Source organism: Chiloscyllium punctatum, chromosome 8 (genome assembly GCF_047496795.1).
Source record: "Chiloscyllium punctatum isolate Juve2018m chromosome 8, sChiPun1.3, whole genome shotgun sequence".
In the NCBI taxonomy this organism is placed as follows: domain Eukaryota; kingdom Metazoa; phylum Chordata; class Chondrichthyes; order Orectolobiformes; family Hemiscylliidae; genus Chiloscyllium; species Chiloscyllium punctatum.
The window spans coordinates 108,212,447-108,356,625 of NC_092746.1; the positions used below are offsets into that span (position 1 = coordinate 108,212,447).

Here is a 144,179-nt window from a genome sequence, read left to right on the forward strand (position 1 = left end):
TTGCTTCTTATAAAAGACCAGAACCAAAGTTGTGTTCTTCATCTGTGAAGATTCCCTGGTATAGGTTCGTCTAGGAGAAAGTGAGGACTGCAGATGCTGGAGATCAGAGTTGAAGATGTGTTGCTGGAAAAGCGCAGCAGGTCAGGCAGCATCCAAGGAGCAGGAGAATCGACGTTTCGGGCATGAGCCCTTCTTCAGGAATAAGAGCTGAAGAAGGGCTCATGCCGGAAACGTCGATTCTCCTGCTCCTTGGATGCTGCCTGACCTGCTGCGCTTTTCCAGCAACACATTTATAGGTTAGTCTAGTCAAGATCTTGGCAAAACCTAAGGGGTGGAGTGAAGGCATGAGAGAAGAGACAGAAAAGATTCATGAGAATGGTTCGAGATATGAGGAACTCCAGGTATGAAGACAGGTTGGCAAAGTTAGGACTGTTTTCCTGAAAGAAAGAAGACTGAGAGGAAATTTAATTAAAGTAGTCAAAACAATGAGGGCACTGGGCAGAGATGATCCGGGAAAGCATTCCTATTTGTGAAAGCATTAAAAGTGAAAGAACGTGGATTTCAATTAGTTCAGAGAAGAAACACAAATGCAGAAAGTGGTTTGGATCTGGAATGCACTGCTTGAGAGACTGGTGGCAGGAGGTTCAGCTGAGGCTTTCAAACGACAGTTACCTGAAAAGAAAGAATGTGCAGCGTTATTGGAGAAGGCAAAGAAATGGCCCTATTTGAATTACAGATATGATAGGTGGATCACTTCCTGCACTATGGTTATGTTTTATTCAAAATAACACTTAACCTTATGAATAACAGGTGTTGTAGTATTCATGAGGGTGAAGCAGAGTTCATGTCAGTGTTACCAACTGTCCTTTATTTTAAAACGACTATTCTTTATTTTGATTATTTGTCCCTTGATCCTTAAGTGATCCCTTAAAATTGGGAACATTTTATGATGTGAGGAAAAATTCCATGTTATTAAGTTACTTCTGAGAAAAGAATGTCATCTCAGATAAAGAATAAACAAAATGTGTTGAATAAAAACAGAAATTACTGGCACACTCAACAGGTCCTGCAGCATCTGTGGAGAGAAATCAGAGTTAGCTCTGCTGCCTCACTGCGCCAGAGACCCGGGTTCAATTCCCGCCTCAGGCAATTGTCTGTGTGGAGTTTGCACATTCTCCCGTGTCTGCGTGGGTTTCCTCCGGGTGTTCCGGTTTCCTCCCACAGTCCAAAAATGTGCAGGTTCGGTGAATTGGCCATGCTAAATTGCCCATAGTGTTCGGTGAAGGGGTAAATGTAGGGGAATGGGTCTGGGCGGCTTGCTCTTTGGAGAGTCGGTGTGCACTGTTTCCACACTGTACGTAATCTAATCTAATCTAATCTTAATGTTTCGTGTCCAGTGATCCTTCTTAAGAACAAAATTTGTTCTTGCCTGAGATCACATATATTTTTAATAATTTCATATAAATACATGTAAATCAACGATGTTTGATTTTTTCAAAAAGATGTTACGAGAAAATTTAATCAGACAATAAAATTTCTCCGGGGTTCAGGAATGAAGTAGGATGGTAACTAGTGGGATATGTAAAATTAAATGAGAACATAGCGACTGAAAAAAACGCAACTACAAATAGAAATTAGAACATTGTTTTCATGTAATTCAGTAGAATATCAATTTGGTATCTGTAGTGATTGTAGCGAGCCAGGTGGACTTAATAGAATATGAATTTCCTGGTTGAAGCTGTTCATCTTATCTAATCAGGGAGCCCTGGCTAACAGATAAAAACATGAGTGTCAAAGGTTCTGTTCATTCTGAGAGCTGGCTCTGAGGGAGCTGGATCAGTGTTAAGGACTCTCCACGTTTAAATAAAGGGTGACTTGGTGATGGGATACTGGGCTCTGGGGAGTTATCTCACTGGCAATAAAAGTATGCTCCTGAAGAAATTTGCTTGCAAGTCATTTTTGAGTTGGGATAATTTCTGGCATCATGCCATTTTTGCAAGGTTTGTAGCTTGGGTTGAGGTTTAGGGTGTAGGTTTGCTCGCTGAGCTGTAGTGTTTGTTAACTGGCTAGGTAACATCATCAGTGGCGACCTCCAAGTGAAGCGAAGCTGTTGTCTCCTGCTTTCTATTTATATCTTTCTCCTGGATGGGGTTCCTGGGGTTTGTGGTGATGTCATTTCCTGTTCGTTTTGATAGATGGCATCTTGATCTATGTGTTTATTTATGGCTTTGTGGTTGGAGTGGCACAAACACTATGTAAGACAAACAGGAAGAAAGTTAGCCACTAGGATACACGAACACCAGCTAGCCACAAAAAGACAACCCTCTCTCCCTCGTAGCCCTACACACGGATGAAAAAAACCCACCATTTCGACTGGGACAACACATCTATCCCGGGACAGGCTAAGCAAAGACATGCCAGAGAATTCCTAGAGGCCTGGCACTCCAACCACATTCCTGATTTTCCCCACAGCCTTGAAATAAACACATCAAATTTACTGTTTCCTTCGGGGAAAGTAAGATGTCACAAACAGGCTTGGGATTGGACCACTGAAGTATGTGTGAGTGATAAATCACAGATCCAACTCTCCCTCGTTCCTAACTCGCCCTGGTTACTGGACGCAACACGTGTAGAAAGCGAGATGGCTGAGGGATCGAGAAAAGGGCGGAGTTCCGGATCACGTGACGCTCCCCAGCTCCCGACGTGTGAAGGCGTGGGCGTGGGAAAGAAGGTTCCGGTGAGGGGCGGGGAAGATAAAAGGGGCGGGGAGCCAGGGCAAGGGGCGGGGCGTACAAGGAAAGGGGTTGTGCCGGCGTCATAGCGTTGGGCATGGTTAAGGGCGGGTCTAGGGAGGAAGGAGGCAGGGCAAGGGAGGAAGGAGGCAGGGCAAGGGCGGGTCGAGGGTGGAAGGAGCGGGAGCTAGAGCGGAAAGCGGGGTTTGCGCTGTAAGAGGCGTGGCTAACAATGGAGACCAGGTCTCGAGCCGAGGTTGACAACGTAGTGGGCGCGCCTAAGGCGCCGGGGGGCGGGACTAATGGTGCAGTCGGTCAGACTTGGGTGTTGGGGGCGGGGTATCCAGCTGCTCCTGCCCCCTCACCTCCGAGCTCATACCTCGCTTGTCTTCCTTTTCCCGGAATGATCCTGTTGTGAGAATCTTGCGTGGGCTGTAAAGTTCCATCGGTCAGTTTTAACATTAATACGAAGCGAAGGTGGAACGATGGAGACAGGCGTCCAGGGTTCCGTCAGACAAGTTCGGCTGTAGTTCAAGAGCACCCAGGACTCCGTTTCGGCCCCATTTATCTATTTGGAGAGAAACTTTCAATCTTCTCACTCTCCGGTTTCAGAAAAAAATATTATATATTATATAGCCGGTGTGAAGAGTGCGGGCTGGTGGATCGGGCCGAGGAAGGTTTGTCGGGGTTAGCATTGGTGCTCATCTGTTTCCCACCAGCCCCAGGCTGAGGTGACGGTTGGGAGGCGCGTGAATTGACCATGGGCTCGAGGCGGCGGCGCGGGGCGCTCGCGCTTTTGCTGGTGGCGTTGCTGGCGCTGAGTCCCCAGGTGCACGGGGAGAAGAACCCGGAACTGTATTGCGGAGGTGAGTGAGTGAGGGGACTGAACATGGCGTTGCACTGTCATTTATTGCACCAACTTGCGTGTGTCATCGAGAGCGCTGCCAAAAACTAGTTCAAAAATCTGCGGAAGGGGCAGGCTGACCTCCAGAGAAAGTTTACTTAGAAATACGGAAGGTAAGTTTTCCGCGGTCCCACCAAGCACGCACACTTCACCAACGCGCAGGTCGTTTGAAAAGAAGATGAAGCTTGCATGCAGTCTGTAGCTGGCATTGATGTCGTTATTGATACGCTGGAAATCTGAAATAAAAACAATTCCAGTCTTTGTTATATTAACTTTCGTACAACATCATATTTTGACGTGGTATAACATCCCTACGTGCTTAAATGAAACACATTGTGATATTGAGCTGCGGGAGGAGATACAAAAGCTAACTACTATCTGCCAGTTAGCTCAATTGATTAAACGCATGGTTGTAAGGTGGGGTGACGCTAACAGCTCGAGTTTAGTTCCCATATTAACTGAGATTACATTAGGGAGCTAGGTTGGAAGCTCAGAGTTAGAACGAACAGAGTTGTTGTCTCTGGTTTGTTACCCGTGCCACGTGATAGAGAGTCGAGGAATAGGGAGAGAGAAGAGTTAAATGCGTGGCTACAGGGATGGTGCAGGAGGGAGGGATTTCGGTACTTGGATAACTGGGGTTCTTTCTGGGGAAGGTGGGACCTCTATAAACAGGATGGTCTGCACCTGAACCTGAGGGGCACCAGTATCTTTGGGGGGAGGTTTGCTAGTGCTCTTGGGGGGGGTTTAAACTAACTCTGCAGGTGCATGGGAACACAGACTGTAGCTTTAGGGTGCAGGACCTGGAGTGTAGGGAGGTTAGGAATATGGCATCAATCTTAAAGGAGGGTGCCTGTAAACAGAAGAGTGGCTTGAAGTGTGTGTACTTTAATGCCAGAAGTATACGAAATAAGGTAGGTGAACTCGCAGCGTGGGTTGGTACCTGGGACTTCGATGTTGTGGCTATTACGGAGACATGGCTAGATCAGGGACAGGATTGGCTGTTGCAGGTTCCAGGGTTTAAATGTTTTAGTAGGGTCAGAGGTGGGGGTAAAAGAGGGGGGGGGTGTGGCTTTGCTTGTCAAAGATAGTGTTACAGCGGTGGAAAGGAAGATGGACGAAGATTTGCCATCTGAGGTAGTTTGGGTTGAGGTTAGGAATAGAAGAGGTGAGGTCACCCTGTTAGGAGTCTTTTACAGGCCTCCTAATAGTCCTAGAATCGTTGAAGAAAGGATTGCGAAGATGATTCAGGAGAAGAGTGACAGTAATAGGGTGATTGTTATGGGAGACTTTAACTTTCCTGATATTGATTGGGAAAGCTATAGCTCAAGTTCGTTAGATGGGTCAGTGTTTGTGCAATGTGTGCAGGAGAGTTTCCTGACACAATATGTAGATAAGCCAACAAGAGGTGAGGCCATACTGGATTTGGTTCTGGGTAACGAACCAGGCCAGGTATTAGAACTAGAGGTAGGTGAGCACTTTGGGGACAGTGACCACAATTCGGTGATTTTTACTCTAGTGATGGAGAGGGATAAGTGTGTACTACAGGGCAAGAGTTATAGCTGGGGGCAGGGAAATTATGATGCATTGAGGCATGACTTAGGATGTGTGGATTGGAAAAGCAGATTCCAAGGCAAGAGCGTAATTGATATGTGGAACTTGTTCAAGGAGCAACTATTGAGTGTCCTTGATAAGTATGTACCTATCAGGCAGGGAGGAAAGGGTCGTGTGAGGGAGCCGTGGTTTAATAAGGAGTTGGAATCCCTGGTTAAATGGAAGAGGGCGGCCTTTGTAAAGATGAGGCGTGAAGGTTCAATAGGGGCAATTGAGAGTTATAAGGTAGCCCGGAAGGACCTGAAGAGAGAGCTAAGAGCAGCAAGGAGGGGACATGAAAGGTCCTTAGTTGGTAGGATTAGGGAAAACCCTAAGGCTTTCTATAGGTATGTTAGGAATAAAAGAATGACTAGGGAAGGAATAGGTCCAATCAAGGATAGTAATGGGAAGTTGCGTGTGGAGGCTGAAGAGATTGGGGAGGCGCTGAATGAATACTTTTCGTCAGTATTCACTCAGGAACAGGACATTGTTGTCGATATGAATACTGAGGCACGAATAAGTAGAATGGATGGCTTTGAGATATGTAGAGAAGAGGTGTTGGAAATTCTGGCAAGGGTGAAAATAGATAAGTCCCCTGGGCCTGATGGCATTTATCCTAGGATTCTCTGGGAAGCAAGGGAGGAGATTGCAGAGCCATTGGCCTTGATTTTTGTGTCCTCTTTGTCGACAGGAGTAGTGCCAGAGGACTGGAGGCTAGCAAACGTGGTTCCCTTGTTCAAGAAGGGGAGTAGGGATAATCCTAGTAACTATAGGCCAGTGAGTCTCACTTCTGTTGTGGGCAAAGTCTTAGAGAGAATTGTAAGGGATAGGATTTATGCACATCTGGATAAGAATGATGTGATCAAGGATAGTCAGCATGGTTTTGTGAAGGGCAGGTCGTGCCTCACAAACCTTATTGAATTCTTTGAGAAGGTGACTAAGGAGGTAGATGAGGGGAAAGCGGTAGATGTGGTATATATGGATTTTAGTAAGGCGTTTGATAAGGTCCCCCATGGTAGGCTACTGCAGAAAATACAGAGATATGGCATTGAGGGTGAGTTGGAGGTTTGGATTAGGAATTGGCTGGCTGGAAGAAGACAGAGGGTAGTAGTTGATGGCAAAGGTTCATCTTGGAGTGCCGTCACTAGCGGTGTTCCGCAAGGATCTGTTTTGGGACCATTGCTGTTTGTCATTTTTATAAATGACCTGGAGGAAGGGTTAGAAGGTTGGGTGAGCAAGTTTGCGGATGATACGAAAGTCGGAGGAGTTGTAGACAGTGAGGAAGGATATGGCAGGTTACAGCGGGATATAGAGAAGCTGCAGAGCTGGGCAGAAAGGTGGCAAATGGAGTTCAATGTAGCTAAGTGTGAAGTGATTCACTTTGGTAAGAGTAATAAAAAGATGGATTACTGGGCTAATGGTAGACTACTTGGTAGTGTGGAAGAGCAGAGGGATCTTGGTGTCCATGTACACAGATCTCTGAAAGTTGCCACCCAGGTAAATAGTGCAGTGAAGAAGGCATATGGCGTACTGGCTTTTATTGGTAGAGGAATTGAGTTCCGGAGTCCTGAGGTTATGCTGCAGTTGTATAAGACTCTGGTGCGGCCGCATCTGGAATATTGTGTGCAGTTTTGGTCGCCATACTATAGGAAGGATGTGGAGGCACTGGAACGGGTGCAGAGGAAGTTTACCAGGATGTTGCCTGGTATGGTAGGAAGATCCTATGAGGAAAGGCTGAGGCACTTGGGGTTGTTTTCATTGGAGTAAAGAAGGTTTAGGGGTGATTTGATAGAGGTGTACAAGATGATTAGGGGGTTAGATCGGGTTGACAGTGAGAACCTTTTTCCACGTATGGAGTCAGCTATTACAAGGGGGCATAGCTTTAAATTAAGGGGGGGTAGATATAGGACTGATGTTAGGGGTAGGTTCTTCACTCAGCGAGTCGTAAGTTCATGGAATGCCCTGCCAGTAGCAGTAGTGGACTCTCCCTCTTTATGGGTATTTAAGCGGGCATTGGATAGGTATATGGAGGATAGTGGGTTAGTGTAGGTTAGGTGGGCTTTGATCGGCGCAACATCGAGGGCTGAAGGGCCTGTACTGCGCTGTATTCTTCTATGTTCTATGAAAGTCCTGCCTTCTCAACCATGTCGATAATTTGAGGCATGATTACTCTCGGGTTAAAAACTCACCCAGATCTTCTCTGTATAATGAGCAATCAGTATTATGGTTCTCTGGGACTATGGTGATTTTAGCTTTATTTTCCCTTTACTATGTGTGTTAGAAAGTCAGGCAGTATTTGTAGAAAAAAATGTTCCAGATCAGTAAAATTTCTTGGTGTTATTTATTGCTGTATACAGAAAGATACAGTGAAAAGTGTTTTGATGCCCCAATCTGGTGCCATTTTGAGTTACAAAAAGAATAAAACAAAGTTACATAAATAGAGTTCATCGTCTGTGGTTGTCAAACACAGTTCCAGAGCTTCTGCAATGTGTCCTGGGCCTCAAGGAGTCTCCACACTTCAGGCCAAATGCAGCCAGGAGTTCATGCTCTGAGCTCTGTTTCTGCCACAGTGCCCCACTGCTGCCAAGCATTCCCATCCCAGGCACTCCTCTGCTGGGGGTGACGACCTGTTGAGTCCATGCTTCAGGCCTATGAGTCCTTGCACCAGGCACTGCCGCCACCGCAGTCAACAACCCGCTGAATACTGCTCCAGCTTCTCCACAACATCAGAAGATGAAGAAAAGAAAAAGTTGAGAAAAGAGTGAAAGAGAAGTGTGCATAAAAATTGATCTGAAATATTAAATTTGTTTATTTTCAGAGTGACCTGCTGATCTGTCCATAGATGTCAGGGCACATGATTAAAACTTCAATAAAAGTCTTAGCATAGGGAAGCTAGACTTGGCACCTCCCAAGAGTGGAGCAAATCAAGTTTGAGATGTGCAAGTGGCTAGAATTAAAGGAGATGCTTGTCAAGCTGAAGGATATTACAAATAGACATAGCTTTATACAACATGGAAACAGAACCTTCAATCCAACTTGTCCATGCCAATCAGATATCCTAAAGTAATCTTCCATTTGCCAGCATCTGGCTCATATCCCTCTAAACTCTTTTTATTCATGCACCCATCCAGATGCCTTTTAAATATTGTAATTGCAGTCACCTCCACCACTTCCTTTGGCAGCTTGTTGCATGCAAGCACCACCTCTCTATGAAAACATTGCCTCTCAGACCCCTTTTAAATCTTTCCCTCTCACCTTAAACCTATGCCCTCCAGTTTTAGACTCCCCTACCCTTGGAAAAAGACCTTGACTATTCACCCTAAACATGCCCCTCATGATTTTATAAACATCTATGAGGTCAACCCTCAGCCTCCAACAGCTGAGGGAAAATAACCCTAGCCTATTCAGCCTCTCCCTATAGCTCAAATGCTCCAGTCCTGGCAAGATCCTTGTAAATCTGTTCTGCATGCTTTGAAGTTTAACAGCATCTTTCCTACAGCAGGGAGACCAGAACTGAACACAGTATTCCAAAAATGACATAACCAGCATCCTGTACAGCCACAGCATGACATCTCAACTCCTATAGACTGAAGTGGGTACTGCAGTTGCTGGAGATTAGAGTCGAGATTAGAGTGGTACTGGAAAAGCACAGCAGGTCAGGCTGTATCCGAGGAACAGGAAAATCAACATTTCAGCCAAAAGCCTTCATCAGGAATGAGGCTGGGTACCTCGGGGGTGGGGGGGGGGATAATTGGGAGGAGGATGGGGCTGGGGAGAAGATAGCTGAGAGTGCAAAAGGTGGATGGAGGTGGGGGTAAAGGTGATCGGCAGGAGCAGATAGGTGGGAAGAAAGATTGACAGATGGGAGAGGTCATGAGGACAATGCTGAGCTGCAAGGTTGAAACGGGTAAAGTGGGGGGGAGGTGAAATGAAACTCGTGAAGTCCACATTGATGCCCTGGAGTTGAAGGGTCCCAACGTGGAAGATGAGGCATTCTTCCTCCAGGCATCAGGTGGTGAGGGAGTGGCGATGGAGGAGGCCCAGGACCTGTATGTTCTTGACAATGGGAGGGGGAGTTGAAATGTTAGGCCACGGGGCGGTGGGGTTGATTGGTGCCAGTGTCCTGGAGATGTTCTCTGAAACGCTCTGTGAGAAGGAGTCCCGTTTCCCAACTTCTGTACTCAATGCTTTGACAAATGAAGGCAAATGTGCCACGCACCTTCTTGACCACCCTGTCTACCGACGACTCCGATTTGAAGGAACTTCCCCCAAATGCATGTAAATCCTGTCCCTCAGAAACCCCTCCAACAGCTTACCCACCATTGACAACAGGCCCACCAATCTTTAGTTTGTGTGGTTTGGGCTGACTTGGAAATAAAGATGAGGATTTAAATTGATTGGTTAGATTTGGAGCCAGTATGCATTGGGATGAGTGAATGGCACTTGGAGCAGATACAGGCAACAAAGTTTTAATAGAATCTAATGCACACCAATATCCCACAAACAATAATCTGATATTCTAAGTATTAGTTTCAGAAAAATTAATTACCAGGATGTCCAGCAATATCTACCCTGTCTGTCTTCAAAATAATGTCATGGGATATTTAATGTACACCTGAGAAAGCTTTCTGGCCTTGGATTAATATATCATCCAAAAACAATGCTACCTCTCGCCAAGGATTGCAATGTTGTCATTGTCAGTCTCGATTTTATGTTAAAGTCTCTGGAGTGGAACTTGAAGTCATAATCTTTTTAGCAGCTTAACTGAGATGGCTCACAATTGTGGAATGGCTGCCACTTGATGTTGGTTTTAATCAAATGGACTTTATTCACATAAATTGATATGAAGTTAAATGAACAGAAGTTGCTAGGCATCATTGTGAACAATGTACCCTGTGCTTGGGCAGAAGAACCCTCTGCCTGTAGTGAATGAAAATTAATAACTTTATTCAACTTAATCAACAAATGTAATTATTAATTTTGTGGATTGGGAGGACAAAGTTGGGAAGAAAATAGGTCATAATTATTGCCCATTTTTAAATGTGATTTTTAACATTAACTCCACTTAATAATTGAAGCAGAACCTCAAATGTTACAATCAGCATGAATTTGATATTATTATTGATATTGAGGCGATGAGGTTTCGTCTCTCTCTCTCTCTCTCACTCACGTGCATGCTTGCACTCTTTCGCACTCTCTCGCTTTGCCTGTTTTCTCTCTCTGTCTCTGCGTGTGCGTGCATCTCTCTCTCTCTCTCTGCCTGCCCCTTTTTTCTCTCTCTGTACCTGCCCCCCTCACTCTCTTTGTTTGTGCCTGCCTCTTCTCTGCTGCAATGCCACCACTCTGTCTACTTGTACTTGGTGTCACCCATTCTCTCTCTGTCTCTCTGCCCCTGCCTGCCCCCCGTCTCTCTGTGCCTCCTCTCTCTCATACTGGTACACTGAAAATGAGCTGTGAAGTTCGACTGATTTCTGATACCTCCTATCTAATAAGAATAACGTGTTGCAAATCATGAGCAGTTTGTTATCAAATTTTGGGTGAAGCACAGTTGCCCATCATGTGACACTTACGTAAAAGTGTTCTTGAGCTCCATCTTTTATTCTATGCCATTTTATTTTCTTCCTTCCTGTTTGAGTTACTTTCATGTCCTCCTTCTCTCCAGCATGAAATAAAACTGAGAAGGAGAGACATTGTACAGTTGGATTCTTTTGTGTGTAATGATGTACTTGAAGCACAAAAATATTTGCATATTTATTAAAATTGTTGCTATCATGTCCATTCAAACTATGAAAAGTTAGGTGTACAGCATGTGATATGATTATAATTGTCATAAACATTAACTTGAGCAAATTTGGCATTTTGATCACATTTTGACTACAAATAACTCCTCATTGTGCCTTCCACACTTAGTTAATTTGGAACAGTCATGATATGGCATGTTTTGTCTGGGAACAATTAGGTGCTGATTATCTAGTTTTACAGCATCAAAAGAAGCAACAGGCCTATGCCATTCGTTCTATTCTGAGAGTCTCCTTCAACAGCAATTCATCTCACTATCACCATATTCTTTTCCATTCTCCTTTGTGTTCTTGACCTAGTTTCTGCATCTGTGCTGTTCATCTCAACCAGTCAATGAAAGTGAGTTCACATTCTCACCACTGCACTCCTGGGGAAAGGGATGTCTCCTGAATCCCTTCCTTTAGTTTTTTTTGGTTGTCTTATATTTGTAAGGGGAAACATCCTATCTTCTGTGTCTGATCTAACAAACATCCTTTAATAATTTTGAAGACCGTTACCTGGTCATCCTCAATCTTTTTCTGTTTGAGAGAAAGAGTCTGGTTTGTTCCTTTACTCAAACATTTTTAGCTTTCAACTAAAATGTGTACAAGGATTTGTATAAAATTGATCAATTGAAAATAGCATTAGATCTTAGAACATAGAACATAGAACAATACAGCGCAGTACAGGCCCTTCGGCCCTCGATGTTGCGCCGATCAAAGCCCACCTAACCTACACTAACCCACTATCCTCCATATACCTATCCAATGCCCGCTTAAATACCCATAAAGAGGGAGAGTCCACTACTGCTACTGGCAGGGCATTCCATGATCTTACGACTCGCTGAGTGAAGAACCTACCCCTAACATCAGTCCTATATCTACCCCCCCTTAATTTAAAGCTATGCCCCCTTGTAATAGCTGACTCCATACGCGGAAAAAGGTTCTCACTGTCAACCCTATCTAACCCCCTAATCATCTTGTACACCTCTATCAAATCACCCCTAAACCTTCTTTTCTCCAAAGAAAACAACCCCAAGTGCCTCAGCCTTTCCTCATAGGATCTTCCTACCATACCAGGCAACATCCTGGTAAACTTCCTCTGCACCCGTTCCAGTGCCTCCACATCCTTCCTATAGTATGGCGACCAAAACTGCACACAATATTCCAGAAGCGGCCGCACCAGAGTCTTATACAACTGCAGCATGACCTCAGGACTCCGGAACTCAATTCCTCTACCAATAAAAGCCAGTACGCCATATGCCTTCTTCACTGCACTATTTACCTGGGTGGCAACTTTCAGAGATCTGTGTACATGGACACCAAGATCCCTCTGCTCTTCCACACTACCAAGTAGTCTACCATTAGCCCAGTAATCCATCTTTTTATTACTCTTACCAAAGTGAATCACTTCACACTTAGCTACATTGAACTCCATTTGCCACCTTTCTGCCCAGCTCTGCAGCTTCTCTATATCCCGCTGTAACCTGCCATATCCTTCCTCACTGTCTACAACTCCTCCGACTTTCGTATCATCCGCAAACTTGCTCACCCAACCTTCTAACCCTTCCTCCAGGTCATTTATAAAAATGACAAACAGCAATGGTCCCAAAACAGATCCTTGCGGAACACCACTAGTGACGGCACTCCAAGATGAATCTTTGCCATCAACTACTACCCTCTGTCTTCTTCCAGAGAGCCAATTCCTAATCCAAACCTCCAACTCACCCTCAATGCCATATCTCTGTATTTTCTGCAGTAGCCTACCATGGGGGACCTTATCAAACGCCTTACTAAAATCCATATATACTACATCTACCGCTTTCCCCTCATCTACCTCCTTCGTCACCTTCTCAAAGAATTCAATAAGGTTTGTGAGGCACGACCTGCCCTTCACAAAACCATGCTGACTATCTTTGATCACATCATTCTTATCCAGATGTGCATAAATCCTATCCCTTATAATTCTCTCTAAGACTTTGCCCACAACAGAAGTGAGACTCACTGGCCTATAGTTACTAGGATTATCCCTACTCCCCTTCTTGAACAAGGGAACCACGTTTGCTAGCCTCCAGTCCTCTGGCACTACTCCTGTAGACAAAGAGGACACAAAAATCAAGGCCAATGGCTCTGCAATCTCCTCCCTTGCTTCCCAGAGAATCCTAGGATAAATGCAATCAGGCCCAGGGGACTTATCTATTTTCACCCTTGCCAGAATTTCCAACACCTCTTCTCTACATATCTCAAAGCCATCCATTCTACTTATTCGTGCCTCAGTATTCATATCGACAACAATGTCCTGTTCCTGAGTGAATACTGACGAAAAGTATTCATTCAGCGCCTCCCCAATCTCTTCAGCCTCCACACGCAACTTCCCATTACTATCCTTGATTGGACCTATTCCTTCCCTAGTCATTCTTTTATTCCTAACATACCTATAGAAAGCCTTAGGGTTTTCCCTAATCCTACCAACTAAGGACCTTTCATGTCCCCTCCTTGCTGCTCTTAGCTCTCTCTTCAGGTCCTTCCGGGCTACCTTATAACTCTCAATCGCCCCTATTGAACCTTCACGCCTCATCTTTACAAAGGCCGCCCTCTTCCATTTAACAAGGGATTCCAACTCCTTATTAAACCACGGCTCCTTCACACGACCCTTTCCTCCCTGCCTGATAGGTACGTACTTATCAAGGACACTCAATAGTTGCTCCTTGAACAAGTTCCACATATCAATTACGCTCTTGCCTTGGAATCTGCTTTTCCAATCCACACATCCTAAGTCATGCCTCAACGCATCATAATTTCCCTGCCCCCAGCTATAACTCTTGCCCTGTAGTACACACTTATCCCTCCCCATCACGAGACTAAAAATCACCGAATTGTGGTCACTGTCCCCAAAGTGCTCACCTACCTCTAGTTCTAATACCTGGCCTGGTTCGTTACCCAGAACCAAATCCAGTATGGCCTCACCTCTAGTTGGCTTATCTACATATTGTGTCAGGAAACTCTCCTGCACACATTGCACAAACACTGACCCATCTAACGAACTTGAGCTATAGCTTTCCCAATCAATATCAGGAAAGTTAAAGTCTCCCATAACAATCACCCTATTACTGTCACTCTTCTCCTGAATCATCTTCGCAATCCTTTCTTCAACGATTCTAGGACTATTAGGAGGCCTGTAAAAGACTCCTAACAGGGTGACCTCACCTCTCCTATTCCTAACCTCAACCCAAACTACCTCAGATGGCAAATCTTCATCCATCTTCCTTTCCACCGCTGTAATACTATCTTTGACAAGCAAAGCCACACCCCCCCCTCTTTTACCCCCACCTCTGACCCTACTAAAACATTTAAACCCTGGAACCTGCAACAGCCAATCCTGTCCCTGATCTAGCCATGTCTCCGTAATAGCCACAACATCGAAGTCCCAGGTACCAACCCACGCTGCGAGTTCACCTACCTTATTTCGTATACTTCTGGCATTAAAGTATACACACTTCAAGCCACTCTTCTGTTTACAGGCACGATCCTTTAAGATTGATACCATATTCCTACCCTCCCTACACTCCAGGTCCTGCACCCTAAAGTTACAGTCTGGGTTCCCATGCCCCTGCAGAGTTAGTTTAAACCCCCCCCAAGAGCACTAGCAAACCTCCCCCCAAGGATACTGGTGCCCCTCAGGTTCAGGTGCAGACCATCCTGTCTATAGAGGTCCCACCTTCCCCAGAAAGAACCCCAGTTATCCAAATACCGAAATCCCTCCCTCCTGCACCATCCCTGTAGCCACGTATTTAACTCTTCTCTCTCCCTATTCCTCGACTCTCTATCACGTGGCACGGGTAACAAACCAGAGACAACAACTCTGTTCGTTCTAACTCTGAGCTTCCAACCTCGCTCCCTAAAAGCCTGTCTAACATCCTCAGCTCTCCTACCTATGTCATTGGTGCCAATATGGACCACGACTTCAGGCTGCTCCCCCTCCCCCTTAAGGACCCGGAAAACACGATCAGAGACATCACGTACCCTTGCACCTGGGAGGCAACATACCAAACGTGAGTCTCTCTCGTTCCCACAAAACCGCCTATCTGTGCCCCGAACTATCGAGTCCCCAATTATTATTGCTCTGCTCTTCTCCACCCTTCCCTTCTGAGTAGCGGGGACAGGCTCCGTGCCAGAGGCCTGAGCCCCGTTACTTACCCCTGGTAAGTCGTCCCCCCCACAAGTATCCAAAACGGTATACTTGTTCTTGAGGGGAACGACCACAGGGGGTCCCTGCACTGGCTGCTTCCTCCCAGTCCCCCTCACTGTCACCCATCTATCTGCCATCTTTGGAGTTACTACTTCCCTATAGCTCCGATCTATGACCCCCTCTGCCTCCCGAATGATCCGAAGTTCATCCAACTCCAGCTCCAGTTCCCTAACACGGTCTTGGAGGAGCTGGAGATGGGTGCACTTCCTGCAAGTGTAATCAGCAGGGATGTCCATGGCATCCCTCACCTCATACATGTTGCAGGAGGAACATTGCACTGCCTTCACTGCCATCCCTCTAAAGCTAACCTTTATTTAAAAAAAAACTGGGTCTAAAGAATACAACAAGCAAAATTCGGCACTTACCTCCTTACCACAACGGATCTTATTATTAGGTTAGAGGAGGAGGTCCATTCCTCTTGTCTGAAATTGCAGAAAATACTTTTCAAGTTTCTCATACCTCAACTGAAATGGAATCAGTTTCTTCCTGATGTTTACATATAAATGTTTTGTGTGATGTCATTAGCAACCAGCAACAGTAACACTGATTCTCTGGTACAGGATGTATGAACCAATGGCTCTGGAGGGGAATGTAGTCTCTGCTCAGTGTACAGAGTTCACACTAGGGGGTAGGATGAAGATTATTCTTTCAGCCTTTTGGGTGCTGAAGTGAAGGATGATATACCTTTATATAGAACTGAATATCTGACGATGTAGGACGTGGTTTGTGTACTGGGCAGCTGGATCACATTTGATCACATTTACTAATGGTGAAAATGGTACTCATCTACACTATAATGCCAAAATCAATAGTTATCTTAATCTATTAAGAATGTTTTCTGTGTGTGCACTTTTTTCGATGTTTTCAACTTTAATTCCCATGTTTATATTCATAATGGAATCTTTCTATGTAAACTTGGGATTTTCTCTGATGCAATTGCAATGCAACAGGCTTGCATTTCTGTTATAAATATGGGTATAATAAGCTGTACTACAAATAAGAAAATAATTCAGTCCACATTTTGAAGTCACATTGTCTTCATGCATTTATCTAATTATTGAAAAGCACAGTTGTTTTGACTTGCACTTGCAATAATGTGGAATATCAAGTACTATCTTGTAAAGATCTTCACTGTGTGCGTGCTTAATGACAGAACTTGCCTCCTATTATTCTTTTATCATATATTTGCTGACTTTTTTCAACCCTAAATTCCTATGATCTTATTTACCGCAATGATGGTTTAAATTGTTGTGTGTGGAGCTGAGCCTTGCTCCCTCTCCACCTCAATAAATTGCTCATTAAAGAACTATTGTTCCTATATTGGTTTTGTGAGAAAGCTATCAAGTAGCCTTACTCTCCTCTCTTCCAATTTCACTTTGTATTTTCTTTGCAGGTAGATATTCAATTCCCCTTCCGACTCCTGTGACTGGTCTGAATCTGCTGGTAGTACTTTCTAGATCGTAACTCAATGTATGAAAATATTATTTTCATCGCCTCTCCTTCAGTTTTTTTTTGTCAATTATCATCAATCTGTGTTCTCTGATAATTTATCCATCTGTTGGTAGAAACTTTGTTTTTCTTCTTTTGATGATTTCTGGCAAGAATTACATCTGCTATTTGTTTAAAACAGGAAAATTGTTCTTCCTTAACAGAGGTCAGAGTTTGTGTCAGAAAGTGAGACACATTTGTATTTATGCACAACTTTGTGAGTTTTTAGATTAGAATTTATAGCAACTAAAATGTTCATCAGAGTGCCATTGAGAGATCTTGGACCTGTGAGCAAGGCAAGCATTTGTGTATTTATGTAGCTCTTAGAAACCGATTGAGACTTAAATGTTGAAGGGTGTGTGACATTTAGGATGGGCAGGAAGCAAAGTGGTGATAGTTCTTTATTTTCCAAATGCCAACAATGTACAAATGTTTGGATGGGGACCACAAATAATAAAGACAAAGGACTTTAGAAGCAAGGATTCAATGACTGTTGGAAACAAGGCTAATTTTTAAAAATATAATTTGCATATGGGATGTGGACATCACTGGATAATATTTGTTTCCCATTCCTATTTAGACTTGAGAAGGTGGTGTTGAGCTGCTGCCTTGAAATGCTGCAGTCATTTGGTGTATGTACACCATGCTGTTAGAGAACAGGTTCTGGAATTTTGACTCCGAAATACTGAAACAACAAATATTTGTAATATCAGAGTAGTTAATAGCTTGGATGGGAACTTGTAGGTGGTCGTGTTCCCACATATCTGCTGCCCTTGTCCTTCCAGTTGGTAGTGGTCATGAGTTTGGGAGGTGCTGTCTAAAGATCCTTGGTGAATTCCTTCAGTGTATCTTGTAGATAGCAGCAGTGTGCACTACCGAGCATTGGTGGTGGAAGGAATGACTAACAGCACATCCTCAGACAATTGAGTGGGCTGCTTTGTTTTGACAATGTCAGGTTTTCTGAGTTTTGTTTGAATTGCTCTCATTCAGGCAAGTGGGTAGAATTCTATTGCACTCCTGACTTATGCTTTGTAGATGGTGGACAGACGTTTTCAGATTTGTTACTTGTTGCAGGATTCTTAGCCTGTGGCCTGCAGTCATACCTTATAGTATTAACGTGGCTAGTCCAATCCAGTTTATGGTCAATGATGAAAACCAGGATCTTGATAGTGAGAGATTCAAAAATAGTAATACTTTTGAATGTCAAGAAGCAATGGTTGGCTTCTCTGTCATTGGAGGTGGTATTTTCCTGTCATTTGTATCACAAATGTTACTCTTCACTAGTCAGCCCAAGCCTAGATATTGTTCAAGTCCTGCTGCATTTGGATACACTGTTTCAGTCTATGGGGAATTGCAAATTGTGTAGCCATCAGCAGCTATCCACAACTTGATCTTATGATGGAGGGAAGGTCATTGGTGAAGAAGCTGAAAATTGTTTGATCAAGGACTCTACCCTGAGGAACCTCTGCCGAGATATCCTCGTGCTGATATGACTGATTTCCAGCAGCCACAACTATCTTCCTTTGTGCCACGTATATGTCTAGCCACTGACTCTAGTTTTGCTGGAGTTCCTTGATGCCACACTTGGTTCAATGCAGTCTTGCTTTTAAGAGAAGGTAGTCTCCCTTCACCTCATGAGTTTCTCATATTTGTTGACGTTTGTGCCAGCTGTCATGAGGTTAGGAGCGGAGTGGCCCTGGTGGAACCCAAACTGAGTGTCAGTGAGCAAATTATTGCTAAGTAGATGTTTGATGGCATTGTTAATGATGTTTTTCAACACTTTCCTCATGATCAAGACTAGATCAATGGGGCTGTAATTGGCTGGATTGCTTTTTGTGTACAGGATATACCTGAGCAATTATCCTCACTGGGAGAAAGTGAGCACTGGAGATTAGTGGACATGCAAGCCCTGGGCCGCCTCCACTGTCAAACCCTTACCACCCAATGCCTGGAGGAAGAACACCTCATCTCCTGCCTTGGGATTCTCCAACCACATGGGATCAATGTGGATTTCACCAGTTCTTCTCACCCCACCTTATCCCAGATTCAACCTTCTAACTTGGCACCTCTTGACCTGTCCTAGATGTCCATTTTCCTTCTCACCCATCTGCTCCACCCTCCAGTCTGACCAATCACCTTCACCCCTACTTCATCTACCTATTGCATTCTCATATACCTTCCTGCCCCCCCACCCCAGCCCCTCCCATTTATCTCTCAGCCCTCTTGAGCCACCCCCTCATTCCTGATGAAAAGCTTACGCTTGAAACGTTGATTCTCTTGCTTCTCAGATGCTGCCTGACCGGCTGTGCTTTTCCAGCATCCCACTCTTCGACTCTAATTATCCACACTATCAGGTAGATACCATTGTTGTCGCTGTGCTGGAACATCTTGGCAAATTCTGGAGCGCATGCCTTCAGTACTATTGCCAGAATGTTGTCAGGGCCCATAATTGCACAAAGGTGTATGGCAGGTTAAAAGATTGGACAGTACATTGAAAAAAGCGAAGAACAACTAAGATTAATGAGCAAAAAATTAATGTATGAGCCCTAATGAGAAATATAAAAAGGGCTATTAATGAGCTAATCAAGTGAGTATTGGTCCTATTGAAGTAGATCTGGAGAATTTAGTGAAAATAAGGAGATAGCGGATAAACAGGCATTTTGCATTTGTTTTCTTGAAGAGGATACAAGTAACATCCTGGAAATGGAAGGGAAGGAGGAACTAAGGAAAACCACAATTACCATAAAACTGGTACTGATAAAATTATTAAAGCTTTGGGGTGATAGGTCCCTGGATTCTTATGAATTTCATCAGAGACTCTCGAAAATCTAGTCGCTAGTGGGATGTTAGAAGTATTGGTTTTAGTTTCCCAAAGCTATATTTGGAGAAGGCCGCATTAGATTAGAAAATATTACTCCTTTGTTCAGAAAGCAGTAGACTGAAAACTAGAAACTATAGTCTGGTTAACTTCACATCTATCATCAGGAAGATATTGGAAGCTGTGCTTAAAGACATTCTAGCAGGGCATTTTGAGAAACTCAGAGTAATCTGGCAGAGTTAACATAATTTTATCAAGAGAAATCCAATTCTTGTTTTGTTAAACATTATTTGTGTCTAAAATATTGGAATTCTTTGAAGAAGTAACATGTAATGTTCATAAAGGGAAACCAGTGGATATACTGTATTTAAATTTCTGGACAGCATTTGATGAATTACCATATTAAAGTAAAAGTTCATGGTATGGAGGTAGCATATTTACATGGATAGAGGGTACGTGAACTATGGAAATGTAGAAAACATAAATGGGTAGGATGTAATGAATGGTGTGCCACTGGGATCAATGCTGGGGTCTCAACTTGTGACAGTTTTAGATAAATGAATGAACTCTAGGTATGATGATAAATTTCTTGATGGCTCGGGATAGAAAACTTGTGTGGAAAACATTAAAAAAGGCTACAAAGTGTTTCATACAGGTTATATGAGTAGGCAAAGATCTGGCTAATGGAGTATAATGTGGGAAAATGATATAATTCAGTTTGGCACGAAGAAAATTGAAGTGAAAAATCATCTAATTGTCTCACTGTGCACCACTGACAACTAGAAAATCTAAATTGTAATTCCTAACAGCTGTCACCAGATAGTGAAGCAGACAATGACTTTACAGCAAGTTGATATCTATTTTGGAGCAAGTTGAATTTATAAAGCAGAGGGTAGAAGATGACATTTCTTGGACCTTTGGGATAAATGAGTTGAATCATATATACTTTATGAACAGTCAGTTTGTGTAAGCATGCTAATTATTGGTGCTGTGAGACACCAATGAGGCAACAGACAGATAATGTTTTTGTCTTGAATTGATTTCCATTTTAAAAGAAGTAAATTGAATTTAGCAAGCAGGCAAGCCTTTTAGAGATAAATTGATAAGTGGAAGAAAAGGAACTGGGTGAGTGTGGAGACCTCTGACCTCTTGCCACATGGAAGAAAAAGCCAGAACAAGAGAGGGAAGCAAAGACACTCAGAGAAGCAGAAAGGATAAACAGCCATATGAAGGCAAGAAATGCACAAAAGTGTAGAATCATAGAATCCCTACAGTGTGGAAGCAAGCCATTCGGCCCATCAAATCTGCATCAACCCTCTGATGACCCATCCCTTTACCCTATCTCTGTAACCCTGCATTTTCAATGGCTAATCCCCGAGCCTGCACACTCCAAGACACTACAGGGAAAGCTCTAGCATGGGCAATCCACTAACCTGCACATCTTTGGACTGTGGGAAGAAACTGGAGCAGCCGGACGAAATCCACGCAGACACAGAGAGAATGTGCAAACTCCACACAGACAGTTGCTTGAGGGTGGAGTTGAACCTGGGTCCTTGGCACTATGAGGCAGTAGTGCTAACCACCGAGCCAGTGTACTGCAGTTTATATGCTGTGAATTACTTTGTGCAGTGCCACAGAAATCCATTTATTATAAATATGGAGGTGTTGTCTCTGACGTCTTTAAGAGATTCTGGAATGTGTTTTTGGATTTGAGGCTGCACACACATGTTGTTTTCACCCAACACTAGACAGAACATTACAAATTTACCATTACTGCTTTTAAGTGGTTCAAGGCTCCTGCTCGGAGATTTGGCTCAACGACCTACTCTTGTGCAGGTAACTGAATCATCAAAACTTAGTGTGCAGAAGGAGGCCATTTGGCCCATTGTAATTGTGCTGGCACTTTGAAAGACCAAATTGATGTTTTCAAGGTTTGATGAAGATTTGATAGAATAGATTGAGAAAAGTCCAAATCAAAGATCTTTCTCTGCAATCTGGAATGCACTGCCTGACAGTGCTGTGAAGCTGTTTTCTCAAAGAGTTGTGCTATGATCGAAAAGATGGTCACAGCTGGATATGAATGTTTAGTGGTGCCAGTGACTCTTGGCTTTTGCCTAAGCTGCAAAACGCCTCTCAACTGTGCAAGAAAGGCCATCATTATCAGCATGAGTTACAATTGAAATGAGAACAAATTCTTCCAACCTCTATTCTTCACCGAACCACACCCTCGTATATTTTCTGTACAATGTTTCACCTAACTGGATCAGTTTCAATTCAGAATTTCGTGTTTCTGATCTGGGAGGTTTAAAAATCCAGTGAAGTGCCATAACTGGAAATAGAGCCCATCAGAAAGGAATTCATTCATTTTGTACCTAAGGAGGTAAAAATAAAATATTTGAAAGCTGCTTCATCAAAATCACATTTCATCAAATTTTTCAAGTATTAGAAATGATTCTGTGAAAAACATTGTATGGTATTCATATGAACTATTTGTTTATTCTTTATATGACTTAGAGTTAATGTTTATGATTTGCAGATGGCCTCTTTCTCATGGCCTGTTTTTGCCTCCATATTTATGAGTCCATCATGTCATTCCCATAATCATTCATTAACTGAACTTTGCTCCTGATCTGTTGTTTTAAGCTTCCTTTACTTTTCATTTTCACTTTAACTTCAGCATCCAAGGGCATTCGATTTGGATTGTTGACTTTTTCTCTTCAAAGGAATATAGCTAGTTTGTACTAGAATTATCTTTTCCCTGAAAATCTTTCATTACCCTGTCACTGCTTTACCCTGCAATCATCTTTGTCAAGTGACCTGTGATTGATCCTCCTTAGCTCTTCTACTTTTGAGCATTTTATCATTTAGATATTTTTCAGTTTTTCATAATCACTTGAACTCAGAATATGTTGTGATCACTGTTGGATAGATGACCTCCATCAGTGACACACCTCACTACCATACTTATTTTCTGTAGATTAGATCTAACACTGCTTCCTTCCTTGTGGGACTGATTTCTTTTCCCATGCATTTATCAGAAATTTTTGCATAAGTCTACTCTTAGCACTATTTTCTGCGACAGTAATCATTTTTCAGTGCTCAGTTGCCATTTTGAGTAATCCTGAAATTGCTACCTTTTTGGAGGCTTTCTTTTAAGCTCCTGAAAGTGCCTAAAAAGACCTAATAGATTTTCTACCAAAACCATTGTTTTAGGGTTTGGCCTTTGTATTAAATTCCAGGGTAAGAAAATTCCTGTTGGAGACTAACGTTATTGGAAAGAAGGGACAATGACTAATTTAGAATTTAAGCTCTCAAAATTTGTTGGCCAACAAAGATTAACATTAAACAGTCAAATAGCTGAGGCATGGCATAATAGACAAGGTCAACAGGTCAATTAGATCCTGGCACTTCTGAGGATTTCTCTTGGTTCCTTTTAACCCAGTTTTTTGCCTCTCTATGTCCTTCAAGATTTTAGCTTAATCAAGTTAACTCCATAAATACAAATGATTTTGCAGCTTTTAAGACTTGAATTCCATATTCCCAGTACACCTTAAATGCTAAAACTGCAAATGGTAGAAATGTTTATTGTTCCACTTTTTTTTTCTTGTTGAAATATTGTAGCTTGTCCCTTAGTATGAATGAGTGGCACCTTTTTTTTCTCAGAACAGAAGCTAAAATTGAAATAGGCTTTCTGCATTAAGATTCTGAAGGAAGATGTTTACTTCTGTTGTGAATGGCTGATTTGAGAATAGAAGTATGTGTCGCTTAGTTCAGCTATTCAGTATCAGTTTTACAAGCACAAAGATAATCAAATTCAGTGTGTTCCACTTGTCCTTGTGTCAAACATAGATTAATCTAATTGTATTCAACTTTAGCAAATTATCAAAGCAGAGAAAGGGATGTGGTGGAAATTTTAATGGGCTAGTAATCTAGAAGCTCATGCTCTCAGGGCATGGGTTCAAGTCCCACCACAGTTGTTAGTGAAATTAAATATAAATTAATTAGAAAAATCTGGAAGTGAAAGTTAATCACAGCAAGGGTGTCATGAAATAGTCATTTGTTCACCCAAAGAAACCTCATCTGGTTCACTAGCATCCTTTTAGGGAAGCAAATCTACATTTCTTACCTAGTCTGGCCTAAATACGACAATGATGTGGTTTTTCTTCCCAACTACCCTCTGAAATGCTCCATGCCACTCTATTAAAGGTCAGTTAGAGATGATGCTGACTTTGCCAGTGATACTGAAATCCCTGGGAGAAAACAAAATCAGACACTTAGCAAACATATTTTAATAAATCTGTGCTCTAGTTTGCGCTAACTGTTGTTCATGCATTACCCCTGTACTGACCACCCTATGTTGATGTGTTCCTCATGCAGTGATGCCTAGATTTTAAAATTCACTTCCTTGCTTGTACATCCCTCCTTCGCTTCTTTCCTTGGCCCTCTTTAACCCTGTATCCTCATCCAACCCTACAATGCTCCTGAGATCTCTGAATCCTTGATATTAATGTTACCTTCGGCTGCCTAAGCTCTGGAATTCCTTCACTATTTCTTAACATGTGCCATCTCCTTTTAACATTTTTTTTAAAGCCTACTTCTAATTGATCTAATTTCTTCTTCCCATTTGATGCCAAATTTTTATTTGACAACCTCTTGTGAAACACTTTGGGACACTTAGCTACTTTGAAGAAGCTATATAAATGTTTTTCTGTTGGAAGTGAAAAAAAATCTGAATTTTGTGTAGAATTGTAATGTTGGAAGTTAAACCTTTCTTTGAAGTTTTTTAAGGAGAGATTCACATGATAATTTTATAAATCAGTAATCTATTTGTCCCTGCTGATGCTGTGGCGGCAGTGGGTCAAATTCAATCACAGCAGTTTGTGAAATTTAAATTTGAACTGAAATAAAAATTTTGGAATTAAAGGCTCGATAAGGGTGACTTTATGACATTGGGTACTTGTGATATAGGAAAGATCTGTCAGTGGAAAAAGGCATTCATTAGTTGAATTTGGATTGGACTGATCTTTGGAGGCAATTGTCAGAATGTGGAAGTCTGAACCCATGGTCAAACCTATTTTTTTTTTAAATTTGAAGTTAGTGAATTCATCGTGTTTCCTTTGCATTTTCTGTTTTAGTTTCAGTTATGCAACCTCTCCAACTCTTTCACTTGATATCTCTTTCTTTTGCCTTTTCTTTTTCTACAATTTGGATATTGTTTCAATGTCTGCTTTAACTCAATGTTTTAATATTTCTTTTTCTATTAGCAAATTGGAGATACTTTAGTGGACTAACTCATCATTATGCTGAAAATGTGTTGCTGGAAAAGCACAGCAGGTCAGGCAGCATCCAAGGAACAGGAGAATCGACGTTTCGGGCATAAGCCCTTCTTCAGGAATGAGGAAAGTGTGTCCATCAGGCTAAGATAAAAGGTAGGGAGGAGGGACTTGGGGGAGGGGCGTTGGAAATGCGATAGGTGGAAGGAGGTCAAGGTGAGGGTGATAGGCCGGAGTGGGGTAGGGGTGGAGAGGTCAGGAAGAAGATTGCAGGTTAGGAAGGCGGTGCTGAGTTCGAGGGATTTGACTGAAACAAGTGGGGGGAGGGGAAATGAGGAAACTGGAGAAATCGGAGTTCATCCCTTGTGGTTGGAGGGTTCCTAGGCGGAAGATGAGGCACTCTTCCTCCAACTGTCGTATTGCTATGGTCTGGCAATGGAGGAGTCCAAGGACCTGCATGTCCTTGGTGGAGAGGTAGGGGGTGTTGAAGTGTTGAGCCACGGGGTGGTTGGGTTGGTTGGTCCGGGTGTCCCAGAGGTGTTCTCTGAAATGTTCTGCAAGTAGGCGGCCTGTCTCCCCAATATAGAGGAGGCCACATTGGGTGCAGTGGATGCAAATAGATGATGTGTGTGGAGGTGCAGTTGAATTTGTGGCGGATATGGAAGTATCCCTTGGGGCCTTGGAGGGAAGTAAGGGGGAGGTGTGGGCGCAAGTTTTGCAATTCTTGCGGTTGCAGGGGAAGGTGTCGGGAGTGGAGGTTGGGTTGGTGGGGGGTGTGGACCTGACGAGGGAGTCACGGAGGGAGTGGTCTTTTCGGAATGCTGATGGGGGAGGGGAGGGAAAGATATCCCTGGTGGTGGGGTCAGTTTGGAGGTGGTGGAAATGACGGCGGATGATCCACTGTACATGGAGGTTGGTGGGGTGGTCGGTGAGGACCAGTGGGGTTCTGTCCTGGTGGCGGTTGGAGGGGCGGGGCTCAAGGGCGGAGGAGCGGGAAGTGGAAGAGATGCGGTGGAGGGCATCGTCGACCACGTCTGGGGGGAAATTGCGGTCTTTGAAGAAGGAGGCCATCTGGGTTGTACGGTTTTGGAACTGGTCCTCCTGGGAGCAGATGCGGCGGAGACAAAGGAATTGGGAATATCGGATGGCGTTTTTACAGGGGGCAGGGTGGGAGGAGGTGTAGTCTAGGTAGCTGTGGGAGTCGGTCGGTTTATAGTAAAACTCATCATTATATATAGAGACAAAATCTTACATCTATATAATGCAATTAATAATCTCAAAATTAGTCCAAGCACTTTACACTTAATTTGGTCCATTTGTGTGATTGTGACATAAATAATATGGTTCAAATTGCACCACATAAAACAAAATGATGACAGATTTGTCTGTGACATAGTCAAGTGAGGAATAACTATCAACCAAGACACCAGGGAAAGTATCCTGTAAATATTTGGAATAGTGCCATTGGAATCATGCTAATGCCCAATGGAGTGGGAAGGGAGCATCTCGTTTTAGTGTCTCATCTGAGAGATTTTCATTACTCTGGAACCACAACCCTCTGACTTTGCAAGAGTTAGTGCTAAGCAATCTATTGAATACTTCCATGATCGCCTTAAACGGAACTGTTTATCTTATTGCCTCTGGCCTAATATTCCAATGAAGGGCTTATGGCCAAAACGTCATCTGACCCGCTCCTCAGATACTGCCTGATCTGTTGTGCTTTTCCAACAGTATACTTTTCGACTTCGATCTGATGCTGACTCACCTGCTGTGTATGCCTCATGCTTCATTTTTCTTTCCAGTTTAAAATCTAGTCTCTATTCCATATTATAAATATGGCATGTAGTTGAGTAGTCAGATAAGATAATCTCCAGTATTGGAAGAAAATTTGGGGTACAGGTCGTTCTCTTAAAATGTCGTAGTTATGTTTCAGTGAACGCTGGCTTACTCAAAATAATGGGACCTAGGGAAAAAGTGCGGTTCAGGCAGACCAGCAAATATCACTCATGATTGCTCAAAAGTATAGCACAGCCTGAATGAAGGTATAAATCATATTTATCAATGAAACAAAAATAAATTTAACACAGTACATTTCAAAAATATTGTTAATGCAGCGAACAGAGGGTCGCCATGATGCGTAGTAGACTCCCTCATTCCTGTTAAGTGAGCTATATAACATATTCTTTCCTTATGCTCAAAATGCTTTATAATATCTAGCTTCTCCTCCAGTGTTATAGCCTTTCTTATGCATTCACCACCCGTAATTTTAACACCAGGATGCTTGTTGCTGACATTCTTGTCACTATGCCCTCCATTCTTTTCAAAAAAGCGGATAATCTAGGAGTAGTGTAGCTTTCACAGGATGCAGCTCAATGTATCTCTCTCAGAAAGCTGCTCTTTGTACAGTACCCCTCTCAGAAAGCTGCTCTGTCAGCAGCTGACCTTGGCATATGCGCAGAATGGAAGACAGGTGCTGCCATCAGCACATGCGCAGACGACAGAGACTTCGCCACGACATTGACACTTGTGCAGAAGGAAGCGCATGAAACAATCATCTCTGGAATTACGCTATTGTGAACAGAGCTAAGTGCTTTTGAAAATACTGTGCCCTAATACCTCAGTGATGTTAGAAGTAAATTGTGCTGTCGTAATGCACGTTAATTGAGAACTGCCTGTACTTGGGGAGAAAATTATACAACATGCAAAGATTGAATTCAGAGTGTGAAAAAATGAGGGCGTAATATAAAATTAAAGCCTTAAAAATTACTTGTTCTATAAAATTGCATAATATACAAGAACAGTTTTTACCCCAAGACATTTTATAGGAGTGTCAGCAAGCAAATAAAAGGAGCTGTTGGGATAGGCATTCAAAAACTTAGTTAAAAGCTAGAGTGTCATAAGGGAGGCATAGAGAGTCTGGGACCTTGGCAAATGAATGCAAGCTTGCAATTGATGGAGCAATTGAAATTATGGCTACACAACATGCCAGAACTGGAGGAGTGCAGAAATTGTGAAGTATTGCAGGATAAATGGTGGTTAGAGGTGTTACAGAGCAAGGCCATTGTAGACTGGCCAATATACAATTAGAATAGCCAAGTCTAAAGAGAATAATTTCATGGACAGGATTCCATCAGATGACAAGCAAGGCTAAAAGCAGAGATCGACATGGTGTTACAAATGGGAAAACAGGTGGTCTTTGAATGGAGAGGATTTTGGTTTAGAAGTTCAGCTCAAGGTTAAAAGGACATCAGGGTTAGTTTTATCCTTTGGGTGAGTGTTAGCATTAATGTTGACTGAGCAGACTGTAAAGTGGGTGCCAAAGGCAGTGACTGTAGTCTTCACAATACTTATTTGAAAGTGTTTTCTGCTCTGAGGATGACTTGCAGAATATCAAATCGGTGTAGGGTTCCAACGAAATAATGGTCGTGATATATGACATGGTATTTTATTAGCTTTTAAACAAAATAATCACCCTTAAACTTCTTTCTTTATCTTCAGCTGAAATATAGCAAATATGGCTGATTGTTAGTTTAGTATAATTATTCTCCAGTTTTTCTAATTATTATTTTGGTCATTATTATAAAATATATATTTGTTTACTTTGACATTGCACATACAAAACATATGCACATTGAAAATTGAGGAAAGGAAAAGCCTTTCAGTTGGTATTGATAAAATGCATGGCTGAATGGCACACCACATGGTGTATTTAGCCCTTGAGCTATCTGATTTAACTGACTTTGTTACCAGATGGTGCGAGGAGGCTTCCTGTGATAAGTCATGAACACAGAATCTCTATTCATTTTGTGCCTTTAACTTTTAATTTTCATTTCTTCATCTATACAATTTACTTTTAAAATCTATTTACCAACTGACAAAGTTTAAATGCAGAACTGTTTTGGCCGTCTGTTTTAGCCGCTAGTACTTCTCTATATTAATCAACAATGCAGTCTCATCTGATAACAATTGGTTTTACTCTTGTAACAATCAGCAATTTGCTAAAAGTGCTTGTTAAATAAGCAGTATACATCAAGTTGGAAATTAAATCAAGAATTTAGCTATTGAGGAATCGTGTATACGATATACATTATATTGCTAGACATATTTCTTTCAGGTGCATTTCTCTAAATTTTGCACAGCTACTTCGGAAGACTCGGAGCAACTGCAGATTGTTGTAAAATAAATGTACCAAATATTGGTCCAGACAGGATTTGGATTTCTTTTTTTAACTTCCTCCATTCTGTTGTTTGTTATTCTGAACTGCATGTTTAAACAGTGCAACTCAAGGACATTTTATTGATTGTCATTCCTTGGTTAACTTGCCAGGAATCTGTTTGAAAAAGGAGCCTGTACTTAGTCAATGTTTTAGTTGTTTCCTGTCCAATTTCTTTTTTTGTTGTAGATGTTTTTAAATGAGGTTGCACTTAGATCAGCCATGATCTTATTGTACAGTGAATCAGCTTTGAGGGGCTAAATGGTCAATCCTGCTTCTGGGTTCTCTCCTATCTGCACAGATTTCTCTGAAATCCTGCCTTGTTTTGGAGAGCAGCAAAGTGGTGCAGTTTTGTTTTGCTTTTGCATGAATTGTGGTTACGCTGGGGAAAGATTTCATCCCAACTTATTTTTTCTTCAAATGTTTAATTTTCCTCTTTTCAATATTCCTATATCCCAGTGTGCTTTCAGGTCTGAATAACTAAAAATGTGCATCATTTTCCTCCACTGCTTTTTTGATGCACCTGGTTCTTCAATATTCATAATATTAATTCTAATAAAAAATTAAGACCCATTTTTAAACAAGTGAGAAAGGAAAGAGACACTGTTTCTGTCTTATTTGCTTGTTCCATATTTGGTCCTAAATGTTGCAAAAAAAAGCCTGAACAAAGCTGACGTACTGCTTTGATTGCCTTTCTCCCAATGGATGTGCAAGGGATATCGTCCACAAAACTTGAGTCTATCTCCCTCTTCAGGCCACTGGTGCAGCATATGTGCATCAGCCACGTATGTGGATATATATTTGAAAGTGAGTTTAGTGAGCTGATACAGACATGGGTCGAATGACCTCTTTCTGTACTGTAAAATTTCATGATTCTGTAAACGAATCATGTCTTGATCAGCCAAATACTCCAACTCTAGTACACTATATCAACATAACATTATTAGTAAGTCAACAAGCACAGACCAGATGTGTACCTCCCAAAGTACATCAGGGCTAGTTTGAAACCTAATTGAGGTCATGTAATTAAACTCTCACGTTGCATGCACAAAATGTTCTAAGATTGTAAGTTTATGTCTCATTTAGTTTTGTTCTTCATATCAGAAAAGTGTTTTGTGATGCACAAATTGATTTATATAAAGGTTGGAACTTGATACAGGAAGAATTATTGAACTAATGTATCTGAAATATAAAGTATAGCAAGTTGAAATTGTAGCTATTAGAAGTGGACAACAATATAGGGAGCCATGATTAAAATTATACTTCTGGATGTACAAATCAGGAGCAGGATCGACCATTTGACCATTCACTGTACAATAAGATCATGGTTGATTTAAGTGCAACCTCCAGTCCACATTTCCACCTACGTCAATAACCTTTTAATCCCTTGGTTGATGAAGGATTTATCTGTCTCAAACTTGAAAATATTAGAGTTCACGAGAATGATCTTCAGATTGGAGAGATTGGAATTTAGAAGAATGAGAAGTGATCTCATTGAGTTGTAAAGATTTCCATAGATGTTGACAGAGTAAAGCTGAGAAGTTGATTCATCTCATGGAAATGACTAGGCCCAGACTCAGAATAAAGGAGTGCCACTTTAAGACCGGGATGATGAAAATCTTTTTCTGAGGAGTGAGTGTCAGGCAGCTGTGGGGGCAGAGCTTGTGCATGATTAAAACTGAGATCAACTTGTAATTTCTTGAGCCATAGGGGAATCAAGGTTATCAGGGAAGGGCAAGAAAATGGATGTGAAGAATATCTGATCAACTGTGATCCCATTGAATGGTGGAGCAGGTTCAATTGGCTGAATGGCTGCTTCTGTTCCTATTTCTTATGGTCTTATAAACTTTGCTTTGACCAGCTTTTTCAGGAAGAGAGTTCTAAAGATATATAACCCTCCGAGAGAAAATATTTTGTTCAATCTGTTTTCAAATCAGTGACCTCTGATTTTTAAAGTCATTAAGTTCTAGATTCTCCTTGAAGAGGAAACATCTTTCTCACATCTACTCTGCCAAGACCTCTCAGGATTTTTCATGTTTCAATCAAGTTGCCCCTTTGGGCGGCACGGTGGCACAGTGGTTAGCACTGCTGCCTCACAGCGCCAGAGACCCGGATTCAATTCCCGCCTCAGGCGACTGACTGTGTGGAGTTTGCACGTTCTCCCCGTGTCTGCGTGGGTTTCCTCCGGGTTCTCCGGTTTCCTCCCACAGTTCAAAGATGTGCAGGTCAGGTGAATTGGCCATGCTAAATTGCCCGTAGTGTTAGGTAAGTGGTAGATGTAGGGGTATGGGTGGGTTGCGCTTCGGCGGGGCGGTGTGGACTTGTTGGGCCGAAGGGCCTGTTTCCACACTGTATGTAATCTAATCTAATCTACTGTCCTAAACTCAGCAAGTACAAGCCTCCCCTATCTCATCTTTCCTTTTCAATCAACCTGTCTATTCCAGATATTAGTTGAGTAAATCTTCTCTAAACTGCCTTCAATCCATTAAATCCTTCCTTAAATAAGGTGTCCATTACTGTCTCCAGTATTCGAGATCTGGTTTCTTCAGTACCCTGTATAACTGAAGCATAAGTTCATACTTAGTTTTCATTTCCACTTGAGGAATGATAAAATTCTATGAACTTTCCTAATTAGTTGTTGCATCTGCATCCTTTCTAAAGCTTCCACATCCTTCCTATAATGAGGTGACCAAAACTGAACACAATATTCCAAGAGTGGTTGAACTCGGGCTTTATAGAGCTGCAGCATAAACATGTAAGGAGATCTCAGCTATGTGTAAGAATAATAGGGTGGTTATGGGAGGGGATTTTAACTTTCCAAACATTGCCTGGGAATGCCATAATGTTAAGGGTTTGGATGGAGAGAAATTTGTTAAGTATGTACAAGAAACTTTTCTGATTCAGTATGTGGATGTAACTACTAGAAAAGGTGCAAAACTTGACCTACTCTTGGGAAATAAGGCAGGGCAGTGACTGAGGTGTCAGTGGGGGGGTAGCACTTTGGGGCCAGCAACCACAATTCTAAAAGATTTAAAATAGTGACGGAAAAGGATAGACCAGATCTCAAGGTTGAAGTTCTAAATTGGAGAAAGCCCAATTTTGACGGTATTAGGTAAGAACTTTCGAAAGCTGATTGGGGGCAGATGTTCGCAGGTAAAGGGACAACTGGAAAATGGGAAGCCTTCAGAAATGAGATAACGAGAATCCAGAGAAAGTGTATTCCTGTCAGGGTGAAAGAGAAGGCTGGTAACTATAGGGATGCTGGATGACTAAAGAAATTGAGGGTTTGGTTAAGAAAAAGAAGGAAACCCATATCAGGTACAGACAAGATAGATCCAGTGAATCCTTAGACAAGTAGTAAGGAAGTAGGAGTATACTTAAGAGGGAAATCAGGAGGTCAAAAAGGGGACATGAGATAGCTTTGACAAATAGAATTAAGGTGGATCCAAAGAGTTTTTACAAATACATTAAGGACAAAAGGGTAACTAGGGAGAGAATAGGGCCCCTCAAAGATCAGCAAGGCGGCCTTTGTGTGGAGCCATAGAAAATGGGGGAGATACTAAATGAGTATTTTGCATCAATATTTACTGTGGAAAAGGATTTGGAAGGTATTGAATGTAGGGAAATAGATGGTGACAGGACCTGATCAGGTGTACCCTAGAACTCTGTGGGAAGTAAGAGAAGTGATTGCTGGGCCTCTTGCTGATATATTTGTATCATCAATAGTCACAGGTGAGGTGCCAGAAAACTGGAGATTGGCTAACGTGGTGCCACTGTTTAAGAAGGGTGTTAAGGACAAGCCAGGTAATTTTAGACCAGTAAACCTGACGTCGATGGTGGGCAAGTTATTGGAGGGAATCCTGAGGGACAGGACTTGCATGTATTTGGAAAGGCAAGGACTGATTAGGGACAGTCAACGTGGCTTTGTGCGTGGGAAATCATGTCTCACAATCTTGATTGAGTTTTTTGAAGAAGTAACAAAAAGGGTTGGTGAGGGCAGAGCGGTAGATGTGATCTATACGAACTTCAATAAAACGTTCATCAAGATTCCCCATGGGAGACTGATTAGCAAGGTTAGATCACACGGGAGAACTAGCCATTTGGATACAGAACTGGCTCAAAGGTAGAAGACAAAGGGTGGTGGTGGAGGGTTGTTTTTCAGACTGGAGGCCTGTGACCAGTGGAGTGCCAAAAGGATCAGTGTTGGGTCCTCTACTTTTTGTCATTTATATAAATGATTAGGATGCGAGCATAAGAGGTGTAGGTAGTACCTTTGCAGATGACACCAAAATTGGAGGTGTAGTGGACAGTGAAGAAAGTTACCTCCGATTACAACAGGACCTTGACCAGATGGGCCAATGGGCTGAGACATAATTCCGATAAATGTGAGGTGCTGCATTTTGGGAAAGCAAATCTTAGCAGGACTTGTACACTTAATGGTAAGGTCCTAGGGAGTGTTGCTGAACAAAGAGATCTTGGAGTGCAGGTTCATAGCTCCTTGAAAGTGGAGTTGCAGGTAGATAGGATAGTGGAGAAGGTGTTTGGTATGCTTTCCTTTATTGGTCAGAGTATGGAGTACAGGAGTTGGGAGGTCATGTTGCAGCTGTACAGGACATTGGTTAGGCCACTGTTGGAATATTGCATGCAGTTCTGATCTCCTTCCTATCGGAAAGATGTTGTGAAACATGAAAGGGTTCAGAAAAGATTTACAAGGATGTTGCCAGGGTTTGAGGATTTGAGCTATAGGGATAGGCTGAACAGGTTGGGGCTGTTTTCCCTGAAGTGTTGAAGGCTGAGGGGTGACCTTATAGAGGTTTACAAAATTGAGGGGCTTGGATAGGATAAATAGACAAAGTCTTTTCCCTGGGCTGGGGAGTCCAGAACTAGAGTGTATGGGTTTAGGGTGAGAGTGGAAAGATATGAAAGAGACCTAAGGGGCAACTTTTTTCACACAGAGGGGGTACGTGTATGGTATGAACTGCCAGAGGAAGTGGTGGCGGCTGGTACAATTGCAACATTTAAAAGGCACTTGGATGGGTATATGAATAGGAAGGGTTTGGAGGGATATGGGCCGGGTGCTGGCAGGTGGGACTAGATTGTGTTGGGATATCTGGTCGGCGTGGACAGGTTGAACCGAATGGCCTGTTTCCATGCTGTACATCTCTATGATTCTGTGACTGTAACCTCTCGGTTCTTAAACTCAGTCCTGTTAATGAAAGCCAATATATGCCTTCTTAACAACCTTATCTACTTGGGAGGGAGTTTTGGGCGTGGACCCCAAGATCCCTCTGTTCCTTCACACTGCCAAGAATCCTGCTTTTAACCCTGTATTTCTGCATTCAAGTTCTACCTTCCAAAATGAATCATTTCACACTTTTTTCTAGGTTGAACTCCATCTGCCACTTCTCAGTCCAGCTCTGTGTCCTGTCATTGTCCCGTTACAACCTACAACAACCCTCCACACTATCCACCACTCCACCAACCTTCATGTCATCAGCAAACTTACTAACCCACCCTTCTACTTCACATCCAAGTTATTTATCAAAATCACAAAGAGCAGAGGTCCCAGAACAGATCCCATGTGAAACACTACTGGTCATCAAGCTCCAGGTTGAATACTTTCCATCTACTACCACCCTCTATCTTCTAGAGGGGCCCGCCATATTTCCCTGTATCCCACATCTCCTTACTTTTTGAAAATGCCTACTGTGGGGAACCTTATCAAACACCTTGCTAAAATCTATATGGACCACATCCATTGTTCTATCTTCATCAATGTGTTTTGTCACATTGTCAAAGAATTCAGTAAGGCTTGTGAGGCATGACCTGCCCCTCATAAATCCATGCTGACTATCTCTGATCAAGCTATGGTTTTCCAAATATTCATAAATCCTGTCTCTCAGAATCCTGTCTAATAATTTGTCCACTACTGATATAAGACTGACTGGTCTGTAATTCCCAGGGTTGTACCTGTTCCCTTCCTTGAACAAGGGAATAACATTTGCCACTCCAATCATCAGGTACTACTTCAGTGGACAGTGAGGGTGCGAAGATCTTTGCCAAAGGTGCAGCAATCTCTTCCCTCAATTCCCATTGTCACATTGCGTATATCCTGTCTGGCATGGGAGCCTTTTCGGCACATTCTCCTTATTAACATCAACCTGTTCGAGCGTATCAGCCTGTTTCACACTGTCCTCAGAAACGACAAGGTCTGATTCACTAGTGAATACTGAGGTGAAGCATTCATTAAGGACCTCCCTTACCACCTCCGACTCCAGGCACAAGTTCCCTCTATAATCCCTGCTCGACCCTACCCCCACTTTGACCATCCTCTTGTTCCTCGCATCTCATCCTTGCCTCAGTGGGACAAACCTATCCAGCACTATCAGTGAATGCTACCTAAACAACCTCCACACTTCTGTTGTGCATTTCCCTGAGGATATCTGTTTGCAATTTAAGCTCCACAGTTCCTGCCAAATAGCATTGTAATTCCCCCTCCCCCAATTATATACTTTTCCCTACCATCTGCTCCTATCCCCCTCCATAAGTATAGTAAAGGTCAGGTAGTTGTGATCACTATCATTGAAATGTTGTCCCACCAAGAAATCTGACACCTGACCTGTTTCATTACCAAGCGCCCAATCCAATATGGCCTCCCCTCTAGTCAGTGTATATACGTATTGAGTCAGGAATCCTTTCTGGACACATCTGATAAAATATGCTCCATCCAAACTATTTGCATTAAGTAGGTTCCAATCAATATTGGGGAAGTTGAAGTCACCCATGACATCAACCCTATTACTTCGACACCTTTCTCAAATCTGCCACCCAGTCTGCTTCTCCATGTCTCTATTGCTATTGGATCTATAGAAAACTCCCAATAAAGTGACTGCTCCTTTCCTGTTTCTGATTTACATCCATAGTCTCTCAGTCGACAAACCCTCCTTCACGACCTCCCTTTCTGCAGCTGTTATGGTATCCCTGATAGCAATGCGACTCCCCCACCTCTTTTACCCCCCTCCCTATTCCTTTTGAAACCTTCAACCCCGGAACATCCAACAACCAGTCCCACCCCTCTGATATCCAAGTCTCCATAATGGCCACAACATTGTAGCTCCAAATACTGATCCGTGCTCTCAGTTCACCACCCTCATTCCTGAGACTTCTTGCATTAAAATAGACACACTTGACCCATCACACTGACTGCAGCCTTGCCCTATAAACTGTCTATCCTTACTCACAGACTCTCTGCATGCTGTATCTGCCAGTTCACCAGCTTCCCCATCGTCTGATCTGTAGCTCCGGTTCTAGTTCCCCTGCCAAATTAGTTTAAACTACGTCCGCAATCTCTCTCCATAAAACCATGTGACACAGGAGCAGAATTAGGCCATTTGCTCATCAAGTCTGCTCCACCATTTGATTGTGGATGATCTGTTTCTCAGTCCTATTTTCCTGTCTTGTCCCCGTAATCCTTGATCCCCTTACCAATCAAGAACTAACCTTACTCTGTCTTAAATGCTGTCAAGGACTTGGCCTCCACAGCTTTCTGCGGCAATGAGTTCCACAAGTTCACCACCCTCTAGCTGAAGAAATCCCTCCTTTCTTCAGTTCTAAAAGGTCAGTCCTTCACTCAGATGCTCTGCCCTTGGGTCCTGGTCTCTCCTACTAATGAAAATGTCTTTTCCACATCCACTCTATCCAGTCCCTTGGTGCTTCAGACTTCCAAAGCCTTTCCCCATTTAGAAAATAGACTATGCCTTTATTCTTCCTACCAAAGTGTATAACCTTACACTTTTCCATGTTGTATTCTATCTGGCAATGCTCCAAGCCTGTCAAAGTTCTTCTGCACCCTCCTTGTTTCTTCAACACTACTGGTCCCTCTGTGTATCTTGTGCCATTAGCAGACTTAGCAACAATGCCCTCAATTCCTTCATTTAAATCATTAACATATAATGTGGTCCCAGCATGGACCCCTGCAGAACTCCACTAACTACCAGTTGCCATCCTGAAAAAGACCCCTTTATTCCTACTCCTGCCTTCTCCCAGGCAGCCAATTCTATGTCAGTATCTCGCCCACAGTGTTAGGGATAGCTACTTTATTTTATGTTATATGAATTGTTTATTGTCACATATATCTGGAAAGAAACAGCAAACATTTTGCATTGCCATAATCTGATGCCATCTTGATTTACAAAAGAATAAACAAAATTACACAGAGTTTATGTTCCTGTGCAGCATCTTGTCAAAGGCCTTCCTGAAATCCAAAGCGATTACTACTGGCTCCCCTTTGTCTGACTTGCTCATTACCCCCTCAGAGAATTCTGACAGATCCCTTGGTGGTGCTGTGCTGACTCAACCCTACTTTACTATGCACTTCATAATCTCATCCTTAATAATGGAGTCTAAAATCTTACCCATCACTGATGCCTAAAGTTTTCTATCTTCTACCTCCCTCCTTGACTGCAGTGATTGTAAGGACATTGGTGGTGATCTTTCAGCAGTTTCCTTAGCTATCTCCTTCAAATCTCCAAGTGCAGTGCATCCAGTCCAGGTGATTCATCCACCTTCAAGCCTTTCAATTTCCCCAACTCCTCCTTTGAACTGGCCTCTACTCTTTTAAAGTTCTGATATATTATAAGTTCCTCCACCACTAAGGCTTCCGTCTTTTCGATTTAAAAAGAAATCTCCTACAGTCGTAGAGCACGGAAACAGACCTTTGGTCCAATTAGTCCATGCTGAACACTATCCCAAACTAAATTAGTCCCACCTGTCTGCTCCTGGCCCATATCCCTCCAAATCTTTCCTATTCATGGACTTATTTAAGCGTTTTTTAAAGTTATAATTGTGCCTGCATCCACCACTTCTTCAAGAAATTCATTCTGCATGTGGACCACCCTTGGCGTAAATGATTTGCCCCTCATGTCCTTTTTTTTTCAAATCTGTCTCCTCTCACCTTAAAAATATTAACCCCTCATCTTAAAATCTCCTATCCTAGGGAAAAGATACCTAATATCAACCCTATTTATACCCCTCATGATGTTATTAGCCTCTATAACTCTTTTAATATTACTAGTAGCTTACTCTCATAATTCAGCTTCTCTCAATGCTTTTTCAATTATCCTGTGCTAGTCTTGTCTTCCCAATAATCTTCACCACATTGTGTGCTTTTCTTTTGCTGCCCCTGACTGCTCTAGTCAACCATCCCTCCTCCTCCTCTTCGTTTCACTCTTCTTCCTTCGGATGACATTTTGCTGTGCATCCTAAATTATCCCAGAAACTCTTGCCATTGCTGTTCCACCTTTTTCCTGCTAATCTCTTTTTTTTTTCAATCAACTCTGGCCAGCTCCTCCTTCATGCCTTTGTAGTTACATTTATTTAATTGTAATGCCATTACATTTGATTCCAGTTTCTCCCTCTCAAACTGCAGGGTGAATTCTATCATGTTATGGTCACTGCCCCCTCGGTGTTTCTTCACCTTAAGCTGGATTAGTGGTGCTGGAAGAGCACAGCAGTTCAGGCAGCATCCAACAAGCAGCGAAATCGACGTTTCGGGCAAAAGCCCTTCATCAGGAATAAAGGCAGTGAGCCTGAAACATGGAGAGATAAGCTCGAGGAGGGCGGGGGTGGGGAGAGAGTAGCATCTGCGAATCCTCTTGCAAGGATGCCTGCCTTGAAGAAGTTTTCCTCCTCTCTCTACAACTCTATGCTACTCTCTCCCCACCCCCGCCCTCCTCTAGCTTATCTCTCCATGCTTCAGGCTCACTGCCTTTATTCCTGATGAAGGGCTTTTGCCCGAAACGTCGATTTCGCTGCTCGTTGGATGCTGCCTGAACTGCTGTGCTCTTCCAGCACCACTAATCCAGTATTTGGTTTTCAGCATCTGCAGTCATTGTTTTTACCTTGTCTTCACCTTAAGCTCCCTAGTCAAGGTTAGTTCAGATTAGTTTTTCAATTCTTTCTGCCAAAATGAGCAATTTCACATTTTCCCACGTTATCCTCCATTGGCCACATCTTTGCCACTTGCTTAAGCTATCTGTATCTTATTGTAATCTCATTGTTCCCTCTTTTCAAATTAATTTCCTATCTCTGTATCTGCTATTTATCAATAGAATTCACATTGTATCCTGTCAAGAAACCATACAGGAATAAGTAACATATTTCTGTCCTTTTGAAGCTCTCTGTGGCAGACCAGAGGCCAGACAACATATGATTTGATAAATTGAATAAAATTAGATAACAATTCATTATTGCAATATGAATAACTTGCTTAAATATATGTAAATAATACAGATTTTTTAGTCCTTCAGGAAATTTTACAGCATGGAATTTTAATTGCACTGGTAATTTTAATTTTAATAATCAACGTTTTTGTTTATTTTGGAGCCACAATACAGGTCTCAGGAAAGAAATCCAAGATTTGGCCTTGTATTCCCATAGCTTTATCCACTTCATGATGGTTGCACAAGATAGTAGGTCAAAGCTTCACAAAAATCACTGAAACAAATTTAAATTGGTTTCCCTTGAGCCTTGTGACATTCTGCAATCTCTTATAAAGCCACAAACTGCCTTACACATTCCTCTGGAGGGTATAATCCAGCCATTTTTCTTTTCATTAACCTGTCTGCCTCCAAGTCGTTTGTCTTGTACGTGCTATGAAGACCCAAAGAATTGCTTACATTAACAACAGTCTCTCTTGGTTTTATAGAAATGTATTTCTATATCTCTGCCTTTTCAAAAACAACTATTTTTAGACTTTTTCTGCCCATATTAAGGTTTCTGTATTCTATAATGTGACATACTAAGAAAAGTTAGCAAAGGAAGATATTAGAAGAAGATGAACATGCCAAAATTCAAAGAAAATAAACATTTTATTAACTTTTTTTCCCCATTTTCAATCTTAGTGATATTTTGGCTATTTCATTCCTGGCTTCTTATACTTGGAAATTGGAGCAATTTGTGAATGGTCTTTGACTAAATAGCAACTTCTAATTCATTCAAAAACTGACAACACAACGAAGATGGTTTGTGTGACCAGATCAATGTGAAACAAAAAGTCACCACAACTAAAGGACAAACAAAAAGGATCAATAAACCTATTTATTTGGTTAGAATAACCAAATATCATTTGTGGAGCGAAATTATACTGTTTTGCAGTCGATCAGCATCCATTGCCTGATAGCCTTTGCATCCATTTTTCAATGACTGTTAACTTTTAATAGTCACACATCATAAAGATGCGTTTCCAGTTGAATTCATCACGCAACAATTTCGTAAAACATTTGTCACTCCATGATGTGCTGCATGACTATAAGATGATCAATTTGATTTCTAGAAATATTAAGGTAAAAAACACACAACACCAGGTTATAGTCCAACAGGTTTAAGTGGCAGTACTAGCTTTCGGAGCGCCACTCATCAGGTGGTTGTGGAGTACACAAATGTAAGACCGGAATTTATAGCAAAGGTTTACAGTGTGATGTAACTGAAATTATACATTGAAAAATACCTTGATTGTTTGTTGAGTCTCTCATCTGTTAGAATGACCATGATCGTTTCACTTCTTTCATATGTAAATCACGAAACTTTTTTTAAAAGTTACATTCTCAGGTTAACTGTAACAATTGGTGTCAGTCAGGTAATGTTGAAGGTGTTAGCCCGCGTGTTCCCTGTCTGTGCCATAATGTTTAGACTGATTCTAATCTAAAATGTGAGATAACAGAGTCTTACATGGATTCATGCAGTTTTCGAGCAAAGTACAATGTAAAGGTGCAAGTACAAATTCACCCCACAAACGTGTATGTGTGCATGTGGGTTTGTGTGTGTGTCTGTCTGGGGTGGGGGTTTGTGAGTGTGAGAGTGTGCATATGTGTGTGAGTGTAAAGTGTCTAAGTCTGTGAGAGGATGCGTGTGTGTGTGTTGTGTATAACCTGATGTGTGATTTTTAACTTTGTACACCCCAGTCCAACACTGGCATCTTCAAATCATAGAAATATTAAATTAACGCCTGTGGGATTAATGGGGTAGTGGTACAATGTGGATGATTGTGAATTGGCTGTGAGTAGTGGTGAATGGTTGATTTTTTTTCGAACTGGATGAAATAATGTGGCCATAAGACAGAAAAGCAGAAGTAGACCATTCAGCCCATTGGTTTGGATGGAGATGAGGACTAGTTGGGGAAATAAATCACTCATGGGAGTCGTCTATATGCCCCAGACAGTAATCACATGTGGGGCAAAGTATTGAATAAGGAATATTGGGTAGTTGTGATAAAGTGACAACAAGAATTATGGGTGATTTTAAGCTACACTTAAGTGGAAAAATCACATTGGCCAAAGTAGCCTCAGTGAGTTCATACAATACTTTGTGATTGTTTCTTACAGCAGCACATTCTGGAAACAATCAGCAAACAGGCTATTCAAGGATTGGTATTATGTAACATAACCGAATCCATGACCTCAGAGTAAGGGCACCATCAGTGAAAGATCATAATATAATCGGAGTTTGCACTCATTTGAAAGGAAGGAGGGTAGTATTTAGGACTTAGCAAGGGTAACATATGCAAAGACTAGTATTTTGGATACACACAAAGATAGCAATGTGGGCGTGAGAGGTGAGTTTAGCTGAAGTGACCTGGGTTTATTAGGCGAGGAGACAGATCAATTGAGAAACAGCGGCAAATATTGAAAGGGATAAATTTCTATTATGTCGAAAAATTCCAAGGGAAGAACCCATTATTTATGGTTAACTGAAGAGCATGAGGGAAAAAGCATACTTAAGGTGAGTGAGTGGTCAGAATATAAGGAAAAGTAGACAATGTCTAAAAGCTTAATCAGGATGAATGTGTTAGCACAGAAGTGGAAGCCAGCTAGAAATGTAAAAATGGATAGCGAGAATTTCTATAGGTATTTTAAAAAGGAAAAGAGTACATGAAATGAATGGTCCTCCATAGACAGAGAGAGAGAGAGGATGGTGAGTTATTACTTGGTAATAAGGGAATGACGGATGAAATGAACAAATGTTTTGCTTCTCTCTCCTCTGTCGAAGATACAAAAAGCATTGAAAGATGTGCAAGCTTTGGAAAGGGTTTAGAAGAGATTAACTAGCATGTTGCCTGGTATGGAGGGAAGATCTTCCGAGGAAAGGCTGAGGGACTTGAAGCTGTTTTCGTTTGAGAGAAGGAGGTTGGGAAGTGACTTAATTGAGACATATAAGATAATCAGAGGGTTAGATAGATTGGACAGTGAGAGGTGTTTTTCCTCGGATGGTGTAGAAATAGGAGCAGAAGTAGACCATTTGGTCCTTTTTTTTGAGCCTGCATTGACATTCATTATGAGCACAGTTGATCATTCAACTTAATTCTTTGTTCCTGCTTTTTCACCCCATACCCTTTGATCCCTTTAACCCAAAGAACTATATTTAACTCCTTGAAATCATTCAATGTTTTGGCCTCCACTATTTTCTGTGGCAGCAAAATCCACAGGCTTACCACATTCTGTGTGAAGAAATTGTTTCTCATCTCCGTCCCAAATGGCCTACATTGTATTCTTAGAATGTATCCCCTGTTTCTGGGCTCCCTGGTAATGGGGATTATACTTCCTGCATTTATCCTGCCTAGTTCAGTTGGAATTTTATTGGTTTCTATGAGAGCCCTTTTTTTTTGCAAACTTCAGTGAATAGAGTCCTAACTGATCCAGTCTTTCTTCTTAGGTCAATTCTGCTTTTCCAGGAATCAACCTGGAAAGTCTTTCCTCTGACAAGGATACCAAAACGGTACACACTGCTCCACGTGTGGTCTCACCAAAGCTCTGTACAATTATAGCAAGACACACCTGTTCCTTTACGCTAATTTTCTTGTTATATAAGTTAAAATAGCATTTGCTGTCTTCACTGTCTGCTGCATTGGTGTACTTTCCTTGTGGTGTGCAAGGAAAACATGTTTCCTTTCTCCTGCTCCGCCACCCCCCCCCCCACCCTTTCCCAGTCTATTGGTATTCAAATAATAATCTGTTGTCCTGATTATACTGCCAAAATTAATAACCTCTCCTTTATCCACATTCTACTTTGTCGTGCATTTGCACACTCAACTTATCCAAATCTTACACTGATCTCTGCATTCTCCTCAAAGCACACCCTCCCATCCAGTTTTGTCATCTGCAGTATGGAGGTATGACATTTAGTTCCCTCATCTGAATCAATACAAAATATTGTGAATAGCTGCGGTCCAAGCTGGGCTCTACAGTACCCTACGTGTTGATGGCCGCTGCTCAAAAAAAATCCATTTGTTCCTCCGCTGTTTCCTATCTGCCAACCAGTTCTCTATCCAATAGAATAGAATAGCAATTTATTGTCACTTGACCTTTTATCAAAAGCTTTCTGAACATCCAAGTAAACTATATCCACTGGCTTCCCTTGAAAACTCTACGAGTTACTTCCTCAGAAAATGCTCAATAGATTTGTCAAGCACAAGTTTCCTGTGATTCTTGAGTCCAATCCTGTCACTGTTTTCCAAGTGTTATGCTATTAATTTTTTTTTACAATGGGCTTTAGCATTTTTCACAATGCCAGTGTCAGGCTAAGTAGTCTATAATGTTATTTCTCAACCTCCTTTTTCAAATAATAGGGTTACATTAGCAATCCTTTAATCCATTGGAACTGCTTCAAAGTTCTTGGAATTTTGAAAGATGACCACCATCCACTTTTTCTTGGGCCACTTCTTTATGTCCCCTGGAATGTAGATTATCAAGTCATGGAGATTTGTTGGCCTTTAATCCCATCAATATCCCCAACACAATTTCCCTACAAACATTGATTTCCTTCAGTACAATAAGCAGAAAATGAGTACTGTGTAAACTGATGGATCTGAGGGATGACAAGTGTCTGGGTCCTGATAAACTTCATCCTCAGGTGTTAAAAAAGGACATGGTTTATCAATGTGTAGATGCTTTGGTATTTAATTTTCTAAACTTCCACGGATTCAGGAAAGGTTCAATCAAACTAGAAGATGAAGAACACTAGAACATGACCCCTCAATTCAACGATGGAGGGAAGGAGAAAACAGAAAATTATGGCTGGTAGACAGAAAAGAGATTGTGTGTAAGTGTAGTTCTTTGTGTGATAGGCAGGATCTGACAAGTGGAGTCCTGCAGGGGCCTGTGCTGGAGCCTCACCTTGTACAATTTGCAAGAATGATTGAGAGGAGACAAGTGAAGACATGGTAGCTAAATGTTCTAGTCTCCCTAATCAAGGGTAACGTCATTCCACATTTGTCTGCTTAGCCTTGTGAGAATTCTTTACATTTGAATCAGACCTCTCATTCTTTTCAACTCGAGTGTACCAAGCTCTCTTCACAGTACAGTCCTGCCATCCCTAGAATCAACCTGGTGAACCTTCGCTGCGCTCCCTCTATGAAAAGTATATTTTCTCTTTGGTGCGGACAGCAAAACTGCAAGCAATATTCCAGAGGTGGACTTGCTGAGATCCTGTATAGCTCCAGTAGTATGTCTCTATATCTGAGCTCAATGTCTCTTGCAATGAAGGCCAATATACAATTTACCTTCCTGATTCGTTGCTGCATCTGCCTGGTTACCTTCATTGACTGGTGTACAAGAACACCCAGATCCCACCATACATCCACTTCCAAATATATCATGATTTAAATAACACTCTGCCTTTCTTTATTTCACACTGGTGTTTAACTTCACGTTTATCCATTGTTGTACTACATCTGTCATGTTTTCTGCCACTCAACTTCCTAGATCACCTGGAAGCCGCCTTGCATCCTCCTCACAAATCTCAACAGCAGCTAGTTTTGTGTCCTCAGCAAACATGGAAAACTTGCATTTTATTCTCTCATCTAAGTCTTGAATAGCTGATCCCTATGATACACAACTAGTGCTGTAGGCCATCTGGGAGAAAAGCATTTTTCCCTTGCTGTTTCCAGAATTAAAAATCTCACAACAGCAGGTTATAGTCCAACAGCTTTATTTGGGAGTACAAGCTTTCCGAGCAATGCTCCCTCGCCAGGTAGCCACTGGGGCAGGATCATAGGAAGCAGATCAAAGTGTCAGACATCTGATGCGATATATTCAACAAACCTAGATTGCTTTTAAGTCTTTAATCACTTTGAATGGGTTACAGATTTCGATACATTAATATGCAAGTCCCAGAACTTCTTTCAAGTCATATTCCTGGGATAACTTAAGATTTTAGTTTTTAAAAAAAAGCTGGCATCTCAGCTCAGACGATGCATTGAGGTTTTTCATAAAACCTTCAGTCCTCTGGGAGAGGGGTAGGGGGGCTCCAGTGTTATCATGGAGGAGTTGCAGATGGTGGAGCTGAGACCAAGGTCTCCCAAGTTTTGAGATCAGCCTGGAAGGCATAATGTTGAAGGCAGAGCTGTACTCAATGCACAGGAGTCTGACGTAGGTCACCTTGTTTTCCTGATGTTTCGGGAATGAGTGCAGTGCTGGGGAAATGGTGTTGGCTGTGGACCTGTTACATTGGTCGGCAAATTGCAGGGGATCAAGGCAGGCTGGGATGCAAGAGTTGATGTTGGCCATGACCAACCTCTCAAAGCGCTTCATAAGTATGGAGGTCAGAGCCATTGGGCAGTAGTCATTAAGGCACGCCGCATATGTTTTCTTATCTCCTGCAATGATGGTGGTCTTCTTGAAACAGGTGGGGACTTTAGCTTTTAGGGGGGAGAGGTTGAAGATGTCACTGAATATTTCTGCCAGCTGGTCTGCACAGGATCTAAATGCACGGCCGGAGACTCCGTCTGGGTCCATGGCTTCCTTGGTTCACTCCCGGGAAGACCAATTTGACGTCTGCAGCAGTGATGGAGGGAACAGGTGCATCCAGGGTAATTTGGGTAGGTGACACCATGTCACTGGCATTCTGCTCAAACCGAACATAGAAAGCATTGAGTGCATCAGGGTGAGATGTAACTTTGTTTGCTATCTTGCTCAGCTTCATTTGTATCCCATTACGTTATTTAGGCCTCGCCACAGGTGGCAGTTGGATCCTCAACATAATAGGCCTAAAAAAAATCTCTCATGCACCCCAGGTAATCCTCCACCACAGTATTATCGCTAGTTTGGTCGATATGTCAATTTAAGTCATCCATGGTCACTATTGTACTCTCATTGCATCTTTAATCTCCTGTTTAATGCCAACGCTTGCGTCTCCGGTACTGTTTGGGAATCTGTTTTCGGCTCCAAGGTATTTCCTATCACTAACCATACAGATTCCACATCGTGATTTTCTGAACCATATCCTTCCTCGTGATTAAATTGATATCATCCATAATTAGCAGTGCTATCACATCTCTCTTCCCTGTTTGCCTGTCCTTCCTAAATATCAAATACCCCTGGATATTTAGTTACCATCCTTGGTCACCCTGTAGCCATGTCAACATAATTACAATAATATTAACACTGTATATCCATGAATGTCCATTTGGTCTGTAATCACTTGGACAGACTCTTCCATCAGCTCCCCATCCAATTGTAATGTCACTGTGTTACCACCTCTGCATGATGGTGGGTGACTGAGGCAGACACACTCGCGCAATCATAACTTAGTGATAATGTCAAGCTATTGATTGACTCGTCTGTTGGACTGCTAAACATTCTGCTACAACCATTGGTTTTTCTTTTCACAATTTCATTACACCGATTAATCTAGAGACCGAGATAATATTCTGGAAACCTGGTTTGAATCTGTCGTGGCAGATGATGGAATTTGAATTCAGTAAAATTATGGAATTAAGAGTCTAATGATGACAAAGTAGATTGTCAGAAAATCCGTTTGGTTAACTGATGTCCTTTTTTGGGAAGGAAACTGCCATCCTTGCCTTGCCTGGCCTGCATGTGACTCCTTGATATACATCAAAAGGATGTGGTCAATTAGGGATGGCTTAATCGTGATATCCACATCCTGTGAATGAATTTTTAAAACAATCTGATCAGAAGTGCTAAACCTTCTCAATATCTATAAATAGCAACATGCAATGTGTTTTCTCAATCTTTCATGAACTCGTTGTCTTAATCTCTTTGTTTTTGATATTACATCAGTACTAAACCAATCTATTTTCCTTTCTCTGTTCCATTTTATAAATCAGAACATTTGTAATGTCTCTAAACAACTGTGCCATTTAAGTATTGGTCATATTTTCATTGTTAAAGATGAGCTGGAATTTTTATAATTTGAGATTTTACTTTTAGCAATTTTTCGTATACTTATATGCCAAAAGATGGTAGAAAAGCTTACTAAGTTGATGAGGTAGCTGCATGTTTCAGGTTCAGTTTATGGAGGATAGAAAGCTACTCTGCCAATTTGTAAAATCATTTTGATTTTTTGTAAAAACTGTTATCTTGTATTTATTTGACTTGATTTTGTTTGAATTTTAAGTTTGCAGGGCCTTGGTGGCTGAACTAGACTGGGCAATTAAACAAGTGGATCCAAAGAAAACTATTCAAGTGGGGTCTTTCCGAATTAGTCCTGATGGTTCTCAGAAACCAAATGAGGTATGCATGTTATTTAATAAGCATATTTTAAAGCCACTTATTCAAACAGCAGTGGTCCACGAATTCAGTAACCTTAATCTTATAGGGTAATAGATTATAAATTGAATCTACCCTTGGGAAGTCTAAGTAATCTTTTTGTAATATCTGGGATGGATTTTAATATATTAAGTAATTAAAGTATTCTAAGAATCTTCATGAAATTCAGAAAGCAGAAATACCAAATTTACCATCACTTTGCTGTTTGTAGCTTTTGTTGGTAGTTCTGAGTTTAATGAAATAACTGAGGCAGCATAATGACTTATTCTGAAAGTGCTGGCATATTTTTGTGGTGTGCTGATAATTTTAACTGGGATTCATATGGTCTGTTTGTTTAGAATAATGTTTAACTTCCAGTTTTATTATGTATCTAATAGCTACTACATTGAGTACAAAGCTTCTCTCATTAAATGAAGGGGATTAATTTTATTATATCAGTTTCTCTGAAAATTAAATTTCCTCTGAAGTATCAGTCCCACTGATATATTTAAAGAGACAGTATGGGAAAATGAAATGCTCACAGAAATGACTTATGCCAAAAGTTCTTCCAGCAATAATTTCTGTATAATCTAAAATGAAATATTGTATGAAGAAGAAACTAATTACTGAAGGGGGGAGCAGGAGAGGTAAATGAATTAATTCAAAATTCTGGTCTTCATAATCAAGTATTGTTTTCCTTACATCAAAATGAGGCTGTTAAACTTTAGAATGTATTCCCCTTTAGGACACTTTCAAAGAGGAGATGGTTTTGTTACAGAGTAAGTGAATTCTTGTGAAAGGGATTAAGGCACTTTACCTGAATGCTCGTAGCATTCATAACAAAGCAGATGAACTAATGGCACAGATCATAGTGAATGATTATGATGTGGTAGGCATCACAGAGACTTGGTTACAGGGGGGTCAGGACTGGCAGTTAAACCTCCAAGGATTTTCAACTTATCGAAAAGACAGGGAGGTCGGCAGAGGGGGTGAGGTTGCCTTGTTAGTTAAGAACAAAATTGAATCTATGGCACTGAATGACATAGCGTCAGATGATGTGGAGTCTGTGTGGGTGGAATTGGGGAACCACAAAGGCAAAAAAACCATAATTGGAGTTGTGTACAGACCTCCTAACAGTGGTCAGGACCAGGGACGCGACATGTACCGGGAAATAGAGAAGGCATGTCAGAAAGGCAAGGTCACAGTGATCATGGAAGACTTCAATATGCAGGTGGACTGAGTAAATAATGTTGCTAGTGGATCCAAAGAAAGGGAATTCATGGAATGCTTACAGGATGGCTTTTTGGAACAGCTCGTCATGGAGCCCACAAGGGAGCAGGCTGTTCTGGACCTAGTGCTTTGCAATGAACCAGACTTTATAAAAGATCTTAAAGTAAGGGAGCCCTCAGGAAGCAGCGATCATAATATGTAGAGTTCAGTCTGGAGTTTGAAAGAGAGAAGGCAAAATCGGATATAATGGTGTTACAGTTAAATAAAGGTAATTACGAGGGCATGAGAGAGGAACTGACAAAAATAGGCTGGAAGCAGAGGCTAGTGGGGAAGACAGTAGAGCAAAAATGGCAGGAGTTTGTGGGTATAATTGAGGACACTGTACAGAGGTTCATCCCCAAGAAAAGAAAGATTATCCGGGGAGGGATTAGACAGCCATGGCTGACAAAGGAAATCAGGAAATGTATTAAAGAAAAAGAGAGATCCTATAAAGTGGCCAACAGCAATGGGAAATCAGAAGATTGGGAAGGCTACAAAAACAAACAGAGGATAACAAAGTGATTAATAAGAAAGGAGAGGATCAAATATGAAGGTAGGCTAGCCAGTAATATTAGAAATGATAGTAAAAGTTTCTTTCAATACATAAGAAACAAATGACAGGCAAAAGTAGACATTGGGCCACTTCAAACTGATGCTGGAAGCCTAGTGATGGGAGATAAGGAAATAGCAGGAGAACTTAACAAGTACTTTGCGTCAGTTTTCACAGTGGAAGACATGAGTGATATCCCAACAATTAAAGGGAGTCAGGGGGCTGAGTTGAGTATGGTTGCCATTACAAAAGAGATAGTGCTAGAAAAGCTAAAAAGTCTTAAAATTGATAAATCTCCTGGCCCCGATGCGATACATCCTAGAGTTCTGAGAGAGGTGGCTGAGGAAATAGCGGAGGCATTGGTTGAGATCTTTCAAGAGTCACTGGAGTCAGGTAAAGTCCCGGATGATTGGAAGATCGCTGTTGTAACCCCCTTGTTCAAGAAAGGATCAAGACAAAAGATGGAAAATTATAGGCCAATTAGCCTAACCTCGGTTGTTGGTAAAATTCTAGAATCCATCATTAAGGATGAGGTTTCTAAATTCTTAGAAGAGCAGAGTCTGATTAGAACAAGTCAACATGGATTTAGTAAGGGGAGGTCATGCCTGACAAACCTGTTGGAATTCTTTGAAGAGGTGATAAGTAGGTTAAACCAGGGAAACCCAGTGGATGTGGTCTATCTAGACTTCCAAAAGGCCTTTGATAAGGTGCCACACGGGAGGCTGCTGAGCAAGGTGAGGGCCTATGGTGTTCAACGTGAGCTACTGGTATGGATTGAGGATTGGCTGTCTGACAGAAGGCAGAGAGTTGGGATAAAAGGTTCTTTTTCAGAATGGCAGCCGGTGACGAGTGGTATCCCGTAGGGTTCAGTGTTGAGGCCACAGCTGTTCGCATTATATATTAATGATCTGGATGAAGGGACTGGGGGCATTCTAGCAAAGTTTGCAGATGATACGAAGTTAGGTTGACAGGCAGGTCGTGCTGAGGAAGTGGGGAGGCTACAGAAGGATCTGGACAGTTTGGGAGAGCGGTCCAGGAAATGGCTGATGGAATTCAACGTGAACAAATGCGAGGTCTTGCACTTTGGCAAGAAGAATAAAAGCATAGACTACTTTCTAAACGGCGAGAAAATTGGTAAGGCCAAAGTTCAAAGGGATCTGGGAGTGCTAGTCGAGGATTCTCTAAAGGTCAACATGCAGGTTGAGTCCGTGATTAAGAAAGCGAATGCAATGTTGTCATTTATCTCAAGAGGGTTGGAATATAAAAGCACCGTTGTGCTACTGAGACTTTATAAAGCTCTGGTTAGGCCCCATTTGGAGTACTGTGTCCAGTTTTGGTCCCCACACCTCAGGAAGGACATACTGGCACTGGAGCGTGTCCAGCGGAGATTCACACGGATGATCATTGGAATGGTTGGTCTAACATATGAGGAACGGCTGAGGATCCTGGGATTGTATTCATTGGAGTTTAGAAGATTAAGGGGAGACTTAATAGAGACGTACAAGATAATACATGGTTTGGAAAGGGTGGACGCTAGGAAATTGTTTCCGTTAGGTGAGGAGACGAGGACCCGTGGACACAGCCTTAAAATTAGAGGGGGTCAATTCAGAACAGAAATGCGGGGACATTTCTTCAGCCAGAGAGTGGTGGGCCTGTGGAATTCATTGCCGCAGAGTGCAGTGGAGGCCGGGACGCTAAATGTCTTCAAGGCAGAGATTGATAGATTCTTGTTGTCTCGAGGAATTAAGGGCTACGGGGAGAATGCGGGTAAGTGGAGTTGAAATGCCTATCAGCGATGATTGAATGGCGGAGTGGACTTGATGGGCCGAACGGCCTTCCTTCCACTCCTATGTCTTATGGATGACTACACCCACATCTTCCTGGATGATTAAAGATAGTTGAAATGAGACTGAAAATAGGGAGGTGAATAATACGTCTGAAGATGTGCAGGTTAGGTGGATTGACCATTCTAAATTATCCCATTGTGTCCAGGAATGTGCAGGCCATGAATTAAACATCGTAAATGTGCAGTTATGGCGATAGGGGTTGTGCGTCTGGGAGGGATGATCTTCGGAGGGTCAATATAGATTCAGTGGGCCGAATGGCCTGAATGACCATTCCTCTGTTGGAATTCTGTGATTCTGCAATAGCCACAAGGTGGGTACAGTAGCATTAAGAACCAGGAGGAGGAATTTCAGCCCCTCGAGCCTCCTCCTCCAGTTGATAAGATCATGGCTGACCTCATCTCTGCCTCAACTCCACTTTCCTGCCTGCTATCTATAACCCTTAAATCCATTTCTAATTATAAATCTGTCTATCTTCTCCTTAAATGTATTCAATGTCCTAGCATCCACAGTACTCTGGGGTAGTGATTTCATGACGTTTTGAGAGAAAATAATAAAGTGAAATCTAGAAATTTTTATTTTAAATAAGATCTCTTCTCTCTGAGGGCAAGGAGAGGGTATGAGAATAAACTTATATCTAATGTAAAAACTAAAATAAGAAGTATCTTGGAACACTTAGCTAGTAAAGGCATACCAAAGACAGAATGGTTCCAGTTAGGGACCAACAATGAGATCTTTTGGAGGCAGAAATTTTGACTGAGGGACTTAATGACTTCTTTCCATTTCGCTTCCCTGGTGAAGATGATGTTGCAAATGTAGAAAAAGTGAATAAATACTTGAAGAGAAAATATAATTACAGGGATTTGCAGAAATTGCAGGGAAGTGGGGGTTAATTGAATTATTCTACCAAGGAGCTGAAACAAGAAAGATGAGCTGAATGTGCTGTATCACTCTGATACTTCATATATAAACAATTGCCTTCGAGTAGACTGCACATGTTGTGTACTTCTGTTAACTTGTATGCGAGCTAGGCTTGGAGGTGGTGACTTCCAGAACTGGATTTGTGCGTGTGAGTTTAAATTTATGTAGGACATGATTCCTAAACTTATGAGGCAGAAGTACATTTTCAGAAATGATGTTCTTTATATTTGATGTTAAGCTGGTGTTTTGTCTCCTTTTCCTGGTATCTTAGCCAATATTCTCAGCCAAAGACATCTTCAAAAGAAAAGCAGTCTCAACTGTTCGTTCATTTTAATAATCTTGTGTCTTCATTGGCTTCTTTGACTTCTCAACATTTTAAGCTTGGATTTCTGCCAATTTATTACCCATCCTTAGATATGCACTGCTTAAAAGTGGTGTGCTGATGATTCACCTGGCTGGCCACTTTAGAGAGCAGTTTAGAGGTAAATGACTTGTTATTATTGATTTTTTTTAATATAAAATATTTTACTTTAATTTGAATTTAGATGTTTTTACAACGAGGTTTGGATTTCAATTTGAATTTTGGTTTGCTATTCCAGTAACTTGATGACTACGCTATTACATCGTTTTATCACGTCATTTGTGTTGAGTAGTTTACTTTTATGTATCATTAATCATGCTAATTGTTTGCAGCAGGAGGTGTCTGAACAGCATATAGAACAATAGAATAGAATAGAACAATAGAACAATACAGCACAGAACAGGCCCTTCGGCCCACGATGTTGTGCCGAACTTCTATCCTAGATTAAGCACCCATCCATGTACCTATCCAAATGCCGCTTAAAGGTCGCCAATGAATCTGACTCTACCACTCCCACGGGCAGCGCATTCCATGCCCCCACCACTCTCTGGGTGAAGAACCCACCCCTGACATCTCCCCTATACCTTCCACCCTTCACCTTAAATTTATGTCCCCTTGTAACACTCTGTTGTACCCGGGGAAAAAGTTTCTGACTGTCTACTCTATCTATTCCTCTGATCATCTTATAAACCTCTATCAAGTCACCCCTCATCCTTCGCCGTTCCAACGAGAAAAGGCCGAGAACTCTCAACCTATCCTCGTACGACCTACACTCCATTCCAGGCAACATTCTGGTAAATCTTCTCTGCACCCTCTCCAAAGCTTCCACATCTTTCCTAAAGTGAGGCGACCAGAACTGCACACAGTACTCCAAATGTGGCCTAACCAAAGTCCTGTACAGCTGCAACATCACCTCACGACTCTTGAATTCAATCCCTCTGCTAATGAACGATAATACTCCATAGGCCTTCTTACAAACTCTATCCACCTGAGTGGCAACCTTCAAAGATCTATGTACATAGACCCCAAGATCCCTCTGTTCCTCCACCTGACCAAGAACCCTACCATTAACCCTGTATTCCGCATTCTTATTTGTTCTTCCAAAATGGACAACTTCACACTTGGCAGGGTTGAACTCCATCTGCCACTCCTCAGCCCAGCTCTGCATCATATCTAAGTCCCTCTGCAGCCGACAACAGCCCTCCTCACTGTCCACAACTCCACCTATCTTCGTATCATCTGCAAATTTACTGACCCACCCTTCGACTCCCTCATCTAAGTCATTAATAAAAATTACAAACAGCAGAGGACCCAGAACTGATCCCTGCGGAACTCCACTTGTAACTGGACTCCATGCTGAATATTTACCATCTACTACCACTCTCTGACTTCGACCGGTTAGCCAGTTTTCTATCCAATTGGCCAAATTTCCCTCTATCCCATGCCTCCTGACTTTCCGCATAAGCCTACCATGGGGAACCTTATCAAATGCCTTACTAAAATCCATGTACACTACATCCACTGCTCTACCCTCATCCACATGCTTGGTCACCTCCTCGAAGAATTCAATAAGACTTGTAAGGCAAGACCTACCCTTCACAAATCCGTGCTGGCTGTCCCTAATCAAGCAGTGCCGTTCCAGATACTCGTAAATCCTATCCCTCAGTACCCTTTCCATTACTTTGCCTACCACAGAAGTAAGACTAACTGGCCTGTAATTCCCGGGGTTATCCCTATTCCCTTTTTTGAACAGGGGCACAACATTCGCTACTCTCCAGTCCCCTGGTACCACCCCCGTTGCCAGTGAAGACGAGAAGATCATTGCCAACGGTACTGCAATTTCCTCTCTTGCTTCCCACATAATCCTAGGATATATCCCGTCAGGCCCGGGGGACTTGTCTATCCTCAAGTTGTTCAAAATGTCCAACACATCTTCCTTCCTAACAGATATCTCTTCTAGCTTATCAGTCCGTTTCACACTCTCCTCTTCAACAATACAGTCCCTCTCGTTCGTAAATACTGAAGAGAAGTACTTGTTCAAGACCTCTCCTATCTCTTCCGACTCAATACACAGTCTCCCACCACTGTCCTTGATCGGACCTACCCTCGTTCTCGTCATCAAAGCTAATGTGGATTTTGAATTGAAATTGGTGATCAGTAGATAAAAATATTTGTCCTGGAAATACACAAGGACTTGTAAGCCCCTAACGTTCAAAAAATTGTGGGGTTGTCGAATCGTCATCATCTGACATTGCACAATAAAAATCTGTGTTAGACAACAATTATTCTAACCCTGTTTCTGGCTTTTCACCAAATTCAAATAAAAATATAACTGTTACAATGGACCAGAATTTGCTGTAAAAGTAAGTGTGGCTAAAAATGTTAACTTACTAATGTGAAAACCCAACAGCAACTTTAGCTGAATATAATGTGCAGTTAATAGTAGATATTGCTGTCAGATGTGCACTACAAGACACCAAAACATCATCTCCCCATCTGTCTCCTCATTCAATACGGTACAACCTCTCCTGTCTGAAAATCTATTGTTCAGAAACACCAGTTGTCCAAAACTCTCTTTTTGTGCAGACCCAAGCAATTCATCAGTTGACTGTTGTGCATTGAAAGCAAAAACATTGGCCCACATAGTATTTGAATAAATAAAATAAGTGTTATTACTGATTTGTATATCTACCCTGTTTTTCTATTTAAGCATTTGAGTTAGGCGTTCTATAATGCATAACATTCAGAAATGACTTTTTCCTAAAAATTCCAGACAGGAAGTTTTCAGATCATGGACCAGTTCCAATGCAGTAGGCCAATCAGCCTATCAGGTTTGCACCATCTGTTTGCAAAAGCAGTTGAGCTAGTCTCCTATCCCCCATTGCTGTAACCCTGATAATTCCTTATCTTCAAGAGTTTATCCAATTCACTTGTGAAAATTGCTATTTGATTCTCTTCAACCTTCTCAGAAATGCTACATTTTTTAAAAACAAAGTTTTCTAATGTTTCCTTTTGTTTACCTTGCCAATGGCACTAATCCATGTCCGGTGATTCTCAACTCCTCCACCAAAGGGAACGGTTTTTCGCGACCTAATCTGTGCAGACCTTTGATGATTTTGAATATCTCCATTCAACCTTCCTCAAGGAAAACCACCCCAGGTTCTCCAGTCGCACCATATAACTGAAGTAATCTAATCTGTGAAACTATTCTTGTAATTATTTTCTGTACTTTCTCTAAGCCTTTCACATATATCCTAAAATGCGATGCCCAGAATTGATAACAATAGTTGAGACCAAACCAGTGCGTTATAAATGTTCACCGTAATGTTCTAGCTCTTGTATCATGTACTTCAGTTTTTAAAGCCCCAGATCCTTTTTAACCACTCTTTAACTTGCCCTGCAATCTTCAATGATTTTGACAAATCTCTTCATTATACAATGGCTTTTGGGTTATACCTTTTTATTCATTTTACTTTTTCTTTGTTCTTACCGATAAACTGTATCACTTCTCCTCTGCGTTAAATTTAATCTAGATCTAAGTCATTAAAATAAATTAATAAATAAAATAAATAACTTAGTGCTCTTAGTACCAACTGCTGGAAGAAAACCTCTGGTTGGAAAACCTGCTTTTTACTGCTACTTTGTCTCTTGTGACTGAGCAAACTTCGTTTCCATGCCACAATGTCACTCTTATTTCATAGAACTCAACTTTGCTAACAAGCTAATTATATGGCATTTAACTTAGTATATTTTGCAAGTCCACACACACTTTCTGAAATGTTGATCATGGAAAATAAGCAATGCTTTTGAAAACCATGTGGATATGGCTGAGTTTTCTCTTGCTCATAGTCTCATGGAGATGCCAGCCTGCAACAGGAACTATAAAATTGTGAAGTGTTGAACATCGAATTGTCAGAGTAATTCTAATTATGACCTTATGTTGGAGACAAGGATGTTGAAACAAAGGAAAATAACCTGAGCGCAGCGTGAATTAAGCTAAGAAACTAATTGTGACAAATTCAGTACCAAAGCTTGACTGTGATCTTCCTTTTCTTAAAAAAAAAGGGAAGTTTTATTTTTCTTTCAAAAACACATGGGAGGAACTTTTGAAGTCTGAATTGTTAACACCAGCTGCTGAGCTAAAGGTCCCAGGTTCAAATGCCACTCCAGGACTTGTTGACCACTCGGTGTTGATGACATTGCTCAACAGTTTGTTGATCAGCCTATGAATTCTTTCAAAGCTGCAAGCTGTTTTCCAAGGGAGAAAAAAAAAGTGATACGCCAAACAAACAAAAATGTCATTTTAATATTAATAGGAAAGGGAATTTTGCTGAAATGCATGAATGTTAGTAGATTCCCAGCCAGATGAAAAGATTGAAATTGTGATACATATATCTTTTATGGTGAGTTTCTTCATCTTTACCCTCTCATTCCACCCTTGAAGTTACATCTTCTCCCTATGTATGTGTTCTCAGAAAATTAATGATCATCACCTATTTTTCCATAACCTTAAATGAAAAACATTAGCAAGTTAACTATGTAATTAACCAGACATCTTTGTTCTGAAATGTAAGTTTAGAAAAATTTAAAGTTGCCATGATCCCAGATGACCATAGGGCTGCTCTCCTATTAGAGAGAGACAACTAATGGTGGTTAGACCCGAGGGTCACCACACTTCAGGCGAGTAGAATGGTTGAAAAGGAGGGCTTTCCACGGATAAGAGAATTGAACCCACGCTTTTGGCGTAACTGCATCACAAACCAGTCATCCTGACAAGTCAGCTAACTGAACACCAACTGAGTAGTCAAAAATAATTACAGAGAGTTTGTGTTCTTGCACAAGTACTCCTGCATTATATCTTAGAGACAAATAAAAGTGGTTTTGATCAGGGTGAATTTAAACCATATAACTTCTGCGAGAGAAAGTTCACCTTGAAAACACACAATCCACTTTTTTCAGATGATCATTCAGGCTTCAAACACTGTAGTACCATACTGTTTTTGTATATCACTGTAAAAATGCCAAGTCGAAAAAGTCAGTTTATATTTTTGTAATTTAAATAGATGATGGTTCTCACTCACTGATGTGGGGTAAGTTGAACATTTCATTGTTGAGCACTTAATTGAATTTAGTCGATGATCCCTCAAAATGAATATTTCACAGTTAGTCATTTTTAGAAAGTGATCAGAATGGTGATCCAGAAAGTGTGGAATTTGCACATTCTCCCCACGTCTATGTAAGTTTCCTCTGGGTGCTCTGATTTCCTCCCAAAGTCCAAAGATGTGCAGCTTAGGTAGATTAGTCATGCTAAATTGATTATAGTGTCAGGCCAGGTGGATTAGCCATGGGAAGTGCAAGGTTAGGTGGTAGGGGGTGAGTCTGGGTGGGATGTTCTTCGGTGGGTCAGTGTGGACTCTAAGGGTTGAATGGCCTACTTCCACACTAAGGATTTTATGACTGTAATGACAAACAAATTTTATACAGGACAGTTTTTATTGCAGTTCTTCTCTCTTCATTGTGCATTTACCATGCAGCTTACAAGGCTGTTGGATGAATATTGCCAGTATCACAAAGAACTGGCAGAAGAAGCTTCCCCTCATATTTTCCTCACTTAAAGGTATAAAACTAATTTCCTCAAAGTGGCCCAGTAAGTGGAGAACTGTAGCTCCAATTTAATATTTGGAGTCTTTTTTTTCCAGAAATGAGAAGTTTTGTTTATATAACCAGGCAGACAGAGTCACTCCACCTTGAGAGCGCATTTTGTGCTTGTGTTACTCAAACCATTGTACCAATGATAAAGCATGCAGATAGTGAACATGTCTTTGTCTTCAAATAAAGGATACACATCAAAATCACTTTTTAACACTTATATGAGCAATATCAAACTATCAAACAATGTGCTTTGGAAAATAGTATGATACTGCTTCCTTGTGACTTAGCAGTAATTCCATCATATTGTGGTGCACTGAGCCACATGAAACAAAACCGTTTAGCTTAATCAGGGTGTACATTGGGTTTGATAATTTCAGCTGAGTTAAACAATATTGTTCAGTACAACTCCTTCCGATAGAAATTTCTATTTTCCTCCATTATAGCTCCATCTGCTGGTGCAATGTGCTGATCATTGTTTGCCATTTTTGTTTTGAGATTTGTAGAACTTTGCGTTGGCATGGAGAAGTGATGGGTAATTATCCATTTAAAATTGAGACCTTGATATAATATAAAATGATTAAATTATTACCACATTGATAATGATTTTCCCGTATTACAAAGTGTAGTATAGACTATTAACAATAAACTGCATATTTTATAGTACATTTAATGTGGCAAAGTATCCCAAGGCATCCAGTAGCTTGGTCATACAGGCATTTTATGGACTGTCTAAAAGTAGAGAGATACAGAGAAGTTGAAAGAAAGAAGCTCAGAGTTTGCAACTTTGATAACTGAAGCATAGTGGGACAAGGGAAGTTTATTGTATCAGAAGCAGCTCCTTGAATTTGCGCAAAGTCTGTAGAGATACAAGCCAAGTTAACCTTTCACCAGTAACTGGTTTTAAGGAGTACAAAGAGAGGTGGAAGGAAACAGCAAAAGAGGAAAGACAGGAAGGAAGAAAGGATGAGGGTAATGTGATAGAAAAAGAAACAAAAGTTGGTTTTCCAGGAGGTGCAAGCAACGACAGCAGAATCATAATATTGCTCCATTTTTCAGAAATCAGCTATTGAAATTGTTGAACACGAGTTGAACAAGGAACAAGAGTAGGTCTCTCAGCTTTTCAAGATACTCTCCATTCCTGCATACTCCCAATAATCTTTCAGCTCTTGGTAATCAGGAAGCTATCTACCTCTGCCTTAAAAATATTTAAAGGTTCTATGCCCATTGCCTTTTGAGAAAAAGAATTCTAAAGACACTCAAGCCTTTCAGAGAAAAAATGTTTCTTAAAGCCATTTCTTTCTTAAACGGGCAACCCTTTTTTTTTAAGTTGTGACGTACAGCATCAACCAGGCAGGGAAAAACTCTAGGAAGAGCTGTGTTATTTTATTAATTGGTAAAAAAAAAAGACACCGTATAGTCAAGTTGCAAGAGCTGTCGTTTTACTCATCCATTTAATGATGCTGTGTTAAGATAGAGATGAAGGTGAATTTATTTTCTGTGAGGGGTATAATTCTGTGGATTTTCTATTAACCACAGGAGATTATCAAGGTTAGTCACTCATCAAGTATATTCAAAGGCTGAGATAGACAGATATTTAATCAGTCAGGGAATTAAGGGTTATGGGGAAAATGCAGGAAAGTGTAGTTGAGGATTATTGGATCATCCATGATCATCTTGAATGGTGGAATAAAATCAATGGGCTAAATGGCCTATTTCTACTCCTACGATTAATGGTCTTGGGGAATATTTAGAGATTTTGGTTTTAACTGTTCATTGGGCATGGTTGGCATTGCTGTCAAGGCCAGAATTTATTGAGAAGATGGTGATCAGCTGCCATCTTGAGATATTATAGTCCACCTGGTGTATGCATGTATGCATACCTGCAATGCTGCTCAGGAGGGAAGTCCAGAATTTTAATCCATCACTGTCAAAAGAATGGTGATATACCATCCTGACGTAAAAGTATGTGATTTGGTGGAGAACTTGGAGGTAGTCGCCTTTCCACCAAATGGCTACTCTTGTTCTTCTAGATGGTAGTGAACACTGGTTTGGAAGGAGCCTTGGTGAGCTGTTGAAATACATCCTTTAGTGATACGCACTGATGCCACTGCATGTTGGTGGTGGAAGGAATGAATGCTTAAAGTTTTTGATGGGTTTGTGTCAAGCAAACTGCCTTATTCTGGATTGTGTTGAGTTTCTTAAAGCTGTGGCCTACTTGCTAGAATACACAGCCTCTGATGTGTACTTGTACCCACACTATTTACCTGACTAATCCGGTTAACTCTCTGTTCAATTGGGAGACACTGCACACAGAACAATGCAAATGTTACATTGTTAACCTGAGGCCTCAGCCTCCCTGCAGTCAGAAAGAAAGGATGGAGGCTGCATTGTTGGAAGGCAGTGCTGTTATATAAGTAGGGTACAAATTAACATATGGACATACAATGAAGCAGGATGGGAGAAGGCACCAGTTGCATCTACCCTGACCACTGTAGGCAATGTATAATCTCACAATTGTCTCTCTCTCTCTCTTGCTCCATTCATGCTGGTTATTCCTCATTATATTGAATGTCAGTTGCTTCAAGTTGTACATCTGAAAGATTCTGTATACATATCGTTCTTTTAATGGCACAAATGGTCATCATTGATGAACCTGCCAAAGTGGCTGGAGAAAATCTGTACAGACTAAGGAAAAACAGCAAAATCGTTTGCCATCCTGAATGGAGAGACCTGTGGGTTTCAGTGCAGAGTCTGGCCAGAAGACTCTTCCTGCAATAAGCAGCAACTTTGCTATTGTTTTCTTTACAAGCTTGCTTTGGCAAATTGGCAGTGTAATTATGTTGTGAATAAACTGATTATATCAGCTGAGAAGTACAAACTTCAAGCTGACAATATGATGTACAGTGGCTCTGCCCTAGGCAGTGTATCCATTTATTTAGATTTGATTTATATTTTTGTATCATTTATGAATAGATTTTATATTTGAAATGAAATTTCAGATAAAATTTGCATTGATCTTAGTTTTTGCAAATGGGCATAGAACCCAATTATCCACAGTGACAGTAATCTGAGATGATCTGACTCCCCTGTTTGATGGTAAACAGTCCTCCCATATTAAAGTCGCAAACTAAATTCAACACGGTGTAGACTAATGAAGCTGCAAGATGTTGGACAAGTATCCCAGATGACATGAATCCAAATGCAAGCTACCAATCTGCACAACATTCCTCCACATCTCTCCGCAAAGAAAAGCTCAATTAGTAAATTTACTAAATTTAGTGGTTCAGTGGATAGCACTGTTGCTGCCTCACAATGCCAGGGACTCAGGTTTGATCCAGCCTTGGACAATTGTCTGTGTGGAGTTTGCACCTTCTCCTTATGTCTGTGTGGATTTCCTCTCCACAATCTACAGATGTGTAGCTGAGGTGGATTGTTCATGCTAAATTGACTATAGTGTCCAGGGATCTGCAGGCTAGGTGGATTAGCCGGGGGAAATGCAGGGCTACAGGGATAGGGTAGGTGGGTGGGATGCTTATCAGAGGGTCAGTGTGGACTTGATCAACCAAATAGCCTGCTTCCACACTGTAAGGATTCTATGATTGTATGACCCTGGTTCTAGATTCTTCCATAAGCAGAAACATCTTTTCCACATTCAGTCAGTCAAGTCCCCTCAAAATCTAGTGTATTTTAATGAAGTCACCTCCTTCTCTTCTATACTCCAGAGAATATAGGCCAGGTTTGTCTAGCCTTTCTGCATAAGGCAATCATTCCAGGTATTACCCAGTAAGCCTTCTCTTAACTGCTCTCAACTCATTATATACATCCATAAGTATGGTAACCAGTACTGTACACTGTGCTTCAGATGCACTCTCACCAGTGCCATATATACCAGAAGGATTACGTCCCTACTGTATTCAATTCCCCCTCACAATAAAACAAAACTTGGTTAGCTTTCCTGTATACTTGCAGTGTCTGCATGTGAACTTTATGATTCATTCACTAGGGCACCCAGATCTCTGCATCTCAGACCTCTGCAACCTCTCTCCATTTCGCTAATATGCTTTATTTATTCTTTTTGCCAAAATGGGTAATTTCACACTTCTTCATATTTGTGCTCCATTTGCCAGATCTTTGTCTACTCACTTAGCCTATCTATGTCCATTATGTCCTCTTCACGACTCATTTTCCTACCTTATTTTGTGTCATCAGCAAATGCAGCTACAATTTATTCAATCCCTTCATCTTAATCATGTATATAAATTATAAAGTATTGAGGCGCCAGCACCAACCCCTGTGGCCTACCAGATATGACATCTTGCTAGTCTTAAATTGACTAATTTATTCCTATCCTCTGCTTCCTGTTAACTAGTCAATATTCTATCCATGTGAATATGTTACCCCCTATACTCTGAGCTTTTGTTTTCTGCAAGAACCTTTGATCTGGACCTGGACCCTCCACACCAGCTCCATAACCAAGAAAGCCCGGGGCATCTCTACTTTCTGCGCTGGCTGAGGAAAGCCCACCTCTCACCCTTCATCCTCACTACATTCTACGAGGGTTTCTTGATAGTACCCTGAGCTGCTGCATAATTGACTGGTTCGGGAACTGCACCATCTCTGATCATAAAACCCTACACCGGAGAGTGAGGATAGCTGAGAAGATGATCAGAGTCTCTCTTCCCTCCATTACAGACATTTACACCACACGCTGCATCCAAAAGGCTAAGAGCATTGTGGAAGACCCAACAAACTCCTCACTCAAACTCCCCTCTCCTGCCATCTGGCAGAAGATGCCTGAGCATGTGGTCTCTCACAGTCAGAATGTGCAACAGTTTCTTCCCCCAAGCCATCAGGTTCCTTATCACAGTATGATCGGACTCTTTCCCATCTGGAATTCTTTGCACAACTTAGAATTGCTGCTAGAAAAATATCTAATTAATTATTCTTCTTTTACACTGTAACTCACATGTTTTGCACTTTATGCCTTATATGATTGTGTAGTTTGTGCTGTCCATGTAGCACCCTTGGTCCTGGAGGAACGCTGTCTCGTTTTTTTTTACTGTATCAGTTGTGTACGATAGAAATGACAAATGGAAGCTACTCTACTGTCTACTCATGTGACACCTGATCGAATGCCTCCTAGAAATCGAAGTACAATACAATTGTACAATACAATTCATTCATCTTTATCTACAGCACCTGTTAGTACTTCAAAGAATTCCAGTAAATGGGTTAAACTTGATTTTCCTTTGGTAAAGTATTAACTGTACCTGGTTATCTTGAACTTATCCAAATAACCTATCATAACATCTTGCATCGTAGTTTCTGACATTGTCTCTATGACAATGTTAAGTTAACTGGCCAATGGCTTCCTTCTTTTTGCCTTTTTGAATGCAGGAGTTATAGAGTCATCGAGATATATAGCACAGAAACAGATGCTTTGGGCCAACTCATCCATGCTGACCAGATGCCCAAATAGATCTAGTCCCATTTTCTGGCATTTGGCCCATATCCCTCTAAACCCTTCCTATTCATATGCCTATTCAGATGCCTTTTAAATTATGTAACTGTACCAGCCTCCACCACTTCCTCTGGCAGCTCATTCAAACATACACTACCCTCTGTGTGAAAATGTTGCCCCTCAGGTCGCTTTTAAATCTTTCCCTCTCACCTTAAACCTATGCCTCCAGCTTTTGATAACCCCACCCTGGGGAAAATACCTTGTCTATTTACCCTATCCATGCCCTTCATTTCATAAACTTCCATAAGGTCACCCTTCACTTCTGACACTCCAGGCCAAACAGCCCCAGCCTGTTCAGCGTTCCCTATAGCTCAAATCTTCCAACCATGGCAACATCCTTGTAAATCTTTTCTGAACCTTTCAGGTTTCACAACATCCTTCTGATAACATCGAGACCAGAATTGCGTGCAGTATTCCAATAGTGGCCAAATCAATGTCCTGTACGGCCGCAGCATCACCTCCCAACTCCTGTACTTTACGCACTGACCAATAAAGGCAAGCATACCAAATGCTGCTTTCACTATCCTATCTATCTGCAACTTTCAAGGAACTATGAACCTGTACTCCAAAGTCTCTTTGTTCAGCAACACTCCTCAGGACCTTATCATTCTGTGTATAAGTCCTGCCTGATTTGCCTTTCCAAAATGCAGCACCTCATATTTATTAAAATTATACTCCATACTTGGCCCATTGGCCCTTCTGATCAAGATCCTGTTGTATTCTGAGGTAACCTTCTTCGCTGTCCACTACATCTCCGATTTTAGTGTCATCTGCAAACTTACTAACTGTACCTCCTATGTTCACAACCAATTCAGTTATATAAATGACTAAAAGCACTGACCCTTATGGCACACTGCTGGTCACAAGCCTCCCCAATGAAAAGCAACACTTCATCACCCACCTCTGCCTTCTATGTTCCTAGCCAGTTCTGTATCCAAATGGCTAGTTTTCCCTGTATTCTGTGTGATCTAACCTTACTAACCAGTCTACCATGGGAAACCTTATCGAGCGCCTCACTGAAATCCATACAGATCACGTCAACCGCTCTCCTCATCAATCCTCTTTGTTACTTCAAAAAACTCAATCAAGTTTGTGAGACATGATTTCCCACATACAAAGCCATGTTGACTATCCTTAATCAGTCCTTCCCTTTCCAAATACATGTGCAACCTGTCCCTCAGGATTCCCTCCAACAACTTGCCCACCACTGACGTCAGGTTCATCAGTCTATAGTTCCTTGCCTTTTTCTTATCGCCTTTCTTAAATAGTGGCACCACGTTAGCCAACCTCCCATCTTCTGACACCTCACCTGTGACTATCAGTGATATAAATATCTCAGCAAGGGGCCCAGAAATCACTTCCCTAGCTTCCCACAGACTTCTAGGGTACACCTGATCAGGTCCTGGGGATTTATCCACCTTTATGCATTTCAAGACATCCAGCACTTCCTCCTCTCTAATACGAACATTTTTCACGGTGCTACCATCTAGTTCCCTACATTCTATATCTTCCATATCCTTTTCCACAGTAAATACTGATGCAAAATACTTGTTTAGTATTTCCCTCATTTTCTGCGGCTCCACACAAAGGCCACCTTGCTGATCATTGAGGGGCCATATTCTCTCTATAGTTAACCTTTTGTCCTTGTATTTGTACAAACCATTTGGATTCTCCTTTAACCCTATTTGCCCTCCTGATTTCCTTCTTAAGTATACTCCTACTGCCTTTATACTCTTCTTAGGATTCACTTGATCTATCCTGTCTGTACCTGACATATGTTTCCTTCTTTTTCTTAACCAAACCCTCAATTACTTCTGTTGTTCAGCACTCTCTACACCTACCAGCCTTTCCTTTTACCCTAACAGGAATACACTGTTTCTGGACTCTCATTATCTCATTTCTGAAGGCTTCCCAGAAGTCAGAATAAGATTGCAATGGAGAATTGATGTGACAAGCTATTGGAAGTTTCACCCTGTCTGCAGACTGGACAGAGATACTACATGTGGTGATCACTCATCTTCATTTTCTTGATGAAGAGCGTCTACATCTTGCGCAGTGAATATATTTTGCTAAATTGGAAAAAGTACAACTAAATCACTCTTTCATTTGGAAGGGATGTATGGATGGAGTGAAATTAAGGTGATAAAAGGACAAGCTTGTTTGCTTGCAAATTGTTTTAGGAAGGAAAAGGTGTTGATGGGTCATTGAAGAGTGGATCAGGATGTTGCGGAGTTCCTTTGGAACTCTCAACAAAGAAGCAAGATGTTTTTGCTGATGTTGTCATATTGGAAGTGGTGAAATGATAGAGGATAATCTGTTAAATTAGAAGCTGAGGGGATGGAAGACAAGGATTCTGGAAGACCGAGTGAGGGCAGAAATGGTAAAAGGCCTGGTCAACCATGTTGCAAGTGAATCTTCAGATGAAAGAACTCTTTATTGTGAATATTGCTATGGAAGATGCTATCACCAGACTGATGCAAGGAGAAACAAACTGAAACAATGAAATCGTCTCCTTGCAGGAAGTAGGCTGGGAGGAAATTCAGCCAGGCTGGCAGGAAGAGTTGGTGGGTGTTCTATGTGTTTTCTGTGAGGATCATCACCTTACTGTGGTAGTGAAGTTTGCATGTCCCAATGACCTTTAAAGTGATGTTATTCCAATCCCAACCTTGTGGCAGGGCCAGCTCCCCCCACCCCATGGCAGTAAAGTCAAAGTGGAGGTTCCAAAGAAAGAACAATCCAAGGAGTCAACAGCACTAGCTGAAGTGCCCTTGTCATCTTGAGTCATTGTGCCACTCAACCTGGGCACTAACCATCAAGACCCTATGGAACCTGACTTCAGCATGGAGACTCTGGTGCACCAGTGTCACACTGGGTTCTATCAGGTAATTAATATGGCAATAGAGTGTTAGCGATGGGCAATAGAGTGTTAGATTTGGAAGGTGCCAGCCAAGGTTCTGCAAGCCGGGGGCAGGTGCATGATGGTTTTTGACTTTTGCTTTTGGGGTACCTTGAGCTGCTGCATCCATAACTCAGCCGTCCTCTTTCGTGTGTCTTCTGTCTCAACCCAAACAAAGCAAGAGCTAGAAAAAGTACCTATAAAATAGGCTATCACATATCTATTCTTGTTGAGGAACTGCACCCAGCAAGATTGCCATTTCCCCAAACCAGCCTTAATGGATGACATTCCTGATGAAGGGCTTCTGCCCGAAACACCTACTGTCCTGCTCCTTGGATGATACCTGACCTGCTTTGTTTTTCCAGCGCCACACTTTTTGACTCTGACCTCCGGCATCTGCAGTCCTCGCTTTCTCCCATTATATTCAGATGTTCAAAAGCCAGCACTCAAATGCCAGCCAATGGGAAAGGTGTTAAGGCTCAAGTGGTTCGCACTGCAGTCTGAAAGTGTTAGGGACTTGGATTGGATTCAAGTCTTCAGTGACTGCCTGTATGGTGTTTGTACGTTCTCCCTGTGTCTACATGGATTTTCACCGGGTGCTCCAGTTTCCTCCCACAGTCCAAAGAGATGCAGATTAGGTGGGATTGACTATGCTAAATTACCCCTTTGTGTCCACGAATACAAAGGCAAGGTGGGTTAGCCATACTAAATGTGGGGTTATGGGGATAGGCTGGAGAGTGAGTGTGGGTGGGATGCTCTTTGGAGGGTCAGTGCAGATTTAATGGGCTGAATAGCCTCCATCTGCACTGTAGGGATTCTATGATTCTAAGTTTGCCTCAAACCACAGAGGCATTATCGCCACTGACAGAAGAGAAAGCTGCTAGCCATTCAGCATGGCAGCTGAGTCAGTCATCTTAATCACAGGGCATTATTTAAGGCATTCCTCAAGATAGTGTCCTCAGTGTAACCATCTTCAGCTATTTCATGAATGACCTTCTCTCCATTATCTGGTCAGAAATAAAGATCTTTGCTGATGATTTCACAATGTTCAGCACCATTTGTGACTCCTCAGACACTGAAGCAATCAATGTACATATGCAGCAGGACTTTGACAACCTTGATGCTTGGGCTGATGAGGGCAAATAACTTTTGTGCCACACATATGAACTCAACCGATCATATAGATATAGAGGTTACAAGAACAGGTCAGGAGTGGGAATTCAGTAGTGACTAACTCTCCTAATTCCTCAAAGCCTATCAGCTGTCTACAAGGCACAAGAGAGGAGCATGATGGAATAATCTCCATTTGCCTGGATTATTCCAGCAACACCATCCAGAACAAAACACCCTGTTTTTATTGAAGTACCGTCCACCACCTCTAACATCTCATCCTTCCACCACTGGTGCACGGTGACACAATGTCTACTGTCTGCAAATTGCAATTCAACAATTGTACCAGACCCTTTAACAGTACCTTCCAAACCCGCTACCATTTAGAAGAATAAGGGCAACAAATATGTGCAAATGTCAACAATTGCAATCCTGACTTAACAGCACTACTCCATCTCCTTACTTTTTTTGCCTGTCCTCCCTAAAAGGGAAGGCAGTGGCTTACTGGTATTATTGCTAGACTATTAATAAAAAAACTCAGTAATGTTCTGGGGACCTGGGTTTAAATCCCATCATGACAGATAGTGGAACTTGAATTCAATAAAAGATAATCTGGAATTAAGAGTCTAAGCCCTCCTAACACGAGGCAAGATGGTGGTGCAGCAGGATCCAAAGACTGAGCTCGTCCATTCCTTTTCTTTTTTTTTCCTCTTTGTTTTATTTTCTTTTTCTTTATTTTCTCTCGACTTACCTTCAATCCTCAGACAGCATCAGTAGTGGAGAGTTGAGCTAGCGCAGACTCGAGGGACTCCCAGCCTCAAGGTCAAGCCCAGCGGGGTCCAACTCGATGGACTCCTGGCCTGGAGGTTAAGCCCAGTGGGTCTGACTCGATGGACTCCTAGCTCTGAGATGAAGCCAAGCATGGACTTCCTGTTTTAGAAGTCCTCGAATGCTGAACACTTAACTTTATATCTTTATTTTTCTAATTTGTATCTGACATTTTGTAACATTGTATGTTTTTCGCTGTATGCCTCTACCCCGTACTTGAGTACACGTGACATTCTCTAATAGTAATTCTAATAATGACCAGGAAACGGTTGTCAATTGTTGGAAAAATCTATCTTGTTCTATAATTTCCTTTAGGAAACTGCCACTCTTACCTGGTTCGTTCTACATGAACTTCAGACCCATAGTAATCTGGTTGACCCTTAACTGCTCTCTGGGCAATGCTGGCCGATGCTAGCCAGTGACTGCCATATCCTGTGAATTAATTTTTAAAAATGTTGACTATCTTTTGAATAAATTCAGATCCTTTGGACACTCTATTACAATTGCAGAGTGCAAGCAATTCACCAACCTCATAACTGCTACTCGCAGGAGGGGTTTGAATGGAGTTGTTGAAACTATTGCCAGTCCTTAAAAATTGCTAGGTCAAAATTATGAACTAACGTCATTGTGCATGTTTGTGCTAATAGGTCACAGTTGTTGAAGAAGGCAGCTTACCACCTTTCGAGATAATCAGCTATGGAGTCTAAGCACAAGTGAAGATATTAGAATGGAAGAACAAGATGTATGATACGTTTGAGTGGAGTTGAGAAAAAATAAGTGACTGCAAACATTGGTAGAGATTGTTTATAGTTGAAAAGTGTGGTGCTGGAAAAGCACAGCAGGTCAGGCATTATCCGAGGAGCAGGAGAATCAACATTTTGGGCATAAGCCCTCTTGAAGAAGGGCTTATGCCCAAAACGTCGATTCTGCTGATCCTCGGATGCTGCCTGGCCTGCTGCGCTTTTCCAGCACCACACTTTTCAACTCTGGTGTCCAGCATCTGCAGTCCTCACTTTCTCCTAGAGATTGTTTATAGGCCACCAAATAATAGTGGTAATGTAGTGTACATTGTGTACATATGTAACAAAGAAAATGCAATAGTCATGGGTGACTTCAGTCTACATTTAGACTGGATTAATTTACTGTGCACTAATGCCGTGAAGTAAGAATTCCTAGAATGTGTATGAGATGTTGGTATTGTTTCAGAAAACCTACGGAATGGGCAACTTTAAATCTCGTACTACGTAGTGTGAAAGGATTAAGTCATCACATTGTAAAATAACCTTTCAGGGAAGAGTGACCATAATGTAGAGTTTTTCATTTAAGTTTGAAAGAAATGTAATTCAATACGAAACTAGAGTCTTCAGTCTAAACAAAAGAAACAATGATGACATGAAGGACAAGTTGGTTATGGTGGATTTGTGAGCTACATTAAAAAATATGATAAAGACAGGCAGTGGTTAGTATTTAAATAATGCACAATTTATAACAAACATATATAATTCTTTCAAGATACCAAAGCTCAATAGGAGTGGGTTAAAGTGAGTCAACAGAAGGGAGATTAGGGATTGTATGAGATCAAAGGAGAAAGCTTATAAAATTGTCACAAGTGTAGGAACCTGATGACAGCAAAGGAAGACAAAGACACTGATTTAGAAAGAGACAATAGAACATGAATGCATACAAGTAAGAAACATAAAAGTAAAACTTTGTGTAGATATATAAAAACAAAATATTAGCAATGACAAATTTGGTTCCATTAAATGCAGGAGTAGGGAAAGAGCAAACTTTCTTCATAGAGGAAGATGCAAGAAATCTGGAAGTAGAGACCAAAAGAGTGATGAGAATGAAGACCAGAACTTTTTTTAAAAATCGTGGTGTTGAAGAATTTAACAGGACTGAAATTTGACAATCCTTGGGACTCAATAGTTTATATCCCAGGGTGCTGAAATAGGTTACTATAGAGAGTGTGGGTGCATTGGTTGTCATCTTTCAAAGGTCCATAGATCCTGGAATGGTGCTTGTAGATTGGAAGGATGCACATGGGACCCTATTTAAGAAAAAAGCGAGAGGAAGAGTGAAGATCTACATATGTCAGCTTGACATCAGTACTATGTAAGACACTAGAATCTATTATAAAGGATGTGACAAATGGACATTGTTGGAATAGAGGCTGCAAACCTGTTGGAGATTTTTATGAATCTCAGTTGCAGAATAGATGGGTGAGAACCATTGCTCATCTGCAATTTATGGCAGTTTGGATAGAGGCAATATACTGACATGGATTTACGATCAGTTGACATAATGCAAACATAGTTAAATGGATCATTCTATAGTCTATGATTAGTGGAGTACCACAAGGATCAGTGTTTGGACTTGCAGCTGTTCGCACTGTCATAATTTTCAAGTGTGCAGACTCTAGAAGACTAGAGGAACAAATAGGATTTTCACACGGCCGGATGGGATGTTATGTGGTTAAGTGAATTCCACAGATTCATTAACCTTTGAGAGAAGTGATTTCTCATCTTTGTTTTAAATCTGCTATCCCTTAACCTAAAACTATGACCTCTCAATCTATATTGCCCCATGTGAGGAGACAACCTTTCTCTATTTTGTCAATTCCCTTTAGCATCATCTATGTCTCAATTATATCTCCTTTCATTATTCTAAACTCCAGACAGCATGGGCCTAAACTGTTCAATCTCTCTTCATAATATAAACCCTTCATCTCTGGAATCAATCTAGTGGGCCTCCTCTGAATTGCCTCTAATACAACTATAGGGCTCCTATAGGAACAAGAGTAGGCCATTCAGCCCTCAGGCCTCTTCCATCATTCAGTGAGATCATGGCTGATTTGTAGTCCAACTCCATGTACCTGCCTTTGGCCCATGTCTCTTAAAAGAATTATCTACCTCAGATTCAGAATTAGCAGTTGATCCTGCGTCCACTGCCATTTGTGGAAGAGAGTGCCAAACCTTTGCCATTCTTTATATGCCATTCTCCCCTGAATGGTCTAGCAATAATTCTCAGTTGAAAGTGAGGACTGTAGATGCTGGAGATTATTGCCAAGATTAGAGTGGTGCTAGAAATGCACAGCAGGTCAGGCAGCATCCAAGGAGCAGGAAAATCAACGTTTCGGGCAGGAGCCCTTCATCAGGAATGAGGGTCGTGATGAAGGGATCTGCCCGAAATATCGATCTTCCTGCTCCTCTGATGCTGCCTGACCTGCTGTGTATTTCCAGCACCACTCTAATCTTGGCAATAATTCTCAGACTAGTTCCAGAATCCTTGACCAATGGGAGTAAGATTATTTTTATCTACCCTGTTTTTTCCTGTTAATACCTTTCTTACAAATTTTAACAACATTTCCAAACTTTCCAAAAGTGACTGATTGGTGGACTCTCTAGCACCAAAAGTATTCACACCTGATACTGCATCTAATAAGAATTAGCAGTACCAAGGCCACATTCTTTTCTTGTTAAAAACATAACCTTTGTCCAAATATCCAGTTCATTTCATTTTTCCATTGATCATAGGTTCAGTTCACAGTACAGTGGGAATTCAGATCCCAATATTTGACATGTGGTTTCAGTCATTCTTCTTAAAGTGTAACCCTAGTCAACATCTTTCACTTTAACAAATTATTCTCTGCGATCATTGTTAATTAGATCCAAACTTCGAGATGGATTCAAAACAAAGACTCAAAGCTTCTCTTTGATGGTATGTTCATTAACTTCAAGAAACTGTCTCGTTTCTCTTTCCCCATTCCAGTTTAACTAATTGCAATGTTAACATTGTGATCCCTGACAGCAAAAAAAGGAAGTACATGTTCCATTAAAATATTAGATGAGGCGAAGGATGAACTGTTGGCCAAACCAACTTTGAGTAGACACTGAGTGGTCACAAATGCACACCATGCTGTGTGCTGTTGAGTATGGACGTCTCAATGCAATAAAAACAGTGGTTTGTGGAACACTAAGCATCTTGATATTTATAAAAGTGGCTGTATCTGAAACATGAAAGGTGAAATCTTAGTTGAAACCAACTTGGAATAGCCTCAAAACAACATTTCAAACGCTTTCTGTTTTTTATTTGCAACTACTGCAATATTTTGCTTTTTTAATAGGTTGTGCTTCTTTCTAAAATTGGGAGGGTTGTTCAAATGTTTTGCACTGTACTGGAATTAAACAAAAAACTGCAGATGCTGAAGAGCTGAAACAAAAACTCAGCAAGTCTAGCAGCGTCCATGTGGAGAAAGAAGATTTGATATTTTGAGTCCAGTGACACTTCTGTAGAACTGATTTATAATGAGATTGTTTTATAATACACCACCCTGACTATGCAAACTGCTTTTTGGGCCATGCAATTCACATGAATAAAGGCACTGTCATCAATTTCAACATTTACTGTAAACCAGTTTTCTGCTTATGCCATTTTGATGTTTCATGTCCCACCACTCCTTTTCTTAAAACAATGTTTTGTTATTCTCAAGCTCATGCAAACATTGTAAGCCGCAAATGCTCAACTGCTTCAAGGATGTCCATCAACTTAGGAAATGCTACTGAACCTCCCTTCATTTCATTTTATGCAATTTTGTATTTCTAGATGAGCTGAGCCATGGGCATTCTCAGGAAATGTTTGAATCCATTTTTTTTTGCTGGAAGCAGATATGAAAACTGCTTGATGCTGTACCAAAGCCATCAGCTCCTCTGCAACAGAAGCAGCTGTGATGGATCCAATCTCTGCCTCGATCGTCTCAATGTCAAAGCATTTCATGCTGTCCAGTCACCTGCATGAAGATGATTCTCCTAGTGCATATACACCTTCTGACAACTTTAAATTATGACACTTCTTCACTGACTTCCCAAGGAAGTAGTCCTTCCAAATTAAACTTATCAAAGTCCATCATAATTTAAAACAACGTTGAATATATCTCCTTCTCCTAAGACCATAAGATAGAAGAGCAGAATTAGGTCATTCAGCCTATCAACTTTGATATGTTTCTCAATTTCATTCTCTTGCCTTCTCCCTAGAACTTTGCTCCCTTTAGCAACCAATTCGTAAATACATTGTGACTTGGCCTCCAAAGCCTTCTGCAGGGATGAGTTCCACAGATTTGCGACCCTTTGGCTGAAAATAAACCCTACTCCTCTCAGTTCTAAAGGGTTGTCCCTTCACTCTGAGGCTGTGCCCTGGTGTTCTAGTCTCCCCTACCAGTCTTTCCAGGCCTCTCCGTATTCTGTAAGTTGTATTGAAATTCAAACCCACCATCGAGTGCAGACCCAGAGTCCTCAACCACTCCTCATGACAAATCTTTCATCCTTGATCTTTAATGTGTAATGTGAGTAGTTATGGTCCAAACATTAACCCCCTGCAGATCTCTACGGGTCACCAGATACCATTCTGCAGAAAGCTTCTCTATTGCTACACTCTGCCTTTGCTAGTCAGCTGATTCTCTATCCATCTTAGCACCTTGCTCCGAACGCCATGGACTGCTATCTTCTTTAGTAGCCTCCTGTGGGGCACCTTGTCAAAGCTAAAGACCTTTGGGAAATCCAAATAGATCACGCCTACTGGCTGTCCTTTGTCGAATTTGCTTGTTTTCTCCTCAAAACGATTCTAACAGATGTCTGGCATGACCTCCCCTTGACGAAGCCCTGCTGACTCAGCCCTATTTTACCTTATGCTTCCAAGTACTCCAGAATCTTAACCATAATAATGGACTCAAAAATCTCATCAACAACAAAGGTCAGCCTAACTGGCCTATTGTTTCCTGTCCTATGCCTCCCTCTTTAAACAGGGATGTTACACTAACCATTTTACAGTTCCCTGGACCTGTCCCTACATGTAGTGATGCCTGAAAGATCATCACCAATGCCTCCTCAATCTCCTTGACCATCCCCTGCAGAATCCTAGATGTAGTCCATCTGATCCTGGTCATTTTTCCACCTTCAGACTTTCCAGCTTCCCCAGCACTTTGTCCTTATCAATGGCCACTATAATCACCCCATCCTCATTCTGGTGTGCTGCTGATGTCTTTCACCATGAAATAGGGAAGTGATTGCCGGACCCCTTGTTGAGGTATTTGGATCGTCAGTAGTCACAGGAGAGGCCCCAGAAGACTGGTAGCTGGCTAACGTGGTACCACTATTTAAGGAAGGTGGCAAGGAAAAGCCAGTAGACTATAGACAGGTGAGCCTAACATTGTGGTGGGCAAGTTGTTGGAGGGAATCCTAAGAGACAGGATTTACATGTATTTGGAAAGGCAAGGACTGATTAGGAATAGTCAACATAGTTTGTATGTGGGAAATCATGTCTCACTAACTTGATTAAGTTTTTTTGAATAAAAAACAAAGGGGATTGATGAGGGCAGAGCAGAGGATGTTCTCTATATGGATTTCAGTAAGGCATTTGACAAGTTCCTCATGGTCGACTGGTTAGCAAGGTTAGATCTCATAGAATACAGGGAGAACTAGCCATTTGGATACACAACTTGCTCGAAGGTAGAAGACAGAGGATGGTGGTGGAGGGTTGTTTTTCAGACTAGAGGCCTGTGACCAGTGGAGTACCGCAAGGATCGGTGCTGGGTCCATTACTTTTCATCATTTATATAAATGATTTGGATGTGAATTTAGGACGTATTGTTAGTAAGTTTGCAGATGACATCAAAATTGGAGGTGTAGTGGACCGTGAAGGTTACGTCAGAGTACAATGGCATCTTGAACAAATGGGCTAATGGGCTGAGTAGTGGCAGATGGAATTTAATTTAGATAAATGTGAGGTGCTGCATTTTGGAAAGGCAAATCAGGGCTGGACTTATACACTTAATGGTAAGGTCCTGGGAGTGTTGCTGAACAAAGAGACCTTGGAGTGCAGGTTCATATTTCTGTGGAAATGGAGTCGCAGGTAGATAGGGTAGTGAAGAAGGCATTTGGTATGCTTTCCTTTCTTGGTCAGTCCATTGAATAAAGGGGTTGGAAGGTTATGTTGTGGCTGTAGAGGACATTGGTTAGGCCACTACTGGAATATTGCATGCAACTCTGGTCTCCCTGTTATCGGAAGGATGTGAAACATGAAAGGGTTCAGAAATGATTTACAAGGATGTTGCCATGGTTGGAGGTTTGAGCTATAGGGAGAGGCTGAATAGACTGGGGCTCCTTTCCCTGGAATGTTGTAGGCTAGGGGTGATCTTATAGAGGTTGATAAAATTGTGAGGGGCATGGATGGGGTCTCAAGGTCTTTTCCCTGTGGTGGGAGAGTCCAGAACTAGAGGGTATAGGTTTAGGGTGAGAGGGAAAAAATTTAAAAGGGACCTAAGATCAACTTTTTCATGCAGAGGGTGGTGTGTGTATGGAATGAGCTGCCAGAGGAAGTGCTGGAGGCTGGTACAATTTCAGTATTTAAAAGACATCTGGATGGTTATTTGAATAGGAACGGTTCAGAGGAATATGGACCAAGTGGGACCAGGGTTTAGGATATCTGGTCACCATGGACGGATTCGACCATAACACAATAAGATATAGGGGCACAAAGTAGGCCATTCAGCCCATTGAGTCTGCTCCGCCATTCAATTGTGGCTGGTAAGTTTCTCAACCTCATTCTCTGGCTATCTCCCTGTAACCCTTGATCCCTTCGTACTCAAGAACCTACCTATCTCAGTCTTAAATATACTAAATGACCTGACCTCCACAGCCTTCTGTGGCAATGAATTCCATAAATTCACCACTCTTTCTGAAGAAGTTTCTCCTTCTCTCCATTCTAAAAGGTTTTTCCTTTACTCTAAGGATATGCCCTCAGGCCCTAGTCTTTTCTCCCAATGGAAACATCTTCCCAACATCTACTCTGTTCACACCATTCAGTATTCTATATGCTTCAATTAGATACCCCCCCAATCCTTCTAAAGTCCATTGAATTAAACCCAGAGTCCTCAAACATTCTTTGTATGTTAAGCTCTTCATTCCTGGGACCGTTCTTGTGAACTTCCTCTGAACACGTTCCAGGGCCAGTACATGCTTCCTCAAATGTGGGGCCTAAATCTGCACATAATACTCCAAATGTGGTCTGACCAGAGTCTTTTAGAGCCTCAGAAGTGCGACCCTGCTTTTATTTTCAAGTCCTCTCAAAATAAATGCTATCATTGCAATTGCCTTCTTAACTACTGACTCAACCTGCAAGTTTACCTTGAGAGAAACCTGGACTAGAACTTCCAAGTCTCTTTGAACTTCAGACTTCTGAATTTTATCCCCACTTAGAACATTGACCATGCCTCTATTCTTCTGACCAAAATGCATGACCTCACACTTTCCCACATTGTACTTCCTCTGCCACTTCTTTGCGCACTCTCCTAACCTGTCCAAATATTTCTGCAGCCTCCCCGCCGCCTCAGTGCTACTTGTCCCTCTACCAGTCTTTGTATCATCTGAAAGCTTAGCCAGTTCCTTCATCAATTTCATTAATGTATAAAGTAAAACGTTGTGGTTCCAACACAGCCCTGTGGAACACAACTTGTCACTGGCTGCCATCCTGAGAAGGACCCTTTGATCCCCACTCTGTTTTCTGCCAGACAGCCAAGCTTCTATCCATTCTGGCCTCTGACACCGTGGGCCCTTATCTTACTGAGTAGCCTCCTGTGTGGCACCTTGTCAAAGGTCATCTTGAAGTTCAGGTAGATAACATCCATTGACTCTCCTTGGTCTAACCTGCTCATTACTTCCTCAAAGAATTTTAGCAGATGAGTCAGGCATGACCTCCCCTTGAGGAAACCATGTTGACTTTACTCTATTTTCTACATTTCCAAGTATTTAGAAATCTCATCGTTCACATTGGATTCCAGAACCTTACCCATGACCAAGGTTAGGCTAATCAGTTTGTAATTTTCCGTCTTTTGCCTTATTCCCTTTCTAAACAGAGGTGTCGCATTAGCGATTTTCCAGTCCTCTAGGACTCTCTGATTCTAAGCGATTCCTGAAAGATCACCACTCATGCCTCAACTATCTCTTCCTTCGAACTCTGGGTGTAGTCCATCTGGTCCAGATGGTTTATCCACCTTCAGGCCAGTCATTTTTTCTAGCACCTTCTCCTTGATGATGGCCACCATACTCAGCTCTGCCCCTTTACTCTGTTCATTTTTTTGGGGGATATTACTTCATGTTTTCCACTGACACAAAGTAATTATTCACTTTCTCAGCCATTTCCTTGTTCCCCACTATCTCTCCAGCACCATTTCCAGTGGCCCAATGTCCACTTATGCTTCTCTTTTGCCTTCTATATATCTAAAGGAACTTGTATAGCCTTTTGTATTACTAGCTAGCTTACCATCCTAGTTAATCTTCTCCCTCCTTATTTCTTTTTCTGTTGCCCTCTGTTGGTCTTTGTAGGCTTCCCAATCCTGTGATTTCCTACTGCCCTTCACCACATTATGTGCTTTCTCTTTTTGCTTTTATGCTGTCCCTGACTTCCCTCGTCAGCCATGGTTGCCTCATCCTCCCTCTACCATACTTCTTTTTCCTCAGGATGAATTACTGCTGTGTCTCCTGAATTACTCCCAGAGTTTCTGGGAGTAATTCAGGAGACACAGCAGTAATTCATCCTGAGGAAAAAGAGTAAATTCAATTATATTATTATCACTGCCTCCTAACGGTTCCTTCACCTTAAACTCCCTTGTCAAGTCTACCTCATTGCACAGCACTATATCCAGTATTGCCTGTTCCCTAGTGGGCTCCACCACAAGTTGCTCCAAATAGCCATCTCATAGAATTTCCACGAATTATTTTTCTTGCAGTGCCCTACCACCTGATTATCCCAGTCCACCTGCATATTGCAATCCCCCATATCACTGTAACTTTGCCTTTCGTACACAACTTTTTTTTTAATCTCCCCTGGTATATCTTGTATCCCAGCTCCTGACTAGTATTTGTAAGCCTGTACATAACTCCAACTATGGTTTTTACCTTTGCGGTTTCTCAATTCTACCCACACGAACTCTACACCACCTGGCCCTACTTTGTTTCTTACTATTGATTAAATTTAATCTCTTACTAATAAGGCAACTCGACCCCTTCTACCCACTGCCTATCTTTTCAACAGAATGTACATCCTTGAGTATTCAGCTCCCAGTCCTGATCCCCTTGTAGCCACCTGTCCGTGATGCCTACCACCTCATACCTACTAATTTCAATCTGCGCCTCAAGCTCTTTTACCTTTTTCCGTATACTGTGTGCATTCAGATAGAACACCCTCAGTCCTGTATTAACTGCTCCTCTTCTCATTGTCATTCGTTTGTCCACTGTGCTTGAGGTTTATTTGCTAACCCTTTCCATACATTCTGTCCTATTTGTAGCAGTGCTGGCGATTTTAATAAACACTCCTGAGTTCTTCACTCTTATCTCCTCCTTTGATTCCAGTTTTCTGATTTCCCCTATAAGTGAGCCCTCCCCCGCCACCCGCATTTAGTTTAGAGCCCTGTCTGTACCCTAGTTATGAGATTTGCTAGGTCTCTGGTCCCAGCACAGTTCAGATGACGACCATCTCATCGCAAACTGGAAGTTTAAGAAGGAAATTGAAGGGAAAGTTAGGACAAGCGAAGTCAAGAAAGATAACGGTATCAATGAAGCAGAAAACTCAAAAAGGGATCATGCTGTAAGGTTGAGTGAAATAGGGGTTGATAGGAAGGGTGAGGGCAGTAACAAATTAAAAATACTATATATGAATGCACAAAGTATTAGAAATAAGATGGATGAGCTTGAGGCTCTTTTGGAAATTGGCAGCTACGATATTGTGGGGATAACTGACACGTGGCTTCACGTGGACAGGGCCTAGGAAATGAATATTCAAGGCTATACGTGCTAACGTAAGCACAGACTGACGGGCAGAGTGGGTGAGTTGGCCCTGTTGGTAAGGGATGATATTCAGTCCCTTGCGCGGGGGGACCTAGAATCAGGGTATGTAGAGTCAGTATGGATAGAGCTGAGAAATTCTAAGGGTAGAAAGTCCCTCTTGGGAGTTATCTACAGGCTCCCAAACAGTAGTATGGATGTCGGGTGTAAGTTGAATAAGGAGCTGAAATTGGCCTGTCGCAAAGATGTTACTACAGTTATTATGGGGGATTTCAACATGCAGGTAGACTGGGAGAATCAGGATGGTATTGGACCTCAAGAAAGAGACTTTGTGGAGTGCATCCGAGATGGATTCTTGGAACAGCTGGTGCTGGAGCCTACCAGGGAGATGGCAATTCTGGATCTGGTATTGTGCAACGAACCAGAATTGATCAGGGACCTCGAAGTGAAGGAGCCATTAGGAAGTAGTGACCATAATACAATAAGCTTCAATCTGCAATTTGAAAGGGAGAGGGTACAATCGGTAGTGACAATATTTCAGTTAAATAAAGGGAACTATGGAGCTATGAGGGAGGAGCTGGCCAAAGTTCAATGGTGCAATACCTTAGCAGGGATGACAGTGGGGGAACAATGGCAGATATTTATGGGTATAATGCAGAAAATGCAGGATCAGTTCATTCCAAAAAGGAAGAAAATCCTATGAGGAGGCAGGGGTGGCCGTGGCTGACGAGGGAAGTTAAGAAACATATAAAGTCAAAAGAGAAAAAGTATAACGTAGCAAAGATGAGTGGGAAAACGGAGGACTGGGAAGTTTTAAAGAACAACAGATGATTACTAAGAAGGAAATACACAGAGAAGAAATGAGGTATGAAGGTAAACTGGCCAAAAATATAAAGGAGGATAGTAAAAGCTTTTTTTTTAGGTATGTGAAAGGGAAAAAAAATGGTTAAGACTAAAATTGGGCCCTTGAAGACAGAAACAGGGGAATAAAGAAATGGCAGAAGAGTTGAATTGGTACTTCAGATCTGTGTTCACTGGGGAAGACACAAGCAATCTCCCAGAGGTAACAGTGGCTGAAGGACCTGAACTGAAGAGAATTTATATTTGCCAGGAATTGGTGTTGAAGAGACTGTTAGGTCTGAAGGCTGATAAGTCCCTGGGGCCTGATGGTCTACATCCCAGGGTACTGAAGGAGGTGGCTCGAGAAATCGTGGATGTGTTGGTGATTATTTTCCAGAGTTCAATAGATTCAGGATCAGTTCCTGCGGATTGGAGGGTGGCTAATGTTGTACCACTTTTTAAGAAAGGAGCAAGAGAGAAAGCAGGAAATTATAGACCAGTTAGTCTGACCTCAGTGATGGGAAAGATGCTGGAGTCAGTTATAAAGGATGAAATTACGACAGTAACAGAATAGGTCAGAGTCAGCATGGATTTATGAACAGGAAATCATGCTTGACTAATCTTCTGGAATCTTTTGAGGATGTAACTCTGAAGATGGACAAGGGCGATCCAGTGGATGTAGTGTACCTGGACTTTCAGAAAGCCTTTGATAAAGTCCCACATAGGAGGTTAGTGAGCAAAATTAGGGCGCATGGTATTGGGGGCAAAGTACTGACTTGGATTGAAAATTGGTTGGCTGACAGGAAACAGAGTAGTGATAAACGGCTCCCTTTCGGAATGACAGGCGGTGACCAGTGGGGTACCGCAGCTTTTTACAATATATATTAATGATATAGAAGATGGTATTAATAGTAACATTAGTAAATTTGCTGATGATACAAAGCTAGGTGGCAGGGTGAAATGTGAGGAGGATGTTAGGAGATTTCAGGGTGATCTGGACAGGTTAGGTAAGTGGACAGATGCAGTTTAATGTGGATAAGTATGTGGTTATCCACTTTGCTGGCAAGAACAGGAAGGCAGATTACTACCTAAATGGAGTCAAGTTAGGTAAAGGGGCAGTACAAAGAGATCTGGGTGTTCTTGTACACCAGTCAGTGAAAGCAAGCCTGCAGATACAGCAGGTAGTGAAGAAAGCGAATAGCATGCTGGCCTTCATAACAAGAGGGATTGAGTATAGAAGCAAAGAGGTTCTTCAGCTGTACAGGGCCCTGGTGAGACCGCACTTGGAATATTGTGTGCAGTTCTGGTCTCCAAATTTGAGGAAAGACATTCTGGCTATTGAGGGAGTGCAGCATAGGTTCACGAGGTCAATTCCTGGACTGGCAGGACTATCTTATGTTGAAAGATTGGAGGGACTGAGCTTGTATACCCTTGAGTTTAGAAGACTGAGAGGGGATCTGATTGAGATGTATAACATTATTAAAGGATTGGACACTCTGGAGGCAGGTAACATGTTTCCGCTGATGGGTGAGTCCCGAACCAGAGGACACAGCTTAAATATAAGGGATAGGCCATTTAGGACAGAGATGAGGAGAAACTTCTTTACCCAGAGAGTGGTGGGTGTGTGGAATGCTCTGCCCCAGAGGGCAGTGGAGGCCCAGTCTCTGGATTCGTTTAAGAAAGAGTTGTATAGACCTCTCAAGGATTGTGGAATCAAGGGTTACGGAGATAAGGCAGGAACAGGATATTGATTGAGGATGATCAGCCATGATCATAATGAATGGTGGTGCAGGCTCAAAGGGCAGAATGGCCTACTCCAGCACTTATTGTCTATTGTCTAACAGGTCCCTTCTTCTCCAGTACTGGTACCAATGTCTCATGAATTCAAACCCATTTCTCCCTCACCAATCTTGGAGCCACCTCCTAGCTGTTCATACTCCCTTAGCAGAACCTCTGCTCTAGTTTTGTCTATGTCATTGGTACCTATGTAGATCACAACCACTGGATCTTTACCCTCCCACTCGAAGTTCCTCTGCAGCCCAGATAAGATATCCCAAACCCGAGCATCAGGCAGGCCACACAACCTTTAGGACTCTTCGATCATGGTCACAGGGAACAGTGTTTGTACCTTTAACTATGCTATCCCAATCACAACATTTCTCTTCTGTCTCCCCACTTTAATGGCTCCCTGCACCACAGGGCTGCGGTCAGTCGGCTGATCCTCCCTGCAGTCCCCATTCCCGTCCACACAAGGAACAAAATTGTTGAACTTGTTGGACAAGAACAGAGACTGAGGCTTCTGCAATTCTACCTCCTGGATCCCTCTATCTGCCTCACTCACAGCCATACCCTCCTGTTCCTGACCACCGGTTGAATTCGAGTTAGTCTAAGGAGTGTAACACTCTCCTGAAACACAGCATCCAGATAACTCTTCCCCCTCCCTGATGTGTTGCAATGTTTGAAACTCCAAGTCCAGCTCATCAACTCTGAGCCAAGTTCTTCCAGCAATCAACATTTAGTACAAACATGGTCACTGGGAACCACAATGGGGTCCACTAGTTGGACCGAAGGGTTTGTTTCCATGCTGTACATCTCTGACTCTATGAGTGATGTCAAATATCTATTCAAGTTCTCCACCTTTTCTTTTTTCCCCGATCACTTCTCCAGCCTCATTTTCCAGTGGTCCAATGTTTACTCTTCTCTCTCTGCTAGCTTTTATATATCTTTTAAGAAGTTCTTTTTTTTTCTTTTGTTACTAGTTGGCTTCCCTCGTAATTCATTTTCTGCACCTTTATTGGTTTTTTTAGTTATCTTTTGGTTTTTAAAGGCTTCCCAATACCTGTTTCCTACTAACCTTTATCACATTGCATGCATTTTTCTCTTGCTTCTATTCTTTGCCTGGTTGCCTCATCCTCCCCTTAATATGTTTCTTCTTCATAGGGATGAATTTCTTCTATGCCTTCCAAATTATCATTCCCCCACCACCCGAAAATCCCACCATTACAGCTTCACTATCTTCTCTGCTAGACTCCCCTTCTGATTAACTCTGATCAGCTCCTCCCTCATGTATCTTGAATACCTTTACTCAATTGTAATGTAATTACATCTGATTCTAGTTTCTCTCTTGCAAACTGCAGGGTGAATTCTATCGTATTGTGGTCACAGCCCCCTATTGGTTCCTTGACCTTCTGCTCCCTAATCAAGTCAGACTCATTATACATCACCCAGTCCAAAATTGCCTGTTCCCTAATGGGATCTACCACATGTTCCTCCAAAAAAATCATCTTGTCAACGTTCCATGAATTCCTTTTCTTGGTATTTGATTTTGTTTTGTTGCATGTACTGAGATACAGTGTAGAGTATTGTTTTGCATGCTAATCGGACAAATCATGCCTTCCATAAGCACATCAGTACTACATTCTGTTCTAAAACCGAATGCAGAATATAGTGTTATAGCTACAAAGAAGGTGCCAAGACAGATCAATTCTATTATATGAGATGTCCATTCATAAGTCTGATAACAGCAGGGAAGAAGGTGATCATAAATCTTTTTCAAGCTTTTTTATCTTCTGCCCATTGGAAGTGCATGGAAGAGAGTATAACCAAGGTGGGAGGAGGTCTTTTTGATTATGTTGGTTGCTTTCCTGAAGCAGTGGGAAGTATAGATGGAGTCAATGGGTGGAAGGCTGGTTTGTGTGATGGACTGGACTGCATTCACAACACTGTAATTTCTTGTGGTCTTGGGCAGAGCTGTTGCCATACCAACCTGTGATGCATCCACATAGGATGCTTTCTGTGGTGCATCAATTAAAATTGGTAAGTGTCATTGTAGATATGCCGAATTTCCTTAGTCTCCTGAGGAAGTAGAGGCATGAGTGTGCTTTCTTGACTATAGCTTCTTAACTATGGTGTCGCAAAACTGGACATGCTGGATTGTAATCAATTGCATAATGTAGGTTTTGCTTTTGAATGGTCAGATCCCTTCTCTAGTGAATGGCTCAGAACAGATTGTTGGTGATATTTACTCCTAGAAACTTGAAGCTCTTGACCGTCTCCACCTCAACACCACTAATACAGACAAGGGTGTGTTCTCCATTCCTCTTCCTGAAGTTGATGACCATTTCCTTCATTTTGCTGACATTGAAGGAGAAATTGTTGTCTTTACACCATGCCACTAAGCTCTCTATCTCTTTCCTGTTCTCTGTCTCGTTGTTGTTTAAGATCTGACCCACTATGATGGTATTATCAGCAAACTTGTAAATGGAGTTATTGCGGAATTTGGCCAAGCAGTCATGAGTGTATGAGGAATATAGTAAAGGGCTGAGTACGCAGCCCTGCAGGGCACTGGTGTTAAGAATTATTGTGGAGAAGATGTTGTCTCCTATCCTTACTGTTTACAGTCTGTGAATCAGGAAGTTGAGGAACCAATTGCAGGGTGGAGAGCAGACCCCTGGGTCTTGGAGTTTGGAGATGAATTTGGCTGGAATTATGGTGCATTGAGGGTGGAGCTAAAGTCAATAAATAGGAGTCAGATGAGGGTGTCCTTGTTCGCCACATGTTCCATGGATGAGTGAAGGACCAGGGAGATGGCTTCTGCAGTGGATTTGTTGCAATGGTAGCCAAATTGTAGTGGATCAAGGCAATCTGGGAGGCTGGACTTGATGTGTTCCATTGTTAACTTACTGAAAGATTTGCAGTCTTTTGGTGTCTTCATCCTGACTTTCTCAACGGACGAAAGTGCATTCCATCTGGACTGCAAGACAAGTGTATTCTTGTTCTGTCATTATCACAGGCCCACTCCTAGCATTCCCCCACACCAACAACAACCCCTCCCCACCTCCCAGGTTGCAAGAATCCCACCTACGTTAACTGATGCTCACTGTGAGCAACGGCAGGGGGATTTCTCAACTTCCAGCATTTCTGTTAACAGAAGTGTGAAATGATTTTGTTTAAAGATCATAAGTTAATGATTTTTCTTTATTATTCAAGGATGCTAAAGACCTAAAAGTACAATTAACATTGTTTCAGTTTCTTCCAGTTTTCCACAAATTCCTTTTGTATTAGCAGAACATAAAATATTCAGTCTACTTGGTACAATTCAACAAGAAAATAATCAGCTTCCTCTGAATAACCATATTTTCAAATGCATCCTTGCATATTGGAGTGGGTGGGAATGAAGGGAAATTTAACTTTGCTAATCTTCTAGTTCATGAACTATATGTCCAACTTGTATAATATTTAAGAATTTTTAAGTATTTTGTGTTTTGGTGATACAAAACTGGACATGCTTGATTATAATCAATTGCATAGTGCAGGTTTTGCTTATAAATGGTCAGATCGCTTGTCAAATGCAAACTGCTTATCAGTCAAGGAATTCTTATGAAATATCTTGCATTGCTGATACCTATACACTTTTTGGTTTATATGTATGTTTAGAGAATAGCAACAATGTTATTAGAGATATTGGTTTCAAACCAAGGTTTGTATTTAATCATTTTTATTTATCTGCCTGAATGTAGTCATTTGTGGATTTCAAATCATATGTATAGGTAAGGTACCTAGCAGAAGAGATGAGTGTCTCCAGGAGGTATGGCTACGAGAACAGGAGAGTGAGGAAAGGTAGGCCAAGCTGGTGCTCCTGTTACCTTCCTTAACAATTTAAGACCTGAAGAGGCCAGTATGGAGGCAGGCCATTTGTTTCCTTCTGGTGAAAAATATGATGTCTGATCTTTTTAATATGTGTAGAATGTTTTAATAAACAAATTGAAATTATTCTTAAAGGTCGAGACTGCTATTGCAAGGGTGTGGTTGCAAGTCATTTTAACTGAATACATTTATCAGTATCTTATTAACTAGTTGACATTTTTCTTTCTGTCACTACCAAGAAATTTATTATACTACACTGCAGATGGATTGACGTAGGTTTAGAAAACCAAACAGACTGGTTGTTAGAGTAAAACATTCAAACTATTTTTATGCAGTGTCATTTTTTAAAGGAATTTTCCATCTGTCATGTTTTATGAAAATATAGAAAGTATGTCTTGCTTCTGAAGATCTTAGTCCCACAATGGGTCAGTTGAGCAAAGTTTGATAATATTCCATTTTACTTTATTCATTATAGAGTATTCACCATCTGAGTATTTGACCTCTTTACTGACCTAAAACTTAAATCCACAGTTTTAAGGTAAAGTGCGACCTTGGTAAGGGCGCTTTTTTAGGTAGTGATCTAATTTTGTACCATGTTTGCACACTCCCCTCTGTCCATTTGTTTCATCAGTGCAGCTATTTCCTGCCTAAATGTTGTGAAATATTGAATTAAAAAATTGCATATATATTAAATACTAAAGTTAATCATGCTTAATAATTTTTATTTTAAAGTTTTTGATGGAATTTCGCATAACTTACGTATCACTACTTTTTAGATTGGCACGCCAATTGTCTTGCTAGTTGTCGTTACTTGACTAAGTTAGAGGTGCCATGTTCCGATGATCCTCTGTGACCAATATTAAAGCTTACTCACTGAATAAGTGTCAAGTATACTCTGTGGAATTTTATTGTTCACCTTCAGTTTTTAAAAAAAATGACTGAAGGGGTTTCATTAAAAGCTGGCTTGAGGCTGAAGACTGACATCTGACAGTTACTATGTAAACCATGGACAATATGGTTTTGATTTGAATCTCACCAGGGTCATTTTTCAAAGCATTGAGGAGATTGGTTTGCTGTAAACAGCTTTAGTTTTTCTTTCATCCAATTTTCACCCTTCTATATTTTTGTTTCTGTTCTGTTCAGTAAAGTAATACTATTAATTTCCAACAAGTTAAAGTTGATATATTAGACAGCATGGAAAGTGTATTTAATTGCACAAAAATATACTACAATAGATCAAGTGCAGTATTAAATTTATAGAATATTTCCATCACTTTAGCCATTCTTTCTATGAACCTGAATAGAAAATTTGCATCTAATGTTTTCAGTTTTTTTAAAAATGAGCAATTCAGAGCAAACACGTATGGAACCCAGTCGGACAGATGGGCTTGTAATGCATAATACAGGCTTGTAATTAACCTACAAGATTTTTTCATTTTAAACAAATTGTTGCAGAAGATCTGCTTTTTTAATCTGGGTCATATTTAGATGGAAACAAATGCTAACACGTAGCAATATAGCTTTGTATTCTATCTCGATCTGATTCTTTAAATTCTGCATATGAAGAAAAGATAGTGGTTAAACACTGTGGTCATGCATTTGGAATGCTAACTTTTTAAGGTAGTATATTCCTCTAACTGAAGCAAAACAAAATTAACATTTTTGATATATCACTGCAAAAACAAATTTTGGTATTAAACATTGGTTTGTGAACTTAACAGTTGAACACAGCCGTGGGAACTGGACAGCAATCATTAAAATAAAACTGCAACTTAAAAGAAGTGCTTTCAAAATTCAAATTGTTTGTATCTACTCTGTAAGCAAGAACGTTTTAGGTTTGTTTTCTTCCAAGTTGCAGATTTCTACTATTCTAGGCAGTCATTCTTGTCTTTTTTTTTGTCATATTTATCTAGTGTAAACAATTTTTTTTATGAAATGTTCTCCAAATGCATTTTTGATAGCAGTTTGGCTATCTGTATTTTAAAATTGTTTTTGTTATCCTGAAGGTGGGAATTCATTCTATTGTGTTTCAACATTGGAAAAATCCAAAGCACTTCACCTTTATCACCTCTTTGCAGAGCATCAGTCTTATTTTTTTCGTAAGATAAGAAACTTTTGTCCATGCAGACAGGCAAAATTGATTGTGACTCTCTTCCATCACATTTTAATAATGGCAGTCTCTTCATTCTCATTTCAATGGCAGCTGCAATTTACAGGGCAGTATCTCAGACATCTTTTCTATTGGCAGAGTGCAGTGTATGTGTTTTTTTCTCCTCCCCTCTGTCACATCAAGGAATGCTCCTAGTAATATAGTGAATTTAAACTACTATGACAGTGTTGAGGGAAAGTGTTTCTTTTCTGGACCTAGCTAAATGGTGCTCTGTAACATTGATTTGTTACAAAGTCACTAGAGAATTGATGTCATCCATAGTGATGGTAGCAATGTTGTTTTATGCAGATATAGCGTAAGATCCAAATGTTCCTATAATTTTCCCTAGATCTTTTTACCAAAAATCTTGATCTGTGATAGATCTTGCAAACAAAGTAATATAAATAGAAGTTGCATCGTTCTGCTCGAATAATCATATTATGTCAGTAAAACAGAGGGAAACTCTGATCTAGCAACATAGTCAGAAAAACACTTATTTTAATGTTTAGGCACTGATGTATTTGCTTTGTGATCAGATGGCAGTGAAGCAAGGAGAAACCTTTTGTGTGAATGAACTGCTTATGTGAAAATGCATCCATAATGTAATCACTGGGACCGGAAGGGGCCATACTGTGTTTGAAAGGAGACAATGGAATCTGGCCATATCTACATTGCTGAAATAGAGTTCATCAGCGATTCAGCCCTTTGACTGCGGTTGTCATGCAAACTTCCTACTTTGATCAGTAGAGGGTGGCAGGAGGGACTCGCATAGGCCTGCGGATGTATCTCTGCTGTTTACCCTGTACTTGGCTTCAATTGAAACCCTTCCGGAGAAAGCAACAGGGTTCATTTTGCACCTTGACCTGTCTAGACAGTTAAAACTTTTTGTCCAGTTACTAAGCTAAAAGACTATTCTGACCTCTTGTGCACTCTTTGTGGCAATTCACCCTAGGAGTATAGGTGTTGACTGGAGGTTTTCTTAAATTTGGTGAAGGGGGAGGAGATGAGACAATTCTGCAGCATTTATTCCAGGAAATGAAAACTGAGACTGTAGACCTGATTGACTTTTGGGCCTTGTTTTCTCCACTGAATCCTGAACAAGGATTAAGCAGCTGCTAGCAAGCAAATGAACAGAGTCTAGACTGACCAGTCATTGAGCAAACTAGTTGTGGTGATCCACTAACTTAATTTTCTGAAGTGAGATTTTTCTTCACATTTTTTTGCAAGCTTTGATTGGACCAAAAATGTGTTTGAAATGAACAAAGATGGCAAAAGCAAATACTAGGACATCTTTCAACTTGAGTTGCATTGTTAGTTTTAGTTTTGAGTTTTTTTTATAAAATGCGTAACGCATTGTTCATATTCTCTGTTTTCCTGCAGATTCCATATGCTAAGTCAGAGACACACTTACTTGAACTCTTCGAAACTATATGTTCAAACATGGATGATTATGCATTATACGTGGATCCAGAGACCCAGAAGAAGACTTACATGAGATTTGCTCCAAGGGATTCTGAGAAACTGGGTTCAGTAGATTTTAAGAATTTCAAGTTTGATCCTGAGAATTCTAAATCACTAAAGTTTGTGGTAAGGATTTTTTTTTGTGTGAACAGGCAGCTATTACAGCAGAGGGCACCAGAACTTCAGCTCATGAAATCTGCATTTAAAATTATGCTATTAAGGTTTCAAATTTTATTAAAAGTAAACCCAAAAAAAGTGTGATAATTGAATGGCTATTAGCTGGTGATCATATTTTTGCAGTTTCATGTTCTGTTATTTTAATGTGAAAATATTACATGATGGTTTTTGCTATATTGGTTAGCTGTAGGGAATAGAAAATGGCAGCAGGTAACAAAGGAACACCTAGAATTATGTGTTTCATTTCAAAATGAGCAAAACAAATTGTACTTTAATGTGATCTTACTGTTTCTGGTCTTAGTGTGAAAGTATACTGGAAGAATATGAAGAGGAAATAATTTCTCTGTTTGCCCACGAGACAGACCATGTGGCTGACAAGCTTTGCAGTGAGAAATCAGGTACTGCATCTTGTGTGGATATTATACTTCCTTTTGTCAGTTTCTTGTAGCTATATTGTATTGGTTACATTGAATGGGAGAGAAATCTTTTAATCTGATTAAATAGTTTGGGTCATTACTTGCACATGTAAGTTTCTTCTGTTAAGGTACCATTAGCCAAACGGAGCTTTTGCCTAATTTTTGATATTTATAGCCAGTTCAAACCATGTTGTTTGATATGCAACTTAAAACTCCGGTCTGTTTCAATAAGTTCTTTTTTATAAACAGAATCAACTATAGTTTACTGGTAAGTAGATATACTGTGTGTTTAGATAATTGTATCCCACTGTTTGTGACTGGTTCCATTAGTATTCAGAAAAGCTGCCTGCTGAAAATCCCCTTAGCTGAAATGAGATTCTTTAGGGAATAAATGGCTAAAATCTCAATTTTCTTTTGATTAGAGTCTATCGTTAATAACTAATATACTTTTCCATCCGTGGTGTTGGTAATGAAAAGGTGATGAATCGTAATGTTAATTTCAAATAGTTAAAAGCTGCAAAGCTTTAAATTCAACAACATTTCACTTGATGTGTTTTAGTATGTCTGATAATAGCTGTTTTTTGCTAATTCTTCAAGCCATTTCTTATGTTTCTCACTAGTGCCATTGTTTTATTTCAAGCTATGGTTAAATCGCCTTGAGAATCTAAATAATCTTTAAAATTTAGTTATGTATTTTGCTGTTCTAGGTTAGTTTACCAGAATCAGCAAAAATAAAGTTTAAAAAACATTATAGCTTTGGAAAATTAGTTCTCCTGCAAAACACTGTTGATTACTAGTTTGTTGTTAGAATTTCTAATTCAATTTGTACAATTGAAGAGGTAAGTTGGTACATATTTGTAACAGACTGAAGTGAGCTGTAGTCACAAAGTGCACCTGACACTGAAGATGAAAAATAATTCTCTTTTGTAGTTCAGAATCTCAAAAATTGATTTTTTCATGCTATTTATTTTCAATTAGATTAATTAGTAATATAGTAGGAATATTTAAATTGGTCTCTATATACTGTCTGATAAGATCTTCAATTCATAAAAATTGAGTCTGATCTTTCAAGTCAGCCCTTGTCTGTTTCTGTAAATGTAGTTATAGTGAACCTCTTTTTATTTTGTATGTTTAACAAGCTATTAAACGAACATAGCAGACTGAAATGTCCTTTCATATTCTGCATAGGTGAAACTTTACAGTTTAAAAATTATTTGTACTTTGAACTCATAGTCTCACACCAATATAATTTTAAATTATCTCCACGGGTTTTGGAATATTTGGTGTACTTAAAACATTTTAAAATTAAAAGAACAGCTTTTTTCCCAACATGGTTCACATAAGAATAGAAAACTGTGTTCAGAGGTTTGCTGCGATCTTTAATGCAAGAACTGCAGAACATATCAACCAAAAATTTGGGTTTTGAATTAACTTTAAGATTTTTGTTTTGAATCACCTTTAAGGCATTGGAGAGGTACTAAATGTGAAGGTCTGTTTACCTCCAATGTAATGATCATTTTAGTGAAGTACTTCTTTAAATAGTACCAAATGACATTGAATTTTGGATTGTTTGTAACAGGTGGTTAATAAGTGTCTGTTCCACTGTTTCCTCAGGCTTTTACAGCTTCAAAAAATCAAAACAATTGACTTTTGGAAAAACTACTACTTAATGCAAGACGCAACAAGACTTTTGTTTAAAAATTGCTTTTTGCCTCAACTAAATCTTTTTATGTTGATCCTTTTAAATATATTATTAAAGTTAACTTAACCTCATGCAAAAACTTAAGCTATTAAAGTATCATAGATATTGGAATATTTCATACTATTTCATGAATAATATCAAAAATATAAACTTGAAATACTTATTTATTTGTCTTTTCCTTAAACCAGAGATATGTGATCTATCTGGACAAAGTTTCCATTCTGATCTATAATCCTGCAAAGAACTGGTGCATATCAAGTTGGACTAGGAGAATTATAAATGACTGCATCAACAGCTGGCGAATTTACACTGGACCAGGGCTACTGCTCTAAATTTGTTGTCTGCTCTTCAATAACTACTAATTCAGATACTTTCATTATGATTGTTCTTTTGATAACTCTTGATTTGTGTTCTCATTACCCTCAATTTTATTAAACAGATTTTATAACCACGAAGAGTTTTGGATTAAACCAATAATCTAAATTTGGAAAGATTTTTAGCTTGACACGGGAACCAAAAAATTATACTTACTACTTTTCTTGTCTTGTTCAAATAAATTATGTGATGATTTTTCACTAGGATTATTGCCAATTTTTATAATCTATGCCTCCAAATAAAAATACAATTTTCTTCTGAAACAGTGGATTTGTTTGAGTTTTATTCTAGTTATCGGGATTGTTGTTTTCCTTGCAGTTTATGCATTAAATATTTAAAGGGTGCACAGCAGTCTCTGTGAATCCCAAATCTAACTTTTGTGTTATCCTTTGATTGTTCTACAGACTTTTAGACTGGGTTTGCCCATTTCAGCTTGGCTGTTTGATATTCTTGGTCAAAATTAAATAACTGTTAATGTGCTGTAAATATCATGTTACATGAAGTAGAAGTCTTTTCATTCTACTGAAGGAGCACAAATTTTCATTTCTCAATTAAATGAGTTAAGGCAACAAAATATTTTTATTTCCAATTTGTATTGTTTATGAACATTTTTGTGATATCAAACTGAAACTAATGTATTTAGCTCAAAATATTTTTAAATCCACTGTCTGCTTCGTACATTTTAATATAGTTCTAACATTTATAGTGTAAATAAAAATCTACATTCATTTTGAATTTTAGTGCCTTTAAACTTTTAACTTATTTTAAATTGATGTTTAGGCTGTTCACACTGCTCATTTTGAACCAGAATATGTCTTAAGAGCAAACCTTCCTTCAAATTAGATTCGTTTTCAATTATGCACACATCTTGAGCGGATTTTTTTAAATGCACTCTTCAATGGATTAGAATAAAAGGAAGACAATGTGCAAGTGTCAGCAAATGTGTTTTTATGTTCAAATCGATGACTTTTTAGCAGATCTACAAGTAAACTTCATTGTCACTTAGTGAAACCAAAGATCCCTTAAAACGTGAAGCTGCTGTCATTGGCTCCATAATTGTTTCTTTATAATGCTGAAATTGACACATAATCTATGGTCAGGAGGTCAAAGTCTTAAAGAATGTCCAGTTTAAACAGGAACTTTCAATTTTGAAATCACCGAACAAGCTGAAAACTGATAAATGGTCTATTTAGCTGTTACCAGCTCACGACCTAGTAAGTAAATGTTTATTATGCAGATACTTTGAAATATTTTTCAATTCTTTGATAATCGCGGCAAACTTTCCCTACCGCGTTTATATTTGGAATTGTGCACGACTCCATTAATGGTGTGTACGTTTTCTTGTGTGTTTTTTTTTGGGGGGGGAGAGCACATACTTGTAATTCAATGCAGAGTCCTGCTGGGAAGTGTAAACACGTGGGAATTTTGTTCACGATGTCCCTTTTAAACGCATATTTGACCATTCGTTCTTTTTTCCCCCCCTAAATGAACTTTGTGAGGATAAGGCCATCGTTTGTGATCATTCAGAACGAAACATCCAGTTTTTTTTTGGTTAAATGGTCTTTACTAATGTTTTTGTGCTGGCTGGACGATAGCCCGCGAGGGCTTCCATTCTGGAAATTCTCGGCGTTAATGAGGAATTAAACCTTTGTTGTGACATGTGGCTTCGTGGTCATAGCTTTTAAATCGAAGAAATCTTCTCAGTCCGGGTTACTGGCCAAAATCTGTTTCGTGTACGTTTAATGCTTTTTAAATGGATAATTGTAAGTTTCCATGAGACTCGTTTATGTTAAACAACTCCAGAAAACAAGGTTACGGCTACTCTTCATTGTACATTTGCAGAGTATACATTTCTCAATGTACTGTGAACATACAAATGAATTCCCATATTAGAAATAAGTAGGTTTGTGAGATTGTGGCTTTTGTTTTAATTACTCGATCTCTTCACCCCCTCCCCCCAACACCCACCCCCACCCTCCTTCCCGAGCCAAGATACTCCGGGTTCTTAGCTTCTCTTTCACCGCCTTCTGTGTGTAGTTGAAGCAATGATTATATATAGTTTTTAAAGCACATTGTCACTACAGTTACATTGAAACAGCCATTACCCATTCTACCAATCACCAAAATCAATAGTCGAAAGGCCCGATTGTGAAACTGGTGGAATGGACTTAGTTTAGCATCTGCAAACTAGATAGATAAATGCTTATTTCCTTCTGTTCCTATACGCCTTGGCAGGGGAGCTTAGCAAGGTCAGTGACACAGCTGCTAAGGCTTTGGGTGGAAGAGAGGGAGTATCTTTCTTTAGACTGGCCTAGTCTGTATGAAGGACTATTTTGTAAAATAACCTAAATTCAATATCATTGAACCAGGAGGTCCACCTCAATCAGAACTGCAGCAAAGTGGCTCTCTACAGTCTGACAAAGTTCAGCCTCTGAGCTGCAGCATTAACTTGTATTCTAACAAGATTAAAATATATTTGTCCTGGGGATTAGCATACTTAAATCCCCCTTCCCCTTTTTTGGTGGTGGCAGTTCTTTGATCTGTGTTGCATGGCAAGAGTCTGGCTTGGTCCTGGCCATCCGAGTGCCAAGTGTGAAATCGGCCTGATGTCATCCCTATTCTTCACTTTTACATCTTTCACCAGTTTAATTATATTTCCGCCACAAAAGACTGGCGCTTCATTGCATATTCAAGTTGGACAAGGAAGCATTAAAAAGTGTGGGTGAAATAACTGAGGGGGGAAGGGATCGCTTTTGTGTTGAAGACAGCTAGTGGGACCCAAAAAAACTTTCCTGCTATTTATTTTGTTTTCACTTCCCCGCCCCCAGTACACTCCACCCCGAATGCTTTAAAACTATAACACTACCTTTCCTGTGAGCGTGAGATGTCGTAAACCAAAAAATATTTAAGATGGCCCGTTTTAGTTCTTAACCGAACGTTTTCTTACGCACCGCCATTTGCAATACTTGTTTGGAAAGTCACTGGGAATAATCCATTTTAGTTCATCACCGCGGGTTTAGGTTGGTTAAAGAGGGATTGATAGGAACATGTCAGCTCGACAGTTTGACGAGAAGCTGTAAGAGATCGCCAGTTTTATTTAGAGGCGCGGGGATGAGAGGAAACGAACCACCTGCAGTTGTGGCAGGAGCTTTGACCTTCACCCCAGTCTCCTGGCCACTGATTCCATTCACAGTGTCTGAGAGGCACAGTTGCTCCCCACTTGTACAGGACCAGGCTCATCAAGGCAGTGACCATTGGGCGTAACTTCCACATACAAGCTAAGCAAGAATAGAAATGCAGATTACTTCTTTAGCATTTGATACCGGGTCAATGCTGGGAAATGCTCTGCTCTGACAGCTTGTATTGTCTGAGATTTTCTGTAACGTTTCCCAGTCTCTGTACTTAGTAGAGAAAGGTAGCAACGAGTGGAACTTAATGTGGTTTGGCGAGGAAATAGAGGTACTCATGGTGTGAAGGGCAAACGGCACCTCCTATTTTCCTGACTGGAGCTACCCTATGGTGCGAATAGAAAATTCATATGATTAGAACTTCCTGCCTCAGACCAAATAAAAAAAATGGAGAAAATGCTGAAAGGGCAATTGGCCCAAAACTTTGTAAAAGAAAAACCTCCATCAAATATCCACGTATAATTTATGACATCAAATTGACATTACACGTGCCATAACTGTTCAGCTGTTTAATTTTGAAAGTTATTTGGAATATATTTTTAAACACAGAGGGAAATTTGAAATACAATCACGTAAATTAATAGTTGTAAAATATTAGAAATTATATATTGGCTGCCTTTATATGTCAAGAAATTAAAATATTGAGGATTTCAAAGTGGATTATCAAAGTGGTGTCCTATGGTTACCGCCTCCTAGAACTATTTCCTCTTCGCTCTCTCTGTTGACAGTTCCAAATATTTGAACCCGAAATATTCTGCTGTTTTTTGTCATAAAATATCACATTTAGTAGGGTAGCAAAGAACTAAGTAGATGTTCTATTTAATCCAAAGGTTTTTGAATTAACGTGAATGTCAGTATTTTGACAAACATTGCAAAGTCGTCAATATAATTGCGTACATTAAAAGAAAATGCACCGTCCGTTAACAACAAGCATATTAACTTGTCATTCAAATGATAATTTATTCGCCATATTTGGTTTAAATGAGATTCTTCAGTCGTCGTAATGTTTCCAGATATGATAAGCGCCAGCCGCAGTCCGAACTTTACTTGTCGGCTCCCAAAATCTAAATATCGGCATTCAGTCTCACGGAACGGGGTCCTGAAATTGTTCTATTGAATGAATATACTTCCCCCACTTAATTAGGGTAATAATTGCCACAGCTCTTCAAACTTGCTGCACGTCTCGTTAAATGTGCAATAAAAACAGAAAATGCTGGATAAACTCAGCGGGTCTGGCAGCATCTGTGGAGAGAGACACAGTGTTAATATTTCGAATCCAAAGACATCTACAGAACTCCAATTTCTTCAGAATTTTCTGATTTTATTTCAGATTTCCAGCATCATCAGTACTTTGCTGTTATCCGTTAAACGTTGAAGTATTCAGAAGTTTGAACGTGGACTGCAATGTGAAACGGCGCTTTATTTTGCTAACAATGAAATTTCGCGTATGGAAAACTTTTCTTCATGTCCAGTCCTGGAATGTTTTTAAATCTCAGCAGTACCCAAGAGTACAGAAAGTGTATTTGTACATTCTTGGGTACTTGAGCGGCTATGTTAATTTACATCTCTCAAAGCATTTACCATAGATCTCTTCACCTCCTTGCCCCTTCTGTGACTTGTTTACCTAAAAACAATCCAATTAAACTTTCTCTTTTGAAGCTTCTGACTATAGTCATAGTTCACAGTTGTTCTCTTTTTCAGTATTTAAATGCTGGCAATACTTTGGTAGAAAGAAGCCATTTGATTCTAAAATTAATTTTATGATTACCAAATCCGTTGAATAATTGGACTATTGTCTGGTAATGATTCATCGGAATGGTTTGAAAATCAGAAAGAGATTGTGCAAATTTATAATTTCTTTGTAATGCGTTCTCGTTTAATGTGCCCTGCCACAGGACTGTTTATTTTTAACCATAAATTTTATTTTCTCAGTGTGATATATGTGATTGTAACCAAGACCATAAAACTCCGGAGCTTGAGAGAATCGGTGGCAAATGCTTGTTTCTTTGCCCTCTTAAACTTACAGACCTATGCTTCTTTATTTCTCTAATGCACATCGATAAATGTACGTTTAGGTGGTGAGAGGAGCCAGGACATTTAATAGAAAAGCATTTAAGGTATTGCTAAGCCCACACGCCCCTAATGTTTATTCACTTGACACAGAACACCGGCCATCATACTTAATCTATTTGGTTGACGAGTGATCACTTGTATCTTTGGTTCAGGTAACAAAATGTGATGGCGTTATAATTTCAATAGTATGCTCCCCAAACAATCCAGAACAACAAAATAAGTCCATGATTATTGATCAGATCCATGATTAGTTGCAATGTTATTGTGATATTTCTTAAACTCGTTTAATTAATAGTATCAAATAAACCAAAAATAAAATCTTCCTTAAGAACGGTTAACATTTCCAATTATACCTCAAAAACTGATAAATTACATTTAAATGAGTACTTCTCAAAGAATAACGTTTTCTCTAAAAACGTATAGGACTACTGACTAAAGAATACGGATTCTGTGCGAGAACAAATCGTCTACAAATCTACTAAATACTACATAGTCCGAAATCAACAATTAGATTCACATGCTTTAAATTTGCACTTAACTCCAAAGAGAATCCACAAATATTACTGGCGTAGTAAGAAATAGCCAGAAATGTTGGGTACACGTGAAAACTCCAGAACTTTGAAGATGAATTCTTCTTTCAGAATAAAATTGGCTAATTTTCAGATCTCTGCGATTAATTCATTTTAGCTTTTGGGAGAAATTTTTTTTTGCCTAACACCACGTGTGAATGTTCAGTATTTATACAGCAAAAACGTAACGGGAAGCCTCAATGTATTTTACTCCCATCTGGACAATTAGGAATTGGTGGTAGAAACGCAATCCACAACTGCATTTCGGTCCCCCCACAAATGCTCAGTTAATTTCTTCTTGTCAAACGTTGGCAGCTGCTTGTGATCATGAAAAGGATTTCTGCTGATTTCCACAGGAATAGTTGCCCCAGGTTCTTTTAGGGTGCAGGTCCCTTTAATTATAATCTGAAATCAAGCCTTTGTGCTTTTTAGAGAAAAACATCAGCTAAACCTTTATTATTGATCTTTTTTTCTAACTTTAAAGAACGCCGTGAGTCTTAACCAAAATGATTGAGTTCTGGACTTTATTTTCCATTGTCTTTCCAAGTATTTATAAATCCTTTCTTCCACTTAAAAAAATATTTTACTTGGTTTCCCTTCCATTTTCAACAACGTGGCTTTACCTCTCGTATTTCACCCATATTTGTTTTGGGAAGCATAATATGGAAAAGACACGGTCGATTGTTAAACACAGGGCCCGTTTTTGCTACTGTAAGCAGTTTAACCAAGATCCGCAAATCCTTTTGTTTTCTGAAACTTTGCCTGCCTGATAAAATGTTCTAGAATACTATGTTGAATCTTTTGTTACAGGCCTTAACAATTGATTTCTTGTCCTTAAATAACATTCTATATATGTTCCCATACAGACAACATACATTTAACCCAGTACGTCAATGCACAGCGTGGCGCCAAAGGCGGTATTTTGAACTTGTCACTTTATCTTTAGAATTAGAATTGGCTTTCTTGTCACATGTACTCACGTGAGTACAATGAAAAGTTTACAAGTCGCCACTTACGGCGCCATTTTAGGTACAAAGGTACCTAGGTACAGATTCTTAAATACACCGTGGGTAATTTTGAGAGTGCTTAGATTACATATTTACTACACATGCGAATGTCCAAGTGCATACAGTCAATTTATGAGTCATTTACAACTAGGTTTTCTTTCGGAGATGATTGAAGAGTACGCAATCGTTGGATTAAAGTACCCATTGTTTGTAAACTGTGATCTTATTAAATAAAGATTGTTTTTATATGTACAATTCCCGTCTGGTACTTATAGCCATAATGGCATAACCTGCTCGCACCGAATTAGATTCGAACCTAATGTTGCAGGCTGTTTCCGAAAGAAACGATAAAACGGTTCATCGTTCAGAATCGTGTTGCACGTGACTATTGTATATTACACACTGCAAGAAACCAGCCAAAGCGAAGCTTAATTTTAGAGCGATTGGATGCAAAATTGCATGCACAACATTTGATGCTCATAATCTAAACTTTAAAAAGTGAGTAAATTGCTAAGAAACCGATTTTTTTTTGCCTGTACTCTATGGGAGCAAAGGGCTTCCATATTATCCGCATTCGGTTCTCAATGAAATATTACTGAATAAATGCTATGCCTGGGAGCGTACAATTGTTTATTTCTCCATAGTCGGAACAAAACACTTGTACAGGACAAATTTGAACGAATGATATATATAGTTCATATATATATATATAAAATTTTCACCGTTTTAAGTCTGGAATAATACAAATAAAATCACAGTCACAATATTATAACTTAGAATGTATACAGATTGAATACCTTTCTTTGATATCTAGTTGGCAAAGCGTTCCTACACGATTTGTATTCCTACCTACTGTATCTTGCTGTTCCTATTTCCCTATGAGTACTTTCTATTCTAGGCACTTGCTGCTAATTTCTGTTCTCTGTTAAACTTTTATCCACTGTCATTGTACTCACGCAGGTTTCACGGAAGTCAAACATCTAACAAAAATCACGGAATTTCCCAGGGTCCAGTCTGTTGTTTATCTCCTATTTAACCAACACCAAGTAAAATGTGTAAAGTGTGAAGTTGAAGGCAACACAGGACGTTTTAAAATATAGTTCGCGTTCCCAGGTTTGCGTCTATTGCGGACAAAGTTACACCAATTTTACTAAGTTTAACGCAGCGAAAGCAAGTGTCATTTTACCAGGTATGACACTAGACAGTGAGGGACCTCCACATCTCTGAACAAATGTTTCCCTTTACTACATATTGGGATAACTGCGACAGAATATAACAAGCGTGCTCACAGCGTCTCTTTTTGTCCGAGATGTTAGATTGTTTGCGATTGAATAGTTAGAAAATAAACCCATGTTTATGTATTTGACACCTACCCTTCGACATACAGAAAGCGACGACCATGTGGGCGTGTAAGGTAACACTACATTCGCGAAACGAGACACTAAAAAAGGGGCTTTGAAATTACAGCTTGATATAATTCCATATTCCACCTTTAGTTTTTTTTTAAAAAAAGGAGGATAATTGGAATGCCGAACGGTAAACAAAACAAAATCGCAGAAAACGTGTTATACATCTGTGCTGTCTTTGAATTTAGGGCTCGGTGAATCGGTCAGCGTGTTGTAATCTCAGTGTCTTTGTAGGTTAGAGCGCAGATACAGATGTACTCGCCGCTTGGATTAAGTTAATTGATACAATGCACAAACATGTGGCGACTTTCGGGTGGCTTTACGCTGCACAGTATTTGTTTTTCATTCAACAACAGAGCTATCGTGATAGGATCTAAATTAACGTTAATAACGAGTGGCTTTCCATATTCAATGTCCGTTTCCTTTCCTAAAAAAAATAGGCTTTTTTTTCAGAACCGCATACGGACGTTTGGTCATTTGCATCTGGAATCGAGTTTTGTGAGTTTGAACTTGACATTTTGAGACTTTCACTTCCCCAGCTCTTTCCCTCGACCACAGGAAGGCGCTCCAGAGGCGGAAGCCCGTGACTAAGAGTTTTGCTTTCTAACCACCCCTTCTTGTTATTTATTAAAATATAAAACAAAACTTTCAGTGTTTAAACATCTCTTGGGGAGTTCCTCGAACCCTCTGCACCTTTCCAGCGCATGAAATGTTGCAGATATTTCATATCTGACCAGATCAAAGGGGGTTTAACCTTCCAAGTTGTCTTCAGCAATGCGTCTAAACATCTAAGCGTATATTGGAAAAAAATATAGCTCCCCCTCACCGCCTGAAAATCATCTGAACTGCAACTAAGTCCAGTCCATTGAAAAGTCAGCTTCCTCAGAAATGTTTGCGGTTTAAAGGGGACAGGTCGAAGTGTTCTCGCCAGCAAACTGCTTTGTCTTCGTTTCCCTAACTTTTTGTTTTTGTTTTTTACTATTTAAAAAAAAACAATCCCCCCAAAAAAGCTATAAACCTCGTTAGTAGAATCAAACATTTGATATTTATTTAATTTAACATTTTCTTTTCTGTAAAACAACAACGGCAGGAAAATTCTTTGGACTTTAGCAGGTGGGTTTAAATTTCACACCAGACAGTTCACCGAGCGCCTGCAACATCCAGTCGGCGCCGAATAGAAATTTGCAGCCAACAGCATCCACTGCTTCTGAGATTCCCAGAAACAAAAATCTCATCATATATTGAAATATTTCAGTTTCTTTTTACATCGCCTTACCTGAATTATATACACAATATTGCGGAATAATATCTCATACAATTTAACTTTTTTTTTGTTTTAAAAACTATGCTGGTATATTTTTTCTCTCTCTTAGTAACACTGGCCCTTATTTCGATTTATATTATTGCATTGTAGTTTTTCTTTTAACTTCTGTTGTCCGCTCTGTGCTATTCACTCTCTTCCTTGTGCTCTTTCCCCGTGCTGGAGTGGTTGTATAGACCTTGCGCCATTAAGTGGAGTGCCAAGGTGTTCTTTGATCCGCTAGCTTTCTTGATTTTGGCTCGCTTGTTCTGAAACCAGATTTTAATTTGGGATTCGTTGAGACTGAGTTCATGAGCCAAGCTCTGCCGGCGCTGTTCGGTTAGGTAGCGGTTAGTCTGAAACTCGGCTTTCAGTCTCTGTAACTGCTCCGCAGTGAACGCTGTCCTCGGTCGCTTGTCCTCTTTATTAAGATTCTTCTTCTTTGGTTTTCGTGACCTGGGACCTAAACAAAAAACAAAATCAAATCCAACACTTAAAAAAAAAAGCAATAAATGTTGATTTTAAAAAGCCAAAAGAAAATCTATTTTTAACAATAAACTGCTACGAAAAAAAAAATACAATTGTGAGCTTGCTCCCAAATACTCTACAATAAGTCAAAACTTTACAAGATAACAGTGTGAGTTTCCGCCAGGCTTGCACATTTATCAGTCCCTCCTGATTTATCAATTAATTTCAACATGAAAACTCGCGGCCATCAGCTTTCAATTGTAATTTTTGGAAATTAGGTTATTCGCTAGTTTAGGTCAGAGTGGCGGTGGGTTAGATTTCTGAGGTCGGCCTACAGGAACTGACAGTTCCCTCTGCTCTATTAAACGCTATTATTTATTACATCCCCATAACGTCATCCAAATCTTATCCAGGTCCACAGTGTACAGCGTAAGTGTGCATCTTATTGCAAAATTAGACCCACTGAGTTAGTGCTGCCCGTGTGGCGCTCACTCTATTCCTAAACTCTGACGCCCCACTTCAGGCTGTTTTAACGCTTCTGAAATTTACTGGGCGTCGAGTTGACATGCTCCCCACTCCGATATGGCACATCTTCTTTGGTACAGGTGACACAATTCGGGAAATTTTGAGAAAAAGGGCATTGCAGACGACCGCATTTGAACTCACAGATTGTCTGCCGCTTGGTCATGTTGGTTTGATTTGGAAGATGTAACAGTTATTGTGCTGATGGGATTTCCCCCGTTCAATGAGCAATCCAGAAAGGGAAAGACAGAATAAAAGTAACTCTGGCGTGCTCATTATTTGTTGTATGCAATTTGAAATCCATGTGAGGAATCGAATAGTAAGCAGGACGGCTCCATGGTCAATCACCATTTGTCTAAAAAAAAATTTAAATGACACTAAAATGGAGGGACCGAGGTTGGAAAGTAGTGAATTAACAGGAAACCCAATGGCGTGCGCGAGAGACTATCCATTGGTAAATATTTTTGAATAAAGGGTAGGCAATAATGAGAGAGGGGTGTGTGTGAACGGTTCACTCCTACCTGAACGTGCAGTCAGGAAATATCCTAAAATGTTAGAAAAAGCAACACTCCAGCAAATGTTTGATTCGGTGCAGGATGCACATACAAGGTACAGTCACATTTCTCTGGCAAGTGGACTTTGGAAGGGAATGCATTTTAAAACAGACCGTATGGGAGAAGGGGACGTGAAGCCGATTGACACCTATTTGTGGTTGTAATAATAACCGTTATTTCAGGCGATGAATCAGAATGGGAACCAAGTGCAATTATTGGATAGGGAAGGTCTCCTGGTTTTTATATTTTGGCTCCCAGACGGCCATAATGCTGGGGTCGATTAGATTTTTAATGCCCGTTCTACGCCTTGGCTATGCTGAATTTAACAGACCACTATTACATTTGTAAAACTACATGGAAAAACAGTTTTATTTAGAACATACTCTTCTAATGTTCTGCTTTTCCAGAATCTCGCTTGGTTGTAATTTAAAATGAAACCAGGCCGTAATGAAGTGAACGCATCACTGGCTGCACCCCCCTCCCTCCTGCACATAGTCAACCCCCAAATTAAAGGCAATATTTCTACGGAATAAATACGACATCAGAACATTGCTGGAAATTGTGTAGTATTTTAGGGTAAATTATTTAGCCGTGTCTTTCATATGGCCGAGGGCTGAAGTTGCATTTTCAGTCCGTTTAGAAATTTCAGATTCTGCTTCCAACGCAGCGCGTTAGCAATGAATTTACAGCGAGCGTTTCTCTTTTTTTTAAAGAAAATATACTCCTTACGAATTCCGTCGTCCAGTATGCTCCTTGAAAACTGCAAATCGGAAGCCGATCTAGTTTACAGAGGCCTACTTGCCTGATACAAAAATATGCTAAAGACTAGTCAACAAAGAGGGTCTATCTATCTCCCAGACAAACCCGAGCAATGGAGCGCAGCTTGAGCGTTTGCGTATGTTCAAAACGATCAGACTGGTTTGTATTCGGGGGTGAAAAAAAATCTTAGTTTCAGCAGCGGAAACCCCGAGTTACCGTCCATTTTAATCTAACAATGGCTTGGGCTCTGTCTGAAACAATGGGGCTTGTGAGAATTCACCCAGTAGATGCTCCTGTTGAAAAAAAATATGAACAGCAAACCCCGCTCCGGGAAGCAGTTTAACCAGGGCTTTTTTTAAAAAAAAACAGACTGTGCCTCTGCCTACAAACCTCGCCAACTTGAAAATCTAGCCTTTGCCTTTCACGAGAAACCATAACGGAGTTGGACGTGATTCCAAAGTGTATCAAGTGAAGATTGAGCAGTATTCTCTTTTCCTCCTAGGGAGAGAGATATAATCTGGAATTTAGACACAAACACCCTCACTGGGGAAAAAAAATTAAATTATAAAGACGGACTGGATCTGAGGATATCCCACGTGTGTGTGTGTGTTAGGAGGGGGAGTGAAATCTCTTTTGTTAGTTTTGCAAATCGAAACCCATTTTCACAACAGCCAGCCGCACATCTCACGGTCACCGCTGCTGAACTGATCAATTCGGAGTAACTTTTTTTTTCTGACATTGATTTACTGCAGAGCGGGGCTGTATAATATAGTGTCACGTGGAAAACAGTCGAAGTTTCTTTTGCAAGGCACAATGAAGTTAAACAAACAGGAGCAAAAAAAGAGGCGCTTTCACGTTGCCTTTAAAGTTTACAAACAACCTTGTTGCATTTTTTTTTAAAGGCAGGGAATGAATCACGGTTTAAAGTTTTTTTTAGGTTTGTGTGTGTGTGTTTTTGTGTGTGTGAGTGTTCTCTTACCTGAAGAAGGCCTGTCGGAGTATCTAGTGCAGTAAACCCATGCAGGCCATAACATGGGTTGCGAGACCGCGTTGCTGCTGCTCTGGGAGCTGTCCGAATCTGAGTTCTGGGACTGCTCGGCGCTCTCTCCGTTCCTCAACGTTCCCTCAGCCGACACATCGCGTTTCTTTTCCGGGCCGGAAGGGCTGCTCGGAGCCCCTGCACCGACCCCGCTGCCGGCACTACCACCACCGCCTCCTCCTCCTGGCCCAGGAGGACTGCCCCCGCTCTGCCCGGACGGACTGACGTTCTCCCTCCCGGGGATATGACCGGGTTCCCGGTAGCCGTCTTTCCTCTTGCCAAAGTCCGGCCGGAGGATATTGTCGATGAAGAAGTTCGTGATGCGGTGGGGGAGCTGATGACCGGGTCCCTGCAGGAGGGGCAGGATGATCGCACGGTTCGACGCGTCGCTCGACTCCTGGTTGGCTCCGCGGTGGTTACTCGCATCATTTCCTTCCATAGTGTGGATGTGAGAAAGCTTCGCAACTCTTTCAGCTTGCTTCCAAATTGCAACCACCCGCCCACGCCCCCCCCCCTCCAAAAAAAACACACACTTTGTTGCGATCGTCCGCTCACTGGACAACGATATCCAACTTGGCTTGAGAGGTAGGAGCAGAGCAAAGGCACTGAATCTTGCTCCTCTGTGCCTGTATGTATGTATATATAGAGAGAGCAATATATTTACAAGACCTGTCTCGTTTAATTTCGTCCCAGCATCAATCTCTGAAGCACTCTCTCTCTCTCACACCCCCCCTACCCACCCCCACCCTCCCCCCGTCTCTGTCCCTTCGCTGTCGTGCTCTATGGACGAATCTTCATACTTTCTCTTGCTCCTCAGTGGCACAGTCAGGTATCCATAGTTCACTGTTATTCAGCAGCCTTCACTTTCCGAGCCTGTGACCTCCTCTCGACTTGTACAGCAGCACCAAGAAGACAGCAGCAGCAGCCGTGCTTTTTTATACACACACTCACACACACACACACACAGCCACTCTCTGTACGCTGGCAAATAAATATTACAGAGAGCCGCCAACTGATCCAGAAATACTTCCACTCTGCTGGATTTTTTTGTTCTTTTTTTAATAGGGCCCATCACGTGACCCTGGTCCCCGGTATCCTGGACACGTGCCTCCGTCCAATAGACGGGAGGGTTTTTCACCACATGACGATGACACTTTCCCAGTCGATGACACCAGTGCCTTCCATCTCTCCCCCACTTTCCTCCTCCCCCCTCTCTCATATATATACACACACACACACACCCCTTTTTACTTCAACCCGTAATACTCCTCCAAGGCACGACCACAACACAGAGAGGGGAGAAGGGGAAACAGCACCCCGTAACTGCCTCCCCAATCAGTGCTTCATCTGTTTTATATCTGCCCAGCGCCAGTCGATTGCAGCCAACAGCAGATACTACAGCTCTACCATGACAATTGGGGTTCCTGTTCAGTGACACTGTACAATAGACATCTCTGTTTCTGCACACACCTACCCACAATCCTCCGCTCGCTTATAACAAATATTTATTTCATTGGGTGTTAAGGGATTTGGGGGGTGGGGGAGGCAGAGAGAGAGAGAGAGTTCCCTTTTACAATTGAAAGCTTCCTTCATTCCAGCGTCAACTTGTCCAATCACTGCACCGACACTGCAAAAGCTCCAGCCTGGAATTAGATAGGATTTTCCCGTGTTCAGAAAGTCTCAACTTGAGGGGAAGTGGATTGCAGAGCGAGGTTAGGGACCTGGGACTGGAGAGGTGCTCCCGAGCATTTATCAACACCTCCTTGTTTTATTGTTTTGTGTGTGTGATAGAGGGCAAGAGAAAGAGAGAGAGAGAGACTGTGTGTGTGAGAGAGAGAGACAGACTGTGTGTGTGAGAGACAGACTGTGTGTGAGAGGGAGAGAGAGACTGTGTGTGTGAGAGAGAGACTGTGTGTATGTGTGTGAGAGAGAGACTGTGTGAGAGAGAGAGACACAGACTGTGTGTGTGAGAGACAGACTGTGTGTGAGAGGGAGAGTGAGAGAGACTGTGTGTGTGAGAGAGAGACTGTATGTGTATGTGTGTGTGAGAGAGACTGTGTGTGTGTGAGAGAGAGAGACACAGACTGTGTGTGAGAGACAGACTGTGTGTGAGAGGGAGAGAGAGACTGTGTGTTTGAGAGAGAGAGACTGTATGTGTATGCGTATGTGAGAGAGACTGTATGTGTATGTGTGTGAGTGAGAGAGACTGTGTGAGAGGGAGAGAGAGAGACTGTGTGTGAGAGAGGGACTGTGTGTGAGAGGGAGGGAGAGAGAGAGAGACTGTATGTGTGAGAGAGGGACTGTGTGTGAGAGGGAGAGAGAGAGAGACTGTATGTGTGAGAGAGAAACTGTAAGTGTATGTGTGTGAGAGAGAGAGACTGTATGTGTATGTGTGTGAGTGAGAGAGAGACTGTGTGAGAGAGACTGTGTGTGAAAGAGAGACTGTGTGTGTCTGTAAGAGAGAGTCTGCGTGTGTGAATAAGAGAGAGAGACTGTTTGTGTGTGCTTGTGTGTGTGTGAATGAGAGCGTGTGTGAATGAGTGTGTTTGTGTGCGTGAATGAGTGTGTGAATGAGAGTGTGTATGTGAATAAGAGTGTGTGTATGTGTGTTTATGTGTGTGTGTGTGTGTGTGAATAAGAGAGAGAGTGTGTGTGTGTGTAGGCAAACGGTTCTCCACGACCCAAACTCTTGCGAGGATGGGGAGGGGCACGAAGGGAAAGGAAACATCAGAAATTGTTGGGGATACTCAGTAGATCTGTGTGCAGAGAGAAAGCAGAGTTTACGCTTTGGACATGGTCCAGTGACCCCTCTTCAGCAGCGGGAAGGACACGGGACAAAAGCCAAGGCGGTCACCGCTCCGTTGGCTGCCTGGCCAGGGCCTGGGTTTGAAGCTGACCGCGCCACTAGCTGGACCATGAGAATCATTCCCTGCGGAGCCCTACCCGCCCCTCTCCCCTTCCTTGTGACTCGGGAGTTGGTTTCGATTGGAAAGTTGCTGAGCACTGGCTGATATGACGGAGCGAGCTCTAGTGAGGCAGACCCCGCTTTGTTTATCTTCGCTCCTCTGCCCTCCCCTTCTCTCTTTACATCGCTGACCTCGCCGCTCTTCTTTCGCGGTACATTTTTAATGGGAAGGCCGCCCCCCACACCCCCCCCCCCAACCCGGGGGCGAGTGGAAGGGACGGGAAAGGCACCGAGAGCGGTGGGATAGTTGGGAATGCCATGTGATGAGCTGAAGGCAGCCCGCGTTAGTCTCAATGTGCCCCACTCCGCCTGCAGCCCCCGGTCTCCGCATCGAATGCGGATCGCATTTATTTCTGTACCTCCTCAGTTCCTCCCACAACAGGCACTTCATCTCCGCCTGAGCACTTTCAGGTCCCTCAATCCGCTAAAGTTTGGACAGAAAGCGGCAGCGACGCGGATTTGTGTTTATTTTTGCATAACATTTTGGATCTCTCTCTCTCTTCGGTGGGACCTGTCGATCCATTGCTCTCGCCCCTGTTTCCCCGAGCCCCGGGAAAGCATGACAAAGCGATTAAGAGAGACTCCACCAAGCAGTTTGCGATACTTTAACCGCTCTAGCGCGCTAATACCCACTTATTAAAACCTTTGAAAGCTGTTGCAAAGGTGTTTGGCCAACAGGCATTTTCCTTACGGGGCTTGACCAGTTGAAGCAAGTTATAGTTTCAGCCGGGTCGTGTGTTAATTGGGTGCACTTTAAATGCCTCGCCTTTGGCTTTAATCTTCCGATGGCAATGATGCCACATTTGGAAGTCTTTACGTAGCTGACCAAGCACCGCCACAGCATTGGGGTCCTCGGGCCATGCTGCGCTCCTGTAAGGCGCTTTACGAATGCAGATTGTTTGCTGGTTCGGATCAGGTAGTTTCATTCAGAGCTTGGGTCAGTTTTATTGTGGAAACTCTCGTCAACTATCATGGGCCCATTCAGATTCTGGATTAGTGGTGCTGGAAGAGCACAGCAGTTCAGGCAGCATCCAAGGACCCATTCAGAGTTAATGCCATTTATTACCCCCATTATTCTTAGTTTGCGTTGGTCTCTCTCCCTTCCTCCCCCCTCGCTTTTTTTTGGTGTGTGTGGTGGGGGGGGGGGGGGGGGGGAGGGGAGAGTCATTTCCCACTTTACACCGGGCGATATTTGAAATGGTGAATTCAAATAATTTGGTTTCTTCGTCTGCATCCAAGTTTTTCAACTACACAAGCAAAGCTGCAGTCAGACCTACACGTATGAAGCCAATCATTCACTGTTTTCCAACTTGTTACCAACAGAACGTCCCTGGCTTTTGTAATGCTGACAGTTTTGTTTTGTTTCGGATTTAAAATAATATTTTCTGGATGGAATATAGCCTTTCATCTTCAACAGCACCCTCCGCATGCCATACTGTGACTTGTGGCTGGAATGTGCTCTGTTTCACTCTCCTGATCCCATCACACATCCCATGAGTTTGCTAAAGTGGATATTATAATTCTAATGTAAATTAGGTTGCGCTCTTTCCACTGAGCATCCTGGGTAAAATGCCCCATTTCCCACAATTCATACAAATACACTGAAAGCGCCCTTTCCCCATTTTCAGCGATGAGCCTGGCATTTCTTGTCTCTGTTGCCACATACAGGCTACCGTAGGCTGGTTATTCATTGCAGAAGAGCCATGTGAACGGCGAAGGTTTATTTCTGAGTATTTATTCGCCAGGCCTCCCCTCCTATGCTGCAAGGAGTACACTGCGAAGAAACTTCCTAAGGTCCATCAGAACGCTCTCGAGTCGTCAAAGGCGCCATACAAATCCAAGCCATCCTTTGGGGAGAAATGATATGGCGGAGCTGATGTTGGTCTGGGGTGGACAAAGTTAAAAATCACACAACACCAGGTTATAGTCCAACAAGTTTATTGGGAAGCACTAGCTTTGGGAACGCTGTCTCTTCATCGGGTTAGCTATGAAAGAATTAACAGCAATCTCGGTTTGTTCAATATATCACTTCAGTTGCATGACACTGTAATCTTTAGTTATAAATTCTGTCTTACCTGCTCCACAGCTACCTGATGAAGGAGCAGCGCTCCGACAGCTAGTGCTTCCAAATAAACCTCTTGAACTATAACTCAGTGTAGTATGATGTTTAACGTTTTGGGGAAAACGTTAGAGACGATGAAAGTCTTGAGTAGGGTTGGGGTTTGTTTGTCACAGACAGTGATGCCCTGTTCGGCTCAGGAGAAGAAGAGAAAGGCAACAGGAGCTCGGGACTGTTACAAACTTTGCCCATCTTCCTTTTCCAGCAGTGACAGCCCAGAGATTCTCTGCCTATCCTTTTTATACACTGTGTTGCCGGCTTTTGTATTGAATTCGAGTCACCTCCCACTCTCATCATACACACACACAGCAAGATCATTATACTTTCTGATTAAACATGTTCAAAAATGTTATTTCACGCCTCTGGAGCAGGTAGGACTTCAATCCGGGCCTCCTAGCTCAGAGATAGGGACACTACCACTGCACGCCAAGAACCAGATCGTTATAACCTGATGCTGGTTATTTCAGTCGAAATAGTTCTGAAGGCTAAGTGTGTTGATAAACTTTGCCCCAATATCAGTAACAGGAATCGATAAAACCCACAACTTGAATCAAGCTCGCCACACGTCAAGCACAATAGCCCAGGTCTTTGTATTTAGTTTAGGAGGGAGGTGAATTAGCTGGCAGGCCAAAACCTAATGTGTGTGTGTGTGTTGGGTTCTGGGTGGTGGTAGTGAGGAGATGTTCTCAGTGAAATTTCATACCGAAAGTCATCGACCCCGCTTACAGTGACCAAAACATTAACCATCCAGGGACCTTTAGGCTGACTACCCGCCAGCAGAAACGGTCACACATTTCTGAGTAAATACACTCTAGAACACAGACCTGTTGATGTTGACACTGCCCATTCAGTTAGCGTTTGTTTACCACACAGAGCAGAACAATCAAACGAACTGGGACAAAAATTCCAGCCGTTTGCAGGTTTATTCAGTCATGCTGCTGTTCGCTTTACCAGGTTCTCCAACAGCCTGTTTAACGGCACCACCACATTGTTTTTGTCCTTTAGTAGCAGCCTGGTAATCTAATCCTGGTGCCTTGACATATACAGCACAAGGATACTGAGAACCGGTACATTCTCCTGTAATTGAACCACCTACGATCTGAGCATCTGCTCCATGGGGACATTGTTTATGTGAGCTGCCCTTCCCATTCACCGGACATTCTCTCTCCTCCTTGAGTTCAATATCATTTTCCGAAACACTGACCTCCTCTAAAGAGGCTGAAAGGTTAAGGGACATTTCAGTATGAGCGTTGCTTAGTCTCTTGCCATGTCTGATATTTCTTCACAAATTGATTCAAACGCTGAGTATTGAGAATCCATGTGCCCCTACAGACCTTGGGTAAGAAACGCCAGTCTGTTGCTGATATATCAAAAGGCCATAATTCTAAAGACGTTATCCCTTTGGCGTGCTTAAATCAATGAGGCAACAAGAAATCAAAATATCCGCTTAATTTCAAAGAATATTGCCATTAATATTGTCCCACTCCGTTTCTTTTTTGAGTGTTCCTCACCTCGTCTAACATAGTCAGATCTTCCGCTTTTTTTTTTAGAATTCAGGAATATACTTGATGAATTAGGGGGCTCTTTCCCCGTCAGCACTGTGATTGCACTAACTAGAGCTGAGTGCTGGGTAAAGTGCAGCAACTTCCCAATAGAAGCACAACATATTCCCTTCGTTCTGCCACAATGCTGCTGCTGATCATTCCAACTGAGGAATGATTCGGGTAGGTAGTCTGAAATTTGCTGGTGTCTTGATGTTCAACACAACATTTCCAGCAAATATTCCGTGTCTGCTTGCTTTTTTTTTATTAATCCCCCTGTTAGGGGACTTAATGTTCACAACTTGGACAAGGTACGAATGAAATCATTCAACGGGCAGTTTAATCATTAATTAGTGTGTGTAGGATTGTGTGATGATATCAGTGAGAACGCTCTCTCTGTTTGGGGAGAGAGGGAGGGAGGAAAACTTCACCAAAGCATTAATCAAGTTGCGACATTTCCCTCTTTAACGCAGCTCCCCCCGGCTGTTGCTATCGGTGGATGATAGTTTCGAGTTCCCGACCTCGGTAGCAAAACGAAGATGCTTTAAACTTTTTTTAAACAAAAGCTTGCGCGATAGACACAAAGAGTAAAGGGATGTTATGAGCCAAGTTCTTCTGGAATCTCCCTACGGCCTGCCCTGGGAATGCACAGTATGGCTTTTAGACGACTAGAAATTGGATTATTTTAATAGGAGAATCAAAAATCGGAGCTAATCTGTCACTATGTATCCCAGTTCTACTCTCTCCCGAGCTCTGCATTTAGCTGCAGAAATACTTTTCCGGATCATGCGTGAGGGAGTTAGTAGGGAATGCTTGAGTGTTATTTTATTTATAATGGGAGTGTTGTTGTTGGAAGCGGATTATTACTGCAAGACAAATCTAAAGTGAAAGGAAAGGCAGTTTGAGACACCTGGTAGAGAAGCACTTCTTTTTCATATCGGTTGAGTTGAGCTCCACACCAATTAGAAACTGGGTGCTTGCGAGCTAATGGCTGGCCAACTTGTAAGGGGGTCCTTCTGTGATTTGGGTCCAAAGGTGTGAAATGATAGGCAAGGACGCAGACTGGGGGATTGCAGAATTCATCAAAAAATGGAGAAGGATCCTCATTTCAGCAGCTGGGTAAAAAGGGCACGGGATGAGCGGGGGAAGCTGCAACATTATTGTCCGGGGCTCTGGGACCAGTGCACAGTCTTACATGATGCAAGCTCAGAGATGAGAAAGTCAATTGCAAATTAGCAGTAATTCCCCCTCTTCCCAGTGTTTTTTTTTCTTCAGCATTCGAAATGTGCGAAAAAAAACCCTCTCTTTTTTTTCCCCAAAGAAAACCCTCGAGTTTTTTTTTAACCGCCCTACTTCCGAGCTGCTAATCCTTGCAGACACAACAAGGAGTATTGTGACCGTAAACCCCTGCAACACTATCCGATTCGGGGTATTAACGTAGGCCCAAGCGAAGGAAACAAGATCCGCTCGGCCTTTCAGACACACACACACACAAAAAAGTGGCGAATTCTTTTGGATTTTCACGTCGGTATAATTTTCTGCTAACAGGGGGTGCAGCAAACAACCTCAATTAAAGTGACAATTTGAACCCGGGCATTCGATTCTCATTAGTAAGGAAAGGTTACTTTTCAACAATCCTTTTAAATTCACATGAAGTCGGTACTTAAATGTGAAGGGGTTATACAAATTAGATGTGTACATGCACACGTATTACATGTGTGCGTGTGTTTATACACCTTGAGATAGTAACAAAATAAACGTTGGACTGCCCCGAGGAGACACTGTTAATTGCAGCTTTGAGGAGCATATGGATTTAATGTTTATAAAACCAAGAGTTGACACTTGTCTTTTTGGTGATTGGAGACTCTTGTAAATGGGACAGTTCACTCTCATTGCACTCAGTTTAAAAGTCTTGCCTGAATCCTTTTCCTCGACTTTGTTAATGTCAATGCTGTGCTACTTTAGCTTTCTATTAAAAAATAATGAAAGCCCAGATAAAGCGAAATGAAAACACCGTCAACGTGTTCCCCTCAAATTAGCTAATCGGTTGCAAATGCTCAGGTTTCGGTGTCTCTGGTATTTACTAAAGGCGCGCCCCCTCCCCCGCCCCCCATCCCGTCCCATTCCACCTTTTGTCAATCTCATTAAATATAAATCCAGCGTTTTCTGACACTGCCAGAGATGCGCTTGTGTTCAAGTTTAATTTGTACCTTCCATGAAAGAAAATTGACGCCGCGACTTATTAAAACAAAATGAAAGGCGAGCTTTAATTAAACATGTTTGGCTGAGAGTTCAAGTCAAAGGATCTTGTAATTTCCGAAGCAGCAAGGCGTTTGGCACCGTGTTAAGCCTGTATGAATGGGCCGAACGCTATTCTCACGGAAGTAGCGCATGAACTTTGCGGGGAGTTTAAATTTCTCAACATTTCTCTCCATCAAAACTGCTTAAGCAAAAGTGAATGGTTGTACTCGGGTAAATCTCGCCTACGTGTATCTTCACACACACTGGGATTTCACATCTGAGCCTTGTACAATATTCAGAATGTCATTGGCAATTCAGTGCTATAGGTCAGGAGTGTCACACTTGTCTCCGTATTTAAAAGTATTTATGAATGAACGGCGTTGCCAATTGCCAGCCCATAGATCATAGAGGCGAGTGACTACAAGGATGTGGTCCAATGAATCGGCGCAACAGCAGTCCGAACACAATGCAAGGGGTCACAATCTGAATCCTTAAGCATCAAACATGCGGATGGGAGAAGCCAGATTGCTAGGAAGTCATTAAATGTAATTTTATTCTTTCTTTTAAAAAAAAAGAGAGGGAGCGAGTGGGGCGAAAATTGAGTGCTTACGGTGTGAGTCAGGACATGTGTGAGTTGATTGCAAACCTTCTAGCTGGGCGTACTGTCAACAAAACACATTTCAAATCGCCCCCTATGAGAGCTCAGCAGATGACGCAATTTCTATTAAAATGCAGGCGTTATCTAAAGCGTGAAACATCTGCTTTTCTTTCCAAATGGACTTTCCCTCTGACAATGGTTTGAAAGCTGGAGTTCCTCTTCATATATTCAAATTGTAGTAAACTATGTGTGTGTGTGTGTGTGTGTGTGAGAGAGAGAGAGGGTCTGTGGTCGTGATCTTACCGAGGGCAATTTTGTTTTGCTGTAACAACTTACTGCATTTTCTGGCCACCCGTGAAATCCCTATCGGGAGGTTGATTAGAAAAAAAACACTCAAATTGGTGAATACATCGTTTATCCCAAACCAATAAAAGCTGCAGCAAACCAAGTCAATGCTGCACACTCTCTGTCCCAAAGAAAAAAACCCAACAATTTGAAAGCTTTCTCACGATAGAGCGGTTGGAGTTGACTGTTCATTTCGCCGTCTCGATATGATTGGATTTTAATTACAACAGTATCGATGTCCAATTCGGCGCCCGCTAGCTGTGGTTTGTCGCCTTCCTCTCTTTTTTGTTGTTGTTGTTCAGTGTTTGATCCAACTCCTTTTGAAAGGGTAAACGGAGGCATCAAGGGCTTCTGTTCCGCGGAGTGGACACTTTGGGGAGAGAGCGAGAGAGAGAGAGAGAAAAGTTGCGAAAGATAATTTCTGGGTTTTAATTACTCTTTAATCCGCCTGATCGCCGCGGCGTGAAGAAATCCCCTCTGAATGGGTCTGTCTGAAAAGCGCTAGCAGCTCCTAATCGAGCCCTTTGCAGCAGTGTATTACACAGTCCGCTATCCTAAAACGCAATTAAGGACCTGTAGATAAACCTAATTGAATGATGGTTCTTGTCTTTGGAGACACCGTTTAGTAAAATGGCTTCATTGACAGCCGAAGCCTGGTCATTTATCCTGCTTTCAAGTCTTGGTGTACACGGCGCAGGCTATAATAGGATGAAAAACAATTTCCAGTCATTAGTCTTTCAAATTAACGATGTCCTGGTCCGTTTTTATTCTTGGATGCCATTGCCTGATATTTTCATTAGCTCAGGAAAATGCACACGTGGATTCCAGGCGATATTATCATAACCTCAAAGAGGGAAATAAATGACAACAATTAGGGAGACACTAACAGTCGCTAATGTGTTCGCCTCGGTTGCTTTCCATTGGAATTACTGCAGGGAGAACACGTTTACAGCGTGAAAAGGAGCAGGTCTGGGAACACAAGAGCCCAGAAACGAAATGTTTGAAATGTATACATATATATGTATATGGGGTCACATAACATGCTCTGTGACAACACACACACACAAAGTCCACCGAGATATTAAGGAGTTCTCTGCGCTGAACAGACACGAGGTGGTGATTAATAAGTGGGACATCAGAGATTTCCCAATTCACAGCTTTATCATTCTATGTAGAAGGATCTTATTTTAAGGTTCCAGCGCCTTATGTTCCAAATTCTCCATGTTGCACAGAATCGAACGATTTGCTACTTCTGGATGTTAAAAGCATAGTCACTCCGGTGTTAACTGAACGATCACCCAGTGTACACGGTGGAATCCAGGGAGTAGACTATTTTCTAAGAGGCTAACTGTACACTGCATGCAGAAACGATCGATTCAAGGTAATGCAAGCATCAATGACACCGCACACATTTCAGTATGAGGCACACGACCCAAAACCCCTAATATTGTTTTCTCGATTAAACTAACTGAACAGTCAGCTCCGGTCAAATGGCGCCTGGCACTTGCTCCTTCTCTGAAGAAGCTGTCTCACTGAAATGAGACTTTTTTTTACAACTTAAAAGAACATTTTCGAAGTTGCAATTATCAGGAATCACACAAAGGCGAGTTAGGCCACATCTGTTGACATTCCTGGCCTTCATTTCTTCGTCGTGAGGGCTTCCACATTCAATCCTGAAAAGAGGAAGCACTTTCTGAGGAAGTGCTGCTTGAGCCAAACAAAACAAAAACTTCTGATCAAAACTTTCACCCACAGCTTTCACTTGTCTCTGTTTCGTCATGATATCGATAAATATTGCCCAAAACAAAGGCAGCTTGCTTCCAACCTTCAGGTTTTGGTTTTGAGTTTCAAGTAATTGTTCCGAGTTTTGCTTCCGTTTGATTGCTGCGAAATCTTGGAGTGTTCAGAAAATGAGATTCCTGACAAACATTCAGCAGTCAGAGCCTAGGGTGGGGGGTGGCGGTGGAGGGTAATCTGTGTTCGCTGCCTTTCCACCCTGTATATGTGAAACGGCTAACTAATTGGGACTGTCACCCTATCGGAGCTGAGGCAAATAAAAAGCGACATGCATTTAGGATTGAAAGAAAGTTTGGGGGGGGGGAAAAAAAGAGGTTAACTCTATGGAGTTCAGACATAGGACAACACATAACGGTTCAAACCACGCTAACTGCAACATGAAAATCAAACACGATAATCCAAGTTACTGCATGTGGATACATTCGAGAGAATAAAAAAGCCGTCGGGCTCATCTTAAATAAGTCACATCCGTCGAAAATATGACTTTGCATTTTAATCAGACAAGAAATCCTTCAGATGTGTGGAAACATGCACATATTTTGTGTACATGTACAACTACAGAACGAATAGTGCCGAGCACAAATCATTAGCCCTCTTCCTCTCTTGGGAGAGGAAAATAAAGTGACTGAACGCTTTTTTTTTAAGAACTGGGGAATGAAATGTGTCTGCACATTTCATTTCCAGGTCTCGCTAGCACCTTGCTATCGAAAACTTGACACTGTGGAGCCCCAAGCTTTTGGGAGCCGGCACCATGACCAATCGATCCACAGACAACAAACGTCTGGAATTTGAATTCTGAACAAAATAGTTTCCAAAGACCCCTGTTAATAAACTTGACTTGTATATCTGCACACCGGAAGCGTTGATAATAGATGAAAAGGAAGATCTCAGTGCCCCTAATGCCAGGCAGAAGGTATGCAGAGGAACCGGGCTATTACTATGACCCTGCAGCGAGTGATAACTTTCAGAATCACAAGGGCTTGCTTTTCTTGTTCATTCAGGGAGCTTTCAGCCTGTGCAAAGTTTTGGTTCAGCTACCCAGAACTTCCGTTCTGGCTAAAGTAATCCCGATTTGATGAATCCACAAAAGACACCTTTTTTGTTCTGACACGGCTATAAAGGGGACGTTCACCCCCACCCCTCCCCGCCCTGATTTTTCACCCTCCTCCATTTCCAACCTAGTTACCCGATAGCATTGCCACTGCAGAGTGTCAGTCAGTCAGTCCCACAGTTTGTAATCACAGGCCATATTGCCTTTCATCAGGGGTTCTGCTGTTCACTTCACACACTGCACGTTTCCCCATCTTTAATCTGCTCGATCCTACCAACATCCAGGCCCTGGGTTTTCTGTCCTTCTGCCTCATTCGCTATAAAATGCGTCCCCGAATAAATCAAAACAATTATGGGGAATGGCGCTTGTTATTTTGTCCCCATCTAGAAACGTCCAGCCACAATGTGCAGCATTTTAAACTCGGCCTTTGCTTGCTTTAATCCCTGATATTTAGCAATTATGAATTCTCAGAAACTCATTAAAGGCCAAGACAATACAATCCTCTCGCACCGCCTCTAGCCACAGCTGTGGGCTACAATAAACCTAATTATCATAGGCGCCAGCTTTCCAAACATTTTTCAGGGGTGTACAAGTCAAAGTTCAGGTTTAAAAGACGGAACAGGCTAAAAGAAAACATTACCACAACAGACCGTTTCTCAGATATACACACATATAACGATATTTGCAGCCAATATCCAATTTAAATTCGAGCTTTTGGTGCGAGACCTCAGTTGTAAAGCCACCCGGAGTTAGCAGCTATGCTAATTACCCCTGTGGGTTATGGAATGACCAGATAGTTCGCTATAAAGATGGAATGTGACCACGAGAAGGTCCAGTTACACCCTAGAGGTTAATCTGGTAATTTGACGAAACCTTTGCTTTCCCCCGCTGTTATCGACTTAAAGCTATCTTTCCCCACCCTCTGCGTGTTTCTTAAAACAAAACATCTCCGGGTTAGGTCTGTTCAGCATCTCCCTCCCATCTCCATTCCCAGAAAAAAAGGCGGCTTCCTCAGTGTATTTAAATAGAATAAGCCGAAGAGTTAGGGCTTTAAATGGGGCTGAAGCAGTGCTCAGTAATCTTACGCGCAGAAAATTGCAGTCTGTGTTTATTTGTCACAGTCAGTGACCAGGACTCGGAGCGATACAGAGACATTCACAGGAGGCACTTTCTCTGGGTAGGGGGGAGTGACTCGGCCCCCGTGTCCTTATCCCGGGGGAGGACTGGCCCTTTGATGTCAATCACTGCTGTCCCGCACAATGCACACTGCCCCAGCTTCCCATTGACAAGGTCCATCGTTCTGTCATCACCCCACCGTGCACTCGGCAGGGTTCCCAGAGTGAACCGGTTCATCCCACGCAGGAGCTACAGGTGTGGGGAGTTTGGAAACTTGGGAATAAACCCATTTGTGAGTGTCAGCCATCCTGGCAGTCTAAGAAGAAAAAAATAAAAAAATAAACCCATTTGTGTGGAAGCAATGCGGGCCTCCCCAAACAGCTCACACAGGAGTTCTTGAGGGTCACTCGAACCGAAACGTTAACTCTGATTTCTCTCCACAGATACCTGCCGAACTTTTCCAGCAACTTCTGATTTGAGTTCACGCCGTCAGTTACTTTGAATCGAGTGGGGGAGGCTTGGCATTCTTGTGGCGGAGTGCAACTGTTCCAGAAATACTGAGTTCGAGCCCAATCAGGTCTAGAACTGTGTCCTAACATTAGCAGGTAACTTTGAAAGGCAATTAATTTTGGGCTTCCCAGCTAAGCAACAATTTCAATTTCTCGCCTTTGTTTTCAAGTGCTTCCATGACGTTCCCATCTCAACTCTCCTCAAACCCAGTAACCCTCCAAGAAGGGGGTCAGGTGGCTGGACGGCTGGTTTGCAATGCAGAGTGCTGCCAACAGCGCAGGTTCACTTCCCAGACCGCCTAACGCTACCAGGAAGGACACTCCTCAACTTTCTCCTTGCCTGAAAAGCGTTGACCCGCAGGTTAAACCACCACCTCCCCTCATCTCCCTCTGTAATGGGCAGGCAGCCTTATGGTCTGGTAAAGCGAGTAACTTTACCTTCCCTTTAGCCCTCCAAGATCTTTATGCACCTCTAATGCTTTCCTCTCATGGCTCCTTCCATTGAATTACTCCATCACTGGTGCTCACCCCTTCAATTAGGTAGGTCCGAAGCATTAGAATTCTCTCCCTGCAGCTCTTCTGTTTTCTACCAAAGAGGATCCTTGAAACTGACCTTTAACCAAGCTGCTACACAATTGGCTGAATATATGGCCCTGTGAAATGCTTTGGGGAGCATTTACACGTAGAGGATGTCAGTCATTGTAAGAGTGTAAAACCCAAAACTCATTTTTGTGTATTAACAAAACATTTAGAGGGTGTGCCAGTTTGTTGGGGTAGCTATTCCATAATAGACGGCAGCCCTTTTTTTAGAAACTTGGTGCAACGAACAGTAACATATGCTCCTCCAGTGGGAGTGCAGATACTCTGAGGATCCATCATGGTCCAGTAATAAATATTTGGGAGCAGCGTCAAGTCAGCCTGCACTGCCTTTCATATCTGAGCCAGTCCCCATGTCAGTAAACCACTTCAATATATCCTGTCTGCTGCACTTTAATAACACATCAGTCCTCTTAACATCACTAACCCCCTAATCATGCTGCCCTAATCTCCAGTGCTTCACATTAGCGTGCTTTTGGCCTACTATTTTAGCATATTACAAACTGATTTTTCCTTTCCCCCCAATGCTAAACTTGTGCAATATGAATCATGCATTCAAACCTGAACTAATTCTGAAGTGAGACGTTGACCTCTTCTTCTAAAGACTCATGATTGAGGTGTCATTTGTACCATAACTCCTGTAATAGTGCAAAATGAACTGGCTTCACAGCTGAAATGTAATCTTTACACTTCTAACTTGTATCACTGCACTCCAGTACTAATGCTACATACTTCAGTAATTTTTTTTCACACATGCCTTTTAAGCTTGCTATTGGGTATATCAACTCAACCATGCCTTTTATCTGTTCTGACCGCAACTTCTGATATGGTCTTAGATTTACACCAGTCCTGAAGGCGCGCTGTCACCTTCCAATGTTTCTCACCAATCAATAATGTTTGGAAAATGAAGCAAGTCATTTTGCAGTCAGTTTGGATCTTGCCTCCAGATTTACACTGTGTGTGTTTAGCATGGATACAAAGCAAAATATGTAGTGTAATGTAATGTATTTTGAAGCTGAGATGATCTCTTATTTTGTGAACTTTCACATCACATACATTGATTCAATTCATAAATTCTGGGTGCCTTTACAAATGTTTCTCGTCTGCCTTACTCCCTCTGACCAAACCCTCCTTTCGCTCTTTTTGTGGTTAAGTTACTTGGATGAAACATGCAGAAGAGAAAGAAGAACTAGCAAACATATTTACAATGTCTTTCATAACTGAAGAAATTCTAAGACACTTGCCAGCTACTGAAGTGCTTTTGAAGTCACAATGCCATTATGGGACACAAGAGGGGCATCTAGTGTAATTCAGTATATCAAGTCTGCTCTGTGTCTGAATATGACCATGGCTGAACTTTCACATCAACTCCACTTTCCCAGCCAATCCTTATAGTGTTTGATTCCTTTACTGTCCAATTCCCTTACTCTTTTGTGTACTCTACTCAATGGCTGAGTGCCCATACTTCTCTGGGGTTCATTGCCATTTGAATGAAAGTATCTGTCCTCCACACAGTCTTAAATGGTTGACCCTGACCCTGAGATGGTGATTGCCAATAGACTCACGAACCAAGCGAGTTGGAGTTTATTTTAAACTCAGCAGCTACCCTGTAAAGTTCTTCAAAACTTTGAAACGCTTCAGTGAGATCAGTTCTCAACTTTTTGAACTCGAGTGAATATATGACTGTTTTCATCCCTCTCCTTAGAGAACATCTCTCTCATTTCAGCAAGCAATCTAGTGAACCTTGTTGCACACCCTCTAAGGCAAGTATTTCATCTTTACCTAAGATCAAAATTGATCACGTACTGTATGGTCCAGGTGTGGTCTCATCAAAGTTAAATACATGCAGCAACACTCGCTCACTGCAGTCCTCTAGCCCTGACTGAAATGACATAACATTTGCCTTTCCATTTGCTTGCTTCATCCTCATGTGAAGTTTTTCTGCTTCATCTGTCGCAACATTCAAATTCACTTTAATCCGGCAATTTACTCAGCTCTCGCCTCATAAAGATATTTTGTTTTCTTCACATTATACTTGATCTGTCAACTTCTTGCCTAATGATCAAAAGTCACTAACAATGCAATCAAACATTTCAAGGTGCTTAACAGAGATGTCATAAAACAAAAATATGATGTTGAGCTACAAAAGGAGATATTACAGCCGATGATCAAAAATTTGTTAAAGAGGTGGAGTTTGAAATGTATCTTAAAGGAGGAATGCAGGGTAGTGACTTGGAGAGAATTGTGTTGACAAGAGGTTAGGGAACTGAAAACATGGTCACTGATAGTGGAGTAATTAAAGTTAGGGATACTCAGGAGATCAGAGAAGTGCAGATACAAAATGGAAGATTATAATGCTAGAAACGTGTACAGAAGCAGACAGAAGCCAGGTTGCAGAGGACAAGGATCCATTGAGTGCTAGAGTAGGCTTGACGGGCCAAATGGCCTTCTTTTGCTTTCATTCATATGATTGACTCTCTTGTCAGGTTCTCATATGGGAGAAAGTAAGGACTGCAGATGCTGGAGATTAGAGCTGAAAAATGTGTTGCTGGAAAAGCGCAGCAGGTCAGGCAGCATCCAAGGAGCAGGAGAATTGACGTTTTGGGCAGAAGCACTTCTTTAGGAAATGGATTTCCTGAAGAAGGGTGTATGCCCGAAACGTCGATTCTCCTGCTCCTTGAATGCTGCCTGACCTGCTGCGCTTTTCCAGCAATACATTTTTCAGGTTCTTATATGTTTCAGTGTAATAACCTTGCAATCTTGAATTTCACTGTCTTGTGATCCCAGCTACTGTCATAACTGCACAGGTCAGATCACAGTTGGAAACCTGGATGTATGGAGCATATTTTGTTGGTTTTGGTTTTAACAAAGTGGTCTCTCACTGAAACATAAACATGGAATGGTATAGAATTACCTTAAACAGAATTTTATTGTCAAAAGAAGTGAAGATAAAATAGAATAAAACATATTATCTACTTTTGGCATAAGCTTGAAGAATTTCAAACATGCAGCAAAAATATAGTCCAATTTATCCTAAAACATTCCTTTTTAAATAGAAAAGAAAAAACAATAGCTTTTAAAAATATAAAAGATGCACATTTGGTACAACACCCAAAACTCCACTTATACAGTACTCGGACCACAATTCCTGTTTCTGACACCTTTAAGTCACTGTTGACTTTAACTTATAGGCTGGAACTGCAGATAACCTTTTCCTGAAGCCATTCATGCACCTTATCTTTAACATATGCATCTTCAAGGTTTTATCCCAACATTTCACTGTTTAAGCTAATCCAGTTCACTATATCTTTCCCTTCTCAGAAGCACTGATCTCTACATGCAGTGAAGGATTTCATAGAACAGCTTAAAACTCAATGTAAAACTAAAATAGTTTTACTTTCTGTTTTACTAAAGCTGAAAAATTCCTTTCCTGACCTTCTAAGTTAGACCTTACTTATCTTATTCAGAGGTAAACCACTACAATGGTACACAAAAGTTCATAATTCTGAAGCTGATGTTCAAAGCTGTTTAAAAAGAACTCACCATGGCTACAGAAATATTAAAAGTTAATTGGGAAATGAAATGATGGCAGAGGATGTGAATTGGTACATTGCATCAATTTTCACAGCTGGATGGCCTGAAGGTGAATAAGTCACCCTGATCAAATGGACCAAATCCCAGAGTACTGGAGGAGATAACTGAGGAGATTGTGGAGTCATTGGTGGTGATCTTTCAGGAATCACTAGAGTCAGGAAGGATTCTGAAAAATGGGTAACGTAGCACCCCTGTTTAAGAAGGGATGGAAGCAAAATACAGAAAACTATGGTCAGTTAGTCAATACTCAGTCATTGGTAAGATTTTAGAATCCATTATTAAGGATGAGATTGCAGAGTACTTGGAAATGCATGGTAAGATAGAATGGAATCAGTGTGGCTTCGGCAAGGGAGGTCTTGTCTGACAAATCTGTTAGTATTCTTTGAGGAGGTAATGAAAAAGTTAGACAAAGGAGAGCCAGTGAATATGATCGATTTGAATTTCCAGAAGGTTTTTGACAAGGTGCCACACAGGAGGCTGCCGAGTAAATTAAGAGTCCATGATGTTAGGGGCAAGGTACCAGTATTGATAAAGACTAGTATTGGCCGACAGGCAGAAGGCAGAGAGTCGGGATAAAGGGGTCTTTTTCAGGATGGCAGCCAATGATTAGTGGAGTTCCATGGGTTTGTGTTGGGGCTATAATTAATTAAGTAATACATTAACAAATCTAGATGAAGGAATTGAGGTCACTGTTGCTAAGTTTTCAGATGGTACAAAGAGAGGTGGAGGGGCAGGTAGAGTTGAGGAAATGGGAAGGCTACAGAAGGACTCGAATATGCTAAGCGAGTGACAAATAGAATACAATGTGGGAAAGTGTAAGATTGCACACTTTGATAGAGGTGTAGATTATTTTCTAAATCATAGAATCCCTACAGTGCTGAAAGACACCATCCAGTCAGTCTGCACTGACTGTGCAAAGAACATTCCGCCCAGACCTAGCCCCATCACCCTAATCCTGTTACCCACCATTTGCCATAGTACATCTACACATCACTGGATACTACAGAGCAATTTAACAGGTCAAGTCTCCTATCCTGCACAACTTTGGATTGTAGGAGGAAACTGGAGCACCCGGCAGACACCCATGCAGACACAGGGAGAATGTACAAACTCTACACAGACAGTTGTCCAAGGCTGGAACTGAAGTCAGGTCGCTGGCACTGAGACAGCAGTGCTAACCACTGAACCACCATGCCACCCATTCTTGATTCCCTAACTGGGAAATGGGGAAAGCCTTTGGAAATCCGATGCACAAAGGGAATTATGAGTCCTTGTTCAGGATTCTCTTAAGATTAACATGCAGGTTCAGTTGTAGGTTAAAAAATCAAATACAATGGTAGTATTCATTTCAAGGGGGGCAAGAATACAAGAGCAATAAACTAATGCTGAGACTGTACAGGCTCTGTTTAGATTGCATTTGGAATATTGTGAGTAGATTTGGGCTTCTTATCCAAGGAAGGATGCGCTGGGGTTGGATGGGGCCCTGAGGAGATTTGGAAAAATGATCCTCGGAATGAAGGGACTGTCATATGAGGAGTGATTGAGGACTCTGCATTTGGACTCGATGGAGTTCAGAAGGATGAGGGGGCTTCTGATTGAAACTTACAGAATATTCAGAGGCCTGGTTAGAGCGGAGGTGGAGAAGATGTTTCCACTAGTAAGAGAGAGTAGTGCCTGAGGGCACGGCCTCAGAGTGAAGGGATGTTCCTTTTGAACTGAGAGGAGGAAGTTTTTTTTCAGCCAGAGGGTGGTGAATCTGTGGAACTCATGGCTGCAAAAGGCCAAGTCATTCAATGTATTTAAGACAGAGATCAATAGTTTCTTAATTAGGAAGCAGATGAATAGTTACGGGGAGAAGGTAGAAGAATGGGATTGAGAAATGTACCATTCATGATTGAATGGTGGAATAGGTCAATGGGCTGAATGGCCTTATTCTCCTCTGATATCCTATGGTACTATGCTACAATTATTAACTTTGAACACATGGAAAAATGTCACTAACTCAAAAAAAACAAAAACACAAACATACAATAAGTAATACAATAAATGATATTATCTCTGTCTTTATAAATTACACAGTGTACATCACAAGACGATCTATCCGTTTTGGATAATCTCAAGTTTTTAAGATATAGCGATTAGAAGGTTGTCTAAAGAGGAGGTCATCGAGGGTAGTAATATCTGGATTACTCCCGGTGCTACGAGCTAGTGAGGGGAGGACTAGGAGGATAGAGCAGATGAATGCATAGCTGAAGATCTGATCTATGGGAGAAGATTCACATTTTTGGATCATTGGAATCTCTTCTGGGGTAGACATGACCGGTACAAGAAGGATGGATTGCACATTTATTGGAAGGGCACTAATATATAGACAGGGAGATTTGCTAGAGCTGCTGGGAGGATTTAAACTAGTAAGGAGATGAGTTGGGATGCAGGGAGACAGTGAGGAAAAAGATCAATCTGAGACTGGTACAGCTGAGAAAAGAAGCCAGGGCAGGCAGGAACAAAGCAGAGAACAAGGTACGACTGATAAATTAAACTACATTTATTTCAATGCAAGGGACCCAACAAGGAAGGCGGATGAACTCAGGGCATGGTAAGGAACATGGGACCAAGATATCTTAGCAATTACAGAAAGGTGGCTCAGGGATGGACAGGACTGGCAGCTTAATGTTCCAGGATACAAATGCTACAGGAAGGATAGAAAGGGAGGCAAGAGTGGAGGGGGCGTGGTGTTTTTGATAAGGGATAGCATTACAGCTGTACTTAGGGAAGATATTCCCAGAAATACATCCAGGGAAGTTATTTGGGTGGAACTAAGGAATAAGAAAGGGGTGATCACCTTATTGGGATTGTAATATAGACCACCTAATAGTCAGAGGGAAATTGAGAAACAAACTTGTAAGGAGATCTCAGCTATCAGTAAGAATAATAAGGTGGTTATGGTAGGAGATTTTAACTTTCCAAACATAGACTGGGACTGCCATAGTGTTAAGCGTTTAGATGGAGAGGGATTTGTTAAGTGTGTAAAGTTTCTAATTCAGTATGTGGATGCATTTACTAGTGAAGGTGCAAAACTTGACCTACTCATGGGAAATAAGGCAGGGCAGGTGTCTGAGGTGTCAGTGGGAGAGCATTTTGGGGCCAGCAACCATAATTCTATTAGTTTTAAAATAGTGATGGAGAAGGATAGACCAGATCTAACTGTTGAAGTTCTAAATTGGAGGAAGGCTAATTTTGACGATGTTAAGCAAGAACTTTCAAAAGCTTATTGGGGGCAGATGGTTGCAGGTAAAGGAACAACTGGAAAATGGGAAGCCTTCAGAAATGAGATAACAAGAGTCCAGAGAAAGTATTTTCCTGTCAGGGTGAAAGGTAAGGCTGGTAGGTACAGGGAATGCTGGATGGCTAAAGAAATTGAAGTTTTGGTTAAGAAAAAGAAGGAAGCATGTGTCAGGTATAGACAGGATAGATCGAGTGAATCCTGAGAAGAGTATAAAGGCAGTAGGAGTATACTTTAGAGGGAAATCATGAGGGCAAAAAGGGGACATGAGATAGCTTTGGTAAATAGCATTAAGGAGAATCTAAAGGGTTTTTACAAATACATTAAGGTCAAAAGGGTAACGAGAGAGAGAATAGGGCCCTCAAAGATCAGCAAGGCAGCCTTTGTGTGGAGGTATAGGGGATGGGGGAGATGCTAAACAAGTATTTTGCATCAATATTTACCATGGAGAAAGACATAGAAGATATAGAATGTGGGGAAATAGATGGCGACATCTTGAAAAATGTCCATATTACAGAGGAGGAATTGCTGGATGCCTAATTGCTTGAAATGCCTAAAAGTGAATAAATCCCCAGGATATGATCAGATGTAGCCTAGAACTCTGTGGGAAGCTAGAGATGTGATTGCTGGGCACCTTGCTGAGATATTTTTATTATCGTTAGTCACAGGTGAAGTGCCGGAAAACTGGAGGTTGGTTAACATGGTGCCACTGTTTAAGAAGGGTGCTAAGGATAAACCAGGGAACTATAGACCAGTGAGCCTGACTTTGGTGGTGGGCAAGTTGTTGGAGAGAATCTTGAAGGACAGGATTTACATGTGTTTGGAAAGGCAAGGTACTGATTAGGGATAGTCAACGTGGCTTTGTGTGTGGGAAATCACGTCTCACAAACTTGATTGAGTTTTTTGAAGATGTAAAAAAGAGGATTGATGAGGGCAGTGCAGTAGATATAATCTATATGGACTTCAATAAGGCATTCGGCAAGGTTTCCCCATAGGAGACTGATTAGCACGGTTAATTTTCATGAAATACAGGGAGAACTAGCCATTTGGATACAGAACTGGCTCAAAGGTAGTAGACAGAAGGTGGTGGTGGAGGGTTGTTTTTCAGATTGGAGGCCTGTGACCTGTGGAGTGCCACAAGGATTGGTGCTGGGCCCACTACTTTTTATTATTTATATAAATGAACACAGGAGGTATAGTTAGTAAGTTTGCAGATGACACCAAAATTGGAGGTGTAGTGGACAGTGAAGAAAGTGACCTCAGATTACAACAGGATCTTGATCAGATGGGCCAATGGGCTGAGGAGTGGCAGATGGAGTTTAACTTAGATAAATGCCAGGTGCTGCATTATACACTTAATGGTAAGGTCCTAGGGAGTGTGGCTGAACAAAGAGACCTTGGCGTGCAGGTTCATAGCTCCTTGAAAGTAGAGTCGCAGGGAGATACTAGAGTGAAGAAGATGTTTGGCATGCCTTCTTTTATTGGTCAGGGCATTGAATGTAGGAATTGAGAGGTCATGTTGCGACAGTACAGGACATTGGTTAGGTCACTTTTGGAATATTGTGTGCAGTCCTGGTCTCCTTCCTATCATATGGATGTTGTGAAACTTGAAAGGGTTCAGAAAAGATTCAGAAGGCTGTTGCCAGGGTTGGAGGATTTAAGCTCTAGGGAGAGGCTGAAGAGGCGAGGGATGTTTTCCCTGGAGCGTTTGAAGCTGAGGGGTGACCTCATAAAAGTTTATAAAATCATGAGGGGCATGGACATGATAAATAGACAAAGTATTTTCCTTGGGTTGGGGGAGTCCAGAACTAGAGGGCATAGGTTTAGGTGAGAGGGGAAAGACATAAAAGGGACCTAAGGGGCAACTTTTTCTCACAGAGGGTGGTGCTTGTATGGAATGAGCTGCTAGAGGAAATGGTGGAGGTTGGTATAATTGCAACATTTAAAAGGCATCTGGATGGGTATATGAATAGGAAGGGTTTGGAAGAATATGGGCTAAGTGCTGGCAAATGGGACTAGATTAGTTTAGGATATCTGGTCGGCATGGATGAGTTGGACCAAAGGTTCTGTTTCCATGTTGTATATTTCTATAACTATGATTCTTGAAGGGTATCAGAATAAGCAAATCTGGAGGTAACAATGGCACGCATGAGAGTTTCAGCATCAGAAGAATGATGCCATGGAGACGGAAATGGATGGTCTTTGTGTTGCATACATTTTTGGTTCTTCAACTCATCTCCATATCTGCTCTGACACTATTGTTCTGACCAGTCTAGTTCCACCTCAGGTTGTTTCCAGGGGGAGAGAGGCACTCAGTGAGCAGAGAGCAGAGATTTTATTGGGGTCTGAAGGCAATGGTTTAAGTCTTCCTCATAGTTATTTGGCCTCAATTCCTTTGCAGCCTCTTTGCATATACGTCGGTTTACTTTCTTGCCAACCTTATATGATAATCATTGAATCGTTGATATCAAAATCATTAATAGAGATCATAATTTTCTGAAGCGCATCAACTGAATCTTCTGGTACTCCACAAGTTGCACTCTGCGATCAGAAAAATGACTCATTTGTTCCTATTGAATAGTTTATATCTGTGATAGAATTAATGTATTTTCTATACACGTGGTAGGTTTTTTTTAACAATGCTTACAAATATCCACTCCATACTTCAGCTCTGGATTTCAACTCTTGCTGCAGAGTGTTCACTTCTCCGAGTGCAACCCAGGTTTATCCACTCAGATGCAATGACCATCAGTATTAAACAGCCTCACTTATCAAAGACCAAACAATTGGACACTACAATTACTACTGTCTCTTATTTGTCCAGTAATAAATCCTGAATCCATGTTAATATAGTATCCTTAACTCCAAGAACCTTAATCTTGTTTGGGAATCTCTTGTGTGCATCATAACGAATCGTTTCTGAAAATCCAAATGCAGTGGTTTTCTCCACATAGCACAAAGCCAGGGATATCCGGTTTAGGATATCTGGTCGGCATGGATGAGTTGGACCAAAGGTTCTGTTTCCATGTTGTATATTTCTATAACTATGATTCTTGAAGGGTATCAGAATAAGCAAATCTGGAGGTAACGTAGCAATATAACTCATCAAACAAAAGGTTTTTAGAAGATTTGTTGAACATTATTTTCATAATATCCTGTTGGTGCTGCCTAATCAAATGCTTGATTTTCCAGATGCCTTGTTGCAATATTTCAAATAATAGGACAGAACCTCAGTGATGGTCTGAGTAACATGGTTTGTGGAAAAAGTTAGGACAAAATTGGGCGAGAAGTCCAGTGAGGTCTATTCAAAATAACAAACATCTCACTGCAATTTTTATGCATTTGCTGAGACAAGAGTTTCGTACTAATCTTTTGCAACTGCCAGTTAAGTGGGAATTATGGGAGTTAAACACTATATTAACACCACAACTTAGCTCAGTAACATTTAGCTTCCTACCATACCTCACTCCCTAACAAGGGGAGGATCTGACCCTGACCACTCAGAGCAGCTGACTGATGATGTCCAATCTCCTGGACTGGTATCAGAGAGTGCCCCCGACTCATGGTGCAAGTGTGATCTTCCCACATTCAACAGAGGCTTATTGTCAACCACAGCAAGGTCCCTGGCTTTGTGGTTGTGCTAAATGCACTGATAAGCTATTTCCACATAGAGGTGAGAGTGGCTACCTGGCAACTTCAACTATCCGTTTTCTCTGCAGGGCCTCCTGTTGGACACTGGGCACCAGCCAACTGCATCCCACTCCAATGTCTCCAATTCACTTACAGTATAGCTCCACACGTCAACACTGCACCTCGGGCTGTAACGACAAGAATCATTATCATGCTGCAGCAAGGACACTGTGCGCTTAGGGACACACACCCTGCTTATGAACTGGAACAGCCTGGATCTTTGGCCTGTTTGCCCAGTATCATAGCACTCACTCACTCTGAGCCTAGCTGTATGCACACAGCACCTATGTCTTCCCTTGCCCCCTCAGCCAGAGATACCAGGCTCACAGTACTGCTTGCCTTGCTGTTTAGCACAGACACAAAGCCAGGAAGCTTGCTGTGGTTGTCAGCAGGCCTCAGTCAAGTGAAGAGAGATTGTGTTTGCACAGTGAGTCAGGGCAGCCTCTGGTATGAGCCTCGGAACTTGGACACACTCAGTCAGCTGCTCATCAGGGTGGCCAGGGTCAGATCCTCCCTGCATAAAGGAATAAGCAGTTGAATATTGTGCAGCCCAACACTGGTGTTGAGCTTTTCTGTGCGTTTGTGGGCTGTTTTCCTCCTGGAATGACAGAGACAGACAGACAAGTATTATGAGAGATGAAAGTGGGTGTTACAGCTTTGACAAAGGGTCAGTTACACTGCTCTTTTCTCTCCTACAGATGCTGCCAGACCTGTTGAGATTTTCCAGCATTTTCTCTTTTGGTTACAGCTATGGGAGCAGGTGGAGAGGCATCTCAAGTGAGCGAGTGGGCAGTGTGCAGATCATGCAGGAGTAGTAGTGTCACCCCAGTACTGGGATAGTTGAGGACACAAAGATGTTGGAAGCAAAAGTGAGGCTAGTAGAGCATGAGCCTTGAATGGGGAGGTGGGTACAGTAGCAGAGATAGAGTGAGTGGACGTATCAGAGAGAAGGTGGGAGCATTTACACTGGCATAATGAAGAAAGTCCGTCATCTTCGTCCTGCGCTGCTGGGTATTCCGTCAGATAGGTGAGACTGCACTGACCTGGATGGCAAGTTCAGAGTGGGCTGGCATGGTTTGGTCTTGTGGCCTCTACTGCTGGTCTCTGGAAAAGAGGCTGACCCACCTCTGCAGCACACTGTCCAACAGAGCCTCCAAGTTTCCACATACAAAGTAGCTCCCAATTTTCTCCACGTGGCACATGTGCAGCAAATATCCAGAACTGTGCAAGGAAGCTCTGGACTGACAGTGCACAAAGTGGTCTTGAAGATGGTGTGGGTATAAAGGATGCTGTGGCTATCTTTCTTTTTATTCGTTTGTGGGATTTGGGCGTCTCTGGCTTGGTCAGTATTTTTTGCACATCCCTAGTTGCCCTTGAGCAGGTAGTGGTGAGCTGCTTTCTTCAACCGCACAGTCAGTTGTCTATGCCATTCAGGAGGGATTCCAGGATTTTGATCCAGCAAAAGTGAAGGACCAGCAATATATGATCAAATCAGGATGGTATGTGGCTTGGAGGGGAACTTGCAGTTTTGCAAGGACTCCTTGATACCACACTCAGTTGATGTCAACGGCTGTCACTCTCACCTCTCCCCTAGAATTCAGCTCTCTTGTCCAAGGCTGTAATGAAGTCAGGAGCTGATTCGCCCTGGCAGAACCCAGACTGGGCATCACTGAGCAGGTGCTGTTTGATAGCATTGCTGATGACACCTTCCATCATTTTACTGATGATTGACAGTAGACTGATGGGGCAATAATTGGCCAGTTTGAATTTGTCCTGCTTTTTGTGTACAGGATATACTAGGACAATTTTCCATGTTGCCAGGAGGATGCCAGTGTTATTACTGCATGAGAAGAGCTTGGCTAGGGGAGCAGCAAGTTCTGGAACATAAGTCTTTGGTATTATTGATGGAATGTTGTCATGACTGTAGCCTTTGCCATATCCTGTATCTCCAACTGTTTCTTGGTATCATGTGGAGTAAATTTAATTGGCTGAAGACTGGTATCTATAATACAGGAGACCACTGGAGGAGGCTGAGATGGATCATCCACCTGGCACTTCTGGCTGAAGATTGCTGTGAAAGTTTCAGCCTTATCTTTTTTGCTGATGTGTTGTGCTCTTCCATCATTCACAATGGGGATATTTGTGGAGCTTCCTCCTCCAGTGAGTTCTTTAAGTGTCAACAACCATTCTCGACTAGATGTGGCAGGATCGCAGAGCTCAGATCTGATCCGTTGGTTGTGGGATTGCTTAGCTCTATCAGTTGTTTAAAATCAATGAGGTAAAAACAATGACTGCAGATGCTGGAAACCAGTTTTACTTGCACATCCAGTAATAGCATTTATTGTATCCGTTGCTCCCGATGTGGTCTCCTCTACATTGGGGAGACTGGGCGCCTCCTAGCAGAGCGCTTTAGGGAACATCTCCGGGACACCTGCACCAATCAACCACACCGCCCCGTGGCCCAACATTTCAACTCCCCCTCCCAATCTGCCGAGGACATGGAGGTCCTGGGCCTCCTTCACCGCTGCTCCCTCACCACCAGACGCCTGGAGGAAGAACGCCTCATCTTCCGCCTCGGAACACTTCAACCCCAGGGCATCAATGTGGACTTCAACAGTTTCCTCATTTCCCCTTCCCCCACCTCACCCTAGTTCTAAACTTCCAGCTCAGTAACTGTCCCCATAATTTGTCCGGACTTGTCCTACCTGCCTATCTTCTTTTCCACCTATCCACTCCACCCTCTCCTCCTTGACCTATCACCTTCATCCCCTCCCCCACTCACCCATTGTACTCTATGCTACTTTCTCCCCACCCCCACCCTCCTCTAGCTTATCTCTCCAACCTTCAGGCTCACTGCCTTTATTCCTGATGAAGGGCTTTTGCCCGAAACGTCGATTTTGAAGCTACTTGGATGCTGCCTGAACTGCTGTGCTCTTCCAGCACCACTAATCCAGAATCTATCACTTGTTTGGCATGAAAGTAGTCCTGTTTGGTGGCTTTAGCAGGTTGACACCTCATTTTCAGGTTTGCCTGGTGCTGCTCCTGGCATACCCTCCTGCATCTTTCTTTTGAAGCAGGGCTGATCCCCAGGCTTGATGGTAATGGTTGAGTAGGGGTTATGCCAGGCCATGAGATTACAGATTGTGCTGGGATCTAATTCTGTTGATGGCCCTCAGCGCCTCATGGATGCATTGACTTGAAGTTGCCAGATCTATTTGAAGTCAGTCCCATTTAGCACGGTGATACTCTCAATGTGTAGGGAGGGCTTTGGCTCCTTAAGGACAGTGCAGTGGTCACTCTTACTGATACTGTCATGGTCAGATGCATGTGCAGCCAGCAGATTGGTAAAGATGAAGTCAATTATTTCCCACTTGTTGGATCCCTCAACACCTGCTGCAGTCCCAGTCTAGCAGTTTGTCCTTTTGTATCCAACCACTCAATCAGTCGTACTGCCGTTGTCTCACAATTGGTGGTGAATGTGTGAATGTTGATGTCCCCCTCCCAGAGTACATTTTGCACCCTTGTCACGATCAGTACTTCCTCTAAGGGTTGCTCAACAATAAGGAGCATTGATTCATCAGCCAAGGGAGGATGGAGTGTGGTAATCAGCAGGAGGTTTCCTTGCCCATGTTTAACCTGAAGAAGCGTGAGATCCAAAGTCAGTGGTGAGGGCTCCCAGAACAACTTCCGACTGTCTACTACTGTGCCGCCACCTCTGCTGGATCTATTATGCAGTTGGGACTGAACTGGGATCCAGGGATAGTGATGATGGTATCTGGGGCATTGTCTGTAAGGTATGATTCTGTGAGTGTGAATACATCAGGTTATTGCTTGAGACAGCTCTCCCAATTTTGGCACTATCTCCCGGATGTTAGTGAGGAGGACTTTGTATTGTTGATAAGGCTGCTTCTGCCATTGTCTTTTCTGGTGCCTAGATTGATGCCTGGCGGTCCCTTGTTGAGACTTCATTGCAGTTGATACAACTGAATGGTTGCTGGGCTATTTCAGAGGATGGTTGAGAGTGATCGACATTGCTGTGCATCTGGAATCACATGTAAGTCAGACCAGACGAGGAAGTCAGGTTTTCTTCCTTGAAAGACATTATTGTGCCCGATGGGATTTCCCAACAATTGACAATGGTTTCATAGTCATCAGTAGATTCTTTATTCCTGAATTTCATTCTATTTTAATTGAGTTCAAATTTCACCATTTGCCAATGTGGGATACAAACCCAGGTCTCCAGAACTACAACTGAGTTTTTGGATTAATAGTCCTGCGGTAATACCACTTGGCCATCGTGTCCAGTAAGTGGTGGGTTGTTTTGGGAACAGAGTGGGATCAGATAGGTATAGAGTCAGACATGTGGGGTGCCTTGGGATGGGGAGGTCATTAAGAGGGACATGTTTGGTAAAATGCAGCAACCAACCATGCTGGGCCTCATGGCAAGAATTCCTCCATAAAAATTCAACATAATTCACACAAAACCAAAAGAAAAGATTCAGCCCATTGTTTCTAACATTTGCCTTCCTACTGATTTTTAGCTCACTGAATTGAAATTCTCTGCTTTCTCTCTTCTTTCTGTTTTGAACTGTGGGGTTACAATCACTATCTTCAAATCCATGAGGATTGCTCCAGGATATTCTAGAAAATTGAAACTAATGTACTCACCTTCTGTGTAGCAAACTTTTTAAAAACTAAAATATTTAGGCATTGGATTCATGAGGTGAGTCTCATTAATTTGTTTCATAAGTTTTCTTTATTACCCATAATTATTTTAAGTCCCTCTCTCTCATTAGACCCTGGATTCCTTGCAAATTCCAATATACTATTTGTATTTTCTTCATAGACAAAAATAGAAAATATTGGTTTGCCATTCCCATCTGCTGTATGATTACATTATTGTATTGTTTTGTCCTCTATTATAATAGGTTCTTTTCATTCCCCTGTTGCTACCTCTACATATCCCATTATAACATAAGGTAATCTCTTCCTTTCTTCATCTTATCAAAGCATTCATAACTTTTTTGAATTCTTCCAAGTTTACTCTCATATTCCATTTACTTGCTCATTGAAGTTTGGTAATTTCCTGATGATTTTAAGACCTTTCCAAATATTCAAGTTCATTAATCCTTACAGCAACATTGTAAACCTGGTCTTTTAATTTTAAATCATTTTAGACTAGTAGAATTAGTCATGTTTTCCTGTAAGATCTTTACTCCTGTATGTATACTCTTTGGGGGTTATGACTTTTAAATGGATGCGTTCCTTTCTTTTTCTACCATCATATTGTTGATTTTATTTTTCAAACGACCACATTTAACTCACGGCTCATTTCTGTGTATTTAGTTTTGATTAAATTTAACAGCATTGTTTTGGCCTTAGCCAAAAAAATCACTTGGAAACATGACATGAAATTCTATCATAGCATGACCACTCTCCCCCAGAGAATCCTTCACTCTAAGATTATTAATCCTGTTCCACTACTCGATCCAAAATAATTTATATCCAAGTTAATTCTTACAACATAAGAGGCATAGCAGTCAATTTGTGCACAGCAAAGTCTGACATTTGGCAATATGGTAATGACTTTATCAACAGTTTTAGTAATATTGTCTGAGGGATAAATTTTGCTAACTCTTCAGAGAATTGCCCATCTCTTCTTTGAAATAATAACTCAGGTCCATGTACATGGAGAGGGATGATGGGACATCATCTTCAACCACATAACACTTCTGTTGTATTATGCTGGAATGTCAATCTGGATTATGTGCTCAGATCTTTAATATGGACTTCAATCCACACAGACATTCAGCTGCTACAAATTGAGAACCATGACTGGTATCTAATTCTGTCATTGTATTTCAAATCGTGAATATCAACTGGAAATTTAAAGTATAGATCCAACACTTTTTGTTTATTTTCCTTTTTTCACAATATCGTGTGCTACCCATTCAGGGAGGACACATTACTTACAGAACTCCACAAGCATTCAATGAACTGGGAGGAAGTAAAAAAGTGCTAAGTGACCCTCCCTTCCTCATGACTAAGACTTGTCTTTGGAGATTTAACTCAGATGATGAGCTTGCTATGCAGAGAATTGTAGAAAGGAGTAGTTTCAGCTTTCTACTTTTCTACCACCATGTCACCATGTCATATTATGAATGAATAATAGTGTCCAATTTCAGTAATTAAATTCTATAAATTAAGGTATGGATTCTGTTCTGAGCTATAACTAATGTTCACATTACAGGAACAAAAACATTCTTAATGAGTTTTTCTTGAGAAACCGCAATGAAAGAATATTATAATTTTAGCTGATATTAAAATAAACCTGGTGATGAAATTTCATCACAAAGCCATGTTGAATAAAACTAAGCACATAAACTGGATGGAAGGATAATAAAGGGCAGAAAATCTGTCCATCCTGATATTAAGGAACTGACAATCACATTTACTAGTCCAATTTAAAAAATTTATTTTCCAACTCCCTTCACTATCCAGCGGTTGCGAGATTCTTGCAAGTTGTGTGAACAAGAGTGGGTCTGCAGGACTGGTGAGTGAACTGACCATGGCACCTTGGTAAAGGGAACCACTCAAGTTGAGGGAGAGAGGAAATAAGAATGAAGTTGTGATAGGGACAATGTAATTAGGGGCATAGATATTATTCTATGCAGCCATAAGCAGAAGTACCGCTGGCTGCATTATCAGCCCAGTGCCAGGGTTAAGGACATCTCCTTTGTGTTTAAGAAGAACCTGGAGAGAGAGGGGAGAGATCCATTTGTCAACATCTACATTGGAAGAGCAAAGCATGTCAGGCAGCATCGGAGGAGCAGGAGAGTTGATGTTTTGGGCAAAAGCCCTCCTGATGAAGGGCTTTTGTCCAAAACTTTGATTCTCCTGCTCCTCGGATGCTGCTTGACCTGCTGCGCTTTTCCAGCACCAAACATTTGACTCTATTCTCCAGCATCTGTAGTCTTCACTTTAGCCAAACATCTACATTGGTACCAATGACATTGGTAGGACTAGAAAGAAGGATTTGCGAATAGTTTTGAACATTTAGGAACTAAACTATAAAGCAGAACCTCCAAGGTGACAATCTCTGGATTGCTACCTGACCCATGGCTAGTGTAGATAAGGTCAAGGAGTTAAATGCATGGCTTAAAGCTTGTGTAAGTAGAATGGGTTTGAGAACAAAGAACAAAGAAAATTTAGAGCCCAGGAACAGGCCCTTCAGCCCTTCAAGCCTGAGCCGATCCAAATGTACTGTTTAAATCTGTTGGTCAATTCCTAAGCATCTGTATCCCTCTGCTTCCCACCTATTCATGTATTTGTCCAGATGCATCTTAAATGAATCCACTGTGCCTGCCTCTACCACCTCTGCTGGCAACACGTTCCAAATGCCCACCACCCTCTGCCACGTGCAACCCCCTTACAGTTTCCACCTCTCACCTTGAAAGTGTGACCTTGTTATTGAATCCTTCACCCTGGGAAAAAGCATGTCTCTATCCACCCTGTCCATACCCTTCATGATTGTGTAAACCTCAATCCAAAAATAAACCTAACCTACTCAAACTTTCTTCATAGCTAGCATCTTCCATACCAGGCGACATCCTTGTAAACCTTCTCTGCACCCTCTCCAACGCGTCCACACCCTTTCGGCAATGTGGCAACCAGAACTATACACAGTATTCTAAAATGCGGCCGAGCAAATGTCTTGTACAATTTTAATATGACCTGCCAGTTCTTATACTCAATACCTCATCCAATGAAGGCAAGCATACTATATGCTTGCTTGACCTATCTACCTGTGCAGCAACCTTCAGGGTACAATAGACCTGCAGTCCCAGATCTCACTGCCTATCAACTTTTCCCAAGGCTCTTACATTCATTGTATAATTCGCTCCAGAATTAGTCTTGCCTAAATGCATCACCTCACATTTGTCTGGATTGAAAACCGGAAGGGTACCAATACCAGTGCTGGGGTAGAAGGATGCTGTTCTGAACTGCTATGGCACTGGATGCTGTTATGGCACTGAATGACATAGCACTGGATGATGTGGAGTCTGTGTGGGTGGAATTGAGGAACCACAAAGGCAAAAAAACCAAAATGGGAGTTGTGTACAGACCTCCTTACAGTGGTCAGGACCAGGGGCGCAACATGTACTGGGAAATAGAGAAGGCATGTCAGAAAGGCAACGTCATGGTGATCATGGGAGACTTCAATATGCAGGTGGACTGGGTAAATAATGTTGCCAGTGGATTCAAAGAAAGGAAATTCATGGAATGCTTACAGGATGGCTTTTTGGAACAGCTCGTCATGGAGCCCACAAGGGACCGAGTGCTATTCTGGACCTAGTGCTATGTAATGAACCAGACTCTATAAAAAATCTTAAAGTAAGGGAACACTTAGGAAGCAGTGATCATAATATGATAGAGTTCAGTCTGGAGTTTGAAAGAGAGAAGGCAAAATCGGATGTAATGGTGTTACAGTTAAATAAAAGTAATTATGAGGGCATGAGAGAGGAACTGACGAAAATAGACTGAAAGCAGAGCCTAGCGGGGAAGATAGTAGAGCAAAAATGGCAGGAGTTTGTGGGTATAATTGAGGACATTGTACAGAGGTTCATCCCCAAGAAAAAAAAGATTATCCGGGGAGGGATTAGACAGCCATGGCTGACAAAGGAAGTCAGGAAATGTATTAAAGAAAAAGAGAGATCCTATAAAGTGGCCAAGAGCACTGGGAAATCAGAAGATTGGGAAGGCTACAAAAACAAACAGAGGATAACAAAGAGAGAAATAAAGAAGGAGAGGATCAAATATGAAGGTAGGCTAGCCAGTAATATTAGAAATAATAGTAAAAGTTTCTTTCAATACATAAGAAACAAATGACAGACAAAAGTAGACATTGGGCCACTTCAAACTGATGCTGGAAGCCTAGTGATGGGAGATAAGGAAATAGCTGGAGAACTTAACAAGTACTTTGCATCAGTCTTCACAGTGGAAGACATGAGTAATATCCCAACAATTAAAGGAAGTCAGGGGGCTGAGTTGAGTATGGTTGCCATTACAAAAGAGAAAGTGCTAGAAAAGCTAAAAGGTCTTAAAATTAATAAATCTCTTGGCCCCAATGAGCTACATCCTAGAGTTCTGAGGGAGGTGACTGAGGAAATAGCAGAGGCATTGGTTGAGATCTTTCAAAAGTCATTGGAGTCAGGGAAAGTCCCGGATGATTGGAAGATCGCTGTTGTAACCCCCTTGTTCAAGAAAGGATCAAGACAAAAAGATGGAAAATTATAGGCCAATTAGCCTAACCTCGGTTGTTGGTAAAATTCTAGAATCTATTATTAAGGATGAGGTTTCTAAATTCTTGGAAGAGCAGAGTCTGATTAGAACAAGTCAACATGGATTTAGTAAGGGGAGGTCATGCCTGACAAACCTGTTGGAATTCTTTGAAGAGATGACAAGTAGGTTAGACCAGGGAAACCCAGTGGATGTGGTCTATCTAGACTTCCAAAAGGCCTTTGATAAGGTGCCACATGGGAGGCTGCTGAGCAAGGTGAGGGCCCATGGTGTTCGAGGTGAGCTACTGGCATGGATTGAGGATTGGCTGTCTGACAGAAGGCAGTGAGTTGGGATAAAAGGTTCTTTTTCAGAATGGCAGCCGGTGACGAGCGGTGTCCCGCAGGGTTCAGTGTTGGGGCCACAGCTGTTCGCATTATATATTAATGATCTGGATGAAGGGACAGGGGGCATTCTAGCGAAGTTTGCCGATGATACAAAGTTAGGTGGACAGGCAGGTAGTACTGAGGAAGTGGGAAGGCTGCAGAAAGATCTAGACAGTCTGGGAGAGCGGTCCAGGAAATGGCTGTTAGAATTCAATGTGAGCAAATGCGAGGTCTTGCACTTTGGAAAAAAGAATACAAGCACAGACTACTTTCTAAACGGTGAGAAAATTCATAAAGCCAAAGTACAAAGGGATCTGGGAGTGCTAGTCGAGGATTCTCTAAAGGTAAACATGCAGGTTGAGTCCGTGATTAAGAAAGCGAATGTAATGTTGTCATTTATCTCAAGAGGGTTGGAATATAAAAGCACTGTTGTGCTACTGAGACTTTATAAAGCTCTGGTTAGGCCCCATTTGGAGTACTGTGTCCAGTTTTGGTCCCCACACCTCAGGAAGGACATACTGGCACTGGAGCGTGTCCAGCGGAGATTCACACGGATGATCCCTGGAATGGTAGATCTAACATACGAGGAACGGCTGAGAATCCTGGGATTGTATTCACTGCAGTTTAGAAGATTAAGGGGAGATCTAATAGAAACTTACAAGATAATACATGGCTTGGAAAGGGTGGATGCTAGGAAATTGCTTCCGTTAGGTGAGGAGACTAGGACCCGTGGACACAGCCTTAGAATTAGAGGAAGTAAATTCAGAACAGAAATTTCTTCAGCCAGAGAGTGGTGGGCCTGTGGAATTCATTGCCGCAGAGTACAGTAGAGGCCGGGACGCTAAATGTCTTCAAGGCAGAGATTGATAAATTCTTGATATCACAAGGAATTAAGGGCTACGGGGAGAATGCAGGTAAGTGGAGTTGAAATGCCCATCAACCATGATTGAATGGCGAAGTGGACTCGATGGGCCGAATGGCCTTACTTCCACTCCTATGTCTTATGGTCTTATGGTCTTATGGTTCTGGTAGGATGGGCTTCACTTGAACAGAGCTGGGGCCAGTGTCTTTGCAAATTGAATATTGAGGGTATTAGAGAAGGCTTTAAACTAATCAGAGCGGTTGGGGAGGGATTGCAAAAGGGGAAATATAAGCTTTCAAAGAAGGAGGATAAGGCAATATTACAAGGCAGCTATTTGGGTCATGAAACCCAGAGTGGGACAGGAAGGGATAAAGTTTATAGGCATAGAACAACAGCAGGGCCAAAAGAGAAAGAATAGCAAAAAGGCAAAATTAATGTTTTGTAAATTAATGAACACAATGTATTGTGTTCAGAAAAATATAAATGAATTAACAGCACAAATAGACATTAATGGGTATGTAGTTACATAGTCATTACAGAGACTTGGTTACAATGATATCAAAACTGGGTTTTAAATATTAAATATTCCGGGGTTCAGACCTTTCAAGAGGACAGACTGAAAGGAAAGTGAAAGTGGGGTAGCATTGTTAGTACAAGATGGAATAATTGCAATCACAAGAAATGAACTTGGATTAAAAGACGCAGAATCCATATAAGTGGAGTTAAGAGATAAAAAAGGGAAGCAGACAAAATTGGTGGTAATAGCCTACAGGAGCCCTAACAGGATCTAATATGGTGTGGCAGGAAATAAATCAGGAAATAATGAAGGCTGGTGACAAAGGCAGTGCATTAATCAGAGTGCTATTAATCCTCATGTGGATTGGGATGGTCAGATTAGTAGAGACAACCATGAGGAAGAATTCATAGAGTGTATTTAAGACAGTTCTCTGAAACAATATGTAATGGATTCAGGCTATTTGGGAACTTGAGATGTGCAGTGAGGCAGCTTGATTGAATGATGTCAGAATGCAAGATCCACATGGCATCAGTGACTTGGAGTCATAGAGTTGTACAGCAACTTTGGATCCTAAATTAACCCAAATTAATCAAGTCCCATTTGCTAGCATTTGGCCCACATCTCTCTAAACCCTTCCTATTCATATACACATCCAGATGCCTTTGAAATATTGTAATTGCACCAGCCTCTATCATTTCCTCTGGCAACTCATTACATACAAGGTCCACCCTCTGTGTGAAAAAGTTGTCTCTTTGGTTCCTTTTAAATTTTTCCCCTCTCAACTTAAATCTATGCTGTCTAGTTCTGGACTCCCTCACCCCAGGGAAAAGAGCTCATCTGTTTACCCTATCCATGCCCCTCATGATTTTATAAACCACCATAAGGTCACCCGTCACCCTCCGATGCTCCTGGGCAAACAACCCCAGACTATTCAGCCTCTCCCTTTGGCTCAAACCCTCCAACTCTGACAACATCCTTGTAAATCTTTTCTGAACCCTTTCAAGTTTCACAACATCCTTTGGTCAGAATCAACTGTGCTAAACTTAGATAAGGGTCATTCGAAAGGAATAAGGGCAGTTCTGGCTGGAGTGGACGAGGAAATGAGTTTAGCAGCAAATATGGTTGAGGAGTAATGGCAGATTATGGCTCACAGAAGAAGTATGTTCCAATTAGGAAGAAGGATTCTAGAAAAGAGGTGAGCCAACCATGGCTAACTTGGGAAGTTAAAGACAGCATTAAATTGAAAGAGACAGTGCACAATGTTGCAGACATTCATATAGGAAGCCAGAGGACTAAGAAAGTTCTAAAAGTCAACAAAGATGACCTAAAAAGAAGAGACAGAAAACGGTATTTGATGGTAAACTTGCAAGTAATATCAAGATGGCCAAGAAGAACGTTTTTTAATATATATAAAAAGAAAGGGAGAGACTAAAGTGAATATCATTCCCTCAGAAAATGAGGCTGAAGTATAACAATGTGGAACAAGGAAATGGCAGAGGAATTGAATAAATGTGTTTCATCAGTCTTCACAGTAGAAAGCACTAAAATAATTTCAAAATTAATGAATAATCAAGGGGAAAAGGAGGAGAGGAAATCCTATAAAATAGTCTAACTATCAATAACTAGAGTCAGAGAGTCATAGAGATGTACAGCATGGAAAAAGACCCTTTGGTCCAACCCGTCCATGCCAACCAGATATCCCAACACAATCTAGTCCCGCCTGCCAGCACCCAACCCATATCCCTCCAAACCCTTCCTATTCATATACCCATCCAAATGCCTCTTAAATGTTGCAATTGTACCAGCCTCCACCACATCCTCTGGCAGCTCATTCCATACAAATACCACCCTCTGCGTGAAAAAGTTGCCCCTTAGGTCTCTTTTATATCTTTCCCCTCTCATCCTAAACCTATGCCCTCTAGTTCTGGACTCCCCAACCCCAGGGAAAAGACTTTGCCTATTTATCCTATCCATGCCCCTCATAATTTTGTAAACCTCTATAAGGTCACCCCTCAGCCTCCGATGCTCCAGGGAAAATAGCCCCAGCCTGCTTAGCCTCTCCCTCTAGCTCAGATTCTCCAACCCTCGCAACATCCTTGTAAACCTTTTCTGAATCCTTTCAAGTTTCACACCATCTTTCCGATAGGAAGGAGACCAGAATTGCATGCAATATTCCAACAGTGGCCTAACCAATGTCCTGTACAGCCGCAACATGACCTCTCAACTCCTGTACTCAATACTCTGACCAATAAAGGAAAGCATACCAAACGCCTTCTTCACTATCCTATCTACCTGCGACTCCACTTTCAAGGAACTATGAATGTAGTGCTCAGGAAACAAATGGTTCTAAAGACTGATAAGTCACCTGGACTTGATAGAATGCATCCTAGGATATTAAAGGAAGCAGTTACAGTAACAATGGATACAGTGGTAGTAATATTCCAAGAATTCTTACATTCCTGGAAGCATCCAGAGGCTTGGAAAACTATCAATGTAACAACTTTATTTAAAAAGGAAATGACACAAAAGAAGTAAATATAAACAAATTAGCTTAATGTCTGTTATTGGGAAAGTGTGAAGTTTATTATTGAGGCTGTAATAGCATTTAGAAATACATAACATGATCACATAGTGTTAGCATGACTGCATGAAGGGGAAATCATGC

The 144,179-nt window shown here is 41.5% G+C and overlaps 2 protein-coding genes across 2 annotated transcripts; one reads left to right on the plus strand and one right to left on the minus strand.

The window, feature by feature from the left end:
* The first annotated feature begins 3,052 nt into the window (after window positions 1-3,052).
* On the plus strand, window positions 3,053-92,403 carry cnpy1 (canopy FGF signaling regulator 1). Its single transcript, XM_072576225.1, has 5 exons — window positions 3,053-3,598; window positions 47,456-47,571; window positions 89,389-89,595; window positions 89,948-90,044; window positions 91,953-92,403. Exons 1-5 carry the CDS (start codon window positions 3,493-3,495, stop codon window positions 91,994-91,996), a joined length of 570 nt encoding a protein of 189 aa, XP_072432326.1. The 5' UTR covers window positions 3,053-3,492; the 3' UTR covers window positions 91,997-92,403.
* Window positions 92,404-99,701: 7,298 nt separating this feature from the next.
* Window positions 99,702-105,497, minus strand: en2a (engrailed homeobox 2a). Its single transcript, XM_072576226.1, has 2 exons — window positions 104,965-105,497; window positions 99,702-102,145 (listed from the first exon to the last, which is right to left on the minus strand). The coding sequence occupies exons 1-2, from the start codon at window positions 105,461-105,463 to the stop codon at window positions 101,829-101,831; spliced, it is 816 nt and encodes a 271-aa protein (XP_072432327.1). The 5' UTR covers window positions 105,464-105,497; the 3' UTR covers window positions 99,702-101,828.
* Window positions 105,498-144,179: the final 38,682 nt, after the last annotated feature.

What these genes read in the sequence shown, in the direction of transcription:
- en2a (XM_072576226.1), bottom strand. Translation starts at nt 105,463, where the DNA reads ATGGAAGGAAATGATGCGAGTAACCACCGCGGAGCCAACCAGGAGTCG. An exon ending in CTCCGACAGGCCTTCTTCAG is followed by an intron (nt 102,146 to 104,964) that starts GTAAGAGAACAC and finishes TTTTTTGTTTAG; the next exon opens with GTCCCAGGTCACGAAAACCA.
- cnpy1 (XM_072576225.1), top strand. Translation starts at nt 3,493, where the DNA reads ATGGGCTCGAGGCGGCGGCGCGGGGCGCTCGCGCTTTTGCTGGTGGCG. An exon ending in CCCGGAACTGTATTGCGGAG is followed by an intron (nt 3,599 to 47,455) that starts GTGAGTGAGTGA and finishes TTGAATTTTAAG; the next exon opens with TTTGCAGGGCCTTGGTGGCT. An exon ending in GTTCTCAGAAACCAAATGAG is followed by an intron (nt 47,572 to 89,388) that starts GTATGCATGTTA and finishes GTTTTCCTGCAG; the next exon opens with ATTCCATATGCTAAGTCAGA.